This window comes from Cyprinus carpio, chromosome B25 (genome assembly GCF_018340385.1).
Source record: "Cyprinus carpio isolate SPL01 chromosome B25, ASM1834038v1, whole genome shotgun sequence".
Taxonomy (NCBI): Eukaryota; Metazoa; Chordata; class Actinopteri; order Cypriniformes; family Cyprinidae; genus Cyprinus; species Cyprinus carpio.
The window spans coordinates 18,940,990-19,068,224 of NC_056621.1; the positions used below are offsets into that span (position 1 = coordinate 18,940,990).

Sequence of the window (127,235 nt, forward strand, 5' to 3'; positions counted from 1 at the left end):
ACACCTGTGAGGTGGATGGATTATCTCGGCAAAGGAGAAGTGCTCACTAACACAGATTTAGACAGATTTGTGAACAATATTTGAGAGAAATAGGCCTTTTGTGTACATAGTAAAAAATCTTAGATCTTTGAGTTCAGCTCATGAAAAATGGGGACAAAAACAAAAATGTTGCATGTATAATTTTGCTCAGTTTATATACAATAAAACTGACACAATATCAGATTTTTATTTCATGATTATTGCGGCCAAAATAATTCATGATAACAATATTACAGCAATATTTATACTAATTTTGTTTATTTTGTATTTTTTTTTTAATTACTAATTAATTGTACTCAAAATATGAAAGTACCGAGGCAATGAAAGATATTACAACCATAACTGTACAAATGTGTACCAAAAGTACTTACCTTTCATCTTTAGAAGTGGTAAAGTGGTAAAGTGTTAACATTCATGCATTCATGCATTCATGACCTCTAGACTGGACTATTGTAATGCACTGCTGGGTGGTTGTCCTGCATCCTCAATAAACAAGCTACAGGTAGTCCAAAATGCAGCGGCTAGAGTCCTTACCAGGTCAAGAAAATATGATCATATTACCCCAATACTACAGTCTCTGCACTGGCTACCTATTAAGTTCCGTATCAGTTACAAAATATTATTACTTACTTATAAGGCCCTGAATGGCTTAGCTCCTGCTTACCTAAATAGTCTTCTACCACGCTACAACCCATCACGCTCCCTAAGGTCACAAAACGCTGGACTTTTGGTAGTACCTAGGATAGCAAAGTCCACTAAAGGAGGTAGAGCTTTTTCGCATTTGGCTCCCAAACTCTGGAATAGCCTTCCTGATAATGTTCGGGGTTCAGACACACTTCCTCTGTTTGAATCTAGATTAAAAACACACCTCTTTGGCCAAGCATTCAAATAATGCATCTCATAATTTTGGACTGCAGTTATATCTGATCAAATGCGCATTATTATTCTTTAGCTTGGGTTAAACTAATTAATTTTACTTGGCTGGAACAGCAGCTACGCTAATTATGTCTCTATTTGTTTCTCTGCTTTGCCACAGGATTTACATCCCGTGGTAACTAGGATTTACACAAGCTTCAGTCTGGATCCAGAACACCTGAGAAGAGATGATGCCAACCCCTCAGAGGACCTCAGATGATGCTAACCCAGAGACAACATACAGAACTACCACATTTTGCTATAAGTTTGATTGCATAATTGCTGTTAATAGTGTTAATCGTCTGTTTGTTTACGTCTTTTATTGATTTTTCTGAACATTTCTGCCATATGCACATGAACTGACAGTCATCACAGCTACTACTAAATATTGTAGAAATTTAATTTTCTGTTAAGTTGCTTTGCAATGATTTGTATCGTAAAAAGCGCTATACAAATAAACTTGAATTGAATTGAATTGAATCAATACCTATTTTATTTAGCTGAACAGATTATTTATTTATCCAAGGTAAAAGAAAAACTGTCTGTAAGCAACATGGCTAAATCTCTTATTGAGGTCAATCATCTTGAACTGAATAGCACTACATTTAAAATCCATAGCCCATATGGATTTTTCATTCCATACCATAGATCCTTAAAACTTGAAATGGTTATTAAAGTGGTTTGAATGTCAAGAGATCCGGGAAAAAATGGGAACAGGAGAAAACCACAGACATGGTACAATAAAAGAGATGTGTGAGGTCTTGCACAAGTTTTTGGTTGCACCGAATATTATTAATGACTCATCCAGTGACCACATGAGTTTTGGTCTGACAATTTAAACTGAGCTGAAACATTTTCAAATACCATTATACTACTCATTGCTATGGTGGGAAAGTAGAGGAAGCATCCATAATATCTCTTACAGTTTTGTTTTAAACGTTATCAGAGCTTAAACAGAAGTATGCAACTTTTGGCGATTCTTTTATATTTACCTAAAGGCCGTAAAACTGGCACTGAAAAAAAGTTATTAGATACTCCAAGGTTCTGTACAGTGATAAAGATTGACTACCTTATCAACTTTATTTTTTCCACTCAAAGAGTCAGTATGCTGCCAACTGGCTTGAGGTTAAGCACACATTCAGAACAGATATTCATCACTATGGTACCCTTCACCGCTCAAGAGGCATGTGATATTCAATCCAGTTTAATCTAGATTCATTTTGCACCAACTGGGTGCATAATACTAGACCTGCTAGCTAATGAACTCGCATAAGCACCTTCCATAAGAAATAACTTCAATATTTCATTTGTTTCTCCAGAATACAAAGAAACCAACACTGCTCACTGAGCAACAGAAGAGATCTCAACTTTTCATATTATATGTAAAGGTCTGCAAACAAAAGCAGACAAAACAAAAAAAATAAATAAGAAATAAGAAAAATAAGTTTTATGTTCCTACTGTATGTGAACAAATTTCTCATTTGAGTTTAATTACTCAGATTTTACGAGAAACATCTGGACAAAAGTTCATACCTAAACATAACCGATAGCTCCATTAAGTCTCTGGAACTATAAAAGAGCAAACGCTAAACAATACAATGTTCTTCTTGGGTCAGTTTGTGGGCACCAAAATGCAATTCATCAAATAGTTCAAGCCAACTGTGTGTCCAACCAAATGAAAATGAATGCCTTTTTAATCAGGCAGTATCTAGTTCCCGCTTAAAGTTGCAAAACAATTCTTGAATTACAGTCGATCAATTTCAGTTGCACATTCTGTTGCTTAACACAATAACTCTATCAAGAAATCTACCCTTTTATCTTACCTGTTTATCAGCGTAATGCTTAGACTATAAACCAGTGGGTGATGTCTCTGGAACTGCACGTGTTGCTCTGTGACCGCGGAGCCCTTCTGGCATCGAGCCACTGAGCAACTGTACAGTATAACCTTCAGTAGTTGCAGTTGAGTGAACTCGTAAACATCGCTAGCTCATATAGCTAGCTGTCACGCACACTGTAGGCATCTGCAAGAAATGTTGCAATTAAATGTTTTCGCGTCTGATGTTTTCATGCTAAGACGCCTGTCTTTGTACTTCACTCAGTTTTTCTTTTTCCAGAACCCATATAGATCCTTCATTCACGGCTGGTATTTTGATTGTGGTTAGTTTAGTATTTCCACAGCATCATTTTTAATCATAGTGTTTTTGTGTTGATGGCCAGAACTATGGTTACTGTAAATATTTTGACCATGTTTGGCATGTTCACCTACATTTCGTTTCTCGTATCAAAACAATTCCCGGTTATTTAACCGCAGCATGGCAGGTAGACCGATAACTAATCTTGTGGTTGAATTTTAGGTTAGCGCTAGCTTAGCATCAGTGGCATGTGGTGGCCTTAAGGAATGTGGAGCCAGAATCTACTTGGGGTCCATTTTTTGTTTTATTTTTAAGATGAATCTAAATTCATGTTCCATATGGAACACCATTTAATCTTAAATTTTTAATAAACCACTGTTATTTGAGATACTATTATAGTTTTTGCAATATTTTTTATTTGTTTTTATATTTATAGTTTATGGTTTAATTTTTGCTGTTTTTTGTCATTTTTACTAGTTTTTGTTTTTCCAAAAATACAGCCTATTTTTTTTATTATTTTGATTTTAGTTTTAGTTAATTTAGTACATCAAGCTAAACTAAAAAAAAAAAAAATGAAAAATGCTGCCTTGGCAACTAGCTGAAATAAATTAATAAAATTAATAAAAAAAATTATATTTTATTTTTGATTTGGTTTTAGTTTCAGTAAACTAACCCTGCAACAAACAACATTGCCATATTTTGTATATAATACAGAAATATGTACAAATGATTGTTTACATTACTATTTATTAAATCAAAACTACATTTTTTTTTTTACTAATAGCTGTTGAACACTCCACTATTTTTGAAAATAGGCTCATTTTCCAACTCCCCTAGAGTTAAACAGTTGAGTTTTACCGTTTTTGAATCCAATCAGCCGATCTCTGGGTCTGGCGGTAGCACTTTTGGCTTAGCTTAGCATAGATCATTGAATCAGATTAGACCGTTAGCATCTTGCTCAAAAATGACCAAAGAGTTTCGATATTTTCCCTATTTAAAACTTGACTCTTCTGTATCTACATCATGTACTAAAACCCATGGAAAATGAAAAGTTGTGATTTTCTAGGCCCATATGGCTAGGAACTATACTCTCATTCCAGCGTAATAAACAAGGAACTTTGCTGCCGTAACATGGGTGCAGCAGGTGCAATGATATTACGCAGCGCCTAAAAGCTAAGCTAAAAGTTCTACCGCCAGACCCGGAGATCGGCTAAATGGATTCAAAAACGGTAAAACTCAACTGTTTAACTCTAGAGGAGTTGGAAAATGAGGAAAATGGAAAATATGGTAGTGTGCACACACCAAAACTAATAATGTTCAAGAGTTGCTTACATTATCATTAGATCATCCACTGGTTTAGCCAACTCTGATGCAAACATGGAGGAACCGCTTTACATTCTTTTTGACCGTATGAGATTTTTCTCATCCACATTTTCTTTTGACAAGCCACAACATCTCTTGCCTCTGGAGAAAAACGCATCTGCTCAGCATGTTCTTTCTGGTTGCACCTTGCAGCACATTTAGACTCAAAACTGCTGATTAGGTTACTAGAAGAGTTTCACACCTGTTTATCACAGGTGCATACTACGCTCACAGTACCCATGAAAGTGACATGTCCCCACAGAAGCCCTAGTGGCCCAAAGTTGGAAATCATTTTGAAAGTTGCCTTCACATAGAAAAGTTGCACAGAGTCTTTGTATTAAAAACAAACAGAAGCAGTCACTAATGAACACATGTGGGCAGCCTGAACCAGTTTCTTTCAGCATGAGGCTCTGGCCACTGATAAGATTTGGCCAAAGTGCACACTCTGAGAAGCGTTACTCGTGGTTGGTCGGACGCACGGGATGCATTGGAATCCCAGCCAACTATTGAGAGCAGATTGGCAACGTCTGACAAGTTTTGGCCAGGCCAGAAAGGCCACCATTGGTTTTCTTTGGTAAGAGCGTGGCCAGGCATTCCTGTACAAGCACCAGCTCCTCTAATTACTCCCGTCTGAAAGGAAGCAAAAGGGGGTCACTTCCTTGAACCGAGTAAACTCTTCAAACCTCCATGTTTGTTTTATGCTCTTCTGCTTTGTTTAAAGATTAAAGCATCTAAATTTCATGTTTTTTTTTTTTATGCTTCACTTTTTCTAAAGGGCCTGATTTCATAATGAAATCCATTTCACTCCACATCCCAGCCAATGCTGTGTTTGTTGTAGCAGGAGCAGAACATAAAGACGAGATTGTATTTCTTCTGTGCTCAACAAAGCAATCTAATTGTCTTTTTCTAATCAACCAGTATTGTGAGGAAGGCTTTCTAATTATGTAACCATAGTTTCTGACTTGTAAACAATAGATGGACATTCTGTATTTATGAATTATCTTTAAGGCATGGGGCATGACATTTGCTGAAAGAGGTTGATATATTGTGCTTTCTTTATGGGTCATGCCGTTGTAAATGATACAATAGGTTAAATACAACAGGCTAACTGTAGGTTCAGTACAGCAGGCTTACTATAAGACCAGCATAACTAACATTAGCCTATTACCTGAACCAGGGGTCAGCAACCTTTTGAGCATGAATTGCCACTTTTTATTTTTCTGTTAACCACTATGCCAATAACACCACTAACTCTACCCTTTTTAATGAATGCTTAATTTATACAGTATGCATTTTTAAATGTTCAGATAAAAATCGATATTTGATTATCCTGAAAATAGTTTGACGCATTTTTCATAAATGTTTTTTCAATTTTTCAAAAGTTTCTTTATATAAATTTTTTAATTAGACTTTGAATAACAAATTTACAATGTGACCCTACTGAACATCACTGTATGTGTGTGTGACAAGGCCAATGGACTCTATGCATGGGGTGTAACATATTTCCGGTTAAATCTCAGGCCACTTAAAAGTTTCTGGTCCATATTCAGCCATAGTGTGAATGTGTTACCAGCCGCAATCTTTTGTCATTGAACGATTAATATTAACTTATATTTATAAATTGTATTGTTAGTATATAACACAGTATACCACAGTAATATAATACTTATTTAACGAAGAGTTCCATAAAGTTTAAACATCTGTGAGGGTGGTATGTCCTATTGCTGTGTCCCGTTTTGTCCCAGCAACATCCCCTGGATGAAGAAAATTGCAATAAGTGGTTCTACAGTAGGTAAGACCTAATAATTTACTATATTACCGAACACATTGTATGCCTATTGTGAGCAGGGTTGCTGTGGTTGCCTGTTTATTTAAAACATCTTTCGTGGGTCTGGGCAATTCATGTTAACTAGTTAGTATCATCCACCTAAACATAAAAAAATAACTACTTACATGTCAATACATACATTTTTAAAGTAACCTTCAGGTTGAGTGTAGACAAACTAACTTGCATTGTTATTAGATTTTGTGGTGTGTATTTTCTAAAAACATGTCTCGCACCCCAAATAGATTTGTGAACTTCAATACTGTTTCTTGCTCACCAGTGTAATCTAAACGTAAATATAATAAACAATGATACACAATCAATTCAAGCTTCAGAGTAGAGATAATGAAATAACTGAAAATATAAGTATAAACGATCAGAAATAGGGTGAATTATGATATATGGCAGTATTTATAATACTTTATATCAATTGAAGACGTTCATCACAGCAAACACCTATCAGAGCCACATGACAGATGCAAACAAATGTGGATTGACTTTCTGGGAGCTCTGTTGTTATTGCTACTATCTTTTAGGGGTCATAAAACAAATTGAATGGCATTTAAATCTAAACTCCTAAGTGCTAATCAAATCTGCGCAAAAATCATGTTGCGTTATCCAGCCTTATTAGCTAGATTTGCTAAAAAAAGATAGCACAATACTCACCCTAATGTTGTTGTTGATGTAACTTGAAAAAAATTAAACTTTTACAAAAAAAACTTTAAAATGCCTTTCTCTGTTTTGGTGCGACAGCTGGCAGACTCGCAATGCAATGGACAGCGTTTACAAAAATAAAGGGAGGTTCTTGTAAACTGAAAATTCATCTTTTCCTCTGTCATCTTGAAATCTCTTCATTAAGGACAATGGCTTCTGGCGCTGCACCGGATGTAAGTAAAAGTCCTAAGGAAAAATGCAGAAGTGACCATATGTGACCCTGGACCACAAAACCAGTCTTAAGGGTATATTTGTAGCAATAGCCAAAAAAAACATTGTATGGGTCAAAATTATTGATTTTTCTTTTAGGCCAAAAATCATTAGGTTAAGTAAAGTTCAATGTTCCATGAAGATATTTTGTAAATTTCCTACCATAAATATATAAAAACTTAATTTTTGATTAGTAATATGCATTGTTAAGATATCATCTGAACAACTTCAAAGGCGATTTGCTCAGTATTTTGATTTTTTTTGCACCCTCAGATTCCAGATTTTCAAATAGTTGTATCTCGGCCAAATATTGTGATCTGATCCTAATAAAAACATACATCAATGGAAAGCTTATTTATTCAGCTTTCAGATGATGTATAAATCTCAGTTTCGAAAAATTGAAACTTAAGACTGGTTTTGTGGTCCAGGGTCACATATTTGAGGAAAAATGTCAAGTAGATTGCAATACTGGATATAGCATAGCTGTCGGTCATTTAACATTTCTATTGTAAAACAGTTGACTAATATTAAATTATTTGCATCTTACCTCACTCTATTTCAACATTAAACAGATGCGTTGCACTGGAATTCACGCTCTGCTTCTGTGAACAGTAAACCCCACCTATGCAGTTTTCCTTATATATTGCTTGCTTATTAATTTAAACAATCCCATTAAGTATTAAATAAGTATGAAACCTATATATTCTCATTGTGTTGTGAATCTGAATACTATCTCAAATAATGTGGCTTGTTGAGAATAGGCAGTGATTCCCACCAGATTTGGTGGTAGACCTAAGGCCCTCTATTTGTAGTTCTTTATAGGTTCACAGCTATAAAGAACTGGAACCATGTGTTCATGCCATGTTGTAATTACCGTAATTCTGAGATGACAACACATAATGTTCTACTCTCAGCTGTTCCACGTCCTCAGACTTGAAGGTAGAGCCTAAGTAGCTCCTAAATTAATCTGGCAGCGATCAGGTGGTACAGCGGTTACATGGTCCAAGCCATAGCTCTCAGAAAATTCCCAGCTTACAAGTTGTAACTACGAGTTCTTTGAGCAAGTGAACATTCCGTTGTTGATAGTGTTTCCATAGAAATGCATAATTTGAAGTCAGAGTAACATTAAATGTTGTCATCGCGGAATTATTGTAATTAAGACATGGCATGAATGCAGCTTTACTTTACGGTCCTTCATAGTGTGCTCTTTCACGTGAGTGGTTCATCACCTTCATAGTGTGCTCTTTCACGTGATTGGTTCATCACATGCACAGTCGTATCAATTTTTCTCTTAACTGTTATCATTAGAATATTGTCAATTGTTGTAACAGTTGCTTATTTTAAGTCAAAACTGTGGTTCCTCAAAAAAAGAAAAATAATCATGGCAAAACATTACATTCAAATTAATCAATTAAATCTAAAAATTGCCCAGCCCTACCTGGCAATCACATAGCATCTCATCTAGATACACCCTAGAATCTGCATAGCAACACCCTGGAAGCTGCATACTAACACCATAATAAATACCTAGTAATTCCTCTTAAAAAAACCTACTACCAAATACTCAAAAGCAACTGCATAGAATTGAGCTGGCAATCATCTAGAAACATCCTGAAAATCAACTAGAGCAACTGCATAGCAACGACATATAAAAACACCTAAAAATACCCCAACAACTTCATAGCAACACCTTGGCAATCACCTTCATATTCACAACCCAGTTTATTTCTCACAATTGCAAGCAAAAAGTCAGAATTGTAAGAAAAAAGTCAGAATTGTGTGCTTATACCACACAATTCAGAGGACATAAAGTCAGAATTGTGAGATTTAAACTCGTGAGAAAAAAAGTGAGAATTGTATGGTAAAAATTGCTATATAATTGATTTGATGAGTTTATGTCAACCTTATGGAATATTATGAGAAATGTATTACCGAACTTATCTCACCGTTTTTCATTTTAGTTCTGCTTCTCTCACTAATTAATAAGTTAACAAGCAAGTCATTTAAAGTTCATTTAGATGTAAATAAGCAAATAATAATAAAGTGAAATAAAGAGTGGCCATTCCTCATCCTCAAGGGGTCGGGGTGTCAGACTGGAGGTAAATAGTGGAACTGAGAAAGTAAAACAGGGGCCGGGGGGGTTGCCCAAGGGGGTTGCCCATAATGATATACTGATAATCTATAACATTAACATGACAAAATTAAATAGATATATAGTTATACACTATGCTACTAGGAATAATATTTGCAAGACTCAATTTTACAGCAGTAAAAAAGTGAAATGTTCCTTATTTGTCTAGTGGCTTGTGCCCTCCCATGTTAGAGGTCCCCCTATCAAAAAGGAAAATGATTTGGTCTTTTAGTCTGGCGCTGTTGGACACAGAAAAGGAGCCTCATGCTGTGAAACGTTTTGACTAAATATTTTTCTTGGAAGAATGATGAGATCCTTGTGAGAGAAAAGCCTGCTTATCCATATATTACCCATGTAAACAATATGGATCAGTTGGTTTTAACAGTTGTTTGAAAGTGACTTCTTTGGGAGTTGCACTTCATACCTCTCTACACTATAAACAATAGATAATGGACTTTTTTTCCTGTGAAATTTCACCGCAGTTTCCCTAATGTGACCACTCCTTTAGATAGCTTTTGCCAGCAGTTTATAGCAATCAAGCCAGTGATCAGTTCATGGGTGATTGTGATTTCACCAAGTGCAAAATGTTTCTGGCTCAACATCCTTGTTGATCCTGGAACAACATTCCAAGCAACCAATCAGAATTGAGGGACAAGTTTACAGGAAATGTCAGCTTAAGCCTACAACCAGAGTTAGGTGCTTCTACACCCTTGTTATTTAACTATTATTTTCCTCTGATTTTAGGGATAAATTATGGGTAGGGTTAGGTTTAGGGGTAGGGATAAGGTTAGGTCTATGTTTTGAACAATAATGTTCAAAAATGTTGATCCAAGAACATGTCTTACTTGGCAAAATCATGGTGACCCAGTTTATATTGTGCTGTATTATGCTGTAATGACAAAATGGAATTGGTTTGGTGTCATAACCAGCATGGACATTATGAAATGTATTTCCATGTTTGTGTTGCATGGAAAAAATAAAAGCATACGGGTTTGGAACGACACATGAGGGTGAGTAAATAATGACAGAACTGTCTGTCTCAGGTGAAATGGTCCCTTAAAAGATTACAGTCGGTGATTTTGTGCAATAAAGATGTCACACTCTGTGTCAGAAGGAACGACAGAGACTTGGATCAATGAACAGTCTTTAATAGAATCCAATATGCAGGGTAACTCACACAGGGAAAGGTTGTTGACACACGAACATGACGTTGTAGACCAGACAAAGACAGACAGCACAGACCGGGACTTAAATACATAACTAAACGAGGGTAATTGACAAGACACACTTGCACCAAATGACTAATCAACAAGAGGGAGAAACTGGGTCACGGGGAGCACATGGGGAGAAAACTCACAAGTCCATAAGCGTGACATATCACCCCCTACCCCGGAAGGTGCATCCTCACGCCGTAGGCTCAGGAGGAGGATGGGCACTCAGGAGGGGGCCAACAGATAGAGTCCATGGTAGAGCCGACAGGGGCTGAGCCAGGGAAGAGACAGGATGAGCCAGGGTGGACAAGATGGAGACAGGAGGGGCTTGGAGCAGGCGGAGCCAGGTGGGACCCAGGCCACAGCTGTAAAGACGACCCACAGTGGAGCCGACAGAGGGAGGAGCCATGGTGGAGGAAGGGCTGATGACTCCAGGGGGGAGACCGATGGCGGTGGAGAGGTGGCGGAGGAGCCCGAGGCGGAGATGAAGAACTGATGAGCCAAGTAAACGGGGAGGATCCAGAGGGCCAAAGCGGAGCAGATGGCTCAGGCGGCAGAGGCAGGGACCCGGAAGGCTGCGATGGAGCGGGAGCAACTGAGGACAGAGGTGGAGCTGAAGGGAAGGAGGAGCCTGATAGAGCCGGAGGGATGAGATGCAGCCAGAGGAGTGGAGTCCCGTTGGCAATGGATGGTCGACGACAGACCAAGGCAGAGCCAGAGGGACAAGGGAGCCCAGAGGAGACAGTGAACTGATGGGGAGAGAAGGGTGCTATGAGCCATGGTGGAGCTGCTGGGTCGATGGGCCGAGGCCTTAGTCCAGGACTCAGAGGCTGGAGGTGGAGACAAGGGGTTCTCCAACCATGCCAATGATGGAGACTGGCAAACCTGCGGTGCTTGCTTCGAACAGATGGTGGGCTGAGGGTGAGCAGAGATGCTGCCAGACGACAGCGGTGGAGGCGGCAGGAGCCAGAGGGTATGTGGGAATTTTTGAGCCGCCGGGTTCTCAGGGCTGCAATCAGGAGCAAACGCCCTCCCTGGGCCAAACATGGGAGTAAAAGCCATCTCTGTGCTGGACTCGGGGACACGAGCCCTCTCGGGGCTAAATTCAGGAACAGGAGCCCTCTCTGGGCCTAATTCAGAAACAGGAGCCCTCTCTGGGCTAAACTCAGGAACAGAAGCCCTCTCTGGGTCTAATTCAGGAACAGAAGCCCTCTCTGGGCCAAATCTTGGGAACGGAAGCCCTCTCTTGGCTGAGCTCAGGAACAGAGTCTCTTTCTGGGCTGGACGGGGAAACAGGGGACCTCCTTGGGTTAGACTCAGGATCTGTGGCCCTCCCTGGGCCATACAAGGGAACCACAGCCCTCTCTGGGTTGGACGTGAAAACAGGAACAGAAGCCCTCTCTGGGTTGCACTCAGGAACAGAAACCTTCTCTGGGCTGGAATCGGGAACAGAAGTGATAGAGGGTCTCAGTTGCCGCAGGCTCAGGCTCTCAGTCAGGTCCTTATGGGTTAGGGAGGTGAACAAAGTGGCGAGGGGATCCATGAAAAAAAAACGAAAAAAAAAAAAAAAAAAACCTGACACCAAAACACTGAACAAAACACAGAAACAAAATGGAGGGGAAACACGCAGTTAAGTTTTTCATGTGTAGGTCTGGTTTTCTGTTTCACTCTGTGTCGGAAGGAATGACGGAGACGTGGATCAAGGAACAGTCTTTAATAGAATTGAATATGCAAGGTAACTCACACATGGAAAGGCTGTTGACACACGAACATGACGTGGCAGACTGCAGACCAGACAAAGACAGACAGCATGGACTGGGACTTATATATATAACTAAACGAGGGTAATTGATAAGACACACCTGCACCAAATGACTAATCAACGAGAGGGAGAAACTGGGACACGAGGAGCACATGGGGAGAAGACACACAAAACAAGTCCATAAGGCTGGCCGCACACTAGACGATTTTAAGGTAGATTTTATGGCCGATTTGCACCCCTGAACGATCGGGGGGTGGCAATCGCAAGCTATTTTTTGTCCAAAAATCCTCTATTGTGTGGTGTCATTACGATTATTAAACTGCTCAAACATGTTTGATATTTACGACTCTTGATCGTGCTGCCTCTGACTTGATACTCGTGATTCCCAACGAAAGTGAGCAAGTGTCACCTACCAGATATTGCTGAAACTTGGCAGCCACAAAACATGCCATGAAAGGAGAGAACATCACCCATATTCTTTTCTATACTTCATTTTTCCCTGTTAAATAGAATGCATGCCAGGAGAGTCAGCTGACAACATTGATTGTCCTCTATTTGTTTTTCTTCTCTAGTTACGTTTGATCTCATGAGTGTCCATGAAATCATGTGTCACTGTGAAATCGTTCCTTCAGTCATCAAGTGCGTGGTCTCGTGGTCTGGTCAAATCATGTAGTGTGTGCATTCAGAGGATTATAAAGCTAAAAATCGGTTGATCTGTCTTCTTGTCTGTGGTCTCCCATGGTTTTAAAATTGGTAAAGATTTGAAAATCATCTAGTGTGCAGCCAGCTTAAAGGGATAGTTCACCCAAAAATGAAAATTCTGTCATTTATTCATGTCGTTCCAAACCTGTATGAGTTGGTCAAACAGTTGGTGGTTGCCATTGACTTCCATAGTATTTTTTTTCCTACTATGGAAGTCAATAGCAACCACCAACTGTTTGATCACCAGTTCAAAATAGCTTCTTTTATGTTCAACATAAGAAAGCAACTCATACAGGTTTGGAACAACTTAAGGGTGAGTAAATGATGACAGAATTTAAATTTTTGGGTGAACTATCCCTTTAAGTGTGACAAAAGATCTATTAAAGCTGCTTTCTACAATTGCTTATCTTTGATTATTGCACCTTTGCAGGATGAGATCATGATCGGTCATGTCTAGAAAGTAACCATCATTCAGTTACATTCAGATACTGTTTACTTGGAGTCCTACAGCAACACTAGCCTGCACTTAACCTTTGCAAATCTACAGAATGAGGTTTGTCATATAAACACCACATCATGATCATCTTTATTTAGGTGGGCAAATTAGTAGAGGCCCAAAATTTGAGTTCTGGGATTCAAAGTGTATTTAAACATGAAAAGCTTTACAAAGCATTATTATAATGTAAGAAGATATATTGAAGGTTTGGTCACTATTAGGTCAAATGAGCACATTTGTAGCAAATAAGTACAAGATGCTCTTTTGAACATGATAACATCAATCATCAGATTCTCCACACACTTGGATATCAAAGATGATGATGCATTTGTCGGAAAAAAGAATGGAAAAGCTCTGACATCTCATCACAGAAAACATTTTATTTATCAATAGGAGTGTGTGACATCAGAGAGATGTTGACAAATCATTATTTCATGTGTATGTGGAGATTGGGAGAGTTAAAGTGAATGCTGCTAGTTACAAGGTTTGCAAGAGTTTGAGTTAAACCCTACACTTTCAGAAAAAAAGGTACAAAAGCTGTGGTCCATGTACCATTTAGGTACTAATAAGTACAATTTATGTATTAATATATACATTTCAGGTACAAATATACATCTTTTAGAGTACAGAAGTGTACCTCTTGAAAAGGTATGGCCCCAGTGACAGCTTTTGTACCTTTATTCTCAAAGTGTAGTGTGTGAAGCTGTTGTGCATCTGCTCCCAAGTCAGTTGCTCACTGTTTGCTCACATTTTAGTGCATTTTCTTTTCCATTGGCACACTTTTAACTTCTGCTGATCGGCCAGTGCAAAAAAAAAGATGCTAAAAGCATCATGGAAATTCTGTGTAGGCCTCAACATCTACTAAATGATTTACAATGCAACCAGGCAATAAAAACACATACACTTGCACATGACTGAAACATGTTTGATAAAATGTTTTTTATTGATATTAAAAATGAAGGTACATGTACTGTGCATTTCGGACGTTCTAGCGTGCAGAGGTTAAATCAATTAAAATACATACAGGCTGCATGGGCTACTGATATTAAACCGATGCCAATGAAAGACAAAAGATCCCTTCATTTTTAGCGCAAAAGGATATGTTTTCCTTACACACCTTTTTTTGCATGGAAAGTTGAGTAACCAGTTTGGAAAGAACAACAGTGGATGCCGTGGATAACAACAGAAAAATGGCAATGTCTTCGGAAATAAGGGATGTTTGAATAATAAAAATAATGATAGTAATTATAATAATTGCACTGCTTCATCACAACTGATATGAATCAGATAAATATTAGATTATCAAGGCAGAGGGATAGACTGCAGGCACTTAGACCTTTAAGTTTCAAGGTACTAAGTGATACTATAGTATCATTTTATGACCTTGAAGATGGGGCACGTACAAGAATCAATACTGACTTCTTGTGCTTAGCTGAGAAACTGCAAAAAAAAAAAAGGTCTTGTATTGAGTTTTCACATAAATCTGCTGATATTTCCTGAGTATTAGGGTAACTAAGTACGGAAGCCCTTCAACGACTGAGATGAAGATATATGGAGGACTTGAAAAAACACCCCAACCAAAAGGAAATAAGAGGATTTAGGGCATATTGTTGTAAGATGGTGAGATCGAGGGGATGTATAAACAGTCAACCCTTTGTGACATCATAATGGATCTTGGTGACATCATATTGGTGTAGTTTACACTTTGCTTTACGGCTGCAGTTCAATTACTCAGCAGCAATAGAAAACATTGAACAAGGGACAACACCTCCATCTTCCTGCAGGCTATTCTCAACCCAAAAAAACATGGGTTTCTTTTGGGGATTACCTTAGAGAGGCCAAAAAATTACGATATGACTACGAAAACAGAACTAAAGTGGCTTAAACTGTAGTGGGTTGTGTATAATCACGGCATATAGAGACCGGGTCAACAACATCATCATGAAAAAAAAAAAAAACAAAGTTATTTTTTTATTTGTAGTTGTTTTTGTTTTTTATAAACAGAAATCCATTTGGCAGATTAAAAAGCCATCCGGGAGGGAGAGAAAAAGTGAGTCTTCTGAGTATGTGCCTATTTTTGTATTACAACATGCCTAGGCGATCCAGGCTACAGCTGCTGTTAAAATATTGATTTTAAAATAGCTCTGTGGCGAACCAAATGGGAAAAAAAAGGAAATATTTTTTGGTACAAAGCATCTACAAAAAGCATTTACATGTAAAATGGGAAAATAAGAGAGCATATAAAATAAAAATCCATCAGTTGAGCATCAGTGCTATGTATATTACTGTATTTGGACCGATTTTAATATATAATTTTATAACAAAATAAATAATGCCTTTATACAGTGCCCATATTTGTACTTAAACAAAAAGAAGCTTGGCGGCTCATTACGCAAGATACAGCTCAGACTAAAAGAATATTACATGATGTCCCTGGAAACTAATTATAATATATATTTTCATATTTATTTCATATATATTTATATATATTCAAGTATTTGTTTTCAGGCAAAAGCATGTGGATACTACGGATAAAAGGTAAAAATATATGTTAGTTGACATTATTGCGTTTTTTCCCTTTGAATTGATATTTGTGCCTTTTTTTCAGAACTGTAAAATAACGTACAAAAACACAAAGCCTATTTTGCAACAACAAGAATGTCACGGTACCAGAAACCAAACTGGGCTTTTTTTCTCCTTTTTTCACTCACGAAAAAGAACATAGAAAATACAAACATCCCACTTTTTCAAGGTCACAATGTATTTCCTCCTGCAGTGCAAAGCAGGGGTTTTGTGCAGCCACGCTCGAAAGGAGACGAGTTCTCCACCTCCAGGGATTCGAACATTATCCCTTCGGCGTCCCCACACTGCTCCTTCCTTTATCGTGACGGCAGCGCTGGGACCCAATGCATACGTCGCGTCTAACGTACACATCTGCATGCAGCGATATCCCTCGTGCTCTTGTTTTCTCTTTCAAAAGTCACACTTTCCTTAAAACGGAAAGTTTAATAAGGTTTAAAAAAAATAAAATTAAAAAAAAAAAAACGTGCTTTTCAACCCCTTCTCCTTTGAGTCCATTCCCAAAGCAAGCACCATGACATTTTTTGAGCTACGCGTTCATAGTCCATAAAAAAATAGTGCCTTTTTATTTACTTAACAAGAACTTTGACGTAATCCGTGGCGATGTGCAATTCGCAGATTCTTCTCTGCTTTTCATTTGTGATTACAAGGTGCTGGAACAGGAATCTAATTTTACAACAATTCCTTACAGTGTGGATGTCCCTTTATAGTTACAGGTGCAAACTAATATGTAAAAGGACTAAAAGAGAGATACTTTTGTCTCGGGAGAATGCGGTGGAATGGGTTCTTTCATGCTAGCTCAAGCTGTTCCTCGCGCGCCAATGTCCTCCAAACCAGTGAAACATTCGGCGCTCTGCGGCTTCTTTGTTCTTTCCTTTGCTTCTTCACCTGAATTGTGTTCCTCTCGTTTGTGATGTGCATTTTTGTTGATGAATGAAACCGCAAGAATAGAAACTGGAAGAGTGTGTGAGCATGTCTGGTGGGGAAGGAAGAAGGGTTGTTGAGGACTGCCACAGAAATGACGTCAGAGACAAAAAGCTTTGATCCCCTGGTCTTTTTTCATCGACTCTGTGCAAAAAGGATGGGCGGGAGCTTGCTGGGAAGCGTGATGAGAGGCCTGTGGTGGTGCAGTTGCTCTTGGGCCCTGATTCTCTCCGCCTGCCGCCTAAACTTCTTGGCCCGCAGGATGGCGGGGACGCCCCTCCGTAGCCTCTGGGCGGCCTTTCGTTGCCACATGTCGTATTTGGAATATTTCACGGTCACATGTTTTCTTGGGACCTCCTGTTGCAAGAATAACAATAACGTTAGGAACTGACTCTAGAGAAAGGTCAGAATTCTCACAGATTCTACTGGATGACCCTATAAAACTCAAACTTCTGTAAATGACTTTGCAGATATTTTGTCAAAAATAGGCAAAAATCCACCAAGACAACAACTTGAGCATCCACTTGAATTTCTCTTGCCCAATTCTCATATTCCTTAAAGGGTTAGTTCACCTAAAAAATACAATTATTTGATCAGTTTCTCACCCTCATATACCTTCAAATAGTTTCCTAGTTTTGTTTTTTGTTTTGTTTTTTATCCATACAGTGAAACTCAGTGGGGGTTCATTGTTGTTTTGGACCCCAATGTCTTTCTTTGTATGGACAAAAAAAAGTTGAAAAATTAATTAAAATACCTTCTTTTGTGCTCCACAGAAGAAAGTCGTAAAGTTTTGGAAGAACATGATGGTGAGGAAATGATGAATTTTGGGCAAACTATCTCTTAAGCATATATTAAACATACTAACAGAGCAAAACTCAATGAAAACTCAAAATGGAGAATGATAAGTAGGGGATAATGGCAGTTCCATTTGTCCCCAGTGTACAACCATCTAGTCAACATCCAGGCCATTTTGAGAGACTGGTTTTTGTAACCCAATCCATGTGATGTCAAATCAACAGGAAAATTTCAAACTATGTATGACCTTTTCTATCATATCATTTTCCACTTGGTCAGCAGTATTGGGGCAATACTTGCTTACTAGTTCCTTACTCAGGCTGACTGTTTTCTTTAACCCACATGCCAGTATGCACAAGTTCAGCAGAAAGAACAGGACGATCAAGATGGTGAGCGTGATAAAGTGCTGGAGAGTTTTTGTTGTTTCTCACAGCCAACGTACCTGTTTTAATGTGGGCATCACCGGGATGACCTGTAGGGATGTGGCTGAAACGTCCCTCTCTGACTTGGCAGGTTTAGCGCAGTACTGTTCTAGAAGAGCTAGGTTACAACTGTTAAAACAACACTCTTCCACAATCCCACGATTTTGAGAACGTCGACTGCTCAACCTGCTAGTTGGTCGACCTGCAGAGATACAAATGAAGATCATGAGTTCAAGACACTTTAGTATTGTTCTGGTTACATTTCAGACAAAATCACTCAATTCCCTCATTATTTACTCACTCTCAATTCCAAACATGTGTTTCAAACCATTTTTTGTCCAGGCAATGAAAGTCATTGTTTTGAACACCATTGAATTTGACTTTTGTTGCGTGGACAGTTCCTATGTTCTTCAAAGTATCTTGATCCTCAGAAAAAAGATATGCAGTTTTGGAAGGACATGAGAGTGAGTAAATGTTGACAGATTTTTCTTCTTTCACGTGAACTATCCTTGTAATCAAGTTTTTCTGGTCTCTGAGTGATGGTTTAGATGGACAAGTCAGATGATGGTTCAGTTGGGTTTTGGGCTTTTGTCAAGCTGACAGACCAGCTAACTCTACTGAAAAGGTTTATTAAACCAGCCCAAGCAGGTTTGCTAGTTTTTAGTCTCCAAGCCTGGCCTAGTTTATCTGGGTGTCTAAGTAGTCAATACTATTGTAGACTGGTTTAAGATGTTTTTTTTTTCAGCTAACCACCAAAAAAAGCCATGCTGGAAGACCATCTGACCATCTTAAACCAGTTAAGACTAGGAAACCAAATAGTTTGAACCATCATAGCAAGAAAGAGATTTCGCTCAAACTGTCTAAACAGCCACCATCACACATGCAAACACATTCAACAAACCCTATTAGCAAGTCAATGTAAATCAAGCTACAGTGGCCTGATTCCATTGTCAAAGCAGATTCATTGTGTTTTGACTGGGACGCATCTGCTGTGTATAATAAAGCCAAAATCAGTGGCATAAAATGGAGTCTGTTTATTTGTTTTCTCGTCCGGATTGATCTTGTTATACCATCTAATTGAGCTGTTCGAAATCGGTTTCGAAGAATTTGCCGGCAGCACGTTACCAGGAACGGAAGATCGAAAGCCTACAAATAAGCCAGCGAAAGAGTTGAAGGGCAAAAGTCTTTGCTTCTGTTTGGATTAGTAAATGGTGGATATCCTTTTGACCTTGTCCTTTGCCAGCTCAGCAGAGATAAAGAGAGCATGAAAGAGAGGAAGGGGGAGGGGTGGAAGAACAGACTTGGCATGAAAGAGTGAAGATACAGGACACAGTAATGGAGGAGAGAAAGCCAGACCAGGAAAAGGAAGGAACAATTGATTTTCAGTCAAATATTATGCGAATGACTTGTGCTTCTCACAGCTGATTGTAGGATGGGAAACATTGAACAAGAGTGGATCTGGTGCATAGAGGGGGGAAAATCTGCGCTGGCCCAAATTGGATAATGATCTTTCGGGGTAGTTAGGCTTCTGCGGCCAAAAGAACACAAAGGCCTTGTCTGTTTGTCAGTGCTGGCGTGAGGAAGACGTCAAATATTTAAAAAGTTGTGCTCCGTGCATGCGAGCGGTGTACAACCAGCAGATGTATCTGATGTATCGCATTAAACATATTGGTTAATATCTGTTACACTAAACTAGCAATGAAGCTGTCTCAATCCATCCAGCCGTGTAAGAGGACAAACAACTTTTTTTTCAATTGAGTGTAGCCTGGGAACATTTCTGGAGAGGTGAATGGAATGCCACTTGGGTACTATTACTTTCCCTGGCGGAATGTGCAAGTAAACAACCAGGCCATTGTGGCTCATTTAGCATCCCTTTCATATGCAATCACAGATATCGTGAGAGAATGCGCCCAGTCAGCACAATCTGCCGAGACTCCGCTCGTAACTCTGGTCATTCATGACATACAATTGGCAGGCTTTCCAACACTTAAGCAAAAGCAAAGAAAATACAAAGTGCAAATGTACGTACTGAAATAGAAACCTCTGTCTCCACACACAAACTGTAGCGCGTCCACCAGCTCTCCGCCGCATAACGTTTCAGCTGAAGCCACTTCGAAGGCAGACAGGGTTAAAAACAGTATGCATATGGGCATTCGTATGGACCAGTACATCTTTATGACCTGCGGAGATAACGTGTTTTAGTTAGTTTAGACAGTTTTAACTTGTGCATTTCATTTTCAATATATAAAGCTGCTGTTTTTTTTGTTTTTATGAAGATCCCATGTATACCTGAACTTAATACTGAACGTTTTCCTTAAGTAACTATTATTAGCTTCCTCGAGGCATTGAATTCAGTAATGCAATCCTTCAGTGTGGGCATGCATGGCCATCGATTTTTCAATTATATGCCTGATTACATGGTCAAAATCAGCATGTCAATTTACACTATGGAAAAGCGTGTCTTCATGACCTGGAAAGCATGCATTATAGTTCACAATTTTGTCAAAGTAGGCTATAAAATGCACTATTTGTGCAATATAATGCAAGAGCAAGAGCCATATATCTGCTGATTAATAATACTAAACATTTTTAACTTAAATTGCAGTGTTGTTGGTCAGATCTTGAGGAACTGTAATTTGTTTCTTCAATGCACTGATTTCTTCTATGCAGGTCTTTATACATTCTGAGAATTTGTATGCATGCATGACCTCTAGCTTTTTCAATTATGCATGTAATTTTTAACCGTAAATATGATGCTTTAAGGTCGACCTGCTGATCAATTATCCTCAACCTCGTTCCTCTAGTGCATTAAATTCGTCAATGCAATTCTTCAAATACATTGGAATTCTACATGCATGCATCGACTTTTTGATTATCTGCTTAACGCTAGAGGATGAATTGTTATCAAAGAGCTTCTTTACACTCTTACACAACGTTCAACAAGTTGCAAGACTGCTCAAAATACCCAGCTATCTTATTCCTCACAACTCAGCATATAATTTCCTTAAATCCAGATCATTTAAAGTGCTGTCGCCCCCTTGCGTAGCTTCTTTCTCCTGCTCGCGCGTATCCAGAATAAAGTGTCAAGTCAGTTTTCATTTGGAAAGCGCTTTTCAAAATACACACAGTTTCAAAGCAGCTTCGCAGAAATGCATAGGGTAAATGTTTACAATGGCGTATAGACCTTATTTAGAAGTTCAGTGCTGTGAAACTGTAATGAATTTAGAGTGACAAAAACATCTCCAATGCATTACGCGAATCGCTCGTGCAAGAGAAAATGCGTCTAAAAATCTTATCGTTTCCGATCATGTCAATTTCTCATTTTTAAAAAACGATTCTATTTTTGCAAGTCTATAAAAACGAGTTTTTTTTCTGTTTAAGAGAGCTTAACTAATGCACTCATCGCAGATATGTCCAAGATTTCGTAAAGGTTGTAAACAAGTCTTTCTTTACCTTATTTATGACACTGTCTGTTCTCAAACAAGTATGGCACAAAGAATGATGTTTTAGTTGGTCCTCCATGTCAACATAAAAAAAAAAAAGAAAAAGAAAAAAGAAAAAAAAGGGAAAAAAATGCTGTGCTGTTGTATTTGGTTAAGAATGTCGGTTTAGTTTCCCCAGTTGGTGTTAAGATGGTGTGTGGAGCTGTCCCAAAACTCAGGCGACAGGCAAAAGTTCTCTGAGAGACGTTTTATATACCCAAACCCGCCCCTTAACCCCCCTCCACCCCCCGCCCCTCGGGCGCGCATGTCCGTGAGAGGTACACCTCGATGCGGTCAGTCAATCTCCAGCAGTCCGGCCGAGTTCCCTGCCGCTGTTTTCCAAGAAGTCCAGATCACAAAAAGGTCAATGGGCATTAGAGAATATGTCATAACACCTTGTTTAAAATGTCCAACATTTTCTGTGCCTTCCTAAAATGTGACGTCAAGCAAGTAGTTATTCCCCAAATGATTTGAATAGCGTATCTGACCCAAATCATGAATAAATACATGTGCAATTAAAACAGTAAATAAACAGGGAAATAAGTGATACTTTAAAATAAAACGAATAGAAATAAATAAAAAAGTTAAATATTTCAGAAATGCGCACGTAATCAATATCAGTGTAGCTATTTATCAGTCTGTGCAGGCGGACCACCAGAGTTCCTGACAGGACACTCGATGTGTAAAACTTTACAATGGAAAGTGCCCCGGATGATAAGAAGAGCAGATGAAACGCTTTCTGCCGTCATTTCCTCTGATACGCACCTGCCTTATCGATCCTCACGCGAATAGTGGCTGTAATGATGGTAATTCACTTTACAGGCTGACCCGTCCAGAGCACTGAGAGGATAATGAAGAATTAGCTGGACTTGAATTGAACTTAAATCGCTTTGATTGAATTACTTGGAAATGTCATCCATCACCTGGCAAAGCAATAAGGGCCATGATTTGATGCAGATGTTATTCTTCATGGACACTAGTCTCCATCTAATATGAAATGCAGAGCCAAAATGTCTACTACTGCCTTACTAGAACACCTCTTAAAATGGTTTTAAATCAGCATTATCGTGTGATTAATAAATGCTTGCATATATACATATATATATATATATATACATACATATACATATATATATATACATATACATATATACATATAAATATATATATATATATATATATATATATATATATATATATATATATATATATATATATATACACACATATACATATATATATATATATATATATATATATATGTATGTATATATAGTCAATTCATCGTTTTGAATGCCGTTGCATTAAGATTTCATTGGCTACTGTTTTTAAGATATGTGTTTTTATTAAAACATGTGCTTGGATTTCCACTGAATATTTGATGAAAACTCATTTTAAGACTAGAAATCTTAAATAAAATGACATTTCTAGGTTAAAACTGTTGGGTAGTGTATAAGTGACTGACAAAACGTGGAGGTCTGCGTCCAGGAACGTTGTATTGTGAAATTACCTACTCCTTTTCCAAACCAAAGCTGATGAAACGTGTTTGCTGCTAAATAGCATGAAGTTCGTGAGAAATTACACAATTTGCAAAAGTATGACTCTTTTTTGTGTGTGTGTGAAAAGGGCGCCTCTGCTGGTAAAGAGGCGAATAGCACTACAAGGAGAGAAAAAAAGGGTCCTGCTGCTGGCATGAATTATCAATGCACTCTGTTACTGGAAGCACCATTATAAAGACATTAAACCTCTCTTCCTCTGTCTCCTATTATCCATCAGATGAGGGAAGCAGGAAACCCAAAAGATCTGTAGGGCCTTGCAATAAATCATTCACTCCATTCAGTAAGCAGCATTTTCATCTTAGTCACATTGCCACGTACAATAATGGACAGAACTGTGCGTGATACAGGACCAAGCAGTCCAGCACAAATCATTACAGGCCATCGATAAAAAGCTCAGGAGACTTTATGAAGGCTACACTCAGCAATGTCTAATAATTAGCATGAATGGCTTTTTGTTTTAAACTCAGTGACCTCAGTTTAATGGTTAAAATGATGTAAACTACAATCATCAGGAATATCTCAGTCTTAGTTAGAGGAATATCCTACACCTACTGATTTACTACATGACGTATTCCACTGTGGGATTCTTCCCGTCGTCTTAAAATGTATTTAGTGGTCAGTTGCATATTCGAATGGCTGATCTTTCCCGTTAACTAGATCCAAAATCTGAATCCTTATCCCATTCCTAACCTCATGACATGACCCTCACAAAAGCCCTAGTCATTATACTGTCCTGTCCGCTCACCCAAAAAGTGCTGGTGCTGAACGCCTCACCTACATACATGCTTAGACTACCATCTGGTGGTGACTGTTTTTTTTTAAATAAACCGTTTGTAGTTTCAGTCAGATGAGTTCATTTGGAATAGCTATCTAGTTTTCTGAAAGCAACATTCTCAGACTTGCTTTTTCTGTTAAAGGAAGGGGCGACTGAACATAACATCAGAAAGTCCACCACAAGTATAGTTTGGGATATTTTCAAACATATTTCTTTATATTAGCACATCATAGCCACTTTGCACACAGTTTTCTTTCTTCTTATTTACGCTTAAATAATAAAAATGCCATTTCCATTTTTGAGCCATTGTTTGCAGAGATAGACTAACATTCATATTTAATTTTCTGGAGATAGATAAATATGAACAGGCAATGGTCTGTAGGCCTGTGTTATTTCATGAAGGACTCAGTGTATTCAGTATTAAAGTATTTTTACCATCTGTAACATAAAACATCAGCTCTGTGAATTAATGGACTATTTTAAGAATATATTTGGAATATTAATACATTCGGAATTTTTATTGATAATACATATTTGATTATATACTGTACATTTTTTTATTTATTTTAGTGTAGTGGTATTCATCTAGTGGTATTCCATAAATAACTTTTGGCTTCAGTAGCTTTAATAACTTGATTTACACTGGGTAAGATCTATCTAATAAGAATAATAATATGTCATATTGACACATAATTCTGTTTATTCACAGAGTGACCATTAATCCAGCCAAGCGATAGTTCATGTAAAAATGAAAATGAAAGAAGATATTGTAAAGAACTTTGGTAACCAAAAAGTTTCAGTTTCCATTGACCTCCATTTAATTATATGTATATATATATATATATACATATAATTAAATGGAGGTCAATTAAATATATATATAATTTTTTGTCCAACCAAAGGCATTTGGTAACTTATATTTAAAAAAAAAAAAAATTTAAATAAAAAAATCTGCCCAAAAGACAGTTTGAAGAATGCTGGCAACTAAACAATTTTGGTTCCCATTGACTTCCATTGTATTTATTTATTTATTTATTTATTTATCCATATGTTTGGTTACCAACATTTAAGGTAGATATTTTGAAGAATGTTGGTAACTAAACCGTTCGGTTTCCATTGACTTCAATTATATTTTTGTCCATATAATGTAAGTCAATACATGTGAACCAGAATTGTTTGGTTACCAACATTTAAAATATCTACCAAGAAAATATTTTGAAGAATGTTGGCAACTAAACAGTTTTAGCTTCCATTGACTTTATGTTTTTTTGTCTGTACAATGCCAATGGGTCAACAAGAACTGTTTGGTTACCAACATATAATATATCTACCAAGAACATATTTTGAGGAATGTTGGTAATTAAACAGTTTCGGCTCTCATTGACTTTCATGATGTTTTTTTGTCTATACAATGCAAGTCGATGGGAACTTGAAAGAACATATTCTAAAGAATGTTGGTAACCAAGCAGTCTTGGTTACCATTGACTTCCATTATATGGACGAAAAAAGACAAAAAAAACAATGGAAGTCAACAGGAACCAGAATTCTTTAGTTACCAGAATTCTTCAAAATATCTTCTTTCATGTTCCACAGAAAGTCATACAGCTTTGAAGCAACATGTGGGGGTAAATAAATAATGAGAGAATATTCATTTTTGGGTGAATTATCCCTTTAAGGTTTCTGGAATCAACTACCGACGTGAGGTTTTGAGGTTGGTTCTCAGCGTTTTAAAAGCAACAATGTCTGTAGCAGCAGATGTAGACATGAACGCACAGCATAACGATGAGACTGTCACACATGAAGCAGAGAGAAGCAGGACAACTGATTGGCTCCTCGCCACAGAATCAAGCCAGCACATTCAGGGCATCAGTGAGAATCTTCAGTTCATCTTTAATGGTCTCCAGCCCCTGCTGGATCTTCAGAGGGTTATCCAGCACTTCTATGCTGTCTGTGTACGGGTGAAACCGCACAGAAAATGGTCTCTTGATGCGGGTCACATATGTTCTGTTTTAAAAGCAAATGAGTATAATAATTGTCATACAAAACAACTGTTATTATTTCACTTCCAACAATTAAGAGAATAAATAAAAATGTATATATTACATAAATCCTTCTTTATTTTCGTTGCGAAATATGTATAGAAAGTTTTAATAAAATAATAAGTAAAATAAGTTTATGTAGTTATGTAAGAAGAAGAAGACTAAGAAGAAACATTGCAAAACAATTTTTAAAATTAATCTAAAATATACAACTTTCCCTATATATCCATCAAAATTTAACCAAAAGTCTTGTTCATTTAAAAAAAGTTAATGGACATGTTACGCATAAAAGAATTTTTAAATAAAAAAATAATGGTTGTAGTCATTTGATTACCAACAATAAAGAATAAAATGCAAATGTATTTAATAAATATCATTTAACACCTTTTATTTTATAAATTAATTAATCAATTAATTAATTACATTTTGTGCGGTATATCTTTTAATCATCATACATATATTACATAATATCATTTACAGTACCTTTTATTTTAGATATATATATTTTTTTAGCACCTTTTATAAATAAATAAATAAAGTTGTAATTATTCAGTTTCAAATAATTATTATAATTTGTTTTATGGAGTATTATAATCATTTCCAAATATATTTTGACCCAAATGGATACATAAATATATATACACACACACACACATTTTTTGTTTTTATTCATTCATTTTGAGAATAATTGTAATTATAATTGTATGCTGTTACGTTTAAAAATAATTTTAAATTTTTTTTTTTTTTTTTTTTTTTACTACCTTTTATATATAAATTAATAAATAACAGTTGTAATGATTCGATTACAAGTAATTATTATTAGTGAGCATTTGTTTTATGAAGTATGTTAATCCTAGCCAATGTTTCAAAAGCAATTTTTAACATTGATTTTCACTGATAGCTTTTTATATGATGGCCAAACCCACAGTACTGACAGCAACAGATTATTAGATGCAGCTCACCTCAGTTTCTCTGTAGCATCTGAGAAGCTTTCAGACACGAAATAGACGGGCTGGTAACTCTGATCCTGGTACGGCTGAACAGCTACAGTGTCCGGGTCAAATTCCCGTCGCTCTGGCTCATCTGAGAGAGAATGCTGAGAAAATCGGGGACAGTAAATGTCAAATGCTTTTACCATAAAAAGCAGCAAAATAATTGATTTTAAAAATGACCGACTGCCACCCACCACCAGCTCGCCATAAGACGAGAGCAGTCCTGCTCCATATGCTTTGACCGTCCCTGCCTGCTTACACAGTCCAAACTCCACTGTGAACCAGTACAGCTGAAAACACACAGCAGGACGAGCACATTCAGTGCTGTTACTAGAGCAGCGTTCAAGAAAGATGTGGGATGTTTCATACTTACTGTTGACAGTTTCTCAATATCTTCATCAGAAGCTCCAAGAGAGGCCAGACCAATACTCTGAGAGAACAGAATTCGCAATACAGATCGAATTTGTACGGAAATATGAGATATGTAAATACAGTTGACGTTTTTACCTGAGAAAACTGTGCAAATGTTCTGTCAGCTAATATAGGTACATGTCCGAGAAGCTCATGGACACAATCCCTGGAGAGGAAAATATTCAATTATTGTGATTATTAATATAATAAACAGCCTTCATAAATGTAAACAGTGTAACAGGAAGGGTCTTACGGTTCAGGCGAGTGCATGGGGGAGGAAGCGTGCCGTATGTATTGTGTGCACTGGAACACACGGAACGCCAGGCTGGCCAGAAAATCCCGAGCAGAGAGTAGACCTGCCACCGGACGCAGCTGAAACCCTGTCTGCTCTTCATACAGGACAGAGAGAGAGAGAGAGAGAGAGAGAGACTCACCACCAGCGTTCTGGATGGTTGCCAGGGTGTTGCTATGCAGTTGCCAGAGTGATTACTGTGGGGTTGCTATGCAAGTGTTCTGAGTGGTTACTATGGCAGTGCTATACTGTTTCTACAGTGTTCTAAGTGGTTGCTAGGGTGTTCTGGGTGGTTGCCAGGGTGTTGTTATGTGGTTGCTCGAATGTTCTAATTTATTTCTGTGTAACTGCTATGCAGGTGTTCTGAGTGGTTACTATGGCAGTGCTATACTGTTCCTACAGTGCTCTAAGTGGTTGCTAGGGTGTTTTGGGTGGTTGCCAGGGTGTTGTTATGTGGTTGTTTGAATGTTATAATTTATTTCTGTGACACTGCTATGCAAGTGTTCTGAGTGGTTACTATGGCAGTGCTATACTGTTTCTAGAGTGTTCTAAGTGGTTGCTAGGGTGTTCTGGGTGGTTGCCAGGGTGTTGTTACAGTATGTGGTTGCTCGAATGTTCTAATTTATTTCTGTGTCACTGCTATGCAGGTGTTCTGAGTGGTTACTATGGCAGTGCTATACTGTTCCTACAGTGTTCTAAGTGGTTGCTAGGGTGTTCTGGGTGGTTGCCAGGGTGTTTGTTATGTGGTTGCTCGAATGTTCTAATTTATTTCTGTCACTGCTATGCAGGTGTTCTGAGTGGTTACTATGGCAGTGCTATACTGTTCCTACAGTGTTCTAAGTGGTTGCTAGGGTGTTCTGGGTGGTTGCCAGGATGTTGTTATGTGGTTGCTCGAATGTTCTATGTTGCTAGGGTGTTCTAGATGATTTGTATGACATTGCTATGCAGGTTTTCTGAGTGGTTCCTATCACATTCCTATTACTACATAATTTCAGGGTGGGTTTCTTCCGGGTGGTTGCCAAGGTGTTCTGTGGTGACTGCTATGATACTGCTATGCAGATGTTCTGAGTGGTTACTATGGCAGTGATATACCATTCCTACAGTGTATTGAGTGTTTGCTATGGTGTTCTGAGTGGTTGCCAGGGTGTTGTAGTTCCTTTGGTGGTTACTAAGATGTTCGGGGATGTTGCTAGGGTGTTGCTATGAGGACGTTCTAAATGGTCACAACAAGGGTGTCCTAGGTGGTTGCTATGGCATTACTTGGTTGCTGTAGCATAGCTCGGGTATTCAGGGTGTTGGTATGTGGTTGCTAGGGTGTTCTAGATGAGTTGTTTGACATTGCTTTGCAGGTTTTCTGACTGGTGGGTTTCAGGGAGATTTCAGGGTGGGTTGCTAGGGCATTGCTATCTGGATGTTCTGGCTGGCGGGTAAGGACTATTGGTAGCAAGGGTGTTGGTATGTAGTTGGTAGGTGGTTACTAAAGTGTTCTGGGTAGTTGCCAAGGTGTTCTATGTCATTGCTAAGGTGTTCTGGGTTGTTGCCAGGGTGGTACTGTCGGATAAAGTTGCTGAGTGGTTGCAGTGGCATGGCTGTCAGGTTGTTCTAGGTGATTGCTAGCATATTCTGGGTTGTTGCTAGGGTGTTGATATGTAGTTGATGGGTGGTTGCTGCGGCAATTCTATGAGGTTTCTAAGGTGTTCTAGGTGGTTGTCAAGGTGTTGCTAGGTACAGGTTCTGTAGTTGTTCTGAGATGTTCTGAGGGGTTTTAACATACTGCTACTGTTTTCTGTTACTTTTCTCTTACTGGCAGTGCTTAAGAACATTTCTAGTAGCAAACGTGATTTGTTATAATAAATAGAATGCTGAATGACTTATGGTTTGTTCTGTTTTCTGGCTGCGTTATAATTGGATTGGTACCTTTTAAGAAGCGGGACACATCCTCCAGCTGAGGGATGTTATCAGGACTGTAGCCGCAGTGTTTCTCCAGTAAGCAGAAAGCCTCTAGATGTTCACTGCAGGCGTGGGTGGTGTACAGATCCCTGAGGGTGGAGTAGACCTCACGCCTGCGCACACAATAAGTTGCATGTAAGAAGTCTGAATAAAAACACAGTGTGAGGATCTCTGGCTGCATTTCATCTGGGGTTGTTTGTTTATTTCAGTTGAACGCACCATGTTTCGATTTCCTCTTCCGTGTACTCCACTCTGGGAATCGGTTCTCCGCTGGAAAGAGAGACAGCTGTCAATAAAATATCTGTGCCAACATGTCCAGACAAGCAAATACTGCATGGTAAACATGGTTGCAACATACTGTTTGTATTTGAAGGCAATGTCTCCAATCATCTTCCGCCGTTTTCTGTAAACGGGGTCAGTGAATCCCTGCAAAATAAACCACAAACCAATGCTTGTTATAGAACATTTTGAGGCTAAATCACACATTTGAACATTGCTATCTCATGGCCAATTCGTGCATATTTTACAAATTGGCTAATTTGTATGCATTCTTACAACCACACTTGTACGATTTCTGTGACAGTTAAATTTAAGGGCGGGGTTAGATGTGGTCCTTCGTACGAATTCCTACGAATTTTCTACCTTGTAAAATACAAATGATTTTTCACAAATCATATGAGTTTATACGAGTGAGGCTGTACAAATTCGTACAAATTAGCCACCTTATCAAATATATACGAATTGCTTTGTGATCATGTCGCATTGAAAGAATTTCCCGGCTTTGTGCAACTTTTCACTGTTGTATGGTAGGAGGCGCTATTATGCATCTTCTGAAAGAGTACTTAATCTCTGGAACACAGTGCAGAAGAAGCAGAAACAAGCAATCATATATATAAGCAGATGAATATGTAAAATAATGCGACCATCAAACAATAAAAAGCATATAAATCCAAACTGCCCAACGTTACTGAATGAAATGTTGACACGGGAAGGTTTAGGACTTGCAGCTTTGAAGGTGGTTATGGACTTGATCTACTCCATCTATGTTTTAATCATCGTTCTGAATCCAATCCAGACATACTCTTTTACAAAGAAATTAGATGTTTCAGTTTTTTATTCTAAACGTTGATTTTTTTATGAAACTTACCTGGTGTTGATAAAAGATGAATGCATGAAGCTGGAATTAAATTAAATTAAATTAAAATATCCATACATTCTCAGATATTCATACAGGACAGCAACATTTTCTGGGAGCCATGACAGTTTTGTCAAAATTATCCAAAATTTCAAGCAATCTTTTTAAAAGTGCTGGCAGGGAAAGAGTTAAATATGAAATACATTACAAATTTTAGGTAGAAGAACTAATCCAACACTTACTGGATGATCCTGATCCAGATCCGGATCAAATTTGGTGATGAGATGATGGCATTTATTCAGTTCAGCGATTTTTCTTGGAAACCAGTGAACTGGGAAAAGACAAAAGTAGAAAAGCTAAACGTAACTGACATTCAGATAAGAAAAGATAAAACAGAGCAATGTTCTGCTTTCATAGACTCACATTTGACCTCTTTAGTGGTTTTGACGTCCTCTGCGCTCCTCTTGAGAGAGCTGACCAGTGTGCTCACGTCTGACAGGTGCACCTCACACTGAACGTAATACTCCAGATCCTCCAGACCGTCCTTCGGTTTTCGGCTCGGTCTGGTCTCAAGATGATGGATCTTGGCTTCAAATGTCTGTGGTGTTCAGTAGTTAGAATAAGATTTAAAAGAAAATACAAGAAATTAATGCATGAATGAATGCTATTGAACTTGTATGTTTCACAGTTTTTATATGATAATTGCATAGTGATAAATATGTATGGACAGATGTATATGTCTGCATATGTATATCTTTATTATTTTATCTGTTTTAATATTTGTGTAATTTGCATTTATGTTTTGTCTTGCAATTTTATGTACTTTCTGCAATAATTCAGTATTGCTAAGCAGAAAAGTAAATGAACTTCAAACCTCAAACTAATATATAAAAATCTATTTCTACTTTTGATTTTCAAATAATTGAAATACATAGAAATAAATGTAAGAATACACATATATATTGGTATATTATCATATAAAATATTAATAAATATAAAATTAACAATTAATTAATAAATGTACTTTTTCTTTTTTTGCATTTTGTTGTTACTTAAGAACATATATCAAGAATATGTTCTTCTCTTCCACATATTTTGAAAAGTATTTTACATTATAAATGAATAAATACATTTTAGATGTAGATTATTTATTTATTTTGTATTTTATGTTAGTCAAGAGCATATATCAATAAAAAATTGTATTCTTCTTCATATTTAGATAAGTACATAAATTAATAAAAAAACATTTTTTTGATTTTTGCTATGTTGCTCAACAACATATGCAAAGAAAAAATCTATTCTTCTACATATTCGGACTTCAGATTAGACATTATTGTTTAGAATTTAGACATTATTTATATTAAAAATATACCATTGTTTTCTCTCTCTCTCTCTCTCTCTCTCTCTTTCACAAAAACTGTTTTCTTGGTATGCAGTACATTATAATTAACATTTTAGATTTCAAAACAACAGGATTTTTTTTTTTTTCTTAAGTGATTCACATATGATCCTTTTACTATTTTCCTCAGGATATCTTACCTCAAAAACCTTCAGAGTGCGGGACAGCGCCGGACTCTTTGAACTCCTCAGAGAGAAGAAGAGACTGAGCAAGGCTTTTCCACCGCTCTCCTCAAACACGATCTGCTCGCTGAGTCCCGCAGCCTCCGCCGCCGCGGCCGCCGCCTCGCGCTCCTTGCGCGCATCCTCGATCAAACTCTGCCGCCTTCCCACAAACTTCTGAGACTGTCAAAGAGAAGAGCGCGATTCATTTAAAACCACACATTTCTATCCATTTAAAAGATCCATCTAGACCAGAAATAATAATAATAATAGGCTATATCCCTGCTTACCTTTTGGACATCTGATGGAGGTGATTTACATCTCCAAAATCGCATAAGAACTTCAATGCAGTCTATGTAGTCCTGCTATATAACTCAGACTTAATCATTTGCTTATGAGCTGATGATACAGCCACGTAGACTGCTTTCCATAGCTTTTGATCACCGCGTAATGCTGTGCGTAAATCTCAATGGAGAGTCCATTTACGCACAGCAAAACAGTGATCTGTAGGGATGTAGGGGCATCAAAAATGCTACACTATTTTCAATAATATCCGAAAAGTTATTCCACAAAATATTACTCAGATGTATGAATTTAATAGCATTATATAACATCAAACTAAGTGGCACTTGCAAACAATGCGGAGCTAAATTCTATAGTTTTTTTATTTAATTTTGCATTAATTAATTGATTGATTGATAATCTATAATTCTATTTACGATGCGTATATGTCATTATTTTATATATACATTTTTAAAATGTTCATTTATAACAAGAATAAAAAGCACTTGGTTCGGTGTCTTGTTTTCTATTGAAATAAAATTCATAAATTTTAGATGATGCAACATACTTAATTTTGGGATTACTGTATTTGCATACCTATATGAATTAAATCATAATCAGTACAATATTTCTATGACGAAACTCCCGTAAAGTTTAATGCTTTAAAACCTCTCCATTTTTATTATTTTTTATTTTTTTAATATCATCAAATATTTCGAAATTGACGAGGAGAGGATGTCAAATTATTCTTTCTTTATTTGTGTTCTTAATTCGAATGCTATTTAACACGAGTGAAGAATATAGTTGTATAGACTCTTACCGTGATGGAATCGGAGCGCTCGAGCTCAGACGCAGCTCTCCGGACGCTCTTCGTGGAAGATGTGGAGCTGCTTGAATTCGGCATATCGGAACAGATGAAGGTATCTTGTGCTCTTTTTGGACTGCAGCTCACTTACTTCCATCTGCAGCTTTCTTTCCCCCTTATTTATAGAGATGATTTCTCCTGACTGACGTCAAACTGACCTCCGTCACTGAACATCTTGAAGCTCCTCACACCACATTCGTTCAGAATTTGATTCTGACTTTGCTACGTAACTGTCTGTTTACATTGCCAGCGCCTTTCTCACTGAATCATCTGCTTATTATCAGTGTATGAATGAACAATTTGCACTCTAAATGTGCGGTGTTACCTTAAACAGACATTTTTACCCGATTTGACTCATAAAGATTTGTTTTGTTGGTATAAATGAACCAACAATGAATGAACGAACAATGAATTAAATATATTTTGGTTCATTCGGTGATTAAGCCAACATAAAACCAGTTCGTTTAGCATTATTTAGGTTATATGAATAAAGTTTTACATATGAATAAATAGCCTATAAAGTTTGAAGTAAATACTCGAAAATTATTATTTATTTTTTTATGTATGACTTCTATAAAAAATGAATCAAATAATTCAACATTCGAAAATTCCAAATTTTGTATGACTTCCTATAAAATGATTTAAACAACTGTATCATTCATAATCAAGGAAATGTGTGTGTGTGTGTGTGTGTGTGTGTGTGTGTGTGTGTGTGTGTGTGTGTGTGTGTGTGTGTGTGTGTGTGTGTGTGTGTGTGTGTGTGTGTGTGTGTGTTTAAATTGTGCTGAAAAGCTTAAAATATAGACTTCAATGTTAGGTATGTGGCTATAGAAAATTGCTAAAAAAAAAATAAATAAATAGTTAATAACATAATAGTTAAAGCCATCCCAGTAATATTTAGTTTAATATTCATAAATGTAGGCTGATTGATTGATTGATTGATTGATTGATTGATTGATCAAAAAAGACATTTGTCAGCCATTCAGCATCATTAAAATATTATTTTATTTTTTATATATATTTTTACATTATTTTATATTTACTGTCTATAAAACATCTGAAAAATAATTAAACCCATCTTGAGTATTGTTCAGAAATGCACATTCATTCATACATGCATTCATTTATTAATTAAAAATGAGATTTGCGATCAAATTAGAGCCCTGCATTTCAGCCCACTTTTTTTACACCCCTAGGGCAGGGCTTCTGGCCTATTTTCACCTCATAGTTCAGACGCGGGCTGGGCCTCGGGCCTGTTTTTAGGCTTCTCCTAATTTTTATATTTTAGACATTCATCAATTATTGGTGAGAAAAATGCTGCGCTGGTGAAAACAATAACAGACCTGCTACCATGACTGTCAAGAGCGGCTCGACGGTGTACCGCCAGCAGCAGCAGTATGGTGCGTGCCGTCAGCGCAGCTAAAGAGTTCTGCGTTCAAATGCACGCAACAGGCTAAAGCTTTCTGCAAAGTAAGGATAGGGTAGGGTTGGAGTAGGTGTAGACTTTAATAAAACACAATCTAATAGGTAGAAAAATATATTTATTGTTGGTTTCCTGTAGCTGTGTCCCTTCTAGCTACTACTGCGAAAATAACACATAATTACTGTATTTCCCTTACTGTAAGGGTAGGTTTAGGGTTGTGGTAGGTGTAGACGTTAATAAACCATAATTTTACAGTAGCATTTTTCGTTGTGGAATTGTACTACCCATTGTTTTAATGGCAGGTAGCAAAATCTGACAGCGTAGCACAAATCGACACATCACCAGCAAAAGTAATAAATGTGTCAGGGGGAAATAGTAAGGAGATATTTGAATTATTTACTAATAAACTAGTGTTTTCTGATTCCGTGTCACAAGGTTGAAGTTGCTGATGCTGACTCACCATCTCCTGATTATACGTGCCTTTAGAGAGAAGTGCAACTTTACGGATTATGATTGTAATGAAATCATTTTTGTTTACGATTGTTTTCTATAGATATATTTATCATGTCTGTGAGGCATGTATTTGCTGAGTTTTGTTTCATTTTTGTGAAGCGCTCCTGTTCAAGACGAGATGGCAGAAAGCGCATCATGTTTGTTTTTTATAAAAGCACAATGTTTTGTTGTGAGTGCACACAAATACAAGTAGACCCTTTACAGTTCCGAATGATGCTTTACTCCTATCTTTATGAGAAAAAATGACGGCGTAGGCTATTTTAAGTTGTTTTCACTGAAAAGAAATGCAAGCAATCGTGCTGGCGCCTCCATGTCCTGCAAAGAGTGCTTTAGCTTCCACTCTCCGCACAAAACTGAATATAGTGCACAATTATTATAGTGCAGGTTTAACATTTAAACATTGTTGTATGCTTGAACTGTTTTAGTATATCTAGATTTTATTTGAGGCAAGTTGTGATGATTTGAGAAGGCTAAATTGAGCTCACTGTTTGTCGCTGGCCATTTGGTCGTTACTTAAAAAAAAAAAAAATTTAATGCTCCAAACGTTTTTCTAAATTAACTTAATAAAAAAATTAAAAAATATATATAGAATTATTTTGCCATTACATACAAAACTGAACTATTTTAATAGCTGAAAAGTGGAAAAAAGCGGAAAAAAAGACTGGCTCGGGATAGTAATTTTGATAAGCTGTCGGACACAGGGCGGGTAAGGGCTTATTTGAGGCCCGTGCAGGGCTCTACACCAAATCAGCATCATTAAAATTGTTATTTTTTCAATTTACAGTGTACAAAACAGCTGAAAATAAATTTTGTAACGTTTACAAATTCATTGAAATCTCCATGACAATTCATTTTACAAGAACCACTGTTTCACTTCCCTTTTTTAAACCTATAGCCCATACAGGTCTAGTTGCTCATCTATAGGTCTTAGATACGTGGCATTTAAAAAAATTTCATCTAAAGTGACTAATAATGCACCAGTTGCAATGACAGTCAGCCTGGAGCAAGCTGTGGTCGAGGGCATGATGATGATGATAAAACAGGACTACTTTAGATTGAACCTCCCAACCTTTGTTTTAGAAGCCCAGACCCTTAAACATTATCCAGTCACCCCGAGGGTCTAACATTTATGTTACATGACATGAGCCAGATCTGGTTACTTTTTAAATGTAATCAGTTACCCTGCTGAATACAAATCAGTTTGCAACTTAGTGGGTTGTATGGCACTAAAATGGTATGCAGTTCAGAAATAGAAATGTCTTATCTAAATAAAAACAGCAGAAGAGCTCTTCTAATTGCACCATAAAAACATTCATGTGACCGTCAAAATGTCTTCACTTCCAACAAAAGGAAGCAAAAGTCAACTGTGGAAAATTGAGTCACTTTATCAGCTCAACCGAAAATTCATTGTCATTTTCCGCAGCAAATGTAATTGCCATTAAAACCTGCCAGTTGTTTTCTGTCTTGTACCTGAGCATCATGTGTTCCCTCCAGCCGTGAACAGTTTGATGTGTAAATTGATTAAAGTCACAATGTGCGGAGCCCTGTGGTCCGGATGCTAAAAGGATTACCAGCAGTTTTGGCCTCACATGCAGCAACAGCTGGAAAAGTGCTTGAGTGCTGGGTTTTTGTGAGATAAAATGCGTATCCTAAACGTACCCTCGGGCCATGCGCCGAAAGACTGTCCTTTACTGGGAGGGGCAGAGGACAGGAAAAGATAACGCATGGTGACATTAAAAGAAAGCACAATGATTTTCAGCACTGTTCACAGTCAGTTTGAGGATGAAATGCAACTGAACTTGTGTTTCTCTGATCTCTAATGATCTCTACATAAGAAGACGGTGGATGGTGATTTGGATAACAGATCTAACAGGCATTTAAGTGTTTGCTGTTTTCATACTGTGGCTTTAGGAAGTGAAAAAAAAACATAATGGTGGCCATCTAAGTTCATCAATGAATGATTGAACTATGTAGTTTTTATAATGAACAACAACATTTAGTTCTGGTCCTCAAATCAGTTCTGCCTGTTAAGTCATGTCAGAAAGATTGTAAGTAGGAGTTGAATGCACATGAACGACACTACACTGTAATAAATTACCGTGAATTTAACGGTAAAAGACTGTAAAGTACAGTACAGTTTTTATTTAACTTTTAGGTACAAAACATTTTAATTTAATCTTTTTTTTATTTACCTGTTTGTAAGCACTGTGCAGTGTTTATGTTCAAACTGTGCATTTACAATGTTAAAGTGGCTGACAACAACAAAAATTCTTATTAGGAATAAAACTGCCTCGTTTTTTAACTGTGCAGAGCTGTAGCTGAACAGGTAGGCCTACTAAGCTACTGTATTTTAATGTTGGTCATATGTACCACTGCTATAGATGTTAATATTTAAAAGCTGCTTGTGATGGGCTTTGGTTCATCATGTGACTTTCTCTTCACCACCTGCTTTTGGTGGTTATCAGTTTATTACAAAGGTACAAAACAGATTTCAGTACTTAGTAAGCAGGTATATTAATATTATATCAGTTAATGAATTATGGTATTTAAATGTAAATTTAAGTTCAAACCTTGAGTTTGCTACCATATTTTTTATGGTAAAATTCTGGCAACCACAGCTGCCTTTTTTTTTTTTACCATAAATTGTACTACAAAGTCATAATAATGAGTGGGAAACTCATTATGAGTGGGAAACTCATTAAGAAAATAAAATTAATTAATGTTAAAATTGATCAAATAAAAATTCAAATACTTAATTAATGTTAAAATTGATCAAATAAAAATTCAAATACTAGCTGAAAGTTGCACATACAAAATACAAGTTTACATTATCTTCATAAACTGAATAGAAACATCAAATTGAATTATTTTGCTGTGATTTTTTTTTTCCATAGAAAAGGTACATCTCCATCTTGCTAAGACCAAAGTTATATGAACACACCTGACATCATAATAGAGTGTATAAGTGCTCATGCGCTTTTTCCCATTTATTTTCCCAAGTCTGAATCACAACATTACACACTTTGATTTGAAGCAAAAAATATTTTAAAAGTAAACAAAAAGGCACAAGGTACAAGACTGTGTACTTAACATCTTTATTAAGGCAAATAACTAATCCTACAAAACATAGCAAATGACATGGTCAACAATCACTAACTCAACTGATGTTAAAAATCAGTGATTTATCCAGTAATTCACAAAACACAACTGTCACAACTGTCGGTAAAATTTAAGATTAGCGAACACATATTCATTATTTAATTATTGTTGATAGTAAAGCAGTTGTTTTAATAGTTATGAGGGTACGACGTATTTAGTTACTGGTAGGGTTAAGGGATTTAAGATCTATGGTCATGCAGAATAAGGCATGAATATCTGCTTTATAAGTAACAATAAACAGCCAATATGCTAGTGATATGCATGCTAATAAGCAACTACTTAATAGTGAATGGTGTTCCCTAATGTAAAATATTATCCAAGTGACTGAATTCAGAATAAAATATTAGCATGCTTCTCTTACTATTTCTGCCATCTACTTTAGGGAAAAAAATGAGTATAGTAGTAAACTATTTAAAATTAATTCAGAAACTTTCTGAATGAGGCATTGAATCGTTTACTCAACCGATTTGTTAAAAGTGCAGTATGTAATATTGACAAATAGCAGTTGAAATGGGTACTGCAGTCCAAATTCAGAATACTGCAGGGTTTCTTGAAGTATCTTGGAGACATTGCCACAGTTCTAGTGGATTGAGTCTGTCTCAGTTTGTTCTGTTTCTTCATGTCATTCCAGACAGACTGGATGATGATCAGATCAGATCTCTATATGTGGAGCACTGGCTGTTGTCAGACAAAAAACTCACTGGATTATTACAATTAATGGCAAAAATGAATGTTTGGAAATGTAAACTGATATTTCCTACCAACACACTACAGCAAAAGATAAAAATAACTGACTTAAAACCATTTTAGCTGCTGAAAATACTAGTGTTCTAATAATTTTGGCCACCACTATATATATATATAACAAAATTCAAAGTCCAAGTAATGGACAATGATTCAATCTGAGATTCAAAGCTGTAGTCCAATACTACTGAGTATCTATATATTTTACAAAAACATCTCTTGGGAACATATCCTTTTTTGCTATGAATGACACATGGATATTAACAGACGGATATAGGCACAATGGTTATCCATCAACCACCTGATGCGCTGACTCACCGTCGTTCACGGCCCGTTTCCCCACACTGCAAATTGAGCGTCTTTGTTCTAAATGCCGTACCGAACTAGGTGGCATCACTTTGGCATTCAGTGTGCACTGTTTATTCATTTTTCCCCTTTTCTGTAAGTTACAGAAGAACCCACACCGGCACAGGGACAACAATTATCACAATTATGTATTGATTGGATGTTAGCCTCCTCCCGAAGGGGCCCCCAGCATAATTGTTAGACTTCAGACGGAGTAATTGCAGCACGCTCACAGCTGGCCGATTATTCTTCATCCCCCACAATTCTTTTCTCTTTCCTTCATTCGTTCTTTCTCTCTCTTTTTTTCTTCATTGAATGTTACCTTTCATCTCAACAGGGGTCATTAAACGCACAAATTGGGAGGGACAACAAATAAATATTCTATTCAATGTAATCAACTGTATTACTTATTAACCATAACAATGAGTATTTTGAATCGAATGCTGACAATAACGCATGAATGTGACAGGTTTTATGTAGTATATCAGGTCTGTGAAACCCTTGGATGACATATCTTGCTGTAGGTTTGTCTTGTTCACTGTGGTTTCCAGATATACCAGCTCTTAATATCTATGGAAAACAAGGCTTGTGGCACCTGTTGATTGTGCTAGACATACTTTATTGAGGAAACATTACTCTAGCAAATTTAATCCTGCTCCACTAAAAATTGCATTCTTTACCATATTTAAAGGCAATTTTGAGGGTTTAAAGGGTTAGTTCATCCAAAAATGAAAATTAGCCCGTAAATTACTCACCCTCAAGTCATCCCTTTCAGATGAAACGAATCCAGTCAGAGTTATATTAAAAATTGTCTTTGAACTTTCAAGCTGTTTAATGGCACTCAGCGGGTGTCGCAGTGCATCAGTCCAAAAGAAGTGAAATAAAAAGCGCCCATCCATTGAATCAGCTCCGGGCTGATGACATACTGTATGAGGTCAGCGCTGCGCATGCGCCTGTGAGTCTCATGTAAACCAACGTTTGTTAACAGGAGCAAAACCTGCTCTTGCATTGTGACAGAAATCCTCTGACATTTTTCTTTACAAATTCTTATAGAAATCCTCTGACATTCTTCTTTACAAATCCTCGTTTTGTATGTCTAATTAGTGACCGTTGTTTTGTTTTGATCTCTCCCCTGCGCTTCAGCGTTCGTCACTTCTGAGCGGCGCATGCGCGAAGCTGACCTCATACGTCATCCGCCCGGAACTGCTTCTGTGTACAACTGTTGGCGCAAGCTAGATTAAATTGATTATTACGCTTTAAATATGGTTATTTTTCTTATAAAAACGCATCAATTCGCTACAGGAGGCCTTGTGAGACACATTTTTTTTTTAATGGATGGGTGCTTTTTATTTAACTTCTTTTGGACTGAAGGAATGCAACACCTGCTGAGTGACATTAAACAGCTTGAAAGATCAAAGACAATATTTTATATAACTCCGACTGGATTCGTCCGAAAGAAGAAAGTCATATACACCTAGGATGCCTTGAGGGTGAGTAATTAATCAATTAACATTATATTGTTACTAACCTATTAAGATTTTAGGGTTAAAAATAAAAATGTATTCATCATTTATTGAACCTCATGTTGTTCCAAGCCTGTGTAACACAAAAGGAGACATTTAGAAGAATGGTCCAGGTGCTCTTTTCCATAAAATGAAAGTGGACAGTAATTTTTACTACCAGGCCTAAAAATGGAAAAAAAAAAATACCACAAAAATACTTTTAATACTGTCAGGATTCTGGACTGTCTGTGTCATGTTTTGCCCCTGTTTCAGTTCCTGTTTGTCCTTATTTGGTCATGTTCCTGTCCTCGTTTAGTTTGATTATGATCCTATGCACCTGTGTTCCCCAATTATCCTTTGTACTTAAGTCTCTGCCTTTGTAGTCATTGTTTGTCGGGTCTACTTGTTTCTACATGTGTTTGCTCAGTTTCTATTGTGTATTATCCCATGTTTTCTTCATTAAAGACTTTGAATGCTACTACGTGTCTCAAATGTTCTTCCCGCAGCAGCGTACTATGACAAATACTTATGAGTATTTTAAGACACTGACAGAGCTTCATCAGAGGCTGAAATTCATCGCAAAGATCATTAATTTACTGTTTGAACATCACCCTAGGTGATCAAAAACTCACTATTTTACCCTATGACCACAGAAATCCTATAGGTTATCAACAATTTGTCTCTTACAGCAAAATCATTAACCCTGGACCTGGAATCATGGAAAACAGGTGGACCTTCATGGTGATATTTACATGCAAATTGTGTGGTTTTTGCATTAGCCATTGTAACAATTTGTTCAAAATCGCACACTTATATAATAATTACAAATTCTCATTAGATGGACTTGGTACTTCATATCAGGGTTGTGAACTGAGAATGTGTTTGTTTGTTTGTTTGTTTGTTTGTTTGTTTTTTCCTATTCAGTACCTGAATTTAAATGGAATCTAAACATATGGTTGCAAAATTGAATCAATTGAATCAAAGTTTTATTTTAGATATATTGATAGTGTTAAAACAGCCTTTAATTTGAAAAATTGGAATGTATCAAATTTATAAATTAGAAAAGAATCTTACTTGATGGAAGCATGGTTGGATGGATGGATAAATTAACTTTTGTTAAGCAGAGTGCATGAAAACTTATTTTCAAGCAACAAAACCATATCTGTACTATGTGTTTTGCTGGTTATGATGTGGATGTAATTACCCGTTGGCATAATTGCACTTCAGTGTGTCAAAATACAGCTGCCAAGCACAACGGCTAATCAGAGTGCACCTCCGTCAGTTTTTGCACATGTAATTTGTCAGAGGTGGTTTGAGCCGTGACTGCGGTTGTGTCGTGACAGCTTAAAGTCCCCAAAAGGACCTTGTAATTGAGTGTGATGCTCTCTAGTAACTGTAGTGTTTATTTGTAGTGTCTTTAAAAACTGAAAATTCACATATTGAGAATACATTGAAAGGGATAGTTCACCCAAAATGAAAATCCTGCCATCGTTTACTCACCCACAAGTAGGTCCAAATCTGTATGAGTTTCTTTCTTCTGCTGAACGCAAAATAAAATTGTGAAGAATTCTAGTAACCAAACAGTTGTCCATAACCATTGACAGTATTATTTTATTTATTTTTATTTTTTTCATACTATTTAAATCGATGGCTACCAGCAACAGTTTGGTTACCTGCATTCTTCAAAATATCTTCTTTGATATTCAGCAGAAGAAAGAAACTCATAGAGGTTTGGAACAACATGAGGTTGAGTAAATTAAGACAGGATTTTCATTTTTGGTTGAACTGTACTTTTAATGCTCATCATGTACATGCATGGATGGGGCCAGTTTTATCAGTGAGCATTTAAGGAAACAACACAATGTTCTTGAAACATTATTATGGAGTAATGTGTAATATGTAATTACTTTTCTGAAACCTTTCATTTTGACTTTAATGAGATGATACTATTTTTGTGATTGAATTGCCACCTATTTTGAGTATAGCCAAAGTGGAAGATTATATTTAAGCATACTTAGAGAAAAGCCCACAACTGAACATTAAAAACAACATAAATCTTCAAAATAATGTCTGATATGTGTATATATTAAAATGTATGCAGTTTAAAAGTTTTGGTTTAGTAATTATAAAATAATGTGATAATTAGCTTGTATTTTATTAATATTAATAATTAGTGTTAGAGACTGACCATGTTCCATGTACTTCATGTACAATGGCAGTACAATGTGTCTGTTTTGTTGTTTTTATTTTTTATTTATTTTTTTGTTTTTGTTTTGTTTTGTTTGGACATGTACAACTTACTAATTAATTTACATGTATTTCATTAAACTGGTAATATTAAGTTAAATATTATTAAAATTAGTTTTACATAATTGTATGTTTAATGAATTATGATATTTTATTTATATATTTTTGAGTTGCATTTCTTGCACACTGAATAAAAATAATTTTCACTTCAAAATTGCAAGTAATTACAGAAACGGCAAATAACACATTGAATTAAATGTGAAATACGTCTTGGATGTTTTTTTTTTTTTTGTCAAGTCAAGTCACCTTTATTTATAAAACACATTGAACAAAACAGATTGTGTCCAAGCAACTGAACAACATTAATTAGGAAAACAGTGTGTCAATAATGCAAAATAACTGTTAAAGGCAGTTCATCATTGAATTTCCGTGATGTCATCATCCAGCTCAGTTCAGTTTAAATAGTATCTGTGCAATAATTTGGAATCAAGTCAACGATATCGCTGTAAATGAAGTGTCCCCAACTAAGCAAGCCATAGGCGATAGTGGCAAGGAACCAATTGGTGACAGAATGGAGAAAAAAACTTGGGAGAAATCAGGCTCAGTCGGGGGGCCAGTTCTACTCTGACCAGACGAAACCAGCAGTTCAATTCCAGGTTGCAGCAAAGTCAGATTGTGCAGAGGACTCAACTGGTTCCTGTGGTCTTGTCCCGGTGGTTGTCTGAGTCAAGGTCTTTACTGGGTATCTGGGGCTCATCTAGTTGTCCTGGTCTCTGCTGTCTTTCAGGGCTGTAGAGGTCCTTTCTAGGTGCTGATCCACCATCTGGGCTGGATATGTACTGGATCCGGGTGACTGCAGTGACCCTCTGATCTGGATACAGACTGGATCTGGTGGCTACAGTGACCTCGGAATAAGAGAGAAACAGACTAATATTAGCGTAGATGCCATTCTTCTAACGATGTAGTAAGTACATCAGGTGTTATGGGAAGTGTTTCCCGGTTCCGGTTTACCTAATTAATGCAGCCTAAAAATCCTTTAATGGATTTGGATATTAGAAGCATATTAGTGTGTTATGTGTAAGCCAGGTTAAAGATATTGGTCTTTAAACTAGATTTAAACTGCAAGAGTGTGTCTGCCTCCCGAACAATGTTAGGTGAGTTATTCCAGAGTTTAGGCGCTAAATAGGAAAAGGCATTATCAAATTGCCAGAGTTTTGAGAACGGAGCGGACGTGGAGGACTATAATGTAACAAGAGCTCGTTCAAATACTGAGGTGCTAAACCATTCAGGGCTTTATAAGTAATAAGCAAGATTTTAAAATCTATACAATGTTTAATAGGGAGCCAGTGCAGTGTTGACAGAACCGGGCTAATATGATCATACTTCCTGGTTCTAGTAAGAACTCTAGCTGCTGCATTTTGGACCAGTTGGAGTTTGTTTATTAAGCGTGCAGAACAACCACCCAATAAAGCATTACAATAATCTAACCTTGAGGTCATAAACGCATGGATTAACATTTCAGCATTTGACATTGAGAGCATAGGCCGTAGTTTAGATATATTTTTGAGATCGAAAAATGCAGTTTTACAAATGCTAGAAACATGTCTTTCTAAGGAAAGATTGCTATCAAATAGCACACCTAGGTTCCTAACTGATGACGAAGAATTGACAGAGCAACCATCAAGTCTTTGACAGCGTTCTAGGTTATTACATGCAGAGTTTTTAGGTCCTATAATTAACACCTCTGTTTTTTCAGAATTTAGCAGTAAGAAATTACTCGTCATCCAGTTTTTTATATCAACTATGCATTCTGTTAGTTTTTCATATTGGTATATTTCACCGGGCTGCGAAGAAATATAGAGCTGAGTATCATCAGCATAACAGTGAAAGTTTGTATGAAAGGTCCTATACAAATAAAGTTTATTGTTATTATTATTTATATTATTTACTGTAAAATGACATTTTGGATTTTTATTACTTTTTTTTTTTACCTTGGAGTATATAGTTTGGTATTAATATGGTATTCTCATTTTTATACCACAATATATCCATATTCAAGTATGGTATTATCATCTGATACTGTACTTTATTTTAAAAAATGCTGATAAAATAACCCTTCTAACTCCTCCCTGGAGGACAGTTTCCTTTTAATTCCATAAGATTAAATTAATTAAATGATTTACAGGGATTTGCTTTTTCCCTCCAGTGCCTCTGGTATATGTCACTGTTAATCTGTCTGGAGTCAAAATAATGGTGTGTTTAGAAAATATGTTTCATATTTTATCATGAACAGGGTTTTCACAAGACATATAACTCATATGCATCATTATATGTCAATCTAAAAAGTTCTTTAGCTTGTCTGAACCCATTCAGTGCAGAACTCTTGTTTTGCTATAGGTAGTAGTCGAGTACATTTACGTTGTAACTTAAACCCATAAGACACATCATATGTATTGTACTCATTATAACAGCTCTCACCTGAGGGGATATTTTGGTCCAACAGCACTGCCTCCCCTCTCCCATTAGTCCCAAACCTTCTCCACGAGTGAGGATGTTATTGAATTTACCTTTGGTAATGGCAGCATGTGTAGCTTCTGCCGCAGGCGAGGATGAAACTGGATGTGATAATTACCAACACCCAAAACCCAGAGACGCACCTCCTAATTAAACTCTGACATTTTCTTGCCACCGAACACACACACACACTGTTTTCCTCAATCTTATCTCCTTCCTCTTGCTCTTTGTTCTCAAATCAGCTCATATGATAACGGGGGAAAAACAACAAGAAAATGTTATTTAATACCTTTCTTGAAATGTTAATGAGCTGAGAAAATGTTTGACATAGTTCACAGAGACAAATCCACAGCACTTAAGAACAGCAGGAATTGATTTTGCTGTTGAGTTTTACCCTCGAGTCATGAACTGACAGTAGGTGCGTTTCCATTGCAAATTTGCACAAAACTTTAACAATATTTTATAAATGTCAATAAAAAAAATATTGCGGAATGACGGCGTTTCCATTATGCGACTAAAACGTAATTTTCTCCTCTCACGATAAGTCATGGCAACAGATTTTGATCTAAACTTAGGACCAGCCACATATGAAGTGTTTCTTGGAGGTTATAGTACATTGAGGAATGATCATATGACTTTTTACGTACAGCATGTGACCTGTTAATGCGAAGAAAAAAAAAAAACGTTTCCATTGCAGTTTTGCGAATTATTCCTTTTTCGCATTGCCTAAAAAACCATCTCATGCGAGCGTAAAAACTTTTTTGCGATATATGGGCGTTTTTGCGAAATTGACGCTTTCCATTAGGCGTATTTTCAATTCACAATTTCAGTTTGCAAAATTTGAAGGGTAATGGAAATGTGCCTAATGACATTAGCCAAAAATACACATTTCTGCATTTAAAATGATCTAAGGATTCAAGTTAAAGAAGTTTTTTTTTATGTTTAATGAAGAAAATGTGGTGATGCTTGCCCTTAAAATGTCGTTGTGTTTTTGGTATGATGGTCTTTAAAGGGATAGTTCACCCAAATATTAAAATTCAAGCATCATTTACCACCCATCATACTGTTCCGAACTGGTATGAGTTTCTTACTTCTCTTGAACACAAAAGAAGAATGTTGAAGAATGTTGGTAACCAACACTGGCTTTCACAGTATTTTTTTTGCATATATGCAGAAGTCAAGTTTTTCATTTTTGGAGTAACTGTCACTTTAAAATGTGCAATGTGTTGTTAGTGTGTTCCCCAGTTGTAAATATAAAGTGCTAGGTAGATTACTTAGAAATTGTAGTGCATTAGTGATAACAAATTACATGACAAAAATTGTAATTAGTAACGCAATCCATTACATTACAGATTTTGGGGTAATATAATTGGACTACTTTCAGATTACTTTTGACCTAGCTTGTTTATCACATTAATTTAAATAGTTTTGTAATTGAAATAATCTTGTACCATATTGATAAAAAAAAACTGTAATCTGATTACAAGTATTTTCAAATATAATTACAAGTACTTAATTTTTGCAATCTGATTACGTAATCCAGATTACATGTAATTAGTTACTACCCAGCACTGCTTAATTTCTGACTCATATTTATGATAATTCTGATAACGTGTGAAGGCAGGATAATAATAGAAAATTTAAAGGGATAGTTCATGTCTTTCTTCCATGGAATACTAAAGAAAATATAATGAAGAGTGTTTCAGCTGTTTTGTCCATCAAAGCCTGTGGTTCCGAAACAACATCGGACCTCACTGAATTTCATTGAAAGCATGTTCAAAATATCTTTTTATGCCTTTTTAACAAAGTCCCACAGGTTTGGAACAGCATTAGGGTGAGTAAATGATGGCAGGATTTCAATTTTGGGGTGAACTATTCCTTTAAAACTAAGATTCCATCTTATTCGTGGTTTTGAGTCATAAAAAGGACACTGGGTCTTCTAAGTAATATTATTTACCCTTTTTTGCATTTGGACAGTTTTGAGTGACTAAAAAATTGTGGGAAATTACCAGGTAAGACAGATCAATTCCAAAGCAGAGGGCAGAATGATGTTTGCATGTGGCGATAAAAAGCTTTCTGTCATGAAATGTGTTAGACGACACAACACAAATAAGACATTGTGTCTGAAATTGCTTATCGGAGCAGATGCGAGTAAATTGCCTCTGAAATGCGGCGTGACCAGAGAGCCGATGCCGTCATAAGGCTGGATCAATGGCATTTCGGTAAACATGGCAGTCTGTGGCTGTGACGTGGAAGCAAGGGGTGTTGTAGTGCTCATTGACAACATTCACTTCCTCTGGATAATGGCTGCAGCTGCAGCACGTGTCCACGCCGGCCTCCTAACCTCACACAAGTGGCTTGTGGGCTCATCAATTCTCCCAGGGAACCATTACTGCAGAGTTAGACTGAAGAGGACCTAATGGAGACCAGGGGATTCCCTAACATACAGATCCGTCCGTACTCTAGAGTCTGTTTGTATCAATAATGCGATCTCTCATGTTCTCCCACTTCAGTCCAACTCAATTCCACCATTAGATGTAAAAACAGTGAATATACAGGGCGGGAAACATTTGCCAGACAGTTTCGATTTTCACATCCGTCAACAATTTTAGTTGAGTAAACATAAATTGGGCTGAAATTCATTGTAGCCTCCTCTCGATTTGTATATGCAGGGAGGACTGGTGAGGGTGGCCCGGCACAATCTCAGTCTCATCTCTGACCAATGGAGTCGAGGGTCACGCAGACACCAGCGCTCGAAGGCTTTTGCAGCCTTTATTGCATCAGGGAGTCAACAGAGCCAAATGTATTTATGGGATCTGAGACAGTCTGAGTACTTACTGCCTGACCTGACCCTGGAACTGAGGAACCTGACATTTCTTGAACTCTCGATGAAATGAAGAAGTGCTGTTCATCGAATGTACAACCCTCAACCTTACCAATTCATTCTCATAAATCAACAAACAATTTGCATTTCCTGAAGGAAATCCTGGCGCTTGCAGGGAAGCAGTGGTGTTTATTTTCTGCTGGCAGAAAACAAGTGTCGTATAATTTTCATTCCAGTGATTTCCATTCCTGCGCATTCGAGTTTGGGAGACCGAATAAGCAACCTCATGCAAATTTTACTGTTATCTAAAGTTTACGTTTGGTGAACTTTGACATGCGAAACTGTCATGTAAAGACCAAATAAAGGGCAACACATCAAGTCATAGTTTGCAAACTTTAAATCCACAGGATTACAGCATTGCAGGAAAGTGGAGTAGATTGTATATTTTTGCATTTTGTATTTATTATTATTTGTTATATGTTCAATTTACATTAAAAAGTTGTGTGGTATCAAAGCTGTTACAGTGTCTTATTAGTTTTTTACTCAAAGTCTAATGTGATCGTGGGTTAAAGGTGGCTAAGAGCATATTTGTCATTACAATTATTTAAATTATTAGAATTTTCAATATTCAAACTCTAAGCAGTAATGGGGAATTCATCTGTAGAATTACTTAATTGTTAAAGTATTTGCTTTTCAAAATGTAAGTGACTAATTAAAATTTCACTAATTAAAAAAAACTTTAACTAATAAATTGAAAACCTTTACCAACTGTGTTGAATCTATTGTTAGAATTACATAAATAATTTGACATTTCAGCATTACAAATCAACACTGATTGTTAAAGTTAGAATTACTTACTTTTTCCACCAGTTTTCACAATTTAAAGTCTAAAAACTGACAATGATGAATTCATTGTTAGAATTACATACAAAATAAATAACAATTTTCTGCATTAAAAATCAACACTGATTAATTTATTGTTACAATTAAATTGTTAGAGTTTTTGGCTTCAAAATATAACAATAAGCAATTAATCACTTAAAAAGTTTTTTTTTTTTTCATTCAAACTCTAATTGCAACAGTAAATTACTTAGCAGAATTGCATAAATTGTTAAAATGTTAACCATTCAAAATTTAACTGACAATGATGAATTAATTGTTAGAATTATACTTAATTAGAATTTTGTGGATTAAAAATCTGCATTAATTTATTGTTACAATTACTTAAATTTTTAGCATTTTTGGTTTCAAAATTGAACAATTAATAATTCATGCATAGAATTACTTTAACCGTTAAAATTTTTACTATTCATAGTCTAAACAGCAATTATGAATTAATCGGCACTCAATATTAAACATAATGGTAAGTTCACCGTATGAATCAGTTTCATTTTTGGAATTTTTAAAATCAAATTGATATCAGTCAATTCATTGTTAAGGCCTTTGCACACTGAGTCCAAAATTTTCATCCGAACTTTTTGCACGTAAAAAAACAAACAAACAAAAAAACGACCTCATGTTGTGTCAATCATGTTTACACACTGATCAGGTTAGATTTTTTTGCGTTTTCGCATCCGTAGCAAGCATTTTGATAGGAAAGGATGATGAATACAAAAAAAAAAACGCATACGACAATTTTGGAGAGAGTGTGCAAGGATCTTTAGGATTTCTTAAATTGTTAGAATTTTCACCGTTCCAAATCTAACCGACAGTAATGACCTCCTCGTAATATTTGCACACTACACCACAACTGGTCTGCTTTCTTGCATTCAACTGCTGAAGGCCAAGATGGTAAAGAGCACTACTAGCTGCTCAACCTCCTGCACCGGCACAAATTAAGACACCTCAACCATCGTCACATGTTTAGAGCAAACACCAAACATCTCCTCTCCCATTGACTCAATTAAGAGAGAGACCCTTAAACCCCCAGTTATCCCGAAATGTGTCCCAAAAACATCTTTTCACACAAATGATGCACTTTGCTAATACCTGATCAGGCAGATGTTTAGGATTAGATATGGTTTTTTGGCCACATGTGGATTAGCGGGCACAGAAGGGCAAATGACCTGGGCTATGTTAAAGGGCCCTTTGCCTGTCACAGGTGTCTGCCATGATGCCATCTTGTTTGAAAATTACACCCTTCACAGCAAACAAGCTTCTTGTAGTGGGAATGGATACTCTGTCAGCGCTGGTTTGCATAGGGAACGTGTAGCACTGGCAGTTTTATAGATCATCGTGTCAAATAGAGATAGAAATGTAGCATTATCATTTGAATCATCTGCATTTTAATGCAATTGCTGTTGATGTAAATGGTGTCTATTTCACTGTGACACTGACGAGACGATTATGAGCACAGTGGGTGCTGTTGTGTGCATCATGTTTTGGGGAACACAGTTTATCACTGCAGATACACACATAAACACGCAAATTATCTGTAGATAAATTTAAATCAGGTAAATTCACTAAATGTGCTTACATAATGGATTTTTTTTTTTAAATGATGATGCTAACTACATATAGTTTTTTTATTTGTAGTTAACTCTTTCACTTTTTAAGCTACTGTACATTGCTCACTCATTCCGCTCAAAACATGGCGGAAATTTTTAATATTGTTGTATTTGCATTGTAATACCACTAGATAAAGTATCATAACTAATATAAACAAGCTAGCAACCATCTGCTAACAATCATTTAAATATATTTAAAACATACATCCTTCCAAAAATGTACCTAGTTTTTCTGCTTGTCAAGGTTTTCCTATAAAACAACTATGGTGTCTTCCTGACAGAAAAAAAGAAAAAATTTTATATATATATATATATATAAAATAAAAATAGGAATGATGTAATATCTCAATTCTTTCTCCAAGACCCATATGAGATTACATAAAGCTCAAACCCGTATGACAATAATAATAATAATAATAATAATAATAATAATTCAAAATGTTTTTGTATATATTTCAAAATATACCAAAAAAATCTAAAATATGATACATCTAAACTATATTTTTGCCATGTTTGTATATTTTTGAATGCATATTTTAAAAATGTAAATGTATTTTTCAAGACCATTTTAAAATATTTTTTTTCCTCCACATAATTCGATCCAAGAAAATACATCTGAAGAAAAGTTTTATGTGAAAATATAACACATTTGAATAAAAATAAATAAAGAATAAAGCCTAAATGTAGGCTATACTGTAAGACTGGACATTTATTTTCTTGCCCCTGAAATACATTCTGAAATAAATTTTGGTATATGAAAGTTGAAACTAATTATATTTTAAACATATATTCCATACTTCATTGAGCTTCACTATTTATATTTGTATAGAAATATGCTGGCTATTTTGTTCTTCTGAGGTATTTTCAAAGAAACATCAGAAACAATATTGATATTTAGATAAAACATAACTGAGAACTCCAATAAGCTTTATGAACTATGAAAGCGAAGCCTCTGAGAACTAAAACATTTCCTCTGTAGGCAGAATCGTGTTTGGTTCAGCATGCAGAGTAACCGTGAAATGTCACCATGTTCCTGAGATCACCCAGAGACGCCTCAGGCTGCACACCTTGTCACTAGCTGTCCCGCGCCTGACAGGCAGCAGAGGAGCGCACAGCACCATTCATCCCTCAACCCGACACGACTGAGCTAACTGTGCATTCATAATTAGCATAATAAAGCACAATAGTCATTTATATGTTGATACCAAAACAATATATATTTTATCAGAATACACAGCTGTATTTGAATGCAAACAAATAGAAAAACATACCGTTTGTTTCCATTTGGTGTAGTTTCATTGTCTACCAGCAGGGGCTGCTAACAATAATCAACCAAACACTGACACCCATACTACCTGCACCAGACTAGTAAGCAGTGTTCAAAGTGTTTTTTAAGGGGAAAGGGGGGCTTAGTTCCTTAGGGGCTAAGTCCTAACACTGCCATTTCAATTTAAGGGAATAATCAAAAATGAAGAGTTGCAGAAAATATACTCAGACCATCAAGGATATAAATAAGTATGTTTCTTCATCAGATTTGGAGAAATGTAGCATTACATCACTTGCTCAACAATGGATGCTCTGCAGTGAATGAGTGCCGTCAGAATGAGAGTCCAAACAGCTGATAAAAACATCACAATAATCCACTCCAGTCCATCAGTTAAAGTCTTGTGAAGCCAAAAGCTCTGTTTTTGTAATAAAATAACCATCATAAGGCATTTTAACTTTAAACCATTGATTCTGGCTAAAGTACAAGTCCATATTTCATAATCTCACTTCTGTGTATTCTGATGGCAAGCATTCACCTGTTCAATTTCTACAAATCTGATGAAGAAACAAACTCATCAATACATCTTGGATGCCCTGAGTAAATTTTTAGCAATTTTATGTATTTTTGGGTGAACTATTCCTTTAAGTAGTTTTTGTTTGTTTGTTTTTTTTTGTTTGTTTTTTTTTTTCAATCACTACTCACTTGATATCTAAATAAAATGACACCTGCCTTTCAGAGGTATGATGATGTTACTGTTGCAAGAGTAGTTTCCTCATTAAATAATTAAAAATGACATTTCTTCAGCGAGAAAATTAATCAACGTAGACGTTCTATGCAAGCCATTTCGCCTGAAGACATTAGTGCGCGATGTAAGAAGATTACAAGCTTTCAGAAGATGGATTTAAAAAAAAAATAAATAAAAAAAAATCTAATAAATCCAATATTTTTAAATAAATATTTAAAGTAAACCATTAAGCTGCCTTTAGATTTAGACTGATAAAAGACTGTTTATTATTACTTTTATTTCCTTTTTTTATTATTACTTTCACTACCAAATAAAGACAAGGACACAAATCTGCTGGTTTCTAAACTATTGTTCTCAGGATGGTTGTTGATAGTCATTTGAAACCCTACTGTGGTAAAACATGGAACAACAATACACAACAATGTCTTGTCTGTCCGAAAACATATTGCATCCATTTTTTTTCTCAAGCAATTCCCACAACATAAATACTTAATTTCATTTTAATATTTAATGTTACATTATATATTAAACTGGTGCTTAGCATTTTTTAGAAAAGACGAATATAAAACTATCAAACATCAACTGCTAAGCAGCAAATCACAAAAAGGAATAGATATGCCATGCATTAATATTAAACCTACATAAACCTGATATTTATTTCAGAAGATACTTATGCAAATATACCTAAACCTTATTGTTGGACAGAAACGTGCAAGCTCTAATGGCCACTAGAGGACGCAACACGACTATTAACAGCTTTATATAATACCATAAACTGCAGTTAGGAATTAATTTAAATATATCTAACAATATATAATAATAATAATTGAATCATTTGTATAACAGTCACATGTATAATTGTTTATATAATTGTAGAAAATATAATTACAATATTCTAAAATAAAAAAAGTTTATGTAATGTTTTAATATATTATAATGTTTATATTAATCATGTTATGCATTGTATTATTAAAATGTATAATGTAAAATATATTTAATATAATAATAATAACAACAATAATAATAGTAGTGTATATTAAAATGATACATGTATGTATTTCATGTTTTAATGAAATTATTTTAAATATGTAAATTTTATTAATGCTCTTACATTTACAGTGAAACTATTTCTGTACTGTGGGCAGTGAGGCGCATCTGCGCGTGCGCTCGTGTTCTCACGCTCGGATCCGTCAGAGTTAAACTGGAGTGTCGTCTGTCCACGCTGAGCGGCTTCGCTATGAACACACATGTTATTTACTAACAGCCTGTGCAGCGCAGAGCGTCGGTTTTCAAAGGTAAATCATTTCTTTGGGTTATAATGCTGTTTTATTGCCGCTCAGTTTGATGAGAGTGTCTTTTATCAGCCGGTATTGTTATCGTCGCGTCCGTGCATGAAAACAACTCAGATGAAAGTCTGTTGATCTTACTGAAGTCTGATAAAGCCTTGCTTTGGGAGAGTTTATTTTGTCTACACGCTAGAATAACTTGGTCTTGTTTTTAAATATAGCCGGTTCACAACTAAAGGTTGCGTGTAAATAAACTTAATGTGGCTTTAGTTGCAACACATGTGAAGGCGATTGATGTTGCTGTTGAAGTCTTTTATCATTTATATTTACATCAGCCACTCAAATTATGTATCTAAACTGAATTGTATCAGTCTTAAGTGTCTGTTTGAGAACTCTTGCATGCTAATAAATCCATCCCGGATTATGTTCAGCTTCCCAAATGAACATTTTATCATGAAGACTACTGTATTTAAATGTATTAATATTTAATATGTGAAAAGTGACTTGTTTTCAGAATGGAAATGAGAAGGTTAATAGTGCTTTAGTTTCAGTGAACTACGCCATTTGCTGGTAGTTCCCACGAGACATGAGTTTCGTGGTGAAACCTTGAACTTCAGAAGGACGGGATGCATTGTGGTCACCAGCCTACTTCCTTACCTTCTTTCAGGGCGCAAGGTGTGGCCCACGCCGGTTTCCACTTGAGTAGGCCGCTCTTGTGTCTGGCTACCTCATATCAAACACTTCACCATGTCCTCAAATCCTCATATCGCATTCAAGGTGTTGCCAGAAGTCACTGGATTAGATGTTCTTTTTGCAGTGTACTAAAATAAATTCACTAGAGGAAGTGGCCCAGCGAAAACCATGTGTTTCTGTTTCTGAAACCCTCCAGTGAGAACAAATGAACCACAGTCACATTGACATGTCTGGCCTGCTGCACATATGCGTAACCTCAGAAAGAGGATAAGTGTGTTGGAGACACTTCGAGATGAGCCTTACATCATTACATTTTGCTTGTCACAATGTCGGAGGGTTAAGTGAAGCGTTATGTCCGCTGAAAGTTGAATTGTGACATTTGAGCATGTTTTGCAGACTGCTGATTTGTATTGTGTATGCAATACTCTATTAGATCATCTGGGTAGAAAATAACATGTTTCAGCCTGTCATCTAATAATAGGTTATGGGTTCTCTCTCCTTTTTTGTAGCTTCTAGATATACTGTAGTTTAAAAGTGTTGTGAGTCACTCTCTTTGCGCAGGCAGCTGGAAATGAGCTGTCATCACCAAAAATTCATATCTGGCTCACTTTCGACCCTTGGATATCTGCAACTGTAAGATTTCTAATGTTTGTAAAGCATCTCAACGGGTTTGGTGGACAGCTTTGCAATATGGTTAGCGTTTCTCTGTGGTTCTGTAAAGTTGTTTTTGGTCTTCTATTTTTCATTCTGGTGGATCTGATGAGAAGTTTGTGACGTTAAGATGCCAAACGTTCCAGACGCTCTTAAATTCTTCACACCTCACACCTTTCCTTTGGTGTCCAGAGTTGAAAAGGCCACTTGAGTTTTCCCTTTTGAAGAGTCGGGGGGAAATAGGCTGAGCTATTTTAACAGAACATTGCTATTGTTGTTGATTTGGTAGACTTGAGCAACACAATGAACCGTTTTTCATTGTGTCTAATCACTGGGCTTAGCCTGTGGGCTTAGCCAATAATAATAATAATAATAATAATAATAATAATAATAATAATAAAAGTCTATTTTTGATGCATTGTTATAGTTTACCCCCCCCCCCCCCCAAAAAAAAAATCATAACGCAAATTAAGAAATTTTTTTAATGAAGCCTAAGACATTTCTCCTCCACTGAACGTCATATGAACTTTTCTAAGCATTTAACATTTTGGTATAATGGACTTTCAGAACTCTCTCGAGTTTCATTAAAAATATGTTAATTTGTGAGATTGAATAAAACTCTTATGGGTTTGGAACAACAATGGTGAGTAAATAATGACAGAATTTTTGTCCCAATTTTCATAACTCTTCAAATTAGAAAAAACAAACTGGAAGCAATATAAAAATATAAATAATATATATATATATTATTTATATTATTCTTAATTCCTTTTTCCTGTGATGACTTACTCTCAGTTTGGTCGAGTTTAAGTTAGGCTTATGCACATAAGTTTAAGATATTGGCATATGTACTTTAGGTTGTGACATTATGCATTTAATTATTAAATCCACTGTTTGTTTCCCAGGGATATTTAATAGTGTGTATCACATGCTAAACTGTCACGTTGGCTGATCGTTTGAGGAGTTTGTCTTGGCATTGGACCCAGAGAAGGGATGTTTCAGTATTGTACAGTAATAGTCCAGACTTCTACTCTAAACAGTTTGAGAAGATCCATGGAATACAGTACATGAGATCTTACAAAACCCCTATTTATTTATTTATTGGTTGTTTGAGTCCTGGGTTTCGGTGAGATTCTTACGTGGTCAGTCCAGGGAAAGTCCGAGCCTAATGTGAAACTGATGTGGCTAAACTTCAGTTTTGTACACAGTTTATTGAATATATCCTACATGGGAAAGTTCAAGTATTTCTTGAAGTCATTCTCAAAACTAACCCAAAGCTGTCCATGAAAGGTGAATATTCACACTTCCATGTAAACTGTAGTGCATCTCCGCTATGTGTGTTGCTCTTGTTGCATGTCTGCATATTGGCTACTGCCAGTAAAAACTACTGAATTGAGCACAGATCAGTGTTAAGGATCTTTCCCCATCAGCACCTTTTCATTGCCCTCCTGCCGCTGACCTGTGATTAATTGTGTTCACAAAGGAAACGCTCCTGCTGTGCAAACAACAGCCTGGTGATGATGACACACCTGTATGCCTTTGGCTAACCATCCCATGGTCTTTTCAGCAGGATCCAACTGTGGATTTAGAGCTTGCATTTAGTTTAAAGAAGCGATGCATGATGCAATTTGTAGTTGTTTAAACAAAAATTTTACTTTCAAGGCTTCTTATTCCAGTATGCTGTTGTGTCAAAATGGGTAAAAACCATTTCCGAAAATTCGAAATTATTAACAATAACAAAACAGTTTGGTTTCACTTAGACGTTAGATCTTTAGCATCTGTGCCACTGGTTTTGTCTGAAACTTCAAAGAAGAATGGCTGTATCACAGCAGACTCATAATTGAAAGCACGCGGTTATTTGTTAAGACTTGTGGGTAACTTCTGTCTCTTTAGATTCATGAGAAATTGGAAACACAGCTTTGGCTCTAACCTTTGCTTGGACAGTGATAAACCTGTTTATTTTGTTAAGCCTAAAGAAAAATGCTTCATAGTTTTAAGTACCATTTATTGCACAAGGATGGACGTTTATACAGAAATCACAACTAGTCCTACTTGTAGTGGCCCACTTTTTTGATCCCATGATTTCTGTCAAGCCATTAAGTTCCCTAAGTCATAGACGAGACTCACTGCGGTAAATAAATTATGCTTCCATCTCTTGCTAGCTGTGACCTGTTTTCTCTGGTCAGCTTATAGGAGACTTAATGCTTCTCAGAGAAGCCTTTCCCTACAGCAGTAACAAAAATCAAGGTGTTTTTAGCACAAGATCAAGCCTGCTATCTGTTTATTGTGGCTCATTTGACTTCTCAAGAGGTTGATGATTACATGCAGAAAGAATTAGGATAGTGCCGTTTCATTATTTAATCACCTAGCCTACATGTTGAAAATCTGTACAGCGTATGACTCTATTTCTTCCGTGGAACACAAATGAAGATACGCTGAAAAACGTAGGCTAACTCCAATGTTTTACATATAATGAAAGTGAAAGGGGATGTGAGATGTTTATTTGTACAATATTCAGTATTTCACAGAAGAAAACATCCTACTAACATAATAAGAAGTTTAAAATACTGAAATACTAAAATACTTTATAGGTACAAAATCTTGTTTTTTGCACATTCTCTACCCCTAAAGCTGCACATTAGTATCTTAAAGTAGTAGGCTAATATGTACCCTTAATGTATACATTGGAGTAAATAAGGTAAAAAGTTATTCCTTTTGAGGGTACTGCTCCAGTGACAAGCTGTTGTACCCCTAAAGGTACAATTTTAGCCCATTTTTCCCCCCCGAGAGTGAAGGGAAGTTTGAAAGGGAAATTTGGGTTTCCATTTATACGATCTAATTGGGACAGGTGGTTAAACAGAGAAAGGTGCCCATGTGTCTCAACAGAGCAGTTGTCTGGTGAACTGTAGACTCTGTAAGAGTCCCACCTGTCCACAGAGAATGTGAACTAACAGACCTCCACAGTTTTCAACACATGGTGGCAAGTATCAGCTGCCAAAGTCCTGCTCTGTCAATTTCTGATTCCACAGAGGTTCACAGGACCAAGTAACAATTCCTTCATAGTTAATTTGATTCCTCAAACAAGAGGAGACAAAATAAGAGAAATGTTTACATTTTCTTTTTTAGAATCTAATTGGTCTGACTCTTTTGGTCAGACATTTGAGTTGCATTTTTATTCAGATTGACTTACAGACAACTTATCAATGGTTCATTCACCCTGAAATAACCAGATTATCTTGCACAGTGGCCAGCACATAACCAAAAATTTGGTAACACTTTAGTAGGGACATATTCTCACTCTTAACTAGTTGCTTATTAGCATGCCTATTATTAACTTATTGGCTGTTTATTAGTAGTAGTTATAAAGCACATATTCTGCATGACCATATTCTACATCCAATTCCTAAACTTAACAACTAACTTAGTACATATTAATAAGCTGCAAAATAAGGAGTTTGAGGCAAAAGTCATAATTAATAGTTTGTTAATAGGGAGAATTGGGCTTTAAAATAAAGTTTGACCGAAAATGTACTTGCTCAAATATCAAATTGCCATCAAAGCTTGGGTTTGTGTATGAATCTGACCACATTGGTTCATCTACATGCTGAATTGTTGGCCTGCACAGCGATGCGTAGTAGTTTGATGGATTGCCCATGTGACCTAAGTCCTGGTGTTCTTGTGCACTGTGTGAGTTTGTCCTACACTTTTCCTGACAAGAATGTTGTCTGAAGAATTAGCTGACATCACAGCACTTGTCTGTTTTTGGCTCATGAATGTGCAAGTCTACCTCACATGGATCTCTGTCAGCTTCAGGCAGAACTATATTGATGGAGTGTAGATGCCTCTGATCATTTTCATGTGTTTTAGCCAAGCAGACCTGAAGGTGGCTCAGTAGAGGATTAGTAAAGCATCATATTCAGCGACCTCTAAGGAACAAGTTTGCACGTGCCTAGATGAGCCAATTTACTCAAAGTCTTCTGTTTGTTTTGTTCCTTTTCCAGATTTTGAAATGAAGAAGGACATTGATACTCTAATAGCTGAAGAACGGGCTGAGATCCTCAGAAAATATGAGAAGGCAAGTTACATCCTTTCAGTTGTCTACCCTCTGACTTTCTGTAGTTTTGATCTTTGACCGGTTGAGCGGATGTCCAGACAAAGGGAAACTGGTTAATGATTGTTCATGACCCTCAGTGACATGGAGAGCAATGCATATTGACAAAGTAGCCCAAGTAAAGTAGTAAGTGGTCATTAATCAGATCAGATGCTTTTGCAGTACACACAGTCCTCTTGGAGATGCCAAGATTTGGGGTACACCACTGCTTGGAGTAGCCTACGGTGTATTGTGTATTGCTCAAGGGAATGATTGTGATAGCTCACAAAACTTGAATATACCATATTATCTCAGAAGAAGGCCAGATATTAGTAGACAGGATGTTGTGTGAACATTGTACAATCCTTTGTGCCTTCATGCTTCCATATACAGCTTGCAAAACCAGCAAGTTTTAACTTTCGGACACAGCCAAAATCTTTTGAGAAGGAAGTGTTTTGACGGACAACAGCTGGATGTCATGCTAACATTGCTGCTACTCTCAAATATTGACTACAGTCTGCATACTTGGAAGTTCTCAGCTTACTTCAGATACCTTTAGATAATGCTGTGGAGCTTAGACAGATAAGATGTTCAGGATAGACAGAAATATAATCTGTTAGCAGAAATTGTAGATTCTGGGGGTTTCTTGTATCAACTCTGTTTATTTTGGAGATCTGAATTGTTCTAATCAAGAAATGGGGTGTTTTCAAATGTTCTTCCTTAAAAGGAATTGTTAACCCAAAATAAAAATTTGCTGAAGAATGTACTCACGCCCAGATCATCAATGATTGTTCATGGTTAGTCAGAGTTAGATAAATTTAGCATTACATCACTTGCTCACCAATGCATCCTCTGCAGTGAATGGGTGCCGTCAGAATAAGAGTCCAAACAGCTGATAATAACATCACAATAATCCACAAGTAAAACAGACTCCGCTTCATTAATTAACATCTTGTGAAAAGCTGCATATTTGTGAGAAGCAAATCCATCAAGGCATTTTAACTTTAAACCATCACAAATCCGTAATCCATAATAATGTTTCCTTCTGTGAAAAAGTCCAAAATCCATATCGGAACTAATTTAGACTGTTTTTGCTTATAAAATATGCTTTATATGTGCATATTTTTCTCCTAATTCATACAAGACGACTTTTTCAACTGGAGAAAATTTGGTGAACTATTCCTTTAAGAGTTCCAGTCATCTCTTGGTTTGAGGGTCTTTTGCCTTTGCTCCAGTTTCTCAGTTTGTTTGTTGGGCCGGTTGCAGGGCAGGCAGGAGGGTGTGCACATTAAGCCCTGGGAGGATGCCGACTACAGCATCTACAAGGTCACGGACCGCTTCGGTTTCCTGCAGTAAGTCTCGCCTCTCCTGGCAGTTTTAACGCTCAGTCTAGCGAAACGATAACCTCGGTCTAAAGTTGAAGATGTTAAACATTCAACTGTTTCATCAGAGAATATGTGTGAACTATGTTATGAAGAAAATGGCTTTTATGTGTATTTTGGGTAATAGTTGACTGACCGCTAGATTGTGTTGTCAAGATTATTTTTCATAAAACGCAGTAAAATCTCATGTTATTTGAATGAAGCTTCTGATTCATGTAATACTTGTGCAGGTTAAACAATCATTTCCCCTTTGTAATTTGTTTTTCCCAGTGAAGAGGAACTGCCAACACCGACCGCGGCAGAGGAGAAGGTGACTTTAAGATATCATCTTTCTTTGCACCTGAAATTATTGTTATATCTTTTATGGCAAAATTCAGTTTAGAGAAATTAGCCCATTTAATTATGCTGTTCTTGCTTAATGTCCTCTTTCTTTTATGAATATTTTAAATTTGAGATTAAAATTCAGTGTGCTGTTTCCCTAGTACAAACTCCAGGAGGTTGAAAGAGAGGAAAAATGGGTTAAGATGGTGAAAAGTTGGGACAAATACTGCACAAGTGAAAAGGTAACTTATAATTGTGATCAGTCCAGGTTTAACTGGATGAGTCGCATTTGAAGCCATTTTAAAATAGTTTGGCTAATGAACTATATTAAGAAATGTGTATAATTCATCATATCATTAACATTGCGTATCATATTGCTGTTGCTGCCATTGTATTCCCATAATATGCCACTCAAGGCTGCTGTGTGTTACAGTGATTTTTAGGCCCACACATTCGGAAACTTGCAGACCCATAAATAAATCTCGCCATCTGTTTGTTTCCTCTTCCCATGTGCATTTTGCAGATGATGAAGCGGGTATACAAGGGGATTCCCTTGAAGCTGCGCGGTCAGGCCTGGGCTCTGCTGCTGGACGTGAAAAAGGTGAAAGATGCGAATTACAGGAAGTACGAGGTAGGAACTTTGCAGGAATCGTGTTTGTGAGATATGTTTGGGCTCGATTAGGTCGGAAAGTGGCTGTTTGATGTTCATTTATTCAATGACTCGCTTGTTTGGGTTTTGGTTTGTCCTGTGTGATTGTTTGGGTTTAATTAGCCAGATGTGTTTTGTCTCCAGTCTGCCCATTTGGCACAACAATGTTTTATTTCACAACAAAGGTTTTCTGCTATGCATGCTTTGTGTAGTCTGACAGTTATTGCATAAAAATACAATAAAAGTTGCTAGAATACAGTAAGCTGCAATAAGTTGACCAGTCTTTATATCGCAAACCAAAAGTCTGATTAACTGAAAAACGGTAGGCTATACACTACCGTTCAAAGGTTTGGGGTCAGTAATTTTTCTTTCATTCTTTTTTTTTTTTAAAGAAATTAATACTTTTATTCAGCAAGGACACATTAAATCGATCAAAAGTGAGAGTTTATTATAATGTTAATTTGTTTTGTTTTCAAATAAATGCTGTTCTTTTGAACTTCTATTCATCAAAGAATCTTTAAAAAAATAAAAAAACATTTGCTGCATCCCAATTCACCTACTTATACTATGCCCTAAATGTATGTACTCTTTTTGTGAAGAAAAAGTACATAATTTTGAGTATGTAGAAGAATAGTAGGCAAGCTTTGGGACATACTACTTCGTCATAGCTGCTTCTTTAACGGACGCTCTGTTGCTTAGTTACTGCATTCCGTCACTGTTTAAACTGCCCTGTCAATCATCTTATCACAGTTAACATCATCCACATTTCCTTTAATTTGATTTCCTACCGTATTGGAGAGAAATGAAGAGGCACGTTGATCTGCTAGTCGTGGGTCTATCATGCTGGGAACTCTGCTCATGTGTTTGCATAATGATGCATTTAAAAGTTAATGACCAAACGTATCATTATAAAAGCTCACAGTGTTGCTGCAGATGAAATATAACATGGATAACATTAAATCAATATTTTTCATTAGGTTGGACATTGATTATTTATCACTCAAATCCCTTTCTCTACCTGCATATATCCTGATGTCCGTATATACGTCATGTTTGTAGTTTTTCAACACTTTTTATGCGTGTTTGTAGTTATAATCAAATACTCGTCCACCTCGCCATGTATTGTTTGCGATATTAGCCGTTAGAGTGTGCATCGATCTGCACTTCGAATTCTAACCAGAAGTAGTAGGGGAAGTCATGGCCTAGTGGTTAGCGAGTTTGACTCGCAACCCTAAGGTTGTGGGTTCGAGTCTCGGGCCGGCAATACCACAACTGAGGTCCCCTTGAGCAAGGCACCGAACCCCCAACTGCATAAATGCTGCCCACTGCTCCGGGTGTGTGTTCACGGTGTGTGTGTTCACTGCTGTGTTTGTGCACTTTGGATGGGTTAAGGCAGAGCACGAATTCTGAGTATTGGTCACCATACTTGGCTGTATGTCACGTCACTTAGTAGACCATCCAGGAATCTTTGCCATACTTTTTTAAACATACTATGATTTGGGACATACTAATTCTATTTTCGAATACTATTTAAGACGGATAGTATGCGATTTGGGACACAGCAATTGATAATATTGATAATACAATTTAAAATTTATAATAATCATAAAGGCTTTTAGAGCAGTAAAACAGCATATTAGCATGATTTCTGAAGGATCATGTGAAACTGAAGACTGCAGTAATGATGCTGAAAATTCAGCTTTGATCTCAGGAATACATTACATTTTGCAATATATGAAAATAGAAAATACCATACCAAATTTTAATTTAATATTTCACAACACTATTGTTTTTACTGTATATTTGATCCAGTAAATGCATAGGAGAAAAAAAAAACTTTTTAAACCAATCTTACTGACTCCAAACTTTTGAACAGTAGTTTAAGAACTACCATCTTGTTTTTACCTTCTGTTACCATCTTCTTTCTGTTTTCAGTCATTTCAGAATCTTTAGTTCTCAAGAGTTTTATTTATAACTGAACGTGTATCTTTATCTGAATTTCTAAATATATCTAGGTGCCACTATAATATTTATAACTTGTTTGCTGCTCTGACAAATGTAAATAGCAGAAGTGTAGCGCTTAAATGGAAACCATTGGCTATCAAGTTTCCGGAATGAAAAGTTAGATGCAGGTTTGATGGTTTGACAGCGATACGCAGTGTGCACTGCAGTGACAATCAGTCACCTGCTAATTTTCTAAATATACAAAAGTAAAATCAGCTTTATTGTATATGCATTGTTTTAAAAACTTTTACTGTGGATTTAATTATAAGGGTAGTTCATCCCAAATGATAATTTCGTTTGTTCCAACCCTGTCTACTGTATATACCAGGGATCCTCAAATCTGGACCACGAGATCCACTTTCCTGCAGAGTTTAGCTCTAACCCTAAGCGCATTTTTGAGGAACCCTGGTATATATTGTTTTTTTCCTGTGGAAAGTTAATGCAGCTTTTTCTGTACAACAGTTTATAGTGACAATGTTAACAAAAATAAGTAAATAATAAGTGGAGATGACCGTTATTAAGCCATTTGTAGTTTGACTTTCTGATAGGGATGCGCCAAAATAAAAATTCAGCCGAAAAAACAAACAAACTGAAACACAGCCGAAATGTGCTTTTCGCTGTCTTTTCAAAGAAAAAATCAATTACAAAACATTTTAAAAATATTTACTTAACACTGAACATTTTTTTAACATTCTTGAAGACGTTATATCAGCAAAGCACAGTTTAAGTTAAAATTAATAAGTTAGTAAAATAATATTTGTTGGCCATTTTTGAGACCCCCTTCTTGAATCAGGCATTTTTTTTTTGCTATTTTTTGCCGAATAATTTTGGTTGTCAAACATTCAGTGCATCCCTACTTTCTGAGTATATTGCTATATTTACTCCATTTGTTTGAGCAGTGTAACGAGTTTGGGGTGGGGCTACCTGTTAGTCTGACCAATGGCAGGTAGGGGAGTGCTAGGGAAATTTTGTTATTTTTGCAATTCTGATTGGTGCGGCTAATGCTAAATTAAAAAAATTCAAAATTGTTAATTGCCAAAATTGTTAATTTTTGTTTTAATGTTGTTGCAGAAAATGAAGGAACAAGCCAAGAAGTATTCAACAGAAATCAAGCAGATTGATCTGGATGTCAACAGAACCTTCAGAAACCACATCATGTTCATGGAACGCTTTGGGGTCAAGTAAGATATTTGACAAATTCATTATCTTGATTTGACTCAAGGTCTGTTTGGCAAGCCGACTTTGAGTCAAATGAATATAAAGAGTTTCAAGTTGAGATGTTTCTGAAATGAAGTGCTCAGACGATGTAAACTTAACCAAAACAAGAGCTCCTTCCTCTTGTGATTGCATTTTTGTCCAACTTCCTGTTACTGTGAGCAGCCTCACAGGAAATGATACAACCGGTGACTTGTTACCATTATGCCCAAAATAAATACATACTTTGATGTTGTCCATAACAACTAAAGATCTGCCACAGTGTCATGAAAAAAAAAAAAAAAAATGATTTCCTTTTGTACAGGACAATTATAAAGACCCACTTGGGATTGTATGTCCTCTTAAAAACTGACAGACGTCAGAAACATTTAGGTTATTTTTCCATTTTTAAATTGCCAATTTGACAGAAATTGAGTGCATCATGATTTTTTTTAACAAAACATTGGCCACATGCCCCAAAAATAACCTCTCGGTAAATTTGACATTTAATAGAGTCATCCTACTTGCTTAACAAATTGAAAGGGGCTTGTAGACCAAAGTGCATGAAGAAGAGGTTTCAGCCATGTGGTTTGCATGGGCGGCACACCCACAACTGACATAGATCAACCACCAGCCTCTCTGCATGGGGCATCTGGTGGATGGAAGCTCTGAGCAATGATTTCTACATTTTTATTAGCGCTGCACGGCTAATAAGAGGATATGGAGCGGAAGTGCTGTTTAACACATCTGTTGTTAGTTTGTGTTGCTCCTAAATGTGTTTCTACAACACACTAGTCACAATTCTGCTTTCCTCTGGCCTCTTATGAAGGGTTTTGCTGTGCATTGCTAAATCTCAAATCTGCAGACGTTATGAATTATTAACGTGCATCTCCTGATGTGATGGCTTATGCATGAATGGACTCTTACTGCTACTGTGAGCTGGTTTCTTTCTGCGGTTCGATTTAAGCAGGACCCTCAGTGCTTTTTGGACAAAATTTAGACAAAGATGGATCCGTTATGGGGAAAAAAGGACAATTCTTTAATTTTAATAATCGTTGAATTTATGTTGGGTTCATATATTTTTGAAAAACATATTTTAATAGAAAATGGCAGCTTTTTTTACCCAAAATATATGTATTTAATGACTTATTTAATAAAATTTTCCATTGGCTTAAACATCATTGACCATGAATATCTTTAAGTTTTCTTAGGGTTATACCTTGCCATCACATGAAAAGATCAAATTAATCTGACCCTTTTTTATGAGACTAAGCTTGCCACACAGTTATACCACACTTTGTTTTGCAGATCATTTAAAAAAAAAAATATTAATAATTTATTTCACTATTTCTTATGAAATCTAAAAGTTGAAAAATTACTAATTTATAGTCTTTAAGAATTTTTTTCCTGTCATATGTTTCTGACATAGAAATGAAAAAAAAAATGTAATTTTTTAATTTAAATGACATTTTAAACAAAAAACTTTTTTCTCACTGTTCTCAAATCATTGAGAATAATATAAACTCAGAAATGTAAGATATAAACCTAAAACTGTAAGAATTGTGAGATATAAAGATAAAATTGCAAGATAAAAGTCTGAATTGTGAGATTAAAAGGTCTTTTTTTAAATCATTGGTGGAAACAGGCTTCCATGGTATTACAATGATTAAACCATCTGATATTTTTGATGTTTTTCTCAATAAATTACTAGTTCTAGTCACAGAAATATTAGCATCATGTCATTGATCTTGTTACTGCATACACTGAAACTAGATGTTTGAAATCCTATTAATAGCCATCATGTAATATATTGGGAACAGTTTGTTTGACCTGTGTTTTTTGTCCTTTACAGACAGCAAGCCCTGTTCCATGTGCTGGCAGCGTATTCGGTCTACAACACGGTAAGAGATTGACAGAGTTTGAATGTCTGTGTGTAAATGTGTTATGTAACTCAGAACAGCATGTGCTGGATGAACCAGGGCAGAGGGGAAGAACACACACACACACACACACACACACACACACACACACAATTACTGCACTAATGGCGACTTCCCATCGTCTTCTATTGTTCTTACATTAAGCTAAATATAATGACCATAGACCCTAAACCGAAAATAAAACTTGTATTTGTATCAGTGAATAAAGACCTGGCTACATGCCAATGTGAATACCATCCGTACTGTATAAAATGCAAGATTAGCAGAATTGTGTCCCAAATGGTTGCATGTTAAAAATAGTAGGTACTATAAACCCGGATGATAGCATGTGTGGTTTTTGGGCTAACTTGCCCATAATCCCTGTTGTTTGTAAATGTATGTGCTTAAAGTTAATAATGGAATAAACTTAAAACTAGAATGCATATCTTTTAAAACCTGGTTGTAAAACACTAGGCATCATACATTTTGTAAATGGTTACAGAGAAAATCTGGGCGTTATACACTAAACGACTGAAGATCAGTCACAGAATACCAAACATTAGGTTTCCGAACACCACGAACTCTCACAGCAACATGTTCCTCATTGCTAGGAAACAAATAAAAACAATGCATGTTTTAGAACTGGTTTTAGAACAAGTTTGATAGGCTTCAACTGGATGGAATCATAGTCTGTTTCAGTCTTTGCTGGTTATATACTATGATGATCGCCTCTAACAAAACAAAATCTGTAGACTGGCTCTGACTTTTGCCAACCCCAACAACTACTCTTAAACCAGCTAACAAACCAGTCTGACCTGGCTGAAAGACCTGGCTTTTTCTAACAGTGTGGAGAAGGCGGACAATTCAAGACGGACAAAATGAGAGAAATATTGATTTCGTTCAACACTGAATATTGACAAAATGTTACACTTCTCAAAACAGCAAAAGTGCATTATTTTATCCAATGCTTGTTTATGCTGTATCTTAGCCTGTTGGAGCATTGTGCAATAGAATATTCTATATTGTTAGCTTAGCAACATGCTAACATTAAACTGTTGCAAATTGCAAGTCGAATTTACTTTGGAGATTTGTATGGTGTGTGGAGTTGCTGCCTAAATAGCAAATCATCATTTATTGGCTTGATATGCTGCTTTAGAAGTTAGCGGCAGTAGACACAGAGGCAGCTCACTAGGTTTAGAAACAATATGCCTAGTGTGCGCAGAATCTGGTTTGGAGACAGACTAATCCAGAGACAGTGACTCTGACGTTGCCCACTGGTTATGGGTGACCAGGGTCTTTTAGACAATAACAGAGGCCGTCTGTCCGGTGCTAATTGCATGATATGCTATTTAATTTATTTATTGGGAACCTACTGGGAATTAACCTTAAACATGGATGATTTAAAAGCTGGACAAGACAAATGGAAGAATTTTTTTTTTTTTTTTTATTGGTTTGACAGGATGTTTGACAAAACCGCTGGGACACATGCACATAAATTCCATTGTTTGTAAAAAACAAGGAGCATGTGGGTCTCAAAGAGACGGGAAATGGTACCATATTCCTTTTCCTTCCCGATGATGTCTAGTAGAAAGTGGGTCAACTGGGCAAGAAGAGGGTGATGAAGGGGGGAAGGAGAGATTGAGTGAGTGAGAGATATGGAGAGAAGCAGGGGACTTTGAATTTTACCTTTTTAGTCTTGTATTCTTTTTCTTGAAAGAAAAGCACTTAAGTTATTGTTTTGTAATTGGTGAAATCAGCACTATTACTCCTTAGGCCATTCTCTATCTATGTGTGAATCCTGAGTAAAGATTGTGACAATGTGTACTCGGTCTGTCTGGTTATGTGGTTTTGTGTAGGAAGTGAGCTACTGTCAGGGTATGAGTCAGATCGCTGCCATTCTGCTCATGTACATGAATGAGGAAGATGCATTCTGGGCTTTATCACAGCTACTGACCAATCAGAAACATGCCATGCATGGTGAGTAAGTCTCTCTGACTCTGCGTGTAGATAAATAGATCTCTTTGTTTTTGTAGTACATTCTTGTAATTGGTGATACATCTCTGTGTCTTCCTCTGTGGATTCTTAAAGGATTCTTCATCCCGGGGTTTCCCAAACTCCAGCGTTTTCAGGTTCATCATGACCAAATACTGTCTAAACTCCTTCCCAAACTCAGAAAACACTTGGTGAGCTTTCTTATTTTAACCTCAGGTTGTTTGACTTTAATAAAAAATAAACACTTTCTCAGTTTTTCCAATGTTTTCTTCAACTCAGGATAAGGAACAGATGTCCACTGGTATCTACACAACCAAATGGTTCCTACAGTGTTTTATTGACAGGGTAAGGCATCATTTTCATTTTCACTATTTTTATATCACTAGTAAAAGCTGTCAGTTATGGAGTTGAAACTTTCTTTAAATCACAATGAAATATAAAACATGTCATAAACATTCACTTTGTCTTGTATGAACATAAGAGATGGGTGTGTCCGAACTGTTTTTCCAGTCCCTGACAAAGGTGCCACAATGCAACCTTAACAAATCTATATAAAAATGTACCTTTAGGAGTTCAGCAACTTGTCACTGGGTAGTACCCCTGAAGAGACATTTTTGTAGCTTATTTACCCCTAAAAGTTTCATAGTGGTACTGTAAGGGCACCTATTACTACTCTAAAATATGGACCTTTTTGGTGTAGATAAATGGTGAAATTGTGCTCTCTTTCTGGACCACCTCTCTTTGATCCAGTCCAGGCCCCGGACAGAAGGTCTTGTTTACCACCCTATTGGTGGCCTTGCCTCGACAGGACATAATTTTTCACCAGCCGAGTCCAAGTTTTGCAACTAATTTTGCAATAACGTCATTTGCATACAGCAAGTTTTTGTGTGAAAAAGACTGGAAACATCATCTGCTAAAAGTTTCATATGGTTGGGCTGAACCCTTTAGAGCAGTGTTTCTCAACCTGGTCCTGAGCACCCCCCAGCACTGCACATTTTGTGTGTCTCCCTAATCAAACACACCTGATTCAACTCATTAGCTCATTAAAAGAAACTCCAGGAACTGAAATAGGTGTGTCAGATAAGGGAGACATACAAAATGTGCAGTGCTGGGGGGCACCCAGGACCAGGGTTGAGAAACACTGCTTTAGAGAATCCTGTTTCAATGTTTTATTCATGTTGGAGCTCTGCTCAGCTGGTTGATGACTTGAGTCTGTTGTGTTTCTACTATATAGACACCCTTTACACTCACCCTGCGCCTTTGGGACATCTACATATTAGAAGGAGAAAAAGTTCTAACCGCCATGGCCTATACGCTCCTCAAATTGCACAAAAGTAAGAAAAAGTCCCACTCTGGATCTCTGTAGAACCACATGAGCTGTCACCATGTCCAGTATGTACAGCATTGAACCATATAGTGGTTAAAGATCCGGCTTCTGAAAGTTTGTAGGTGCAGATGCCACATAGGGGGGTTTATAAACTATCATCATTGCACCCTTGAGCAAGAAACTTAATTTAGGGTTATTCAAGATACACTCAATGGATTAAGTGTACTGGATTAACTGACTTGCTCGTAATTATCTATGATATAAAATTTAAAAGAGTTTCTGGTAAACTTAAAACAATGTTTAATCTGGGCAGTAGCACTCAAAAACAAGTTGAGGTTGTAGTGGTAAATCAGCTGCCTAGATGTTCTCTCAGCCAGAAGTTCCTTAATTTTCATGTTTGGGTAGTATAGATGAGTTTAATTAGAAGCTTATAAAGTCTAAAGCCTCATTCTTTTTCTGTCAGAGCGTCTTCTGAAGATGTCTCTGGAGGACCTGAGGGAGTTTCTGCAGGAGCGTATTGTTTCTTCCTTCAACATGAGTGATGATGCAGTTATTGAGCACCTTCAGTCGTCTATGTCAGAACTCCGCAGGATGAAGCTTGACCTTCCTCCTCCAGGTAAAAGACAGATTGTGTTTTCTTTTAAATGAGAACATTCTGAGCAAATACCAGAGAGAATAATTAAGGAAGCCTTGTTCACAAGATTTTGAATGTCTTTGGAGTCTGCAAAGTGTGGACCAGGGATTTTCAACTCTGGCACCCGTGGTCCACTTTCCTGCAAAGTTTAGCTCCAACCCTAATCAAACACACCTGAACAAGCTAATCAAGGTCTTCAGGATTACTAGAAAGTTACTGGCAGGTGAATTTGATCAAGGAGCAAACCTTTGGAGATGAACTCTTCAGGAATATGGATCTTGAGGGCCAGAGTTGAGAATCCCTGGTGTAGACTAAAAAATAAATGCTCCAGTTAGAGAAGCTTCCACAAAGCACTTCTTATGCAATAGATGTTTAGAAAATCATTTGGACAGGTGATTCAAAGCAACTGGAAGCTCTCACAAACCTATAATGCAGGGGTCCTCAACTCTGAACCTCGAGATCCACTTTACTGCAGAGTTTAGCTCCAACCTTAATCAAACACACCTGAACAAGCTAATCGAGGTCTTATGATAACTACAAAGTTGCAGGTACATGTGTTTAATCCAGGTTGGAGCTTAACTCTGCAGGAAAGTGGATCTTGAGGTCCAGAGTTGATGACCCCTGCTATAATCTAACATTAAGACCCATATGGCCAACTCAACAATAAAAATGGTCCTTGATTAAAAGAGGGTTATTTGCTGAACCTTGGAAAAAAAAACTTTCTTCTAAAGAGTGTACTGTGGTTTTATGCAATTCTAGACTATTATAACAACTTTTTTTTCTTTTTCTTTCTGGGTTTGACTTGTAGCCAAGGGAGATGAGTTCCCAAAGATACAGCTGGGCGAGGAACGTCCAATAGTACTGCTTCCAGTAATTAAGACTGCGTGTGTACCCTTACCGCCATCAGCACACAACAATCAAACCTCAACCAAGCTTCAGACGGAAGGCACCACCACCCACAACCAGAGCAACGAAAAACACATCCCTACCATTACCTCATCTTCCCCTCTTTCAAAACACACCCACTCAACTTCCAACTCTTTACTGTCACAAGCTACACCTGAAGAACCAGGGACCACGGTGAAGAATGAAGACAGTGCACCTGTACAAAGTCCAGATCATCTGCTACACCCAGAATCTGCACTGTGTTCACCAGAGACTCGATCGTTGAAGAATGAATGTGTTAGTAGACCCCTATCAGCGGTGTCTGAAGATTGGCTTCCTCCTTACCAGCCATCCACAACAGATACATCCAGTATCCACTCTTTGAATCTCCCAGAATTACCTCCTCCACCTCTTCCCTGTACTGAAGAAGGGGTCAAGCTTTCACCTCTAGAAGAGGATGTCCCATTTTGCCTTGCTCCACCTCCACCACCAATAACCCAACCTTTGGATCTCATCGTAGAAGATCCGTTTTCGTCACCTTCCTCGTATAGATCCTATCGGCAGCTAAGCAAGTTTCCGGTCAACATTTATGTGCCACCGTCATCAGGTGACCGGAGACCTTCCAACACTTCGTATTACGACAACATGTCAGAAGAGGAGGATCTGTCTGTTGACAGGCTGCTGGAGATGGCGGCCACATTGCCGCAAAACTCAAACTTGAGTCTAATGAACACCACCCTTCCCCTTCCTCCAGAAGATGCCATGTCTCTTCCTCTACCGCCCCCATCTATGTTCTTCTACACGCCTGACTCTTCGCCACTCCCTCCACCTCCTTCATGTATTGAGGAGGCAAACAGCTGGGGGTCTCCAGAATGCATTTTTCCCAAACCACCTATTGACTTTGCAAATAAACCCAACCTCGTATCTTTGGTCCCATGCAATCAGGTGGTTCCAAACCAGAATGATCAAGATAGTAGTCAGTCACAGCGGCCAAGACTACCGCCCAAAAAATCAAAACCCAATCAGGTGGTTCCAAACCAGACTGATCAAGATAGGAGTCAGTCACAGCTCCCAAGACTACCGCCCAAAAAATCACAACCCCCAGTGCTCTCTCCTGTACACTCCGATTCAGACTTCTGTCAAATGCATGTTTCAAGTCATTAGTTGCTGGAGTCACACTTCAGTGTGAACTGAAGGCATGTTTCCATCATTTGGACTTTTGTGCTTCGATGGTATCAAGTGAACATATTTCAATCTTTTAGGTGTTGAAATGTGTTTTATATATATATATATATTATATTATATATATATATATATATATATATATATATATATATATATATATATATATATATATATATATGAATGACAGATCTACACAGAATGCTAGAATGTGTTTTATCAGTGTGCCATGAAAATTGTATGTACTGGAATCCCCTTTTCTAAAGTGAAGCATCTATAGTTGTAGCAGTTATCAGAATAACCATTTATCTAGTTGAGCAACCAGTCTTCCAGGGACTCGTCATGTGGTTTGAAATTACATCTGATCTGTTTAGACACCACGGTATATGTGACAGTCACCATTATTTTGTTTGTTTCTGTTGTTTTATGGGAGATATTATGTCCCCGCATTTAGATCAGTTGTTATTTCTTTGTCTTATGTTTTATTGGTTGGTTTTATATCTTGGTGCAACAGTTTTTTTTTTTTTTTTAAACGTTGGTTTATGAAAATGCATCTAATGATGCACATTAAATATGAAGATGTTGTGGAAATGTAAACAAGGATCTTACCACACTGACAAACGTTCCCTGATTACACTGAAAGGGCATTTTTCGGTGGTCTCTGATTTGCTCAAAAAGGAAATTCCTTCAACTGTAAACCTTAGTGTTGTGTACTGCCCTCTTGTGCCATCTTGTGGGAGATAATGAAGCACAGCTTGGTTAAAAATTATATACTGGGAAATACAGCCACCACACTGAATGTTTAAATGAAGAAACTGTATATTCAAGGTCATTGTATAGCTTTGTTGTGTAATTGTAAATAGAACAGGTTTGATTTGCACTTTGATGTTTGTATTGAGAGCTTATATTTAATTGCATTTATATTACGCTTCTCAGGTTAAATGGTCTTGACGTTCAGTTTGTGTTGAAACTTTTAAACCCAGTTTAATGTTTGAACTTTTTGAACTCCATGTTCATTTGACTTATTTGATTAACAGCTAAAAGTTGTGTTTTCCTTGTTGCAACAATGAGACAATACATAAAGTGGAGTGTTTATTTTAATATTTACATTATTGCTGTTGTCAATTCTAATGTCACATTCAAAGGAATATGGCACAAGCACAACGTGATAAAATATAACGCCAGGGTCAAATATTTCTTTATAAATATACATTCACTTGCATAAAAGCACATTAGGAACCCATGCCCTTTAATTGATTTAAAACAAGCAAACCTTCATCACAGATCTGCCTGATTGGTAACAGCATTTAACAAGCACTTGAAGCCATTCGTTTTACCTTTCTACCATAATTTCACTTTCATAAAGGCACCATTGTTGCATTATACTCACAGGTAACCACTTAAAAGTCATATGACAAACAGGATTGCATATACATAGTTTGTATTGTAAAAAAGTGCAATAATAATATGCATAATGCTTCACATGAAGCCTAGATAAAATCTTCAGTGCTATTGCTGTCAGATGGAGGACTGTCACTTCCCAGTGGCTGCTGTGAGAATATAAGATAAGCAAGTACTGCAGGAAGGACTAAAGTGCATCTTTACATTCCGTGAGAAATTGACAGCGTCTTAAAGCTGCGATTGTAACAGAGCTTGCAGAGAAAATGCACCGTTTGTAGAAGCGATGCTGTTTCATCCAGTACCTGAGTTACAATCTCAGCTGCATGAAGAGGTTGACCTGACACGCCACACTCTCCCTCAGCTTCATTTCATCCTCTGAACCCAGAGCCACTCCTGGTAATCGGGTAGAGCCGTTTACCCCGAGGATGCAAGGCAAGCTGAGGAACACTTTGGAACCGATTCCACCCCAACCCTGAAAGAAGGAAATGCACACATGTTGCAGAAAACAGAGGATTGCATTTAGACAATCTCAAAATTATCAGACATGAATTAAAATACAAAAAGTGTTTTATTTTCACAGCCTCTTTATTGTGTTTCTGTGAGGATATGTTCAAGTATGTGTCAGTGGCTCCTATACTAATAGTTGATATAAAAGGTTTGCATTTACAAAATTTGGATTTGCATAAATGAGACAATCTAGACATAAAATATCAAAATCTTTACAAATGTTAGTTGAATTTTAATGCTTTAACTCCTTAACTGTCTACTCTGTTTTACTGCCTTTTCTACCGATCAAATATTTTATTAATCATCATTTCAAAGTTTAAACACTCAAAATTCATCCTATGAAAACCTTTTTAATATCGGACATTGTGTTACAATAGAAATGATAATATAAATCTTATAGCAGGCTCCTCCCTCTAGTGGGTTGGTGTCAAGTGTCATATTAGAAAATTTACTATACTATTTTAATTCAATTCAAGTTTATTTGTATAGCGCTTTTTACGATACAAATCGTTGCAAAGCAACTTTACAGAAAATTATGTTTCTACAATATTTAGTAGTAGCTTCTCAGTGGTGACTGTCAGTTTATGTACATATGGCAGAAATGTTCAGAAAAATCAATTAAAGACGTAATCAAACAAATAATTTTTATATGTCAAAACCTTCTATAATCTTGACAAGATATAAAAAATTTCATTTAAAATGTCTGAATCTCAAGGTTCCATAGTTGGTGGTTATTTTGTGATAAGTAATATTATGACAGAAATGTATAAAAAATAAATAAATAAAAAAAGTCAATGTAGTTTGGGTGTCACCCAGTGTTTTTTTGGTATAATGCCTGAATAACATAACAATAACCTTAAAGTTCTGCATAATTAAGGGCGTGGCCACTTAAGTGACAGGTGGATTGCCGCTGCTGACACTGCCGTCGAGCTAGGTGGGCGTGGCTTCAGCAACCAGCTCCCGCCTTTTTGCCCATTTTTTATTATCCGGGAGTGACGCGCTGCCAAGATGGCACTTTGAGCTTCAAAAACTCTCTTCAGGAGTCTACGGGTGATGTCATGGACTTACTCCGCAGCAGTGACGACCCGACCAGGCTACAATAGTCCAAATATAAGCACTTATTATAAGTGTACCGTAGTGATTCAGGATAAGACAAAACACGGTTTGGGAAGATGAAATCATGATGTACTCGCTCATTATAAAAATTAGCAAATTCTGAACACAGAACAAGTTACATAGATAGTGCTGCTTTAAAGAGAGCGAGGTAAGATGAAGCTGCAAATAATTTAATATTAGTCAAATTTTAACGATATGTTTACGATAGAAATGTTAAATGACCGACAGCTATATCCAGTGACGCAAACTACTCAAATTTTTTTTTCCTCAAATATGGCCATTTTGAGAGAGAGAGATAGAGAGAAAGAGAAAAGAAAGAGAGAAAGAGAAAGAAAGAAAAAGAGAGAGAGAGAAAGAAAGAGAGAGAGAGATGTGTAAATTGTCTGCGTCTGTCTCTTTCTACAAACAGTGAAGCTGAGTTTAGTTACTTAAAAAACAGAGATTCCACACACACCCCCCCACTCCCTTGAAGAGAAATATAATGTAGCGATTCAGTATCAATTACTAAAAGTCGCGTGGCAGCGCTGACAACAAGTTTATGAGCTTCTGAATGTTACTTTTTGCACATCGCATCTCAGACCTGTGTGTATGTGTGTGTGTGCGCGCATCAATTAAACAGCGCATTAATATAGAACTGCGATTAAACTGAAATGTTTTAATGCATTGGCCTTGTCACACACACACATACAGTGCTGTTCAGTACGGTCACACTGTATATCTGCTATTCAAGAAACTTTTGAAAGGTTTAAAAAACAATTTATAAAAAATCTTCAGAAACTATTTGCATGGAAATTAAATAGGCTTATTGTTTTTTTTTTTTTTTTTAATAATACATAATGCATTAAAAAATAGGGGGGTGGGGGGTGTTGGCACAGTGGTTAACCAGAAAAATCAAAAATGGCACGTCATGCAGAAAAGGTTGCCGACCCCTGTTCAAGATCATGGTTTCATTTTTCACTTCAGCAATAATGGAAATTTTCACTTCTAAGTTTTTATTATTATTATTAACAGAATATATTCGATTACTTATTCATTTTGTGATTCCAGAAATTTCAAGAACTGTATGTTCTTTAATAAAGCAACAACAACATTTACATGTTGCAATGTTGTTTGTTTATACAAAGAAATTTTCAGTTTACATCTTGACTTTTTATTTTATTCTAAGTGAATTTACGTGCTCTTTCTAATGTAAAATAATTTTAATTCATCCTGTGTTCCTTTGGCTGAGAACCACTCCTCTAACACACATGCACAGCTTACACACACATACTTACTGAATACATATTCTATAAGGTAAGTAAGTTACCTCAGCCAGTGTTGTGACAGAGTGTATCTTCTTTTTGTCCGTTACAATGCTGTGAATAATGTCAGCAATGGACAACCCGACTGACCATGACCTCTGACCTCTGCCTTTGAGCATCTCTAACGCCCTGAGAACATATCAAACAGTTCACAATTCATAATACAGTAACAAACCTCAAATTAACAATTCATTCTTTGAAACTATATGAAAAATATCAGCATGCTGATCATTTAAACCCATACCTGTCCATTAATGGTTTGGTGGAGTTGGACACTGGAGTTAACGCTTGTAGCTGGTCAGTTCCTGGCCCCATATTACCCCACAATGCCACTGATACACAACCAGAGAGAGCCATTACATTTATTATTTAAAACCAGACTCTGACCTCAGAACATTAATTCACACTTGAGGTGTTAATATGACCATGATGCAATTTAACAACTGTTTATATAGAATAACTGTCCAGTTTCCATTTCCACAAATCCTCTTTTAGGGTTTATGTACATTTTATGAAGGTCAATTTAAGACTTTAAGACCTTTTTAAGACCAATTAAGAAATATCCATGGACTTGTTGTAACACTTAAAAGTTTGAAAATACAACTTCCCACCATACTTTTACTGTACCTTCTGCAAAGATGACATAAGTCATCTTGTTTTCTGGGAAATTGATCAAAATGAAGTGATTTTATGATGTAAAAAGGACAAATATCTGAACTCAGAAAATGTCTTAAACATGAACTAATTTGGTTAAAAATATTTATATGTTCAGTTTGCATCTCAAATACATTTATCTTGATTTAAGAATGTTTTAATATATGTGACCCTGGAGCACAAAACCAGTCTTAAGTCGCTGGGGTATAATTTTAGCAATAGCCAAAAAAACACCGTATGGGTCAAAATGATCGATTTTTCTTTTATCCCAAAAATCATTAGGATATTAAGTAAAGATCATGTTCCATGAAGATATTTTGTAAATTTCCTACAGTAAATATATTAAAACCTAATTTTTGATTAGTAATATGCATTGTTAAGAATTCATTTGGACAACTTTATAGGTGATTTTCTAAGTATTTAGATTTTTTTTACACCCTCAGATTCCAGAGTTTCAAATAGTTGTGTCTCTGCCAAATATTGTCCTCCTAACAAACCACACATCAATGGAAAGCTTATTTATTCAACTTTCAGATGATGTATACATCTCGATTTAAATAAAATTGTCCCTTATGACTGGTTTTGTGTTGTTTTTGTATTGGAAAACAAAACTGAAGAAGATATTCATTGTTTTGCATTGCATGTAACATTAAATGCATGAGTTTATAGATTTAAGACGTTCTGCTACTTTCTTAAGACTTTAATTTTTGCAAGGGCAAATTAAGAGTTTTTAAGACACCAGCAGAAACCGTGTTTGTTAAAATATTTGAATGTGCTTGTGATCGACTCACCCTTGTTCTCGGACAGTTCTCCGATGACCCAGGCCTGCTTGCCTGTGCTATTCGCCACCAGTGAAATGTTGATGATGTGAGACAGTCTCTCCGAGTCCAGATTACAGCCCACACCGATCACCTGAGGGGGCAGAAGATGACTCTGTCTCCAGGCAACATGTGTCATAATGTCCACTGTGGACAGAAAGGTCAAGAGGTCACATACACGGTCTACAAAGCAAGACTTTGCTGTCTGTTAGATTTTAGATTTTAGTAATTGCTTATTAAATTGTGAAACATTCTCTGTAAGAATAGAAGTTTTAATAAAGAAAATAAATAGGGATGATTTTGAATTTCTGTGTTTGTGAACCTGGTTGAGAGGCGATGAGCAGCATTTAAATAAAACTGATCTTAAAAATACTATATATGATAACACAGCACATGTCCACATTAGTCTGAACTACACTCAGATATGACTGCTCATCGCTCCAGGCATTGGCTGTGATCACCACCACCTTAGAGCCCGCCGAGGCGGACAGGTCTGTGACATGAAGAAGAAACACACTCCGTCACCAGCTGCTGTGTATGAGAGGTGGAGTAAGAGCTATACATGTATGTAAAGACTTTGCTGTGACATCTGTATCTTCACCTGGGATTATGATCATTAACAAAAACTATTTAAATGTAAAATTGCAATTTCTTTTGCTTTAAAATTATTAACTGAAATGCAATAAACTATTTTTAAAAAGCATCTCGCTGTTAAGGCAAGACGTCTTAATTTCCTTTAATTTAAGTTGAAGTTCTAAAATAACTAAAACTAAAAAAATGTAAACTAAAAATTAATAAAAACATTGTATACCTTATTTATTTGTTTTGTCATTAATTTTTGGGTGAACTGGGTGTTTTGTCATTTTTACTAGTGTTTTTTACATGTCTATAAAAACTTACAAAACTAAAAATTCCTAAAATTTTAATTTAATAATAAAAAAACTTAAAATAAAATGAATAGAAAAGAAAAATAATAAACTTATAATAAATAATAATAATAAATATTTTTTGTAATCCTTTAAAAAAATAAACATTACAAACTTTTTATATAGTTCTCTGTATTTAAAATAAAGACAAATTTAAATAAAATTGAAATATTACATTAAAAACTTTAAAAACTAAAATAAAAATAAAACAAAATCTAAATATAATTTTGTACAATTTTAATCTTAATATTTAAAAACAACTGACAAAGCATAAAACAAGAATTACTAAAACTAAAATTAAAATAAAAAAGTAAAAATATAAAAATAAAAGCTAACTAACAGTATTAAATATATATATATATAACAGTATATAAATAATGCTAAAATACCACTAATGGGAATTTGAAAATGTGTCTAAGTGTCATGAAAATGACTATCATAATGCAAAAAAAAAAAAAAATCTTCTTAATCAAAATATAATGCTGTATGATTTTGGTTGTGAAATATGACCCAGACGTGGACATATATTGTGAGATTCACCCTTGATTTTACTAATTAAGATTTTATAATTCAAAAGTAAACTTTGCTTAAAACTGCTTGAACTGTTTACATATTAAAATGGAAAATATTTTTGATCTCAAAAAAGCACCTTTTGAGACCTCGACCTTCGGCAAACTGAAAATCTCCAAATCCATTGTGCCACCTTTGGTTGAAGTCTCAGGCATGTCAATCAAAACCAGTTTGTCAACACAGCCCTATGATGGAAAGTTTGACAACACAGCTTGGTCAGAAAAATGCAGCTACGCAGCCATAAGCTATTTCTGGCAAACAAAAGACAGATATGTAGTTACTTTTGCCATAATACTCAACACAGCAGCGATTCCTAAATCTCCTCCACCAATCACAGAGACCTTAACCTCCTGATCAAGCCGATTTCCACCTATAAGAGCAACTGCAGATCAATTATGATTCGACTACATAAAAGCAGTACTCTACATGTGCAGCTGCATATTTTCATGTCCACTCCAGACAAACCTTCGTGAAGGCTGAGATTTGACACATAGGTCAGCAGATTGTTGGGATCGTCGCCCTGTGCTGCAGATTTGGTGCTCAGTGGAGCTTCCTCCTCAAACTTAGCTATCATCTCTGCCAGAAGCCCGTTCACAGATGACTTCGGCTACAACAACATTTTTTTTTTACTAATATTTATAAATAATTTTAATTATATATACACACTATTTTTATTATTTATACACTACAGGTCACAAGTGTGCAATAATTAATATTTTTAATGGTTTTGCTCAACAAGGCTGCATTTATTTGATAAAAAATGCAGTAAATACAGTAATATTTTAAATATTGTTATATTTAAAGTAACTGTTTTCTATGTCATTTATTCCTGTGATCAAAGCTGTATTTTCAGCAGCATTACTTCAGTCTTCAGCGTCACATGATCTTCAGAAATCATTCTAATATACTGATTTATTGCTTGTTATCAGTTATTATTGGTGTTCAATTATTTACAAAGATTTATAGTATTATTAATGTTTAAAAATGTTTTTGCTACTTAATATTTTTGTGGAAATCATACAAAATTTTGGGGGAAATTAATAAAAAAAATTAAGAAAATTAATAATTGCATTCACATTAAATCGATAAAAAGTGACAGTAAAGGCATTCATAATGTTACAAAAGATTTTTATTTCAAATAAATGCTGTTCTTTTGAACTTTCTATTCATTTTTTTGTTTCCACAAAAATATTAAGCTGCAAAAACTGGTTTTCATTTTAACAATAAGAACTATTAATCATTATTAATTAATTATTAATTACCAGTAATAACTGATAACAATTGAGCAGCAAATCAGTATATTAGAATGATTTCTGAAGGATCATGTGACGCTGAAGACTGAAGTAATGATGCTGAAAGTTCAGATTTGCCATCACATAAACAAATTATATTTTAAATTAAAGCTCCAAGCAGCGATGAAAGGGCCCTCGCACCCGGTGGCTTTAGGAAAACAGCTAACGGTGGGCAATATTTAAAGTGATAAAAATTAGAGGATCATGTCAAAGTCATTTATGCAGTATGTGCCAAACTTCCTGCTGGCAACTGAATGTTGGCATGTAGATGTCTATAGACCAGGACGTTTATCAAACATGTTAATTCTGGGGCAGATTGAACATGATATGTTTGAGTTGGTGTAAAACATGACATTTCCTGCTGCCAACAGGTGGCGCTATAAATTATAACTGAATATTGGCATGTAAATGTTTTTAGGCCAGGACTCTTACCAAACATGTGAAGTTAGGGGCAGATCAGACATTGCATGCAAGTTAGTGTAAAACACGTAATTTCCTGTTGCCAGCAGGTGGAGCTATGATTATAACTGAATAATGGCCTTAAAATATGTTAAAGGGTTAGTTCACCCAAAAAATGAAAATTAAGCCATAAATTACTCACCCTCAAGGCATCCAAGGTGTATATGACTTTCTTCTTTCAGACGAATCGAGTCTGAGTTATATTAAAATTGTCCTTGATCTTCCAAGCTCTATTACAGTCAGCGGGTGTTGCATTGCTTCAGTCCAAAAGAAGTTAAATAAAGTGCATCCATCCATAATAAAAAGTGTCTCACACAGCTCCGGGGGGTGAACAAAGTCCTCCTGTAGTGAATCGATGCGTTTTTGTAAGAAAAATATCAATATTTAAAACGTAATAATCACTTTAATCTAGCTTGCACCAACAGTTGTACACGAAGCAGCTCCGTGAGGATGACGTTTGAGGTCGGCTTCGCGCATGCGCTGCTCAGAAGTGATGCACATGGAAGTGCAGAGGAGAGATCCAAATAAAACAACGGTCACTAATTAGACGTACAAAATGAGGATTTGTAAAGAAGAATGTTGGAGAATTTTGATCTAAGCCAAGAGGAGACTGGTTTTCCTTTGCTAAAGTAAAGAAACTTTGCTTCCTTTGCTCCTTTTAACAAACATTGGTTTTCACAAGACTCAACAGCCAACGCTGACTTCATACGTCATCCTCCCAGAGCTGCTTGGTTTACAACAGTGAGCACAAGCTAGATTCAAGTGATTACTACATTTTGAATATGGATATTTTTCTTACAAAAACACATCGATTCACTGCAGGAGGACTTTGTTCACCCGCCGGAGCCGTGTGAGACTCTTTTCATTATGAATGGATGCACTTTATTTCACTTCTTTTGGACTGATGCACTGCGACACCCTGACTACCACCAAAAAACATCTAAGAATATAAAATACAATTTTAATATAACTCTGACTGGATTCGTCTGAAAGAAGAAAGTCATATACAGTCAGGTCCATAAATATTGGGACATTGACACAATTCTAATCTTTTTGGCTCTATACACCACCACAATGGATTTGAAATGAAACAAACAAGATGTGCTTTGACTGCAGACTTTCAGCTTTAATTTGAGGGTATTTACATCCAAATCAGGTGAAGGGTGTAGGAATTACAACAGTTTGTATATGTGCCTCCCACTTTTTAAGGGACCAAAAGTAAGTAGGACAGATTAACAATCATAAATCAAACTTTCACTTTTTAATACTTGGTTGCAAATCCTTTGCAGTCAATTACAGCCTGAAGTCTGGAACGCATAGACATCACCAGACGCTGGGTTTCATCCCTGGTGATGCTCTGCCAGGCCTCTAATGCAACTGTCTTCAGTTCCTGCTTGTTCTTGGGGCATTTTCCCTTCAGTTTTGTCTTCAGCAAATGAAATGCATGCTCGATCGGATTCAGGTCAGGTGATTGACTTGGCCATTGCATAACATTCCACTTCTTTCCCTTAAAAAACTCTTTGGTTGCTTTCGCAGTATGCTTCGGGTCATTGTCCATCTGCACTGTGAAGCGCCGTCCAATGAGTTCTGAAGCATTTGGCTGAATATGAGCAGATAATATTGCTTGAAACACTTCAGAATTCATCCTGCTGCTTTTGTCAGCAGTCACATCATCAATAAATACAAGAGAACCAGTTCCATTGGCAGCCATACATGCCCACGCCATGACACTACCACCACCATGCTTCACTGATGAGGTGGTATGCTTTGGATCATGAGCAGTTCCTTTCCTTCTCCATACTCTTCTCTTTCCATCACTCTGGTACAAGTTGATCTTTGTCTCATCTGTCCATAGGATGTTGTTCCAGAACTCTGAAGGCTTTTTTAGATGTTGTTTGGCAAACTCTAATCTGGCCTTCCTGTTTTTGAGGCTCACCAGTGGTTTACATCTTGTGGTGAACCCTCTGTATTCACTCTGGTGAAGTCTTCTCCTGATTGTTGACTTTGACACACATACACCTACCTCCTGGAGAGTGTTCTTGATCTGGCCAACTGTTGTGAAGGGTGTTTTCTTCACCAGGGAAAGAATTCTTCGGTCATCCACCACAGTTGTTTTCCGTGGTCTTCCGGGTCTTTTGGTGTTGCTGAGCTCACCGGTGCGTTCTTTCTTTTTAAGAATGTTCCAAACAGTTGATTTGGCCACACCTAATGTTTTTGCTATCTCTCTGATAGGTTTGTTTTGTTTTTTCAGCCTAATGATGGCTTGCTTCACTGATAGTGACAGCTCTTTGGATCTCATATTGAGAGTTGACAGCAACAGATTCCAAATGCAAATAGCACATTTGAAATGAACTCTGGACCTTTTACCTGCTCCTTGTAAATGGGATAATGAGGGAATAACACACACCTGGCATTGGAACAGCTGAGGAGCCAATTGTCCCATTACTTTTGGTCCCTTAAAAAGTGGGAGGCACATATACAAACTGTTGTAATTCCTACACCGTTCACCTGAATTTGGATGTAAATACCCTCAACTTAAAGCTGAAAGTCTGCAGTTAAAGCACATCTTGTTCGTTTCATTTCAAATCCATTGTGGTGGTGTATAGCGCCAAAAAGATTAGAATTGTGTCGATGTCCCAATATTTATGGACCTGACTGTACACCTAGGATGCCTTGAGGGTGAGCAATTTACGGCCTAATTTTCATTTTTGGGTGAACTAACCCTTTAAGACCAGGACTCATATAAAACGTGTGCAGTTTGGGGCAGATTGGGCATTGTATGTATGGGTTACAACAACTTCCTGTTTCATGGTATTAATAGCATGTTTTAGCACTTAGTAAGGGTTGCTAGCATGTTTGAATATGTTTCTAACGTGCAATTCCAATTGGGTCCTCACACCATTGGTTTCTCAGGCCCTAAATATGAAGAGTCCATTAGCAAAAACGGATAACTCAGTTTTTAACAATTTCCAAAAATCATGTTTTTTCATTGTGCATTCCAATTAATCTCAACCTGCAGTTGGGTTATTTTGATTAGGTTAAAAAATACAGCTAACTAACACAAAAAAAAAATAAAAATAAAATAAAAACATGACAACATAATAAACAACATGATTTTTGAACATTAAAAAAAAGGATTTATCTGTTTTTGCAAATAAACTCTTCATATATTAAAATAGAAAATGTTTTTATTATAATAATAATATTTAAAATGTTGATGTTTTTACTGTATTTTTAATCAAATAAATGCAGTCTTGTGGACCATAGAAAGATATTTTTTTAAATATTAAAATATCTATAAATATTTTTTTTATAAATTATAAATTTATAATAAATTAAATGTAAAATGTTTAAAAACAATGTTTAGGAATCAGATAATAAATTAACTGAATCTAAACTATTTTGCATATACTGTAAATAATTTCAGTCAAGAACGGTTTGAGGTTCTCTCACATGGTCCCAGGTGTGCAGGCCCGGCAGGTGTATTCTGCCCTTCGAGTCCACGTGTTTACCCTCCCGTATCACCATGCTGGACGTGGGTCTCAGGAAGCAGACGGGAGGCGTGAAAGGAAACGAATCCAAGAGCCACAGCAGGATGGGCAGGTTATAGGAGCGCCCTGTGAATACATTACCGTAAAAATCAATCAAGGGTCTTCTGAGCAATTACAGTACTGTATTTCCAGCACATTCCTGCTTCAAATGATCCAGAGATGCCTAGAGTCTCACCTTGATATCTAACTGGGATGTTTCCAACCAGTTTGAGCAGATCCTTCTGTAAACTGTCACTAGACGCTGTAAACAGGTTTCAGAAATGACTCAATCACAAATGATGCATACAATAATCTGATATATAAAACTCATTATATAATATTATATGCTAATATACTGTAATATATGTTATGCAGTAATTTTAATATAAAATGTAATGACACTACACGGAATTAAACTCTCTATAACTACACCAGATGAATGTAGTTTCATATCTTTTGATCATCATCAGTGACTTACTGTATGTTCCAGATATTAATTTCATATCAGGATGAAGGCGAGACACTTTCTGTAGCTCTTCGACAGCAACATCACGAAATTTATACTGGTGAGAAAACAAGGAACATGTTAGAGAAAAGAATCCATATTTAAGGGCTGGGCAGTAAACGTGATTTTTAAGACAGGTCTAACCAGTGTCTATCATCAGCATTAATTCATTACTATTTCAGATTATGAGTTACTCACCTTAGAGAGAACTTTCTTCACGGATTCCGAGTTTAAATCCATCATCTCTGTTTAATTAAAACCAAAAGTACGGTGAAACCGAGGAAAGCAGGAGCGGCTCAATCTCAACCGGGCAATAAAGTGAAACTTGCGCAAACTCTTTCCAGCTGACTGTTACGAAAGGAGTGACGTCAGACCAATACAACACAGCGATGACGTACATTGAAAGACAACTGAGATGAACATAAAAGGTGAAAATGCACTGCAAATATTTTAGGGTTGGTATTTTGAATACACATTTTTTTAAATGTTATCATACAAATAAAGTTAGTAGTATTTTCAAATCTGTTTTTTTTTTTTTTTTTTTTACCAGATATGAAAAGAAACCATACTGACAAGAAACATTTAAATGTTGGTTGCCAGAAAATTGGTCCGGGGTTAGGAACCGATTTTCGTTTTAAGTAGTTTGCCACGTTATTGGAAACAAAATATTATATCGAATTTAACAAACCGCACATATTTTATTTCCACTGTCACTTTCACTAACATAAACACACACACACACACACACACACTTCATGTTTAATGTTTAGCAAATTTATTATTTCATTTTTTTTATAATTTTAATTAAACAGAAAAAAGCTTATTATAGGTAAAAGAAAAGAGACTTTTAAAGAAACCGTATTTTTATTTATGACATAACATGTATTTTAAAAAATGGATAGCAAAAAAAGAATAAAACGGTGGAATGATGTTGTCAAACAGTCAACCAGAAAGAATAAAAAAAAGTGTAATATAAGGAGAACTTGGGAATTTATCAAATATTGAAACCAATATGTGATGTAACTTCATGAATGCATTTGACTGTGTGTAAATTTCTTCTTTAGACAGCAAAGATTTTGAATAAGCTATTTTTTTAATCCCTGCACATCTCTATGTAGTGTACATCTATACTTGCTTTTAAGATAGTTTTCACACTAGTGATCAAGTGGCAACCCAACACTACCAAAATTGCATATTATTTAAATGTAATAAAACGTGTTTATGTATTTTTAATAGGTCCGACAATGTGCCAAATGATTAGCACATGGGAAGTTTTGGATTCTGACTCTAAATAGTTGTTTTGTGAACATTAAAATACTAATATCTGTGTTTCCAACGTGATTCTGCTTTGGGAACAAGGTTAAGCAGGCCTAATGCTGCCAGAACAACCCAAACACTGTCCCAATCAACGAACCATCAAACAATGCAAACAGCCCATCAGTATCTGCCTATGAGCAAAGAACCGTACTATGAGGACATGGTTCATAAAGGGGCTTGTTTATTCATAAATTAGTTCATAAGTTACCTGACCTTATTTACGCAAAAATTATAATGACTCTGTTAGCCAAGATGGAAGTAACAAAGCAGCCACACGCTGTGTGAAATATCATATGTGCCTTGCTTTGAAGCGGATACTAACGAGATGGCGATATTCTTGCAGCCATTTACTCTGGTTCAGTGACGAAACCAGCAAAAGCAAGTGGTACAGTAATAGCATACGTACATCACGGAGACATCTATTTGACGTCTGCACTTACGTTTCCTATCAGATGTCTTTAAGACGTTTATTATTTATATGTAAAACTGACATCTTAAAGACATCAGTACACAGCAGACGAAGTGATCTTTACCAGAAATCTTGCAGATGTACGTGTGCTATCTGGGTAGGAAAGGACAGCCTGATATCTTGTCTACCGTTTGGTCTTTCTTGAGACCCAGTGATATCTTTTTTTGAGTCTAGCACGATCTACACTGGCTGTCTGAATTAGAAGCTTCTACAAAAGCTACTATGTGTTATTGTTACCATAAGTACTTCAAGATTCTGCACAGAATACCATGGTATTGCCATGTTACAAATGTTGACTAATTTCTAAGTGATGTTGAAATGTGATTGATGTCATGTGCACTGCAAACATACGTTGTGCAATGCCACCGATGTGTTCCACAGCACAAAGTTAATATTTGAGTTTCATCCCAGCTAAAGGTAACTCATTTTCACGTCCAGGTTTATGCAACCCTTTATCCACCCTTACAGCGGCGACACGGAATTAACAAATGACAGGACAACAGAATCTGTCAAATCACTTTAACAAAAAAATACATTGGAAAAATGGCATTCTTCTGTCTTTTTCGCCAATTAAATAGTACAAGTTATAAAATAGCTCTCCCTAAATCAGGACCAATCTGGAAATCGGTGCTTGAGTAAGGCATCCACATAGATATACTTTCATGGTTTCTACAGATACAAAAAAATGCTATCGTGATTCTCAGTTATTCATTTCATATATTATTTTCTCCGAAGCTCAGCTATGTCAGATGGGCTCTTGATAGTGCAAACCTGCTCCCATGGCTTGGGCATTCAAATAAATAGTGTAACAATGTCAGCGGCACAAGGAAGGCATTTCCATTCCACTCGGTTCCTCCCAACCAAATAAGACTATATCAAAGTCAAGTAAGGGAAACTAAATCTTTTTCTGCTTTGCTTTCATCGCTAGTTTTCTTTTCATCTCCTCCTCCTCCATACGCATCTCCTCTTCATCCTCCTTGATGCCCAGGCGCAAACTGAGGCAGAAACAAAAACAGGTGTCATTAAGGATCGCCATTTTCGCTGGGTCTCTGCGTAAAGGGAGAGAAGCGTTTTATTTCAGTCTGTCGGAAACACAATCATTTTCTCTTCTTGGCATTCTTGCGCCTCATCTCCTCAAGTTCTCGTCTTTCCTCCTCCTGGTCCTCATACACTGCCATTCGCAGGCTAATCAGACAATCAGGGGCAAGGCAAAACAGAAAACACACAGAAAAGAAGGCAACAGTGTAATGATTTAATGAAAATGATGAACCAAAGCAGTTTGTCAGAACTACTATTGACCCACTCATAGTGTGCAGCTGAATTCTTACCTCCTCGCTTCCTCTTTCTGCTGTTCTTTCCAGCTGCTCTCCATAAATTTCAATGCATAGTCACTTTCATCTTTATATCTGTTGAAACGAAAGACAATTTTAACACAAAGAGGCAAACAATCCTTGTATTTTAAGGCTAGAAACATTCTATGCAAGTATGCAAACATCTGCGAGTAAATGTCAACTATAAATAGCAAGATCTTTTCAAGTCCAAGGATATTTTATAGTACGGCTGTCAAAAAAACAAAAATTAGAATTTCTAATATTCGTCGAATTTAAAATAAAAATCCACATTCGAACGCAAAAACGTTGCATCAAAACGTTGTAGGTGTGCATCAGGCAGTATTATAAGTGACGAACGAATTGCGACGACGATGTAAATGTCATTGCATTTGAATGTTTTTGAACCCACTGGATGCGGCGCTGATGCGTTGCCATTTTGACAGCCCTTTTTACGGTAATCTTAAACTGCGCAAAAACTCACTTGTTCCTGTCATAGCCAAAGATTTCCCTGATATGTTTTGAAATTTCATCTTGTTCCCCTCCTTCATCGTCGATGAAGTCGTCCATCTCAGAGTCGTACTCTTCCTCCTCCTCCTCATACTTTCGTTTATAACTGGATGTTATGGGGGGCAACACTGGTCCTTCAAAAATAGCAGGAGTAGAGAGGGGATACAACTTTAAAAACATGCAATATTACACATAAGGCATTAATGTTGCTACTGATTACAAATGAAAAACATAGAACATGTTTATAGAACATGAATGAATACATGGGGAAATCAAGCTCATTCTAACACAAATTCAATACAAGTACTTAGAGCAATAAACAACACAAGAATCGATTCACACTAATGAATTCTGCTTGTTCCATAAATTTCAAAGTATCTACGTTTACATGCAACCAAATAATCATTTAGTAATCAGATTAACGGTTCAATCAGTAAACCATGTCAAGCTCAATCGATTCAAGTGAGTTTAATCCAAATGAAATTTTAATCAGATATACTGCATATAAACGCATGAATCAGAAGATATTCTTAATCGGATTCTAAGATACCTTTATGCATACATTTACACTGCTTTAACATTAAACAAACTATATGTTTGGTTTCAATTATTCTCGCAGTGACTTTCAGACACAGCAACTACGCTTCCGTTGAAGTTTTGTTCGGAGTACATGGACAGAACTTTCAGAACCTGAAGTCTTAATGAACTCATTCCAAATGATGACATTTGTGCATGTAAACATACCTAATATGCCTAACAAACAAGAAACATGATGCCTAGTTTTGTAGATGATTCATTAAATCAACTGTTGGAATATTCAATCAACTTCTGCAAAGCAAAAAGGATCTTTCACGGTAACTGGTTTAATAATATCGTTAACGGACTGTTGATTACACTTGGTTTGTAAAAACGAACAAATAAAAAAATTACATGAAATGTATGAAAGAGTAATTGCATCTTTTCTCTTCTACTATGACATATCCAAGTGAAACAGCTCCCACACAAGAAGAAAAAAAAAATTTAAAAAAGGACTTGATTTTGTCCATCAGGAATCGATTGCATGTAGAAAAGTCGATTTTTAAAAATGTTTGTGTATAATGTTTAATATGGTGTAATGCATTGCCCCATTAACTTCAGTTGCAAGGTTTGTTACATTACGTTAAATCTTCTCTAAATTCTCTTAATAATATATTAACAAACAGAAATCATGAAACACTTGGCCATTAAGATGTTATTATAACCCTTACCAGGAGGTTTAACCAGGACTCTGTGGCCTGAGGGACCAATGACTGTCCTGGGGCCTTGAGGTCCCGGAGGTCTTGGAACCATCCCAGGTCTCGTTGCAAAGCTCTTTGATGAAATAGTCTCCGAAACAACAGTGCACTGAGATCTTCTAGGGCCGGAGCCCATGATGTTTACCGGTCTCCCAGAAACACTACTTCCCATCCTGCTTGGTCCATTTGGGGCGGCCTTGGAGCTTCCAGGAGCATGCTTAACTTGCAAACTACCACCTGGCCTTGGTTGCTTTGAGGGGTCACCAGAAGAGGGTACAAGTCCATTGCTCCCAGGCCGTGATAAATGTCCTGGTTTAGCTGGTTTCTGAGGTGGCCCACCAGAGTTACTAGGTCTAACTTGCCCAGAGTTTTTGTGTGGTGCTTGACTTGGTCTAGCTGCACCAGGAGCAACTCCAGCACGACTTCCCAAAATACTTGATTTCCCTTGAGGTACTGAGGTATTCCCCTTCTTTGGGGTAAGGTCACTTGAGGTTGTGGGCCTTTGGCCTTGTGAGGGTGCTGGTTTCAATTGAAAAGGAGCACTGTTCTTCATGGCAGCTTTACCATTTAAGGCACCTGAGGAGCCTGAGTTTCTGTCTCCGTGTAGTTTGGCAGAACTTGGAATTCTTTCACTGGATGATTGAAGCTTTGGCTTTTTGCTGGTACTACCTGACTGGTACTTTTCCCCCGATGGCTTGGGCAATTTCCCAATTTTGCCATCTCGTTCTACGTTCTTCTTTTGTGAATTTGAGCTGGGCTGGGATCGGCTGTCTTTGTGTCCTGAATTCTTGTCTGGTTTGGCATCTTTCCCTCTATCCTGATTCTTGACTCTGCGCTCTATTTCGAGTTCTCGAATCTCCTCGGCTGTTCTAAGCCTCTCTTCGGTCTTCTTCACTACTTTTACTTCAACAGGTTCAAATTGCTTCTTTTCAGCAAGTCTCAAGAGGTCCGCAAAGTTCATTGTTGATGGAGGGGGCCTTGCTGGAGCACTGTGTTTTTTCGGTTTGCTGTCGACTTTTTTAGACGACTCAGGCCAAGACGGAGGCTTAACAGGCATGCTTTGTTCTTCAGATTCAGAATCTGTTCCTTCATAGTCGTAATTGTCACCATCATCATCGTCATCATCTGCATTCGATGTTTGCTGCTCATCAGATCTCTCCCCCTTTGACCGCCTTTTTTTGGGCTGGTCTATGACAGGGATGCCGTTGTAACCTCTGAAATTGTCCTTAGTTCGGGAAGCCATTGCTCTTGCCTTCCTGTCTGATTTAAGCGCCACTCTTTTGGCCAGCAGGTCCTCTTTTGCTTTCTTACTCTGTATTTCTAAGAAAGAGAGCGAGAGGAACATCAAAATATGCATTATATGTAAAAAAGGGACATGGTTATTTTCTCACCCTCATGTCTTTGCAAATCTTATCCTGCTCCTGCAAGGCCACTATCCAGCAGAGTTTATCTCCAATTAACCCTACTGTATTATATTTAATACATACATTTCTAAAGCTTCTTAATTATCAAAACTTTGCTGAAGAACTTTGTACAGGATCTTTAAAACATCATCTTGCATTACATTATATGTTTTGCCCCACAACAAAAATTTCAGAGCTTTAATCATAAAACTAATCAACAAAACATATTACCGGATAATATTGAGTTACAACTGATATTTATATGCATTGAAGTTTAAGTAATTTCTCACTGATTTACATTCAGAATTTCATCTTGCTTTTTGGCCATATAGGGCAAAATAGGGCTGCGTGATAAATTGATAGTGCTAATTATCGCGCGATATAAATTTCCTCGATAAACAATAACAAGAGGTTGATAAATTTTCATTATAATGTTTACTGTATGAGGCAAAGGTGGAACGAAAGGGCACAACTCATTTGAAGCGCGTCACTCTGATCATTTATCCGCTCTAAGTTTAAATGGCGGCTTGCATACAGCGAAGAACCCAAATAACTGTTTATAGCCAGATGAAACAGCGCTGACAAACAGGAGAAACACTGTGTGCAACGATAGTTAGAAGACTAATCTACAAACTGCCATCATTTACCATAGATTTACTGTAGTAGCACTAACTGCACTATGGTATTGTGTCAGAAATGTGGGTATGTGTGTGTGTGTGACTAAGCTATAACGTTTATGCATTTATACTAAATTTATTTAGACTAGCTAGCTACTGTTTTTCATACAAATACCTAAAAACAATATTACATGCTATATTTGTGATTTTAACTGTGATAATCATGATCTAAATGTATGCTACTATGAAAGAGCAGTGGTTAATTTAAAAAATAAAAATAAAAAAAATACTGTCAGATGTTGTTTACGTCAAAACAGAGACCAAGCCGTTCCCACAGAACGCGTATTTATCGCATTTTCTAGAGGGACATCTATCACCATTGCACTTGCAGAATACAGTCAGAATACTTTAATTTCACCATATAAAAATGAAGATGCTACAATACTTACAGATATTACTGATTATGATAATGAACATCAATCTACATCTGCATCCTAACTTAAGCTACTATTAAATGTGTATTTATAAGAGAATTTATTTCATATTATTATTAATATTATCAGGCAATACAAACCTGTTTCTTGATTTGAAACAATATTACTCATTAGAACATGCAGAACTAAGAAGCTTTATTTTTCCTATTAAGATATTTATTTTAAGGAAAAATGACTGGAAAAGTGTAAAGAATTCAAAAACGTGAAGTGTTTGTCGTTCTGACCATAAAGAATAGTTTAAAACCACAATTAACTGTCTGGTTTTTACAACTTTCCCATTGGAGCAAAAATCTGCCTTTAAATTTGAAAGAAATAAAAGTGTGACATTTATCGTGACAATTATCGATATCGACTGATATGAAAAAACATTATCGTGATAATTTTTTGGTCATATAACCCAGCAATAATATCAGCAACTGCATATTTTCACTTAGTTCCTCTGTTTTTTTGTTCCTCCTCAAGTATAATATTCCCCTCTTTCAAAATATATAGGCCAGATCTATCAAACATTATACTCAATAAAAACATGTTTGCATTCCATAAAAAAAGATTTTTTTCAGATCACTATTACCTATGTCAAGCTTTGGAGAGTTAAACACACCTGAACCAGTTAATCAAGGCCTTCAGGATTGCTAGAAACTTCCTGGCAAATGTGTAGGAGCTGTTAGCGTTTGAAAGGAATAACTAAATAAATATTAGATATTATAAAAGGGGTCCATACAACTTGTGTGCTAGAGGTACATGATATACCAGCATAGAGCTCATAGATCATTTTATAGTAGTGAAATATGCATTTCTAAGGTAAAAAGAAGCAGCAGCTCATAACCGTATTGTTTCATGTGGGCTGCCCTTCCGGGTGCGTATGCCATTTAATGCATTGAAAAGTGTGTTAACTTCTGTTTTGCGTTAGGTAGAATTTTAACTGCAAACATTAGAAGAGTGTTTCCACCGAAAGCAGAGAAAAGCAACTGATTGATTTTGACAAATATTAACTTTGATGGTAACACTTTACAATAAGGGTACATGATTTATAATGTACTAAAGTTTGAATTAATAGTTAGTTTAGCATGAACTAATGGTGGATATAAAAATGGACCAATAAGGAATTAATGAAGGGCAAACCTTGACTGGAATCACGATGATTCATGTGTTAACAGCAGCAACCTTAACTACATGTTAGTACATGTTTGTTAGTTAATGTTAATTAACAATGAATGGTCAGCTTCATCAAATTCATTTCCAGGCAGAATGATGCAGTCATGATGAATCTGGAGTGTACAACTGAGAGCTGTGCTGCTTTTGGATTATAATGTAAACATTTAATGTAAATAAATCACAACGGGCCTCTTCAAGTAAAGTCATGACCCAAAGATGCATCAACAAGTCATAATTGCATGTTAGTAAATGGCTAATTAATAATGCAAACAATAGCATCTAATATTGTGCAAACAACATTTTCTACACATTCTTAGATGAAAATCTTTGCATCCACCTTGGCACCTTCAAGAGCGTTCAGAAAGATAAGCAGCTATGCTTGACTTGTGTAAGAATCATGCTCATATGACGGATGTTTTAAATGAGTTGAACCTTGTAACAAAATACAGTATGACTTAATTTATGACTGATCTGATCCTCAAGTTCAAGTCTTGATTCAGTGATCCGATCGCCGTGGTTAAATTAAAGTTCTTAACAGGTCTACAACGTTGACTAATAATCTTCTTTGTATTGCATTTTTACCAAAAAGCCCTCGCTAGTTAATGGTGGCTTTTCTTACTGGCTACACCGCATTCCAAATTATTATGCAAGTGATGGATCAATAGGATTTCAGTACAATAAAGAGTCAGATTTTTGTTTATGTTGTTTTTTTTTACATCTTTTTAGATAACTTCTCAATCTCAGACAGGTTTGTTCAATAGTTTGTCAGGTCTTCTTAGGTAAACAGAGACCCTACTTGAAGTGATTGTTCCACATTATTAAGCAAGTCACAGTTCTCGGGAAATATGGTGAGGAAGAAAGATCTTTCTGAAGATGAAAGTATAAACAAATCCAATGTCTTGCAAAAGGCATCAATACAAACAATATTTTGTGAAGAGCAAATAGAGATTATTGAACTGTCAAAAGATTTGTGAGTGACAGAGCACAGAAGATCTTGGTCAGATAAAGATTTATTAAGGAAAGTTTCTGTCAAACAAATGAACTGTATTGTAATGGCAGCTGTAAAAAAGCCACTGCTGATGGTTTGGGTTGGAATATTGGGAAGTGAGATGTAAGGTCATTTTAGGGTGTCAAAATGACTTCTGCAGGAAATGTGGAGTTCATAACTGACCATTTTCTGCTGTGGTATAAAATGAAGAACAGTGCTCTCGGAAATAAAAGGATTTTCATGCAGGATAACACACTATCCCATCCTACATAAATACCATTGTGCGAAACAGTTTGAAAATGTGTTTCTACAGCCACTGTGCAGGTTTTTCTTTGTGAGGTTTGGTTAGTAGTGACTGAAACGCAGCTTTACACACAACTGTCAGTCTGCATGGAGAGGATCTTGAGACTCCAGTAGCTTCAAACACCCTGTCTGCCGCTCAGCAGTGGCTTTTTTACAGCTGCCATTACAATACAGTTCATTGTTTGACAGAAACTTTCCTTAATAAATCTTTATCTGACCAAGATCTTCTGTGCTCTATCACTCACAAATCTTTTGACAGTTCAATAATTTATATTTGCTTTTCGTGAAATATTGTTTGTTTTGATGCCTTTTGCAAGATATTGGATTTGTTTGTGTAAACATTAGGGCCGATATCTTGAAGTTTTCCCCTTCATTTGCATGCGAAAATGTCACACTAATAATAAGTGGATGCACAACATTTCTAAACTTATCATTTATTGAGCACTGACTTGAACCATCTCTCTAACCAAAATTAATTTTGTGCACTGCACGGTATTAAAAATAAAAAAAATTATCTAAAGTTAACCAAACAAATATATATATATATAGTCAATAAGTCAATAATTTACATAAAAGTTTTAGAGCATTTATCAAGCAGAATTTTTCAAGTTTGTTGGAACATAAATGTAAACTTAAATATACATTTAAATAAAATAAATAAAATTTTATAAATAAAAATCAATTAAACTGAAAAATATAAAAAATAAAATATATAAAAAAAAAATATAGTACTGCTGCAAACACACTAGCAACCAGCAACATTTGTGTTTGGTATAAATGACACAGAACATCTCAAGTGCATTCTAATTTCAAACTTACATCGCAGTCTGTTCATTATTAAAATAAAGTACAGTCAACCAAACATATAAAAGGCTACACTGGTCAGTTTAAATAGACCGAAGTATACCGGTCCACTCTGCTGTTATGCCAAGGACGTTTTTGCTCATGTGAAGAGGATGATCTTTTCCGTCTAGTTTAAATAAAATAAAAAACAAATATTATAGTTTAACATTCAGATACATTGCCAATATGGAAACATTTGGATATGTGCAGAACGAGACGCGAGCAATAACCTCCAAATACATCTAGCCAAACCCGCGCTCGCTGCACGCACGCATGCACTGTCACGATCTAATGCACTGTAAATGCTGAAAATGATCGTTTAAAAAAACAAATAGGCCTACTGGAAGGCAAAAATTCAAAATCGAACATTTTGCAGAACAGGATCAAATAAAGTACTGGTCATTAATACTCACATAAAATGTTTAATGTGAAAAAAGCGGTTCACTGACTGCACAGCACAGCCACAAGCGCCACAGTTACGTTTGGGATAATTTTATCTTTACTACTATAGAGTCATTTGAAAACATTGCAACTGCATATTAAAATACAACAACGAGCACCACGAAACCATTTAAAGAGGCGCATTCAGCGGTCTCCTTGACAGGAAACAGTCAACTAAGTAAAATTTCATCATATGATCATTAACACATCAACAACGGAAGAGGATTAGGGCCAAGCAATAATAAAAAAATAAAACCATCTCGAGATTAAAGTCATTATATTGCGAGATTAAACTCGTTAAATTTCGAGAAAAAAAGTCGAAATACAATCTTGAGAATAAACTCATTAAATATCGAGAATAAAGTCGTTGTGTTTCGAGATTAAACTCGTTAAATTTCGAGAAAAAAGTCGAAATACAATCTTGAGAATAAACTCATTAAATATCGAGAATAAAGTCATTGTGTTTCGAGAAAAAAACTCGTTAAATTTCGAGAAAAAAAAGTCGAAATACAGTCTTGAGAATAAACTCATTAAATATCGAGAATAAAGTCGTTGTGTTTCGAGAAAAAAAGTCGAAATGAAATGTAGAGAATAACGCATTCGATCAGTGTTCATTGCATAGCCTATAGAGGACATGGCAGAGTTGGATCACTTAGTCAAGCTATATTTTAGACTTTCTTTCAGTAACAAAGAAATACTATCAACTTTAGCTAATTATGACAATAATATTTAGCACACCGAACTTTAAAGAGAATTTGCAAGCGGCTAGGTCTTTTTAGAAGAAAAAACTCGCTTTTTGTCCAACATGCAAGGTTATCGCTGGCTTCACCCAAATGCACTCTGGCACTTGGACAGCTATGATAAAATTAAAACCGTACGGCATTGCCATTAATGGCGTGTAATGTAATGAGTTTATTCTCAAGATTGTATTTCGACTTTTTTTCTCGAAATTTAATGAGTTTTTTTCTTGAAACACAACGACTTTATTCTCGATATTTAACGAGTTTATTCTCAAGATTGTATTTCGACTTTTTTTCTCGAAATTTAACAAGTTTAATCTCGAAACACAATGACTTTAATCTCGAGATGGTTTTATTTTTTTATTATTGCTTGGCCCTAATCCTCTTCCGTACCCTTAATTTCATCATATGATCATTAACACATCAATTCATTTTACACTCCTACTACTAGCATTTTATTCAGACTAAAACCCCTTTAATTCGGGTGAGAAAGCTTTTTTACCGAGTGGCTTTTGCACATAATAACGACGCATGCGCATTTTGCAGCATTAAGGTTATTAATTGATCGTTAATTTAAACGACGATCGATCATGGAAATGATCAAATATTGACATCCCTAAATGCAAATGAGCTGGATGGAAACCTGGCTATTGTCTGCATCAAACCATGCTTCCGAACAAATGTCATTCACCGTTCTGTGCTGCTCCAGGACAGCTGTCTCTCAGAGCACGCTTTGGCACGGTGCTGTCTGTGAGCGGGGCGGAGTAACGGAGCCCTCAATTACGCTGCAGTGTTTGTGAGAGCTGCCACCTACTCCACCTCATTTACAGAGTGAACTTCTCTGACTACCTTTATCTCCCAGGACTGTTCTTGAATCTTCCAAAAGTTTTGGCTTGGGGCCCTTCACATGCGGCAGCAGCACTTTCCACCGCACCAATAACACAGGGCTGCCCGCCAACGTGCCTGAATTTAAATCGGCGCTACTAAACACGGATATCGGCCGATGCCGATATATTAAAAAATGACAAATATCGGCCCGATATATCGGCCGACCTCTAATTGAATGATATTTTGATTACGTTTATACTTATGTTCCCCAACTGATAGTTTTCACATGTCGTCACACACTCATAGGAACACCCACCTGAAGGGCAAAATGAAGCTCTGCTCCACTGACTGCCAGTTATTTTTACGCAGTATGCATTAAGTAGTAATGTAGTAAAACGTGGATAATAAAAGGTGAAATTCAGTAAACACCTTATTGATGATGTATATTTTGGACAGGCAAGCATATGAACCCAGAATATAAACACAATGTGCAAGTTTCACGTTAAATGTGTACCCACAGAAAACCATTCAGAAATCACTGAAACATTAAGCGGATTGCGTTCATATTCCGACCTCATCTGCTTGCCTATGTAAACTATGCATCCTTAATATAGTGATTACTGAATTAGATCTTTTAATATAACGGTTTTTAATATATTAAGGCACTTTAAGTGCTTTTAAAACGTTTGTCGCACTGTTTAATGATTGAAATATTGCCACGGGTGCTCAATATGGATTGCAAATGGCCAAAACTTGCATTTTGTTTACAAATGGCTCCTCCCTTTACACTTATGTGCAATTTTGGTGGGTCTTGGGATTCTTTGGTGTTGTCCCAGGATGTAAAGACTTCAAATGAAGGTAGCACTCCATAAATTTTACGTTATTCAAAATGTTGTTGCATATGCGTTTTAAAAACCTATCTTTAGTCATTACATTTCTGAAATTATATTAAAATGAAATTGATATTAATTGTTCATACTTATAAATCTGAAAAATAATGTGACAGGAGTTCTTCAGAATCAGGATTGATGTACTCCAGTTTTTTTGTTTGTTTTTTGTTCAATAAATCCAAAGCTTTAATGATGGTTGATTTGTATTTCTGTTAAACTTTCATCGTTGGTTCTTGTACTTGAGTAAATTATAAGATTCCTCTTTGTAGTCTGTTTAGTAATACTTTGGATAACAAATTTTTATTGTAACATCAAGGGGCCCATGTGATTAACTCATTAACTAGCCATTTACTAACATGCGCTCATGACTTGTTGATGCATCTTTGTGTCATGACTTTATTCGGAGGCCTGTTGTTATTAACTCATTAACTAGTCATTTAATAACATGAACTCATGACTTGTTGATGTATTTTCATAAGTCATAAATTAAATGATCAGTTGCACATGCAGTACATAATGCATGGATTAAAGAAAAAAATCTTTGTGCTTGTCCTCCTAATTTAAAAAAACATTAGGAGCAACTTCTGATCAATAATTAAAAAAATTCTGATCAAAAATTAGCCTGTGATTTACAGGGGCATTTTCTTGTTACCGTTGTAATGTCATTTTTCAATTTTTATTTTTTTTTAAATGCATGCATAGTACCCTATCAATCTTTCCAGCCATGACTACATCACAATTACCAATCGACCACCCCACACAACAACAAAATAAACACATAAACTAATAAACTAAAAAACAAAAAAAAAAAGCACATAAGTAAATTAATGACAATCAACAGCACAAACAAAAACAACAAGATACAAATTAAATTTACAGTACTTTTTTTCAGTTAGGTCTAACTATAATCTACTCAGCTGTAAAAAAAAACACTGGGTAGTCTTCACTGTATGATGAAAGACAGCAGGAGGTTTATTTAGGCTGCTGTCTCTTTAAGACCTAATGCACAGATCAATATACTGTTACACATGGCTCTACTCTTTTTTTGTTTTTTGTTTTTTTTTAGGAGCGCTTGTCCTCCTTAATTAAAATAAATTAAGAGCACCTTCTGATCAATAATCAAAAATTCTGATAAAAAAAAAAAATTAGCCTTCCTAATACGAGGTGACTTGTGACTAAAGTGACTGACTTTTTTTTACCTTTATAATGGCATCATTTTTATCTGTCAAATTCAAAAATGTATAAGTTTTTTTTAAATTTCTATTTAAAACAATATAATAAGTAGTAGAATAAGACTTGCTGCAATTAACAGAAACTTTAGTTCATTATAAATCATATAACCTTTATTGTAAAGTGTAACCATTTTGACAGAATAGTAGTTGTTGGCTGTTAAACAGACCCCCTTACAGTATAATAAAGAGTAACACAATACTATCTTCAGATGATGAAATGTTTTGTGACACATTTGTGGTTTTGGGTTTCTTTGTTATGATTTATAATTGAACCTGTGTGCTGTACTGAAAAACCTTTACCTAATTTAGTGTTCCCTGTCAAAAATGATCAAATTTGCTTATAAACCTTTCATTATGCTACATTATCACCAAATCTTGGGTTGATTATTTTTAGTCCACTTGTTGTCTTTCATTTAGCACAGGTTTTGTATTTCTTTTAGGAACTGATTTATAAAGACTTGACTGGTCTGAGCTTATGCAACTGTTTTTGAGAGAAAAACAGGTTTTTAGGGGTATTTTTGTGGATAATTTTAACAATCATCACTAAAAAACTCAAAAAGGTTTTGGAGCATAATGAGAGATTTACAAGCAATTCTTGCTGACCTGTAATGTTTGACATGCGAAACAAAGCACAAAGATTATCCAGTTGTTTTGTGAAGTCGCTGTACCGTGTATTGGTTTCAGTCCAATGCGAGAACTTCAACTAGAAAATCTAGTCCGGGTCAAAATAACCAGAAACTGAACACAGAGTCAAAATGACTTTCCAGTTTAAAAATCTGAACAAACAGTTGATTACTTTTTAGATAAATGTGACATTTTATGTGGTTGAGGTCAACCCTGATGTGGATGTGACTAAATATAAGCCTTTATGGTGCTCTTAAGGTCATCATCCATCCCCTTCACTTTAATTATATGGAAAAAAGCTATCTCTTGTGGTCCGAGTCTTGAAGGTTTGCAATGACAGCGAGTAAACAATGCCTTGGATGGACTATGCATTTGAGAAGATATCACGTACAGCTAAACAAGGTTTAAAGAGAAGAAAAGTACCTTTTTTCTTTTGCTCCATGGCCTGTTTTTTCAAGAAGGCCTGCACCGCAGACGAGTTCACTCCCTTGACTTTGACATCTTTCTTGGGTGGACCGGTTTTCAGGCTATACCGCTTTTATATAAAAAAAAACACACACAACACAGACACGACTGAAAACCACAGAAATGCAAGCGCGTGCACGTGAAACTACAAGCACTTTAAGTGACTTGGGAGGCTTCTTCTCAAACCTTGAACAAAATTAATTCATAATTTCATAAGATTGGCACATTACAACAACACAACATTTGAATTAGTCAAAGTGCATGTAGTTGGGTCTTCCAAAGACATAAATAAGACGATAAATGATTATTTTGTCAAGTGTTTTTCTCATACATACCGACACGCTGCTGAGGCCTTGATTTTGGGAAGCAATGGACAGCACGCTGTCGAAATCCATGATCCTGACGATAACTGTCTACAGCTCACCACTCGACAAACACTAAACAGAGTCTGTAAACCAGGCCTGCTGTTGAAACCACGCGAGTATTGGAGGAAGGAGAAGCGAGATAAGAGGAAACCCTCGACGAGATCACCTCCTTCAGCTTCTGTTCGCCATATCTGATCCGCTGCGTGCGCTACATCTAAACCCTTCAACAGCGGAGAGATCCGACATTAATAGAGAACGCTTTCGTTATGTATTCGTTCAGTGGTAGCGGAACAGTTCGCCTGGACTGTCACTAAACGACGCGAGACCGCGAGAACACAGAAAACCCTCTTGTGAGAAAGAGCTGTGTTCTAGAAGCAACTGACAAACTCACGTCATCCGATTCACGTCCTCGCGTCACTTCCGGCTGCTTCAGCCACGCGTTCTCTTCTTTCATAACTCTCTCGCAGCTAAATATTCACTTCTGATTTATTTTTGCTTCACTCATCACTTCAGAGAATCTCCTCCAATAAAAAAGAAAAAAAAAACATTAAAAACATCCAATATAATAAAAAGAAAATCATTAATAAATTGTAATTTTTATGATTGTAAAATGTCTGTATATTTAGTTACCTTGTAATTGTTACTGTATCCTCCCCCATGTGTTTGTTTGTTTATTTTTGTTTGTTTTGATGTTCACCTGTTTCACTGTGGTTTTAATAATAATAATAATAATAATAAAAATCTTTCTCACAACTACATAAGACCAAAAATGTTATACATTTTGTAGATAATGGTAGCTAGGTTGCTAAACATAAAACAAGTGTTTTTTAATTTTCTTTTTCTTTCTTTTTTATAGAAAGATTGGGATTTTTAAATGCAAAAATAAATAAATAAATAAATAAATAAATAAATAAATAAATAAATAAAAATACTAGGGAAATAACCTAAGCGAGGTATAATAAAACAAACATATATATATATATGCTATGCACATCAGTGTTTATTTATGAATGACGTTGCTAAATGAAATCATACTAAATCAAATATAAATCATATCGATAAATAATCAATAATCGCACGTATTCTTCTTTTGCATTCTAAATAATTATTATAAACCAAGCTTGCGATGCCAAGACCTTAGTTTGTATTTTAAGGTAATATTAACGACTTTATATTGTTTACTTAATGCATGCTACCACAAGCTGTCGCTACAGTCAAGAAACAGTTCGGCTACCGTTTACGCATCTCAGTGTCACTTTTATTAACCTTTAGACTTTATATCGAACTCGCATTATATGTCATAAACAGATGTTGAGAATGAAACGCATTAAACGCGATAAAGGAAGGAATAGACTGTATGTGAATCCCTCGCGCTCGTCCACAGCTGCTGAGGCGCGCGCTAATGTAAACACCTTCCTGCGTTCCGATTGGACAGGGCTTGTTTTTACTCGCAGGCCCCGCCCACATCACAGCGGGTTTCTCTCCTCCCACTGATGATGGCCTGTCCCAAACAAAAGACGAAAACAAATCGCACATACAAAGGGACTTAAAGACTAGCGTGCGCTCTGTTCGCGTTCATCCTCCCACTGACTGCTCAGCCGCAGACGAAGATGGTTTCTCCTGTCACTGTGGTGAGTCCGTCACCGCTTTCTCTTTCCATCCAAACATCCCTGTATCGACACGATCACTTCATAAAGAAATTATATCAGTTCAACTCAAGCTGCCATTGCATATGGATTTATAAGTGTGTGACCATTTTCATTTCGTATTCATCTATTGCTTGGCTTCGAAAACCTCTTCTTCTTCTTTTTTTTCTTTATGTTGTGTATATGCATGACTGTTTTGCATGTCTATGTGTATGTGTATGCATGACTGTTATTTTTAAATTATGCTTATGTGACCAAAGGATGTGACAATGCACATACAGTACGCTGACATCATTGTTTGGTTTAAATGTATGTTTTTGTCTATGCATCCTGGGAATAACAATGTGCACGTGATTATGGCCAGCATGCTCATGTTTACTTTACCTCTACAAACCATGTGCCATGTTATCATGAATTGTGCTGGTTTATTTATGCAGTTGATCTATCATTATATACGCACTGTGCAATTCGCTGTGCAGCGTTTTTTCTTTCTCAGTATTTCCCCATTTTGGTCTGCTTTCAAAGGGCTTCATTCTATGGAAACGCTCCTGACAGCCTTTATTCCTCTTTCAAACAGACGCATGCATTATGAGTAACTGGCAAAGAGAGGCATCCATTCCCAGTGCATGCAGTTTCTGTTCACATGACTTCAGTTTTGCTGACATAATCAAGATTGCACTGTTTCAGCCAAGCATTTTGTTTATGCCCTCTGTTTTTAACACCTCTCTTATATATATATATATATATATATATATATATATATATATATATATATATATATATATATATATATATATATGGTGTCTGACCTACTAAATATATTTACAGTTTTGTTTTATGTTTTTTTTTTTTTTTTTTAAGGCATGTTGTCACGTTTTAACAAGTTTTAATTGTGTAATTTTATACAATGTATTAATTAACGAAATATTTCACCCACAAAATTAAAATTAACACACCCTCGGGCAAGCCAAGATGTAAACCTGTTTGAATTCATTGGAACAGATTTGGAGAAAACAATCCTTTAAACAATATCCTTACATTAACTGGCTAGAAATCAGAAGCACTTATTTCACAGTGTCACTGTATTTCAGTGTGACCTTTCTCAGACTGCGGGGTACACCAGAATCTGATTGAAATATACACTTGCTAACAATAGCCTTTTTCCACTTCCCCCACGGGCAAAGACTCGAACTACAAATTCCAAGACTAAGCGACGGACATGGACTGAAAAGAGGATTAGGGCAAGAAAAGTTCAATCGTTTCATTAGTATGGGTCATTGTAGTAGTTGTCACTGTTGCGTAAGTAGTATGTTTAGTACCGTGCCACTAAATCTACTTCTTCCAATAGATAAGTACAGAGATTACACGTATAAAAGGCAAGTGTTATTATTGTTTATATTTACTGTTAGTGATTTTTACCTACAATTATAGCAAATGTCCTGGCAAATGTCCAAAAAAACACAATAGACTTACAGTGAAGGAGGAACCAATGTCATGTCTAATATCAGAGAGATTTGGGGGTGGGCTCTTTTGACCTAAGCATCCACCTAGCAACCACCAACAACACCCCAGCAACCACTTTGCAATACCCTTGCAACCAACCCAAAACGCTCTAGAAACCCTCCAGCAATAGGAGCAAGCCTCCTAGACCGCCATAGCAATAATTTCCTTCGGCGTATGATAAAATCTAGTTCTAGTACTAGCTACACATGGTTATATGTAAGAATACTTTTTTTCAATATTTTGCAACTATATGACAGCTGCTTAATGTGATGTAAAGTCTAGAATCACCCATCACCAAGTCTTCCAGAATCATCCAGTTTTGTAATGAGGAGATCAGACTCCTATGACCCTATGGGTCACCAAAGAACAAATATGTTAGGGGTGTAAGTCATTACTTCCTCCTTTAGTGTTTCTTGGTTTGGCGGTGACTATCCACACCATCTGTTGTGAGTTTAGTTAAAGATGGCACTCTAGACAAAAGGCCAAATTCTAAACCAGTTTCCTTGGGACAGTAAACTTTGACATATTTCTCTTGCTTTTGTTATACTTCTGAGACTTCGCAATTGTCATAGTTGTTATTCATGGTCTCTCACATTTCCATGAAAACACATGGATCACATTACAGTAAGTGCTTCTTTTTAAGTGTTTTTATCTCCTCCAATTGTTGAATTCAAGAACAGCTCTGTGTCAGTCTTCCTGACTCACATAATGGTGTTTCACTTCCCATGAATGCAACTTCAGTCTCTCTTTTGTCTTGCAGGTCAAGAGCGAGGGTCCAAAGCTGGTTCCGTTCTTCAAAGCCACTTGCGTCTACTTTGTTCTGTGGCTGCCCACCTCGAGCCCCTCCTGGTTCAGTGCCCTCATCAAATGCCTGCCCATCTTCTGTCTTTGGGTTTTTCTGCTTGCCCATGGCATCAGCTTTTTAGGTGCCCACTCCAGTGCCAGGAAAATCCTAGCGGGACTTATTTTTTCAGCTTTGGGTGATGCATTTCTCATCTGGCAGGAACAAGGCTACTTTAGTCATGGTGAGTTAATTCATTTGTGTTGCTTTGATTTGATTAAAAAATGATTAAGAGTTATTTGCTATGTGGGTTGATGGGAAGGGAAAGATATGTAATCTGTAGAAAACAAATAATTCTGTTTATCAGAAGCTTTGCATCAATATAATATTGCATTTAACTTTTATTGCCTTACCAAACAGGGTTTCAGTGAGTTCATGCAAATGATCTGAAAGCAAAAGACTGTGTTTTTTTTGCAAGTCACCACTCTCAAGCAGGACATTTTATGGTTTAACCCTGAACTATCATGCCTCTTGCATGTAGAAAGTAGCGTAGAGGTTAAATGAGGTTTTTTAGGTCAGGGTTGAGGGTCTGAACAAACCATTCTGCCCGAAGATACCCTTGGGAACCACAGTTACTCAAGCAAAGTTTTCCTTTGGAACAAACAAGAGTGTTATGAGGCCAAGAATAACATGCTTCTTTCTAAGAAATATAAAGACAATGTATACTATATGTCAGTGGTTCTTAAAGGGATAGTTCACCCAAAAATGAAAATTATGTCATTAATGACTCACCCTCATGTCGTTCCAAACCCGTGAGACCTCCGTTCATCTTCGGAACACAGTATAAGATATTTTAGATTTAGTCCGAGAGCTTTCTGTCCCTCCATTGAGAATGTATGTACGGTATACTGTCCACGTCAAGAAAGGTAATAAAAACATCATCAAAGTAGTCCATGTGACATCAGAGGGTCCGTTAGAATTTTTTGAAGCATTGAAAATACATTTTGGTCCAAAAATATCAAAAACTACGACTTTATTCAGCATTGACTTCTCTCCCCGGGTCTGTTATGAGCACGTTCACAACACTGCAGTTTAGTGATATCCGGCTCGCGAACGAATCACTCGATGTAACCGGATCTTCTTGAACCAGTTCACCAAATCGAACTGAATCGTTTGAAACGGTTCGCGTCAACAATAAGCATTAATCCACAAATGACTTAAGCTGTTAACTTTTTTAACATGGCTGACACTCCCTCTGAGTTCAAATAAACCAATATCCCGGAGTAATTCATTTACTCAAACAGTACACTGACTGAACTGCTGTGAAGAGAGAAGTGAAGATGAACACCGAGCCGAGCCAGATAACGAACGAAACATTGACTCGTTCTCGAGTCTCACGGGTTTGGAACGACATGAGGGTGAGTCATTAATGACATAATTTTCATTTTTGGGTGAACTATCCCTTTAATTCCAGTCCTCACATACCACCGCTCTGCATATTTTACATATCTCTCCTATTTAACACACCTGATTCAGATAACCAGCTTGTTAGAAGACAGCTCCATGCATGAACTGTGTTCTGATTGGCAGAGAACCTACACAGTGTTCATTGCTCCCTACTCCTGAGCACAGGGAACCTGTTGAAGTTTACTCCAATTTGGATCATTCATTTACGGATTTGCATAATGCCACCCCTTACCAAAAAGAAGTATACTTCGAGTTTATTTTATTAAGTATACTTAAGTAAATTTCAAGTATATTTTTAAGTATACTTTATGTAATAGGTATACAAATATCAGTGTACTAGTAGTATAATTGTAAGTGTACTAGTTCAATACTCCTTGGGACTAAATTGGCCCACTTTCTAGTATATAAAAGTATAATTTTAAGTATAACAGTAGTAAACTTTGAGTACACAACTACAGTAGTTTACATCTATGTTTTAAGTTTGTACTGCAACTATACTAAAAGTAAACTTATAGGTGTACTGATAGTTTACTAATTAAATACTTGTAGAATTTTAGTACGCTTTGAAGTATAGTCTCAGTAAATTACTAGTTTACTAGTTTTACACTGCAAGTATACTTGTAAGTTTTCTTTAAGTGAACTTTACATCATACTTTAAGTATACTACTATGTAGTATATGTGGTAAACATCTGTTGTTTCAGTTTCTTCTTCGCTTGTGTTTTGGAAATTCTGTACAGAAAGTGTGTAATAGCGCTCCCTACCATATAACAATGAAAACATTGATTCCCGGAGCACAAGTAGCTATATCGCAAATATATTTAGACTTTTTCTAAGTATAAGTCAAGTATACTTAAATGTCATTTTAAGTATATTTCTAAGAAGTGCAAAAAAGCACATTTCTGAGAAGTACATAAAAAGTAGACTGAAAGTATACTTTCCTATTTTTACTAATAGCATACTTCAATAAACTTCTTTTTCATAAGGGACGGCCTACAACGTCTTTACACACAGACGAAACTTACTAGAGAAGTGTGACATAACATATCGCTGTAAATAAATACAATTTAAATTCACGTATCGCACACTTTAATGCCCTTTGAATGGAACATATACACTCCCTTCGAACTGGAATCATGGAGGAATATCCTGTGATGTCCACTCTGCAGGGCACTTATGTTCGAATAGAACAAACGTCTGTGATAAGTGATACATACAAAAAGTGCAGAGCAGTGGTACGTGAGGATTGGAATTGAGAGCCATTGCTATATGCTGTCCATTCCTGCTTCTGGAGACCTCGCTGCAGAGTTCAGCTTTAGCCCTATTTAATCACATCTGAACCAGCTTCTCAGGGTCTTCAGGATTACTCGAAAGTTCTAGCAAGGTGTGTTGCAGCTAAACTCTGATGGAAAGTGGCCCTCCAGGAGCAGGAATGGGCACCCCTGCTTTCACTATGACATATTCTCAATTCAATTGTATTTGCCTTATCAGGACTGTTTATGTTCGCCATCACCCACATTCTCTACTCTTCGGCCTTTGGGATGAAGCCCCTCAACTTGAGAGCAGGTCTGGTCATCTCTGTCATCTCAGGTCTCAGCTACACCCTTCTGTACCCCTACCTCTCTGGTCCCTTCACCTACCTGGTGGCTGTTTACATTGCTCTCATTGGCTTCATGGGCTGGAGGGCCATCGCTGGAGTCCAGCTCGCCAATGACCTCTGGACCTGGACGAAACTGTCTGCCTGCCTCGGAGCCGTCCTCTTCATGGTGTCTGACCTCACCATTGCCGTCAACAAGTTCTGCTTCCCAGTGCCCCACTCCCGAGCCATCATAATGGCCACCTACTATGCTGCCCAGATGTTGATCGCACTGTCGGCTGTGGAATGTCAAGACGCAGACGCAGCTCGGAAAAGAGCCTGAGGAACCACAAATTCACCAACCTTCCCCTAATGACTCAACATCATTAGCAGCTACACAGGCTCCACTTTCTGCAACCCCTGGTCCATCCACAGTTCCCCCATCTGACCATGACCAGGATATATTGGTTATAGTTAAGGAATTGCCCGTTTAGGATCATGTGAGACCATACCAATGGGAGTATTCCATGCTGGATTAATTTACAAGGTTAGATAGTCTTGGCGTCTTAATCATCTTGACTCTTGACTTAGTCAGATCTCTTTCCATACTTACAATACTGAATTTGCTTTCAGTAGTAGTACCATCTTTTTGGTATTGAGAAAGGAAAGACGGATGAGTTTTGGCCTTTTGGTTACTAGTTTCATATATTAAGTTTTTACCAACTTACAGTACCCCACTTGCTTTCCCAACAAGTGTTGTCTCCATTTTGACAGAGACTGTCCCAGTGTCTTCTCAGTGTCTCTGATATCTTGTCCACTTCAGAGAGTCCCTGATGACTTATATTGTGAGCAAAGGGTGAGTCTTGAGTGACCAGTGTTTGTCTGTAGAATGGACTACGAAACAATGCAAAATAGTTCAGATTCTTCTTAGGGGGCTGGTTTCCCTGTCTCACTGTAGATTTCCCAAATCTAATCAGAGAGCAGCATGAAAACCATGTCACAAACTAAAGCGGATATATTAGCATAGTGCTGCTGTACTGAAATTCAATGCACAAGTCCATGTCATAGTATTGTGAGGTATACCTTTTTACATTGCAAAGTCATTTTGTTTCATAACTTCGAATTAGGACACAAACCTCCATGCCTGCATGCACATGTGCTGGAGAAGTTGTCTTGTCAAGCCCAATTGACTGCAACTAGTGCTAGCTAGCATTGTCTCTGGAGTAGATAAAGCCCGTATCCTACACTACGTTCTGAGACGTGACCAATACCAATAGGAAAACACAGCGCGAGACTCTCATAAAAATGGATGTCGGTCTCTTTCTTGGAGGGGATTCGGTGACAGTGTCTGTTATCTTTGTCTTAGGTTTCTGCCAAGTCAGCAGCATTGCTCAGTACCTCTACCACAAGGAAACAGCAAATAAGTACAAGTTGAACTATTTATTTTGTCTGTATAGTATCAGATAATGTTTGTAAAGAGGGCGTGATGTCAGACGATACATATGTATCAAGCTTCCAACCACTTTCCTTTGTCTATTGCCAGAAGGAAGCATTTTACTCAAGGGAAAGTGGGAAGCCCTGTGGTGGGCAAATAGACATCTGTGTCGTCAGTTTTAAATTAGCTGGTATTTTATTTTTAAGCCAGTATTTTTTTTAATTCTCACTATTTTCTCAACACATTCACATCCAATCCTCCACCTGAAAATGTGTGAAAATCTCACAGCGTGTGAATATTTCACAGTACAGTGTTCTCCTTTTTATTGTGTGTGGTACTGTGCTTTTTTTTATAGCTGAGTCACATACTAGGGTGAATCACAACATATTTTAAGTCATATTTCACTACAAAATAAAAAGTATATATTTTGCATAAAGAAAATGTCTTTTTTAGGATCATAAAGTTTTTTGGGGTTTTTTTGCATTACATTATAGGTGTTTTGCTTTTGTTTGTATTTGTCATTATTCTCAGTAATGATTCTCATTAGATTTTCAGTAATGTGTAATTCAGTTTATTACAAATACAAAATTGAATTCATATAATTAATAAGAACTTAGCTGACATATTAAATATCAATATCGGTCAATAAAAGTGGTACTAAACTAGGCTTCATTTTATTTATGCAAAATATTCAACTATAAATAATATTTTCTTTGGGGTGAAATATGACTAGGACATTTTCTTGACAGGTTTTGTGAGATTTAACACAAACGTCACATGTACTGTATTTCTAATCAGTTGATTTTGAACTGATTGTTGTTTTTATATATAAATCTCAATAAGGGATCATCAGCTGATGGAAAGTACAGCTTGGGCTGATATGTGCTCAGCTGTTGTACCCTCAGGTGTGAGTGGAAATGAGGTTTGAATACAAACACAGCTGATCACTCAACAATGGTCCATTTTGAAGTGATACAACGTCTTTAACCTGGTCGTGATGCGTGGGACAACAATATCCAGTGGTGGACTGGCGGTAGACTTTGAATGAAAATGGTGCCGTACTCTTGTGTACACTCTTGGGTAACTTAATTTTTTTCATTCAAAGACTTGTTTTCATGCACATCAGATTAAATAAGGTGTCTACCCAACCCTGTTGGCCATTGTGTCCAGCACATAAATGCTATTGTCGTTATCAACACACACACACTCAGCTCAACCGCTGAGCTCTCGAGAAACAGCGAGGCTATTTTGACACATTTGCTTAATGCCAAGTTTCATAGGTTCCCTATTCAGGGGTCACATTGTCAGCAAAACATTTCAGCTTAGTCGCAAAACCGTACGTGATTTGCAAAGTCATCAAACAGCATGTCTCTTCAGAGCCATTGTGAGTCAAACTGCAAATCGGTTATGTGTTGTGAAGGTCCAACATTTTGAGTGAGGTTATAATTGTTTTCATGAAAATAAGAGTTGGAAAGACCCCAGAGCGTTCCCCTGAATCTAATTTTAGGGACTTTACTTTTTAGTGATTTAGAGTCACTTCTTATAGTAAATGTTATGTAACCATTGTTTGATGGCAGTATTCCTGCTTAGCATTTCCTTTCTTCCTTGTTTACAATCTGCTGTCACCTCCCAGATGGTTAGAATTCGACCTTGCCTGGGCGTTTCCTTCTCTATTGTGTAAATGCGAACACCATAGAGGAGAACAGGTGCCTTCTGTTTCCATCACTGAAATGCTGTCTGTTGAGAAGTGTGGAGACAGTCACTGGCACGGGGAAGACTTCCTTTCCATCTGGCTTTGCTTTAGTTCGCGACCTTATTCAAATGGCAATGAGCGCGATCGTTTTACCCCCTCTGTCAGCGCTTGTGTGTTTGATGCTTTTGTGTCGAGTCGAGGGGGATGAAACAGAATGCGGGGAGTTCAGTGGGTTCAGTATTGATGACAGTGTTTAGGTATAGCGATCCTGTTGTTGAAGATAACGAGGAATAAACCACTTGGTTCAAAGCACACCACTGAGTGATGTAAATATCTGCACTTTTCCATTTTATCTCTTTATAAACCTCCTGAAATTCTGTATTTGAGATTTAGACCGGAAATGTACTCTACGCAAATGCTTGACGCAATTCCCAAAGGCCAATTTTGTGCATAATAATGTCAGGTTACAGTTCATAAAGTGATGCAAGTATGTGCTGCATTCTCAGCATTGCCACAAGGGGCACTATAAGCTGTTTTTTTTTCTTTCACATCAATCGTTGTCATGGAAGAGCTACAGTTTGAAGAGCATCTTACTGAGCAATTTAGTTTAATGATGTTTATAGCTAGCTACCTGAATAAAGGCCCGCTCACAACAAGAACGATATCTGTGAAGGTAACGATAACTCAAGCTCTTTAAAGTCAAATGGATTCTGATTGACATCAATGTGTTTATAGTTCTTCAGCTGGAACAAAAGAATTGTTCTGAAAGTGATTCCAACGATTTCACTCATCTGTGACGTTAACGTTAGGCCTGTAAAGTGGACTTTGTGGACATTGTCATAGAATGTTTTCGTTATAGTTAAGGCCCATTCACAAGAAAAATTAGAATTAAATTAATTTTAGTTGAATCTAAAAATTAGATTAAATTTGAAGCAAAAACAGAATGGTTTGACTTCAGTTTTGTGAAACTATACATAAAAATATCAGCATGAAACAGAAACAGCAGACGAGCTGAACGAGACGGAGATTCACTCTCTGCCAGCAGGTGGAGCTTAAAGTGTTTCCTTGGTTTCTGCTGTAAACAAAGCAGCACTGCACTTATGAACTTTAATATGCATTATACAGAGATGAAAAGAATACCATCTAAACTTTTCTAAAGACAGTAAGTTCCCCTCAGACATACATTCATATAAACTCCTTTCTCTAAATGAATCGCGATTTGTTTAGCATCTCAACAGATTTGGATCGTCACATATTTTAATCGATTTTCAACCGGCTCGCGGTTAATCGTTACATCCCTAATTTTTTTTTTTTTTTTTTTTTTTATAAGTGCACTGTATTTTTGTCGCCTGCCATTTTAAATACTCAAGCTCTTTAATGTCAAATGGATTCTGATTAGTTGTCAATGTTTTTATCATTCAACACTTGGGGAAAAAGGTTCTAAAAAGTGATTCCAATAATATCTGTTCTTCTGTGTCATAGAATTCAAACGATTTTTAGAACATTATCATTATCGTCACTTGTGTGAACGGCCCTGTACTCACGCGTGCAATACAGTTTCATACCCTGTGGATGAAGTTCTCAACAATGTCGAAATTTCAATCTTCTGTCCTTTCAATTCACTTAATTTTTAAGTCACAGTATAGGGCACATTTTAAATGCACTTTGCTAGAGAGGTTAATATACTCCTTTGTCCTATTGTTGCCACCTTATTTTAATAAAATAAAAGTTTTGTTCCTAAACCTAGCGAGCTACCAATGCTGCCTTCTCCTGCGTGAGATCAAACATCAGTGACAGGAGTCTTGCATTAGCATGTTGCTAAGCTAGCACAGTAGCTACTGTCACAATACATCATTTTATCTTGATTGAACTGGTGTTTATTGACGTGTTTTCAGTATTGAGTGGAATTTAAGTATTTATATGTAACATTTCTTTCACCCTCCATCTTGGATTGGTTTTTCATGCAGTGAATTCTGGGATTGTCTTTTCTTTGAAAGTTGCTTGCAGTGCTGTTTTTAAGTTTGGCTAATCAAGGTATCCTGGTTGACATCCTTCACAACTTGCCTGAAATTCTGTCTAGGTCTAGGTAGCTCACTAGGTTTAAGCTTTCAGACATTTCTATTTGTGATTGTTTTTGCGAACATTGCGCACAATCACAACTCTACCATGTTTGTTTTATATTATTGTATCACCTCTGCCTCCGAGAGTAAATCAAAGGGTAGTTGCTGTCACTAACATCAGATATAGTATACTCTGGGGTGGTTCCATCTTATGAGAAAGTCTTATATGATATACCATCATATTAACATTAATAGTAATCATAAGTCTAACTGCTGTCCTGTATTAATAATCAAATATTGCAAGTGTATTCATATGTTGGTAAATCGCATTTAAACCCTAGTTTCAGTACAGTATATAAGATGGACCAATATTATTATAGAGTTCTTAGGAATCAAATATATGTAACATTTTATGACTATGCTGTATGTAAAAAGTAAGGCAGTGACAATATTTGAGTAATAAAAGCTGTGCAGTTACGATTACAATCTTTAAAAATAGAAGAAAAAAGAAATGTTTTAAAGGTCTGAAGTCTGTGAACAATATTACTAAAATATGGGAAACTTTTATTTTTTGGAGTACCTCTCTCTTTCTCTTGCTGTATATCTATATATTTTTTACAGTTGACCCTTAGCTTTGCGAACTTATTATTATGTTGTGAACGAATGCTGTTATTTTTTGCTGAGCAGATCTGAGGTCTATTCAATGTTTTTCCTTATTGTTATAATGTCCAGTAGTTGAACTCCTTTCGTTATTGTTGTTAGAGAACTATAGTGATACTGCTATGAATGTGATTTAGTCCAAGTGAGAAATAAATGCAACTGCAATGCAACTGAAAATGTGCAACAAGTGTGTTTGTCTCATTATTGTTGATTGTGACATGAGGAAGATGACGAATCCTTAAAGAGACAGTTCACCCAAAAATGAAAATTGTCATTTTATTTAGGAAGTTACAAACCTGTAAGTGTTTTTCATATGTGGAACAAAAAAAAAACAATGTTGATACTTGTTTTGGTGAATTTTTTTTTTTTTTTTTTTAGTCCTTTTGGGACCTTGACAGTTCCAGTCCCCATCCACTTCCATTGTATTGAAAAGAGCAGCTTTGGAGCTATATGAGGTTGAATAAAATGAAGACATCATACTTATGGGACATACAGGTGTATCTCAATAAATTAGATTGTCGTGGAAAAGTTCATTTATTTCAGTAATTCAACTCAAAATTGTGAAACTCGTGTATTAAATTCAATGCACACAGACTGAAGTTGTTTAAGTCTTTGGTTCTTTTAATTGTGATGATTTTGGCTCACATTTAACAAAAACCCACCAATTCACTATCTCAACAAATTAGAATACTTCATAAGACCAATAAAAAAAAGTGACCAGACACAGCAGTCATAGTGTACATATTCAATTACATAAACCTTAGTGCTGGGAAACCCAAACTGTGGACTTTGTACAGGTTCTCTCCAGATAAACACTCTGTCCTTTTATCATTATTTAAACTATATCTTCATTGTGTTAGGCCTTATAGTTTACTGTTCAAAATACTTGAACGGAAAGGTAAGACATTGATAGACTAAGGACAGTCTGTCCTCTCCATTACAAGGTCTGACTGGTGTGTACAGCACGAGATTTGGATTTCCTGTGTGGACACACTGCTCTAAAGACAAGACTCGCATTTGGGAAGACTTGCCCAGGTCTCAGCAATTGAGCTGCACTCTGATAAGACATCCTGCGCTGTGCCTGAAGGTTGCGGAATATGAATTTGAGCAAGAGCACTGGTGACTTAAAGCCAAGACCCCTAGTGGACATAACGAGTCGTGTAGTTCTTTATTCAGCAATATTATGTAATCATTACAGCCTTGTTTGACTTTGTTCTGTTAATTCCTAATAGTTCAGCTCTCCTGCTAACACCCTGCAACCTTGTTGATTTATTGCAAAATTGCTTCGCTGCATGTAAATGCTTTTCAGAACAGGTTTGCAACAGTTATTTCAGTGCCTCGGGTTCCTTTTAAATTCCTTCATAATAATACAAACGGAAATTACGCTAAGGCACTGGTTTTCTTGTGCCAGTAATAACTGTTAAATCATGTGAACAAAACATTTATTGACAATTAATGATCTATGAGGCCGTTTAACCTTTCTTAAAAATCCCCTGAAGCAAGGAATATAAATGTCATGTGGTAAAAGGCACATTTTCTGGTGTGACTAGGAGTTCATAAATGTAACCTTGAAGAAGCCTCCAGTTCTCAATGGCAGCTTTTCAATGAATCATTAATGCAATCTGTGAAATATCACTCTGCTCTCAGTCATTTGTTTTCAGAGGGTCACAGAAGGATACTGATCCCAGCCTTCACCATGCTTTCGTTTTATTTTGTGTGCTTCTTTTCCTCAAATTATTTGAAAGAATCTCCAGAAGACATTAAATATCTTTATCTGTAAATAAATATAAAATTGTGTTAGAAATTATATAAATTATAATTAATACGAATTGTAGATTTTAAGTTGTTTTTATTTTATTTACATTATTTAATTTATTTTTATTCTTCACTTTTACCTTTGCTTATACAGAATGGTAGGGAAATTATTGAAGCCCATCTTCTGCCATAGGATAGAAATATTAAAAAAAGGTATAACTTTTTATCTCAATAATTTATCTCAGGATTTCTTTTTTGCAATTTCAAGTTTCAAATTTCACAATTCAGTTGTTTTCGTTTTTTGTTTTTCCCTGCCATAGAATAAAAAATATTTAAAAAGCTGTGACTTTTTATCTAACAATCTTTTTATCTGACACATTTCTCCTAATTGCGAAAATTTCTTCTTCTTCTAAAGTCTGAATTGTGAGGTACAAACTCAGAATTTTGAGATAAAAAGTTCTAACCACCTTTTTATTATTTTTTTGTCATATTCTGTGAAGGAAACAAGCCTCCATAGAGAGTAAGTACAAGCCTGGACTCGAACTCTGGTCACCCAAATTGCAACCACGTGATATGTTGGAGCGTCAACCATAATTTCCACAATTTCACTTGGCATGTAAACTCACTTTTTTGCTTTGGACATGTTTTTCTTTCATTTATGGTTTATAGATTTGCATGTAAACAGGTTATAATTAGATCATTTTTGCCCACCATATAATATTCAAAACTGTATAAGAACATAGGCCTTGAGGTTATGGCATTATGAACTCTTTGATAAGCTATGTTTAATTTCTTTTTGTACCATGTGACCTGTGGTGTGGAGTTGTTGTGCATGTGTATGTGTGTGTGTGTGTGTGTGTGTGTGTGTGTGTGTGTGTGTGTGTGTGTACAAGGAGAACAACAACAAAAGTTTGAAATGTTTAGACTTTCAGAAGAGAGTTTGTTTTTTAGAAGGCAACATTTACAGGTATAGGCTATGTAGCAATAGCTATTGTTTAAGTGGACCTGCCATGTAGTGTTTTAAAGTGCTCCTATTATTAATTTTTGAAAATTACCTTTCATGCAGTGTGTAACACAGCTCTAAGTGAATGAAAACATCCTGCAAAGTTTTAAATCTGTTATTAATAAAGTTATTGTCTCTCAAAAGAAAGTCAACTCTGAATCATTGAAACGAGTCGTTTTTAAAACAAATCTCAAGCTGTTTCATGTTGCTCACTTCTTGTTGTTCTCGCATTGATCTGAATGAAAATGCAAATTCAAATTTGCCACTAGGTGCCGCTTTTGGAGCAAAACACCGGTTTCCCCCGTAACGCTGTACACAAAGCAGTACTGCGCTCACAAACACTGCTTTATCAGGCATTACAGGCTCATGATGAAATTAAAATAAGACCAATTGGACAAATCATCACAGATTAGCGTCACGCAAAAGAGGGGTTTGGAAAAATGAATCGTTGAGCGAATCGTTTGGGAGTCGTTGAGCAGCTAAGGTAAAAATAAATGCATATTATAAGACAATGAAAGAGTGTTTTGACTTTGCATGCATGTCAACCTGTCAGCAAAAATATGAACCTTTCATTGCCCATAATAGGGACACTTTAAATAGATAGCAAGAGAGATTTTAATTGTGATGCTATAATTGTATCACTGTTCACCTCCTTCACCATCATACAGGACATCTTGCTGGTCAGGCGTTTCTAAGTTATGAAGTTGGTCACCTTCCCGCCTCCATTGTCATGTGGTGCTTTCCATGCCATTCGGATGCATTTCCTTCCATTCTCAAACTTGACTTTACCCTGGGGTGGTTTAGGACGATCTGAGCAAACAGAACGAGTTCAGTGGCCCAAAACTGTGTGGTTATAATGAAGCCACAGTAGAAAAATAGTCTTATGATCAGATTCAGACCCACAGAACCTCATTCTTTATAGTCACCAGTCATCAGTTATCCAGACTAGCCATTTTCTTCCAGCATCAATGAACCAAATTGTTCTGTCAGTGTATGTGATTGATGAAAAAGGCAAATTCTGTCATTTATGCTACTTATTCCTCCAGTTCGCTAAAAAGAACCAGTTCAAAAGAATGATTAGTTCAGGAACTCTGGGCCATTTGTCTGAGGCGCTACTGTAATAATGTTTACATTGTTCAGTTTCTTGCACTGACCGATCGATTCACTTCATAAGACCTCAATATATCGTCAGGAGTCACAGGTATTCATTTTGTGCTCCTTTTTTGACTCTCAAAGTGACGGTAGCCATTGATTTGCATTTCATGAATTGCCAAGGAACACGGTTTCAGCTAAAGATAAAATGTCATCTTGGATCATGTGAAAGAGTGTATAAATTAACAACACATTTTCATGTTTCAAGTGTTTCGCATCTCACGGGAAATGTCAAATTCTAGTATTTTTGCATTATGCGCGACAGTAAAAAGCCATATGCACGAATCAAACATCTGCCGTCTTCTTGATTCCCTTGAGGAGTCATGCTCAGCACATATGTGCTCGTATCTTTCTCATCAGCAACAGCGAGAACTTTGCTCATCTCCTCCTCCGTCAAACGCCTCCTGTCTTCTCTCTTCTCTCAAACACTTCTGGAGTTCAGAGAGGTTTCTCTCAAGACCTTTACAGAGATCACACATGCTATAGATGATACAGGATTGCATTGTTCCTCAGTTTCTTCTTGAGATCTGACACAGGATCTAAATTGTTCTGCTTCCTCTCATAACTCATTGATTTCGCTATAACCAACAGTAGATATACATACATTTTTTTTATGTATAGTAATGCATTTGTTATTACCTAATTTAGAATGGTTTTTTTCTTTGTATTTTTAATTTCTTGTGTTTTTAACTTTTTACTTAGTTATCATAGGGTGCTGTATCAATGAACTATTTTTCGATTATTATTATTATCATTATTAAGCAATAACAGACAGTGACTGCACATTGTAGCCTGACAGCTGGGTCTTTCAGCAGCACAAAAACACATAATAACAACAGATCACAGCTCACACCACATGTTTTTTTATCATCAACAATATTAACCACAATTTAATTACAATTAAGGTAAGTCAAGTCAAGTCACCTTTATTTATATAGCGCTTTATACAATACAGATTGTGTCAAAGCAGCTTTACAGCTTCAAACAGGAAAAACAGGTAAGACTGCATCTATTTATTTATAAATGATTTACACTAGTTAGATATTTTAATGTTTTTTTTTTTTTTTTTTTAAGAAGTCCCTTCTGCTCACCAAGGCCACATTTATTTGATGAAAATACACTGTGAAATTCTTTTACAATCTATTAACAAGTGAATGCAATGGATGCAAAGCTGAATTTTGGCATCATTACTCCAGTCTTCAGTGTCACATGATCCTTAAAAAATTATTCTGATATGCTGATGAATATAAAGTTTGAAAAAGAGCATTTTGAAATGCAGTCATTTTGTAAGTAGGTAGCTGCAGGTTTATACACCCAAAAGTAATTTAATGATGACCAGAAAAAAAAAGACTTTATAAAAAGTTTTAACAAAAATACATTTTCCAGATAATTTTTTACACAGTTTTAATGCTACTTTTATTTTAGGTTTCTTTGTATGAGTAGATTTATCCAGGCAACAAATAAATGCAAATACATATCTGCCTATATATTTTAGAAAGTTGATCCCCACGCAGGGAACATCATATTTTTTGGGGGTCTATAGGATCAAAAAAGCTATTTTAGGTCAAGCATGGTATTTTATGGTGATTAGTAAATAAATGCTATTTAGAATCAGGTGTTTTATTTCTGTTTAGTGCTTTTGTTAATTGTTAATAGTTGTATTTTGTGTGTAGCTGAACAAGAGATGATTGTTCCCGTGACACAGATACTGTAGGAAAACACTTATTTATTATTATTATTACTTAAAAAGTTAGCGGAACTAGTTACTAACACATTTGGAGTTCAGTACATATTATTATTTTCAGTCGTGCATTCAGCTGTGCATTTCATTTGTTTATCATTATCTATCAAATCCATAATTTCAGTCGTTGCTGTCTGAACATCTGCCATGTCTGATCGTGCATGTGAAAACAAGCTGAGCAACAGTCTTATTTATGGACAAAGCTGAAGGAATATTACATGAGCAGAATATTGAGAAGATCAGATTTCAGAGCAAGCTGATATGATAGCGGTGTTAAATAATTTTGTGACTTTGGAGCCCCATACAGTTAAGTGTTGTAAAGATATCACTGTCGGTGGATAGCTGGACACGTCGGTTCAAAAGATCAAAGATGTGGATGAGTTTGTTTCTTCATGGGAACAGGTTTGGAGAAATGTAACATCACTTGCTCACCATTGGATCCTCTGCAGTGAATGGGTGCCGTCAGAATGAGAGTCACATCACGATTATCCACAAGCAACCCACACCACTCCAGTCCAGCAATTAACATCTTGTGAAGTGAAAAGCTGCAAGTTTGTAGGAAACAAATGCATCATTAGCGATATTAAGATATTACAACATAAAGCACATTTGAAGGTTACCAAAACATGGTCTGAAGAAGATCGTGACCCCTGTTCTAATGGTAAAATTTGTTTTAAAAATCTGAGACAGGCCCTTTTCATCCTCAATGAAAAGGTTTTTTTCCTCTTTTTCTATTCTATTCCTAATCTTTTGATCACTTGTAACCCGTGTTGAAATGAGGTCTTCTTTTCTAACATCAAAAGGAACGAGGAAGAGAAAAAGCGAGGCAGGTGCCGCACTGACAGCTGTGAGAGACGTTTGCGCGGTCCAGGTGAACGTGACGTCTATCCTCCACTGACCTGCTCTGTTTCTCACTTGCTATGAAGGAAAAGCTCCAGCGGCGCGGCGCTGCATGAACAAATCAACATTTGTGTCTGACAGTTTCATCCGTGCTTTGAATCCAGCTAAATCTCGGTTTATTGCATTCGCAAGCAAGCAAGCTCTCCTTCTCTGAGGTCTGACAGGAATACACAAGCTTGTGTGTGAATGGAGCTGATTATTACGGCTCTGTCTGCTCTCATAACTGACGGCTGACAGGGCTGTCACGCACTTATATATTCACAAACCTCAGACAGAGTGAAGGAGATAAACGCTGCATGATTATTAAGAAGGTCATTAGAGGGATTAAGCAAAGTGATTAACAAGCACATTAAAATCCTACTGTGGTTTTTTCTTACTCACATGTTGGAGTTGCAAAAACATCCCAACTATTTTATGTTTGAAAATAGTGACAAGTCTAGCATATTTTATTAGTGTTTTTAACATTTTAGTGTATTTTATTATCATCATCATCGTTTGAGAGAACTGTATACCCATATAGAAAAAAATATATTTTCAAATATATTTAATTATATATCTAAATATCACAAAAAATATATTTGCATAATTATACTGTCTACCAATATATTTAAGCCATGTTTTGTAAATGTTAGAAAACTACTTTACAGATATATTTTTAAAGCATTTAAAAATATATATTTGGCCGCAATCCAAGATGAATTGTTGTCTTTAACATGCATAAACATATTACACACTTAAACAAAACTTACAGTACAGACCAAAAGTTTGGAAACATTACTATTTTTAATGTTTTTGAAAGAAGTCTCTTCTGCTCATCAAGCCTGCATTTATTTGATCAAAAATACAGAAAAAAACAGTAATATTGTGAAATATTATTACAACTTAAAATAATAGTTTTCTATTTGAATATACTTTAAAAAAAATAATTTATTCCTGTGATGCAAAGCTGAATTTTCAGCATCATTACTCCAGCCTTCAGTGTCACATGTAACATCCAGTCTATCACATGATCATTTAGAATCATTCTAATATTCTGATTTATTATGAGTGTTTGGAAACAGTTCTGCTGTCTAATATATTTTTTTCGATGAATAAAAGTTAAAAAGAACTGCATTTATTCAAAAAAAAAAAATTCTAGTAATATATATTCTAATAATATATTTTTCTTTACTATCACTTTTTATCAATTTAACACATCCTTGCTGAATAAAAGTATTGATTTTATTTAAAAAAAGAAAGAAAAAAAATTACTGACCAGTAGTGTATATTGTTATTACACAATATTTATATTTTAAAAACATAGCTTCTTTTTTTTTTTTTTTTTTTTACTTTTTATTCATCAAAGTATCCTAAAAAAGTATCACATGAAAAAATATTAAGCAGCAGAACTGTTTCCAACTTTGATAATGAATCATCATATTAGAAATGATTTCTAAAGGATCATGTGATAATGATCCTAAAAATTCAGCTTTGCATCACAGAAATAAATGATAATTTAAAGTATAATAAATTCAAAAACAATTATTTTAAATTGTAATAATATATCACAATATTACATTTTTTTTCTGTATTTTTGATCAAATAAATGCAGGCTTGATGAGCAGAAGAAACTTCTTTCAAAAACATTAAAAATAGTAATGTTTCCAAACTTTTGACCTGTACTGTACATTACAGTGTTCAAAAAAGTTATGTAAATATAGATTTCTAACGTAATTTTAGTTTCGATCTAAATCTCATCTAGGCTACTTTATTTGCATTTGGTCTAAACGTGGGCTACTGAAAGACTGGAAATGTATTTTCTTGCCTCCCAAATATATTTGGTATATTCAATTTCTAAAATATATTTTATAGATCTTCATTGAGTACAATTGGTATTGAGGGATTTAACACCCATTTTTCTTTCTTTCTTCCTTTTTTCTTAAGTCTTTCTGTAGATGAACAGAAATGTGATCTTATATAAATCTCTGTGGTCTGTTTACATTTTAATGTTGTCTTGCTGATCATCAAGAAAACATCAATTATGTATTTATATAGTCTTTATGCCAGTCAGGACATATATAGCAGAAATACAGTTCTTTGGACAAGAAAATCATTCTTAAAAATATGCTTAAAGACGTCTCTCCCTCCATTTGGACATTCTCAAAAAATGTATGATATTAAATTAATTTGTTTCTTGGTATACACCATGTAGGTAGGCCTATCTTGTAGATTGTTACTGTTAAATAAACAAGCAGTTTAGATGCAATAGTTCCACTTACTCCGTCGTTTTTTTGACAGAACGGTTCCAAACGAGGTCAAAGCGCGATCTGTCGAGCATCACTAGGCAACACACAACATCCGTGATTCATTTCCTGAATGAATCGGCATCTTTGAACGGAATGGTTCTTTAAATCAGGGGTCACCAAACTCTGTCCTGGAGGGCCGGTGTCCTGCAGAGTTTAGTTCCAACCCTAATCAAACACGCCTGAACCAGCTAATCAAACTCTAACTAGGTATACTTGAAACCTCCAGGCAGGTGTGTTGAGGCAAGTTGGAGCTAAACTCTGCAGGACACCGGCCCTCCAGGACCGAGTTTGGTGACCCCTGCTTTAAATGATCCAGTGACTCCCTCATAGAGTCAAGTGTGTAGTTCGTGATTGAATCTGAGTTTTCGAACGAATCGGTTGAATTGATAATTGAATGAATGAATAGCCCCGTCACTCGTAGCCACCTGAGTGTAACCTGCAGAAATGACGATCGGAGAAGCGGAGTGAAACAGTTATATCATGAAAAGTAATCAAATAAAGGAACTTCACAGCCGCGAGTGTTGTTGATAAGATAATCATGTTCTCCAATGGTTCTGACCATGAAAATACCATCATTTCTAACAGAAAAACAGGAACAAAGCTGTTTATTACTGGTCACATGTTGTGAGATCAACACGTTCTTGTCTGAGATGCTTGTTTTCCTCAGAGGAGCAGTGATCACAGAGCTGTGGAAAGATCAACACTGTTTTCGTGTCTTCATGCTGCTCTTCTTGGCGTCAGATGTAGGGGTCATTTTAATGTGTTTGTATTTCTTGAGGAGGTTAACTGAAAATGTTTTACTCTTTAATACACCGTTTAAGAAGTGATCCAACTTTTCCTCAGGTTCACACAAGATGTCGACAGGTGTGCTTTATCACATTAACTACGAACATGAAATGATGTGTCTTTTTATTAATATTTCTCAATAAATATAAGCTAGTAAGTGAGGTTGTAGCTACTAGTTAGGACTTTGTGATGCACACACACACACACACACACACACACACACACACACACAAAAACAACAACTTCTAGGCTCTATTATGCATGTTGTTCAGGAAAAGTGCCACATATACTCAATGCCTCAAACTACAGCAGCCAGTGAATGATTTATAAGCTCTGACAAAGAAGCCGAAGAGCAAAGGCAGAAGTGTTATTCACAGAGACATAAACATACAGCACAGTAAGCGCTTGAATTGGCTACAGAAACCAAAGATACACAAGATATGTACGATGGCTGTCAAACGAATTCACTCAGGATCTAGATCTACATCGGACATCAAACGGTGACCCAACACAATACAAAAGTGATTATTATACAAACATATTTGAAAAGGGTCATTGACATTATGCTGATTTATTAATTTTTTTTGGTTCACTTTTTCACCTGTTTTATTTTCTTGTGTGGTTTGAAATGGCTAAGCATTGCTTATTTGTGCTTTTGGACAGGGATATAACGCATGTTCAAAACCATGTTTTATTCAGTGGAGGGCAACAACAAGAAGCGGTTTGAAAAAAAATGTTTCTAAAATATCACAGAACCTGATCTTTTCTCTGAACTCCACCGTTTGAACTATTTCCTTTTCTAGGGGCCCAAGCACCTTTGTTTCTTCTTTTCTGCCCTAAAAATGTCTGGGCGTCAGAGACCCTAAATCACAGAGTCCCTAAACTTGTCTGGATGGTGCCGAAGGTGCACCACCACTCAGACACACATCCCTTTGGCACTAGGTGGCACTATAATGAGGATATTTACATGTATATCATTATGTGGATTATTGTGTTCTGACGGCACCCATTCACTGCAGAGGATCCATTGATAAGCAAATGCAATGATGAAATGCTAAATGTTTCCACATTTGAAGTGAACTGTTCCTTTTACATGTCAGTGAGATTTCTTCTGCTCTTCCTCTAATCTTTTCTGGTGTGTTTGTGTCTTGGAAGTGGAAGTCAGTGGAGTCACGTTTCAGATCTTAAAGATGCTGTCTGGCCGGAAAGTGTCAAGGAAGACAGACAGGAAGGGAAAAGGCCATTCTGTGTATAAATCACGTAGCTTTGAAAACGTTGTGCTTAGTCTTTCTCTCTTTCATCTGTGAGTTCTTGTGTCTAATAATCACAGCTATATGATGACAGCTCCATGTTTAACTAACCCGGCCCCTAGCAGTCACGCTCAAACTCACCACTCATGACCGCGTCTCTCAGTGAAATGGGATGAATGAGACTTTGGGAGAGAAATTACTGTAATGTGGTCGTGCCACAGTGAACCGCCTGAAGAAGCACTAATATTTCACCATATAAACTCTGCAGGGGCTTATAGCTTCATGCATATTAGAAACAGGGCTTAATTATTCAAAGATGTGATGAGTTGTGCTTATTCTGTGACTGATCAAAGTCAGGCAATATGCAGACTGCTTAAAATGTGAAGTAGGAGTTCAGAAAGGCTGGGGGCTTTAAATGATCTCGTAATATGACAGGTCCAGCTGTTCATCTGCAGGGAAACTTGATTAACAAAACACATATTTGAAGTCTAAACAGGTTCAGTTTAGACCAGTATTATTATTTTATTAATATAGTGGATTTGGGCATCCAACACTCGCTGTGTGAAATACGGTTGGAGTTCTGTTATTATCACGAGAACATCACACTCTTATCAGCCA

The 127,235-nt window shown here is 36.4% G+C and overlaps 6 protein-coding genes across 9 annotated transcripts; 2 read left to right on the plus strand and 4 right to left on the minus strand.

The window, feature by feature from the left end:
- Positions 1–15,781: 15,781 nt before the first annotated feature.
- LOC109098538 (insulin-like growth factor II) lies at positions 15,782–21,898 on the minus strand. The gene is made up of 4 exons (XM_019112130.2): positions 21,674–21,898; positions 20,250–20,400; positions 18,241–18,422; positions 15,782–17,360 (listed from the first exon to the last, which is right to left on the minus strand). The coding sequence occupies exons 1-4, from the start codon at positions 21,740–21,742 to the stop codon at positions 17,139–17,141; spliced, it is 624 nt and encodes a 207-aa protein (XP_018967675.1). The 5' UTR covers positions 21,743–21,898; the 3' UTR covers positions 15,782–17,138.
- A 2,016-nt stretch (positions 21,899–23,914) lies between these two features.
- LOC109068347 (tyrosine 3-monooxygenase-like) lies at positions 23,915–33,668 on the minus strand. The gene is made up of 13 exons (XM_042753296.1): positions 33,518–33,668; positions 32,395–32,598; positions 31,279–31,453; positions 31,098–31,186; positions 30,079–30,146; positions 29,940–29,990; positions 29,688–29,833; positions 27,732–27,867; positions 27,575–27,644; positions 27,441–27,497; positions 27,262–27,357; positions 27,038–27,171; positions 23,915–26,040 (listed from the first exon to the last, which is right to left on the minus strand). The coding sequence occupies exons 1-13, from the start codon at positions 33,599–33,601 to the stop codon at positions 25,881–25,883; spliced, it is 1,470 nt and encodes a 489-aa protein (XP_042609230.1). The 5' UTR covers positions 33,602–33,668; the 3' UTR covers positions 23,915–25,880.
- Positions 33,669–54,506: 20,838 nt separating this feature from the next.
- LOC109068349 (USP6 N-terminal-like protein) lies at positions 54,507–75,533 on the plus strand. 3 transcript variants are annotated; one of them, XM_042752995.1, is made up of 15 exons: positions 54,507–54,647; positions 59,984–60,057; positions 61,339–61,424; positions 61,725–61,764; positions 61,937–62,017; positions 62,299–62,406; positions 65,500–65,609; positions 67,475–67,523; positions 69,398–69,518; positions 69,630–69,724; positions 69,813–69,878; positions 70,768–70,867; positions 71,324–71,476; positions 72,303–73,660; positions 73,744–75,533. In XM_042752995.1, exons 2-14 carry the CDS (start codon positions 59,992–59,994, stop codon positions 73,541–73,543), a joined length of 2,316 nt encoding a protein of 771 aa, XP_042608929.1. In that variant the 5' UTR covers positions 54,507–54,647; positions 59,984–59,991; the 3' UTR covers positions 73,544–73,660; positions 73,744–75,533. The 3 variants fall into 3 exon arrangements, with proteins under 3 accessions (XP_042608929.1, XP_042608930.1, XP_042608931.1); XM_042752996.1 differs by having other exon boundaries at positions 72,303–73,655; positions 73,745–75,533; XM_042752997.1 differs by having other exon boundaries at positions 62,299–62,376.
- Positions 74,641–87,407, minus strand: LOC109068350 (ubiquitin-conjugating enzyme E2 variant 3-like). Its single transcript, XM_042752998.1, is given in 12 exon segments — positions 74,641–75,434; positions 77,892–78,015; positions 78,131–78,218; positions 79,332–79,505; positions 79,681–79,851; positions 80,934–81,039; positions 81,136–81,224; positions 81,320–81,461; positions 86,059–86,222; positions 86,332–86,397; positions 86,614–86,698; positions 86,839–87,407. Coding segments are annotated over 12 exon segments (1,419 nt in total). The 5' UTR covers positions 86,884–87,407; the 3' UTR covers positions 74,641–75,269.
- Positions 87,408–88,931: 1,524 nt separating this feature from the next.
- LOC109068348 (protein SPT2 homolog) lies at positions 88,932–103,359 on the minus strand. Of its 2 annotated transcripts, none has more exons than XM_019085157.2 (6): positions 102,897–103,359; positions 102,520–102,631; positions 91,512–92,858; positions 90,239–90,398; positions 89,755–89,832; positions 88,932–89,611 (listed from the first exon to the last, which is right to left on the minus strand). In XM_019085157.2, the coding sequence occupies exons 1-6, from the start codon at positions 102,954–102,956 to the stop codon at positions 89,524–89,526; spliced, it is 1,845 nt and encodes a 614-aa protein (XP_018940702.1). In that variant the 5' UTR covers positions 102,957–103,359; the 3' UTR covers positions 88,932–89,523. The 2 variants fall into 2 exon arrangements, with proteins under 2 accessions (XP_018940702.1, XP_018940700.1); XM_019085155.2 differs by having other exon boundaries at positions 88,932–89,421; positions 102,897–103,358.
- Positions 103,360–104,401: 1,042 nt separating this feature from the next.
- LOC109058475 (lysoplasmalogenase-like protein TMEM86A) lies at positions 104,402–114,010 on the plus strand. Its single transcript, XM_019075702.2, has 3 exons — positions 104,402–104,557; positions 106,836–107,100; positions 109,813–114,010. The coding sequence occupies exons 1-3, from the start codon at positions 104,537–104,539 to the stop codon at positions 110,238–110,240; spliced, it is 714 nt and encodes a 237-aa protein (XP_018931247.1). The 5' UTR covers positions 104,402–104,536; the 3' UTR covers positions 110,241–114,010.
- Positions 114,011–127,235: the final 13,225 nt, after the last annotated feature.

Coding starts and splice junctions, on each gene's coding strand:
- LOC109068348 (XM_019085155.2), bottom strand. CDS start 102,956: ATGGATTTCGACAGCGTGCTGTCCATTGCTTCCCAAAATCAAGGCCTC. Junction 102,632..102,896: donor AAGGCCTCAGCAGCGTGTCG/GTATGTATGAGA, acceptor TTTATATAAAAG/CGGTATAGCCTGAAAACCGG. Junction 90,399..91,511: donor AGTCCTGGTTAAACCTCCTG/GTAAGGGTTATA, acceptor CTATTTTTGAAG/GACCAGTGTTGCCCCCCATA.
- LOC109098538 (XM_019112130.2), bottom strand. CDS start 21,742: ATGGAGGACCAACTAAAACATCATTCTTTGTGCCATACTTGTTTGAGA. Junction 18,423..20,249: donor AGACAGAGGTTTCTATTTCA/GTACGTACATTT, acceptor GTATCTCTGCAG/GTCGACCAACTAGCAGGTTG. Junction 17,361..18,240: donor TGATGCCCACATTAAAACAG/GTACGTTGGCTG, acceptor TTCTTGCAACAG/GAGGTCCCAAGAAAACATGT.
- LOC109058475 (XM_019075702.2), top strand. CDS start 104,537: ATGGTTTCTCCTGTCACTGTG. Junction 104,558..106,835: donor TGGTTTCTCCTGTCACTGTG/GTGAGTCCGTCA, acceptor TTTGTCTTGCAG/GTCAAGAGCGAGGGTCCAAA. Junction 107,101..109,812: donor ACAAGGCTACTTTAGTCATG/GTGAGTTAATTC, acceptor TTGCCTTATCAG/GACTGTTTATGTTCGCCATC.
- LOC109068347 (XM_042753296.1), bottom strand. CDS start 33,601: ATGCCGAATTCAAGCAGCTCCACATCTTCCACGAAGAGCGTCCGGAGA. Junction 30,147..31,097: donor ATCTGGATCAGGATCATCCA/GTAAGTGTTGGA, acceptor TTTATTTTGCAG/GGATTCACTGACCCCGTTTA. Junction 29,834..29,939: donor GAAGAGGAAATCGAAACATG/GTGCGTTCAACT, acceptor TTGTGTGCGCAG/GCGTGAGGTCTACTCCACCC.
- LOC109068349 (XM_042752995.1), top strand. CDS start 59,992: ATGAAGAAGGACATTGATACTCTAATAGCTGAAGAACGGGCTGAGATC. Junction 61,425..61,724: donor GACCGCTTCGGTTTCCTGCA/GTAAGTCTCGCC, acceptor TGTTTTTCCCAG/TGAAGAGGAACTGCCAACAC. Junction 65,610..67,474: donor ATGGAACGCTTTGGGGTCAA/GTAAGATATTTG, acceptor TGTCCTTTACAG/ACAGCAAGCCCTGTTCCATG.